This window comes from Nipponia nippon, unplaced genomic scaffold (assembly GCF_047370975.1).
Source record: "Nipponia nippon isolate SJK-2023a ecotype South Korea unplaced genomic scaffold, ASM4737097v1 scaffold_2, whole genome shotgun sequence".
NCBI lineage: Eukaryota > Metazoa > Chordata > Aves > Pelecaniformes > Threskiornithidae > Nipponia > Nipponia nippon.
In genome coordinates, this window is record NW_028262336.1 from 26,655,287 (window position 1) to 26,799,465 (window position 144,179).

Consider the following 144,179-nt stretch of genomic DNA (forward strand, 5'->3'; position numbering starts at 1 on the left):
TAGGACTTAAGGTTTTCAATTCTGTATATACATATGGAAACATACATTTAAATGTAAATACATATACATGTATTGAAAGTGCAGCTCAAGACTGGAAAGTTTCATGATCTACAATAAAAAGGCATTCACATTTTAGGCCAGCATGGCCTAGACTGTGATCTATCAAAGATTTTGCCTAATAGTAACAGCAAGAACTTTTCACCTTTTTACAGTATGATAAAAATTGTACGTTTTTTTAGTGAGATGTAATCTAAGTTTGTCAAGATATCACAAAAAGTTATTACATCAAAAGAAATACAGTAACCAGTCATGCTCACATTGCTTGGTGTTTCCTGAAATGTCATTAATTTCTCTGAATTTCATTTCCAAGAATGATAATTCTTGAAGATAGATACTTAAAAAGAGAGACAGTTGCAAAATGCTGAATATCCTGTAGTTATGGGGCTTTGAATAGCGCCATCTCAGAGTAGAAAATCAGTTCATCCAAATGTCAAAGAGAGAGAACTTGGGATGAATTTTCCTATACAAGCCATTGAGCTTCATGTACTAAGACACCAATGGACAGTGTTCTGCTATTGCAGGAATAACAAAAAAACATTAATTTAGACTGACAGGAAACCTGTCATCATATTTCTAAATGATTCTGTTACATTTATAGTGTTCATAGGAGAAATTTAATTCACAATGTGTGTAGCAAATAGCTAACTAAACTACATAAATGAAGACATCTGCTCCCTAATAGGTTCTATAACATAGTGCATCACAACTTTAAATTTATAAAGAGGTAAAATTTCACCTATATATACACACAATATATTCACGAAACCATATCTTCTGAAAAGAAATTATGGAAAACTTCAATCTTCACTTAGATAACTGTTTAAGACAGAGCAAAGAGACACAAGTATAAACCTACTCTGAAACCTATTCTATTCTACTCAAGTAAAGAAATTGAAATAGTGCTGAGGCCTTAGTGCCAGGTTATTTTACAGAGTAATTCATTTTTAGCTCTATTTATAAATTATACAAGGGGAAACAAATAATGCTAAACCCAACACATTAGCATTGCAATTTAAAACTCATAACACATGGCTAGACACAAATGAACAGAAGGAAGCAGTATCATGATAAGAACATGTAATTTCTTTCACTTTGTCATCACTTGGAACTGAAAAAGAAAAACAGAGATTTGAACATTATCGTGGGCTGCCTAGACAGTTCACTGAATGCTGGAAGTCTCCCCATCACATGGATCTGAGATAAGTGGAGCTCTTTCTCTCCTTATAATGTAAAAATTTGCATATGTGTCTCAGCTGGCATTATAACTATAAACTCCTCATACATCATGAAACACAAAATGCTTACCTACAAAAGCCAAGCTAATACAGTATGGAACTAGTGGAAAAGGGTTCTATGGAATGTGTAACATGGTGTGGTGGGTTGACCTTAGTGCCTACCCAGCTGCTCTCTCACTCCCCCTCCTCAACAGGACAGAGGGAGAAAACACAACGAAAAAGATTTTGGGTCAAGGTAAGGACAGGGAGGTCACTCACCAATTAACGTCATGGGCAAAATGGACTTGACTTGGGGAAATTAATTTAATATATTGCCAATTAGAAACAAAGTAAGATAGTGAGAAATCAAAACAAAACTAAAAACACCTTCTCCCCACCCCTCCTTCTTCCCAGGCTCCACTGCACTCATAAGTCTTCTACCTCCTCCCTGTGAGCGGCACAGGTGGATGGGGAATGGAGGTTGCAGTCAGTTCGTAACGTCATCTCTACTGCTCCTTCCTACCCATGCTCTTCCCCTGCTCTAGTGTGGGATCCTTCCCACAGAAGACAATCCTTGAACTGTTCTAGCATGGGTCCTTTCCATGGGGTAAGTCCACGAATGGACTGTTCCTGCATGGGCTCCCCACAGGCCACAGTGCCTGCCAGAAAACCTGCTCCTATGTGGGCTCCTCTCCACCGGCCACCACTCCTGCCAGGAGCCTGCTCCAGCACAGGCACTGCACAGGCTGCATCTTCCTTCAGGGTATGTCCATCTGCTCCAGCGTGGAGTCCTCCATGGGCTGCAGGGTGGACATCATCTCCACTGTGGTCCTCCATGGGCTGCAAGGGAATAACCTGCATTACCATGGTCTTCTCCACAGGCTGCAGGGGAATCTCTGCTCCAGCAACTAGAGCACATCCTCCCCCTCCTTCTCCACTGACCTTGTTGTCTGCATAGTTGATTCTCACATATTCTTACTCCTCTCTCACAGCTGCTGCACAGCATTTTTCACCCTTTCTTAAATATTTCATCACAGAGGTGCTACCAATGTCGCTGATAGGCTCAGTTTTGGCCAGTGGCAGGTCTGCCCACATTGTGACTGTGACTAGCATTAGGAGTTTAATAGATACCTTTTCAAAGCAAATAAAATCTCCTCTTCCTCCTACTCATAAATTATTGTTATCTACCTGTGTGTAACCCTACTGTTTTCCTGTGCATATTTATATATATATATATATATGCACATACATGAGCATGTAAATCCCATTTGTATATATGAGCTGTACTAATATATCTGGAAAATAGTTTCTACCTTAAAACATAAAAGGGCTCTACTTGAGTAACCCCCATAAAATCAAAGGCTGAACCTTTGACTTTGTCCCATTAGACTTCTAATCCAAGTGAAGTCATGCATCATGTTTCAGTGATTGAAATGGAAATAAGTCTAATTTGGGAACTCTTGGTCCTATAGCCATTAGGTGAAAATGCCTATATACAAATTTTATGGTCTTTTAAATGAGAGACAACAGTCTATTTTATCTCCTAAGCTATAGAATTTTGACAGATAATGATTGGTCTTAACCATTAAGCTATTCATTTCTGAATTTGATTCTCTCTAGTATGGTGTATTACTTGCCCACTGGCCTCTCACAAAAAGTTACCTGGTTTCTCTCAAAATGAAAAGTCACAATGTCAAAGAAAGTGGAAAATAAATGTCGCTTTCCTGAAAACCTTTACTTAAACCATTTAACTAGGTGACATTTTCCCCAAATGTTTTTTTCCCCTTAGATTAATCTAACATTAAATTCCTAGGGGTCCATGGAGCTGTTCACGTAATGATCTATTAGTAATGTAAAAAGTCTTCAAAAAAATTAGTCTCGCTTATTCTATTTACTACTGGTAAACGCAAAGTAGCAAGCAAGATGACATGAAGTTTCACATAGAAATAGCTTCAGACAGATAAACAACCCATGCACTTGAATAGTTAATACTCTTAGAAAACTCCAACACATTTCTCTGTTCTTTTAGAAGCTCAATGGATAACTCAGAGTTCTATTCATTAATCATCATGCCTGTTGAGGATGGGTAAATTCATCAACAGCCAAAATAAATTTCAAGTATTTTGTATCAAGTTGAACAAAGGAAAAAAGCAAACATTTCCTTATGTATATCCTGACATTCAATATTTTTCCAAAATTAGTAAAATTGTTTGACATGTACATGTCCCAACACATTTGATCAACACTTTCAGGTCATTCAAAGAAAAGTTTTACTGGAAATTGGTTATTTTTTCCATACTTTTAACAAGATTTGATACAAATTTGAAATGTAAGGATGAGAGATAGCTATAACAGCACTTCTCCGTAAGAGCAGAAAACTGAGTAGTGCATATTCATATACAGGTCTCTCACAGTTTTCCTTATGTCATTTGAGTGTTTTGATAAGCCAGGGTTTTGACTACTTGGGGATGAATTTATCATTCTTGAATATGTTTAGAATTTTTCAAGCCCTTCAAATATTTCATGTTCTATTTTTAGAATTAAATGAAGTAAAATTAAATTATCTGGTATTTAATTAGTAGCAATTTATAATGTAAAATAATACTCCTGTTTGCATTAGAAAAAAATATTGTTACAAATTCTCAATAAAAAAGATTAATTAGTGTACCAGGGAATCAAAGCTATTAAAGCACTTCAGGCTTGTTACATCCAGACAACTGATCAATTGAAAGTAGAAGATTATCACTTATGGTCATATAATAGTAATATTTCCATTTCAGTTTTGTCTTGCAAGGAGCATGAATCTTATTTTGTTTCCTTATGGTCTGTTTTATTGGGGTTACAAATATCATGATCATGATTACTTAATGCCAAGTCTATACAACAATAGGGGCATATATTGATATATTTATTACAGGGACAGTGGCAAGATGTATAATGAATTTCTAAAGATCAGTAGCATTTCATCTGGTCATTCAGTTATTTACTTTGTATAATTCTCTCGTAATTTATCACTACCACAGTATCATTTAAGTTTGTAGCATGACACCTTACCAAAAAATTCTGTTGCCATGTACAGGCAGATGGTAAATGCATAGCAGACAAATTACTGAACTGATATTCCTAATGTGGTTGGAAATGATCATAATTAGTTTTCATTAGTCTAATCGAAATTGCTTTAAGTTGTAATTTAATCACATACACCATCATTTTTAACAAAGAATAAGTTACTGACAGAACAATTAGATCTTATTTTTTTAAGATCCTGTACTCCATATTGGTTAAGAGTAAAATAATTCATTTTATACACATACACTATTTTCCTCTAATTTTTCAAATAGAATACTGAAAAGATATATGAGGAGCACACTTCATTAGTCTGTACTGTATATGTTGATGCAGATACTAGCAGGGATCACATGTGAATTACAAGCAAAAGTAAGAAACCCCTGGTATCCATTAGGATACACATTAGTTGATATTGGCTAATGTATGGTTGTACAATGTATTTCTTACGCAAATGTGCTCAGAAATTATTACACTGTCGGATAAAAGCTTGATAAAACAATTGTCCTTTCCAGAGTTTACTTTAAAATGGCATGACAACTTAAGCTTATTAAAAAAAAAAAAAAAAAATCTATTACTTACTGTTATTTTTCTATTTTCAAATGTCATTTCTCACTGGAATTTGAAAATATAGAAATATGAAGAAGAGTGAAAACGTAAGAAAATAAACTCATAAAACAATCATTTTTGAACAATTTTGATTACCATAGGGTTATCTTCACCAGCTATGCTTTCCAAAGCCTTTTTTATAATTAAAAGTGACAAGTTTTTATATTCTTGCCTTCAGCATTTCTTGGAAGTGTTCTGGGAAGACCATTCCAACTGTATTCATTCAGGAACTGAGTGGGTTCCATATTACATGATCACTAAATCTAAATCACAGACTTCCTTAATTTTTTTACATCTCTCTTCCTGACTTTGGGAGCACCTCATAGCTTGTAGGGTTCATTCAAAGTTAGTAAACAAATAGCCAGAAGAACATTGGGATGATTGTGTTATACAAGGCGCTCTGGAGAACATTAAAATAATTCCTACTGATGCAGTTAGAAGTTTCTTAATTCTCTTAGAATACACAAAGTAGTTAGCAAGAGGAAAACCAAATCTCCCTTCTGGGTAAGAAAATGTCCAAATGAATGAGAGCAGATATTTTTTAAAATAGATAATATAAGAAAATAAAAAATGAAAGAATAAACACAGCGTCATTGTTCTTTGCCCAAGTCAAAGTGATTTTGAACAGCAGGTTGCAACACGATGGTTGGGTGAAACCATCAGTCTCTGGTCTAGGTCTGCCTGAAAATGTCTGCACTTCAAGAAAAGTCAGGTGTATAATTCTTCCTCCTGATCTCTCTACTTATCAAATCCTTACTAGGATAGTGTCACTCTCCAGTTCCTCCATGGGACTAATAGCCTCCCACAGCTAAGTCTCAGGTGCACATCTTTACAAATTTAAGCCACACTGAGAACAGAGGACTCTCTGTTCAGTGGCAGCATTCCTGTGGCAACAAAATCTGTCTCAGTGGAACCTGATGATTTCAAAGTTTCTATTTCACTGCATTTAGAAACTGCCTTAAGGCATATTAAAAATTCATTAACAGAGTTGTACACTATACAAGAATACTGAAGCGAAACGAGTTCGCCTCTGTTTATGCTGAGACATGTAAGAAAGGGATGGCCAAATAACAACTGCTCTAGACCCTAAAGAAAAATGGAACCTCAGCAACGTCCTGTTTTTGTGTTTCAGGTATATAAAAACAGTTACTAATATTGGAATGACAGTATTCTAACTCTTAAGGTATCGAGGTATTTTTAAGGTATTAATGTATTTTTTCTTTTCAGAAAACAGATCGCTATCTCCAATGGTGTACAATATTGTAAATGAAAAGGAACAAATTCTAAAATCTTCAAATCTGCACTTCATTCACCAGGTCCATCAGCTAATCCAGTATGTTTGGAAACATAGTTTTCTGTACAAGTAAACTAAAATAGGGATATGAAGCTGAACTTCAAAGAGGAGCACTAACACCAGGTGAACACAACTAAAAAGAAAAAAAAAATACCTTCTGTTCTATACTATGTACAGAAAACTTAAATTAGCTATTCATGCTATTTTGGTTTTCAATCCACAAATTGTTCCTAGACCTTCCATTCTTCTACGGTAAGTTTCACTTCAGCAAAGTTCCTTGTAAGCAGGATCAGCTGTATTTCTACTGCGTCTTCATTCTGACAGAAGCTAATCTTCAATAACAGGATTTGTACTCAGTCAAAATATATTAGTAGGAATGCTGGCTGCAGGCCAAGTGTACTATTTTTAGATACTCATATTTTTAAAATTCTTCTGAATTATAAATTAATTTTGTGCCATCTACAAGAAAATGCATTATTCTTCATTATATGGGTATAGAATTGTCTCAGCCAATAAGCCAATTTCTCTGTAACTATTCAAAATGCAAATCCATGTACTCTAGCTGAAGGCTATTATCAGCCAGAACGTATGAATTTATATAAGCATTATACGATCGTTATAAACGCTGATTATGCCATTTGTTATGTTCTGATTGGCCATTGCTCTCAGAACTCCCCACCCATAAGCCCCAAAGTTGTCTCTGTTTTGGTCCCTGTTACTGTCCTATAATCACACTAAAGCCAAGAGGCTAAACAGAACATAATATAAATAGACAAGTATCCATGCATCTTAATAAGATTTCCCACCAACTTTCATTAGAATAACCTGTTTTCAGTTGCTAATACCAGTGCCAAACTTAAAATATTAACAGTTTTTTTATGATAAACGTTCAGCTGAGGTTAAAATTATTTTACTCTAAATGTTTACGATTTCTAAAAGAAATAATAATAAAATAATGTTTCACATTTGTAGAGGTAGGCAGTGCAAAACTTCACCATTAATGTTTCAAACAAGGTGCCTTCACTGGCTATACATCAGCCAAAATTGAGAGGAACAACACTGCATGGTCAGTTGTTGTATTGGGTTCGTGTGGCAAGGTTTTGGTAGCGGGGGAAGGCAGGAGGTGGCTTCTGTGAGAAGCTGCCCTATGTCTGACGGAGTCAATGCCAGCTGGCTCCAAGACAGACCCACTGCTGGCCAAAGCTGAGCCAATCAGCAACGGTGGTAGTGCCTCTCTGATAACATATTTAAGAAGGGGGGAAAAAAACCTGTGGAACACCAGCATTAGTCAAAGAGACGAGTGAGAATACATGACAGAAACAGCTCTTCAGACACCAAGGTAAGTAAAGAAGGAGGGGGAGGAGGTGCTCCAGGCGCCAGAGCAGAGATTCCCCTGCAGCCCGTGGTGAAGACCATGATGAGGCAGGCAGTCCCCCTGCAGCCCATGGAGGTTAACGGCAGAGCAGATATCCACCTGTAGCCTGTGGAGGATCCATGCTGGAGCAGGTGGGTACACCCAAAGAAGGCTGCGAGCCCGTGGGAAGCCCATTCAGGGGAGGAGGGAGAGAAAATCGGGAGCAAAGTTGAGCCTGGGAAGAAGGGAGGGGTGGGAGGAAGGTGTTTTAAGAGTTAGTTTTTATTTTCTCATTACCTTACTCTGATTTGATTGGTAATAAATTAAGATAATTTCCCCAATTTGAGTCTGTTTTGCCCATGACAGTAATTGGTGAATGATGTCTCCCTGTCCTTATCTTGACCCACGAGTTTTTCATTATATTTCCTCTCCCCTGTCCAGCTGAGGAGGGCAAGTGATACAGCAGCTTTGGTGGGTACCTGGTGTCCAGTCAGGGTCAACCCAACACAGTTTTTTTAAGTCAAGCACTAGAAATTAACCACCAGGTATGTCTCAGGCATGCACAGAAGAAGCAACTTAAATAGAGAGACAAAAAACTAGCACCAAAGACATTTGTGAAGGATGAGGAAGAGGGCTATCACAGAAAGTAGGCTGAGATGAAGGATCTATACGAAAGTATCAAAACCTGCTGAAAAATAAAGGCTAAGACCAAGAACTGAAAAGCAGGAGACAGTAAGACAGCATAAAGATCTACAGATGAACGAAGGGGATGGTAGAGCCACTGGACACAGAAATAAGAAATCGGACTATGCAGAGTGGAGTACTACAACTGGCTTGGCAAAAAGACTGGGGCAAGGGTAGAGGGGCAGGGGAGGAGAGTAACACTCAAATGTGAAAGAGAAACAAGCAGAAGTGACTGAGCTGAGGTCATCAAGAGCAGAAACAGATTATGAAATGGAGGAAGAAGGAAACAGGCACAATCAGAAAGTGTGATAAGGAGGTACTGGATTGAGACAAGGAGCTGGTAGAGAGGAAGAGCTAGGTCTAGTCAAACAGGAATGGCAAAGAGAGTGTAAAGACCAGGAGAAACAGGTAGACTCTGCATTTGCTGGAGTGCACACCCTCAGGAACCAAGCCTGGGGCTGGATCCTGCACCCTCAGCAAGCCACATCCGGCCAGTGGGGCAGACCTGTATGGGAGCATCCTACAGCCGCTGGGTGATGACCCACTATGGAGTTACCTTATTGAATCATATTCCCTTCTGGGAATCATTAAAAAACTAAGATGAATTTTCAGTTTTTTAATTTGACTTTTAATTTACACTCTATTACCTAGCAGGGAACTGCATTCATAACCTAATTAATGATTTTATTAGGACTGTCCAATTCCACTCTTAGCTTTCAGCTATGATTGTAATGTGTTCTGTATCAGTCACCTGCTTGCTGCTCCTCCAACAAGCCTCCTCCTACAAAGACTTACAGAAAAAGAGTGGAAAATAACAGCTTGTGACAGTGTAATTACTGGGAGAAGGCAGTGTCATGGTTATAGGGACACATTCCAGATAAAGATCAATGGATAATGAAAAAGCTGGATTTTATAGCAGCTAGGAGAATACAGAGAATGCATATTGGAACAGAACAAAAATAATGTGTTCCTCTAAAAATTTTGAAACAAATTTATTCCTTTGTATAATTTGAATTGAAATAAAAGTATGTAATTTATTTGTCATGGTTTAGCCCCAGCTGGCATCCAAGCACCACACAGTCGCTCGCTCACTCACTCCACCCCGGTGGAATGGAGGAGAGAATCAGAAGGGTAAAAGTGAGAAAAGTTGTGCGTTGAGATAAAGACAGTTTAATAGGTAAAGCAAAAATTGCGCATGCAATCAAAGCAAGGAAGGAATTCATTCACTATTTCCCATTGGCGGGCAGGTGTTCAGCCATCTCCAGGAAAGCAGGGCTCCACTATGCATAACGGTTACTGGGGAAGAAAAATGCCATCACTCTGAACGTCCCCCTCTTCCTTATTCTTCCCCCAGCTTTATATGCTGAGCATGACGTCATATGGTATGGAATATCCCTTTGGTCAGTTGGGGTCAGCTGTCCCAGCTGTGCTCCCTCCCAGCTTCTCGTGCACCCCCAGCCTCCTCACTGGTGGGGTGGTGTGAGAAGCAGAAAAGGCCTTGACTCTTCGTAAGCACTGCTCAGCAATAATGAAAACATCCCTGTGTTAATAACACTGTTTCCAACACAAATCCAAAACATAGGCTCATACCAGCTACTACGAAGAAAATTAACTCTATCCCAGGCAAACCCAGCACATTCTTCCATCTTTCCCTCAATAACATTTAAAAAAAATTCATTTCTAAATTACACCAGTGCCCTTAACAGGGTTAGAAGAGGAATAAGGGGAAAAAGATGTTAAGCCAATTGTTTTCCTGATAGAACTGAAATTAAAACACGCAGAGTATGTATTAATTACTCAAAAGGATTCTCAAATGTCACTTAGGTTCTTTTTGGTAACTACTGAGAGGTGAAATAGGAAAATTTATGGAGTATGGGACTGATGTTATTAAAGATTATATAGAGTTGGGTAGGAATGCTTAGCCATGACCTCTTGCTTCCATTCTTTTAATAACTTGAGTGGCCAGAGCATGTCTTATAACTCATTTAAATTTTCAAAATTAAGTGACCCCTGTATTTAACTGATTGTTCATAATAGTAAGTATCGAAATGATGGCTCACTTGATAGTCAAATATGATGGAGCAACAATTTTTTTCTCTTGTTGACATTTGTTTAAATAAAACACTTAGGAAATTCACTGTTGAAATGCTGCTGTCACTTTCCTTCCCACCGAAAAAAAGATTTCACACAATTTCTCAATTTTTACAAGTTCTCAGCTAAACAAAGTCTCTCTTTCTAAACAGGATAATATATTCAAAAAAACTCATCAGTTGTGCCTTTAAATTTTCCAAAACAAGTACTTAACGACCTTTCTCATCTGGTTCTGTATTTCCTCACTTGAGTGTCCTCTTCTCAAGAATGTGATGTGCACTTTAAGACTGAGCAGTAAAGTTTTACCCACAGCACTATTTAATCACTTGTGTGTTGCAGAAAATATTTTTTTGCCACACCATTGCCTGTTGTTGTGTAGTACAAACGAGGGTAGAGGAGAGAGGAAGAAAGCGGGGTCCAGAGGCCTCTGTCTGACTCATGGGCTCCTGAGTCCCAGAGGCCAATGCGACAGAAGCTTTCTGTATGGCTTGTAAGAAGCTGATAATCAAGTGACTTCACTACAAGTAAAGCAGATGCCCAGGATGGGATATCTGTATTGCTTATCAGAGAGGCCTCAATGCTAGCATAAAACGAAACTGATTCTGGCTTTTTCCAGAAGCACAGTATCTTCCCCTGAAACCAATATAACTGCAGAGGTTTTGGCCAATATTTAAAAACCGACAATTTTTCAGATGCACTTTTGAAACTGAAATGGTCCTGATCCCCTCACTTTCTGTAGAAGTCAGGAATTTTGCAAGACATAAATGCTCATCTAAATTTTTGAGTGAATTCATGCCTAAAGGTTTTTCTCATTTTTTCAAATGTCAGTGTTCTAGTCTGAAGAAAAGTACAACTCTAAGCTTCCACTTAAACAGCGCAAAATGCATTGAAGGATAATAATATCCATAGGCAGCAAGTGTGTGCCTATGCAGAAATCCACTAAAGATTATGCCCAATCATTACAATACTAGTAAGCACAAACACTGCATATATTGAGAAATTTGTTTGTCAAATAAGTCTGAAAACCACATTTCACTGTTTTCCTACAGTCCACAGGTATATATAATTATTTAATATGCGTTACTCTTTCAGTAAAACAAACAAAACCCCTCAGAAGTAGTTGTGGAAAAAAAAAAATCAAAAACACAGAAGATACCGATATTTTCAGGTAGAACACTTCAGATATTTTTTTTTTCCAGTTCAGTCTTATAAATTATTACTTTCCTTAGTTTTTTTTTTTTTTTTTTTAAAAGAACTTTTTCATTTGGATAATGGTAATTTAGAAACTTCTTTCACCATTTTTGAGATAGGAAATTAGCTGAAATTGATTCTTCCCCATGAAAAGTTTCAATGAATCAGAAAATTCCACTAAGGACTATTAATTGCTTATCAGCTCTCCCGCAAAACGCAACAGTAATCTTCGCACTTCATATTAAACTATTGATTCCCCTGCATTGAAAGGTTGGTAATGACCACTATAATTATGAAGGAAGAATATCCTAGTTTTTTGCCACAGGAAACATGAGAACGTGCTTTCAGAGAATAAACTGGCTTCTGTACAAATAATCACTATATTTGTATGTATTCAGAATAATAAAAATCTGAAGGTATAACCAATGACGCCCAGATTGCAAGAACAGGCCAACTTTGAATTAAACATTACAAACTGTGTGTATAATTTTTACTACCTTACTCATTTGAAGATAATTGTGCATTCACATACCACACAGGAACTGCAAGGAAGTATCTTAAATTTATTCAGTTGGTATGACTGAAGGATATTTTCTGGGAATTTTAAATTTCTTTGGGATAGCAGGATACAATGCACTATACCATGGATACAAAAGGTCAAAGAAACCTCAACAGCTCAGTTAGATGACCCTCCTGCTCTGAATTAGCAACATAGACACTGATGCCACTAACAGTTATGGACAAGACCCAGTTCTGAGTGGTAATCAGAGGAAAACAGATGGACATCGATTTTGGCCAAAAACCAGCCAGGGTAGATATGTTTCTGGAATAGGAAGCTTTAAGACTTCCAAAAAAGAGAAGAAGGGGGGGAAGGAAAGGAAAAAAAAAAAAAAAAAAAAAAAAAAAGAGACCTACAAATTAAGATTAATCTGGTCTCCCTCCAATTAATGCAACAGGATTCCTACCTATAGCAAAGGGAGTTAGGTGATGCAAGTTCTAAATTCCAGCACAGGATACAGATCATTCCTGGGAGGAAAAAAAAAAAAAAAAAAAAAAACGAACAACAAACCAAAAAAAACCCGAGCTTCACCAAAAGCATATCTTACCACTCAAGTTTAGTCCTTTTATTGATTGCCAAAGTCAAATCTCATTTGTGCATTTTCGCCTTAATAAAATATATACTTAAATCAGAAGATACTGAAACCAAAGGAATGGTATCCATCAGCTTCAATATAGACGTATACGCAATGCGTTCTCCTTTTGTTATTTCACATTTCCAATGCAATACAGGGTTGTTTTTTTTCTTTTCCAGAAAAAGAAAGAATATTATTGCGAAGAGAAGATACATGAGAGAGAGAGAAAGACAATCACTACAATATACTGTAGTGATACAATACAATCAGTACAATATACAGGTTTTTTTACTATTGCTGAACAAAAAGGTTACAATTCTGGGACTTGGAATCTCAGGTACTAAGAGGTAGTATACATTATTTTTGATGGCAATATTTTATGCATTTTGATACTCTGTGGGTATTTTTGTGCTTTTTTTCTCTCTGATAATGTGTTTCATAAGCTTACGTTCATAAATATTGTTACAGTAGCATTTGGCTTCATGGAAAGCACAAGAGATGAAAATGTTTACAAAACATTAGCTTGTTTTATGCTTAAAAAAAAAGGAAGACCAGAAGGTCCTTTGCAAAAACCACCAACATTCTTTAGATTCCAGAAAGCTTATACAGGTTGTTCATTACAAATCCCCTGCATTTCAAGAGCAAAATATTTATTCAGCGTTTTAACAAACAAAAGTCATTATGCAAATTTTCTGCTAATACCAATTCAGAATCTTATAATTATTTGAAACTCACTATTGCTCTTACAAGAAAAACAGCAATCAGCATTAGCCAGACTGCCAAAGAAGGAACGGCACATATAGACATACTGAGTGTGCATCAAACAGATCAGAAGGGTGCTAATTAAAGTTAAGAGTACTTACAAACTACTTTTATTTTATATTTTGAAAAAAATGTGAATGATTAAGCAGCAGTATATTCTGAATTTCTGGTGTGGAACAGAGTAGGACAGGAAAATCACCACGATAAGGTGAAAAAATGGTTTGGGTGAAGGAGTTAGTACCCTGACATTTCACTTAGAATAGCTTTCTCAAGCTGGTATTTCCCTTCTTTCATAGCAAAACTATCAGCGTTTGAAATAATAAAGGAAATTCAAATATCAGTAAGATGTCAGAAATGCCTATTGTGAATTGCAGAGTGCTATGGATTTCATTAGTGGTCATTCAACAATAGCTCTTTAGGAGACTGAGCTGTTCTGTGACTTTGTTATGGACAGGATTTGCAAAACGGAAGATCTTAGCAATTGCAACTGAAATGAAAAATAATGTAAAAAAGAATACAAAACTTGACCAAACAAGGACCAACTTTAAATAACTCTCTAAGTTCCTTAGGATATTATTCTACTTATGTCACAAAAAATATTTCAGTGAATAACTTCTCTAAAGTGTCTTGGAGTATAATTTAATCTTTTGTCCTTGAAATATAAAAACACTCTTATTCACAGTCACCAAATGAATTCTTATGGAGAAATGAACTCAATGTAAAAAAAAAAATCCAGCAGACAGGAAGAGAGAAGCATTTAAAGCATATTTGAAAAATTAGAATGTTGTTTGGGCACCAATAGGCAGCAAAGACGGAAGTGTTGTCGATGTGTTAGAAACCACGGAAGCACTGGAGAAGGAGTCACACAGGAACTGGGGTTTCTCCCCCAAAAAAGGTGGTAGGATCAATAGCCCAACAGAAGTGCATCTACACCAATGTACACAGCATGGGCAACAAACAAGAGGAGTTGGAAGCCATTGGGCAGCTGGAAAATTATGATATAGTTGCAATCACGGAAACGTGGTGGGATGCCTCAAAAAACTGGCATGCTGCAATGGATGGCTATACACTCTCCAGAAGGGCTAGGCAAGGAAGAAGAGGTGGTGGGGTAGCCCTGTATGTTCGGGAGTGTTTTGACTGGCTAGAGCTTGACAATGGTGATGAAAGGGGTCGAGTATTTATGGATAAGAATCAGGGGAAAAGCCAACAAGGCAGATATCTGGAGTCTGTTATAGACCACCCAACCAGGATGAAGAGACAGATGAAATATTCTATAAGCAGCTGGGAGAAGTTTCACGATCGCTAGCCCTTATTCTCATGGGGGACTGTTGTGGTTTAGCCCCAGTCGGCATCTAAGCCTCACACAGTCCGTCACTCACTCCACCCCAGTGGGATGGGGGAGAGAATCAGAAGGGCGAAAGTGAGAAAACTCATGGGTTGAGATAAAGACAGTTTAATAGGTAAAGCAAAAGCCGTGCACACAAGCAAAGCAGGAGTTTGCAATTAGTACATCAAAAAAACCCACACCACAGCATAAGAAAGAAATTCCAGATAATGACTGCACAAACAGAAACAAAAAATTGTGAGTAAAAGATGGCCACAGTTTACTTTAGCAACATCCCAATGGAGATTTTACTTCAAGCAGAAAGGTTCATGGCAGCAGGCTTCAGAGTTTAATACCCCAGAGTCAAAAGGAGAAGGAAGGATGTTAACCTTTCCTCAACAGTAAAAGCTGGACTAAAATAATGTGCAGGTGCAACTTATTTGTAGAGTTAAGATTTTTTTTTTCTAATACAAATTATCAATTGTATCTTATTCTACTGCCCAAAGCAAAAGGAGGCAAGTATAGTACGGTATTTCGGATTATCGGCATGGATGCTTTAATATTTTTATAACATTTTGTATCTGCAAATCAGTTCATTCTTTCCTACCCCCAAAACTGTGCAACAAACCCTTACAGATGGTTACTACACCCTATTCCACAAACCTCCAAAAACTGCTTTACAGTCTTTTTACAGGACAGCGTCAAATCATAATTGACAACAACAAAACAAAATTGCAGAACTCCTTCAGACACAGCTTGTTAGAGTTAAAATATCAAGATTATCTTGAACAAAAATGCATAATGTATTATATACTTTCCATTTTAATTGTCAACTACCCTGAAATATTGCTAATAAATAAATCCAGATACAAACAGCTGCAATTAAAATAAGGATGTTTCATGTTGTTCGCAGTTTGACATGCAATATTGATAGTGTCAAAGATATTTTTATTTTATTTTTCATCAAGCAAAGATAATAGAATCCACTGCCAACAAAACCGGTCATAAATTCCAGTTCTTTACATTCCGGTTTGTTCAGCTACATCCTATTCAACACGGTGTGTATAAAAGTCAACATCTTAAAGTCTGTTTGAAAATTTTAACTAATGAATCCTTCATAACTTATGCACATTTTTTAGAAGTGGAAGAAAAGTAGTACTGCAATGATTTTTATAAAGCACAGACCCAGTTTGCTGCAGACCAGGACTGATGTATGTAGATCCAGATTTCATTTTGGAACTCACAGCAGGTCACCTCAACATTGAATTGATTCAGTTAAATGGATGCATGAGCTAAAGTCATTATGATTGTATCCACACTTTTCAAATTAGTTTTGAGTATATACATTTGGGATTACGATTTCTGGCAGACTTCCTTATTTTTCACAGTGGACTTCATCTACATAACGATTAATTCTATACAATAAAAATGACAAAACAATACTTAGTTTGGAAAATAATTATAAGAACCAAAAAATGCTAATTGGAAGGAGTAAAAGACACCATATTGTAGGGGTTTTTTTCCCCCTATCATTCTCATTCTGTATCTGTCAGATATGGTGCCCCAGACCTAGCCTTTGGCAGGTTGAGAGGAATACCTAATATTCTTGGACAAAAGTCAAGGAAGAAAGAAATGTTTTGCAAATGGCATATTCACCCTGATCTCTGTCAGCCAAATTTCTATAAATTGCTTTCTGTCTACTACAACCAAAATTACACATATCTGCTTCACATTTACTACGTGGATGAGGCTGTCACCAGAAAATATGGAGAGAAAAAAAACCCTATATAAATCTTGACAAGACAATGAAAAACTTGTTTAAAATATCTCCCACATTAAAATCAACTCCATAATTCTAGGAACATTAGGAAATCTTTAGTCGTTCAAGGAGCTATTGTATTAAGATTTCAAAATGTAATATCCTGGCCAGATTAAATAATTTATTTCAAGTTCTACTTGTCACTGTACTAATTATTTCCTTTAAATCATGGAAAGCAAAAAGAATACACTTTTAAATGTATCTGTATTAAAAAATACAATTAATTTAATTGAAATCATATAAACTTTAGAAGAAAGAAGAAAATGTCTGACCTTCCATCTTATATTTTTTGATAATGTAATTCAATTTATTATTGGAGCACTTTTTGGCTTCAGTTACAGCAAGGAGTTGAAGACCATGTAACAGGTTCAACTTAAGTATAGGACAGGGAAGAAACAGTAATTTTTGCACATCCCTTCTTTTTGAGCTAGTTGCTTAAAAAGTAGTGAAATTAGAAGACAGAGAAAAAAGAAGCTGAAGTAGTTGAAAGAACACAGCATCCTAGCTTTCAACATTCTTTAAAAATCTTCACAAAATGTTGTAGTCAAAGGAAAAGGCATTACTTTGTAACGAAGTTAATTAATTTAAATGTCTTAATTAGCAAGAAATCACACATTTAAAAATAAAAATATGGTATTTCAAAAATGGTTCAAGAAAAACAGACTAATGTATTAATCCATAATAGATTTATCGTATCTGTTAAAAAAATAAACAAACAACCACCCCCCAACCCATCCCTGGAAAGCTATGATCTCTCTTTCTCTTGAAATCATGACACATAAATCACTCTGAAATTTTATTCTATATCAGGCTAATTAAATTTTCATGGACATAACATCCTGCCAGAGATTGCCTTCAAAATTATGTGTGAGGAGGGCAGTAAAAAATGGCACACTGAAGGTAACTTACGGTTCATTAAAATACACATCTTCAGCATGTCATAGGATTGAGGTGACGTACTTTTAATTTTCTGTTAAAGCTTCAGCCACTTCAAGACCTTTCTCATGTACTTATGAAAAGCAGAAGTCAGTACTGTGATATATAAGCACACCTTATGTCATACGCAAAAAATATGAAATTAAAAATATTTTTCCGAGTACTGGAAAGATTTTTAATATTTCACCCACAGCAAAGAAGCATTAATATTTTAGCTTTGTTGTCGGTGGTTAAGCTGTGTTTTCTGCTTTACAAGGGGTGCCTGCTGGCTACTTCATTAAATATTTTCAAATTGTTTTGTGATTTTTACATGAGAAGTGTGATTTTTGAGTAATGCAATCAAGTGAATAACATTAGACTTATCTCTTTTCTCACCTCCAGCAGAAATATTTTGAAATGCATTTTTGTTTGCCCTTCATTATGGTTTTCAGAGGTAAAGGTTTTCAGGATTTTGAGTGTCAGGTGGGCATACAGCAACTGCACAACATCACAACAGAACACATAAGCAATGTATTCTTCCCCATTGCTGTCTATTAACAACAGGGTTTATCTAGTTCCATATACATATATGTATCAATAATGTATTTTTGCCTCAGTCTTTACTTCAAGTCTCTCCATAGCATTTTCTTCCATGTTCATTTGATGATCATTTTGTGTGCAACAAATGAATAGAAAGGGTACAATTCTGAACTTTCTTCATTCTGCTGTTAACAAACTCGGTAGACATATCCTTAATACTTTGGCATTCAACCAGTGTTTAAATTCTGTATTTATCTTAGGCAAGGACAAATGTGGAATGTGTTAAATAGTTTCTTCAAAATTTTAGGCTCCTTTCACTCTTTTTGCCACTGTGGACAGATTATTTTCCAGTTCTATTTGCAAACAAAAAAATTCTAAAATTCTTCAAGTTAGGCTCATATACAGGTGCAAAGTTAAGATCAGCCTGGATAGCAGTCCTAAAAAGCCAAGATTTTTTCTTAAGGAAGTTATGGAGAAAAAAATCAGTAATAATTTTGTAGCTTCACTTCAAAATAACAAATGCAGAAGATTGTAACTAAAATGGGAAAGTACTGTTTCAGCACAGCGTATACGTGCAAAGAAACCAAGTAATATGAACAGAAACTACAAAAAAAAAACCCAACAAGCATAAAGTAAGTACAATCAAAGAAGTAAATTACTATAACCATAGGCCTCATGACTAAGAAAAAGAATACTTTACTTTTATTTCCTAAAGTATTCAGAACAGATCACCTGCAGAAATAGCATATCTCATCTTGTACTTGATCTTGCGTGTCCTTAGCAGAGGGACATACCATTAGAATTTTATTCCAAAGATGACAATTATATTTTAAAATGTTTCCCTTTATCAGATCATATTATCTCCTTTCCTGAGCACTACAGTAACTAATAATGTTGACATTTGCAGGACAAGTATCAATCAAACAACCTGGGGCAATCTATATCTCCCAGAAATTTTGTTTTAGGATACATAGGCTTAAGGAAAAAGGTTTTTGCTGTGCAGTCTTACTACAAAGAGTCATTTCACACCTATGAACATCTAAAACGTAACAGCAGTTACAACAGAAGTTACTGGACCATTTAAAGGACACAGAGGCCAATCTCTCTCTTCACTGCCTTCGGCAGGCTGCTGCCACAGCCCCAACAACTACGCCAGCCTTTATAAAAGGCTTGTTCAGGCAATTGTCAATAAGATGTGGAGTTTCTCACTTCAGCTCACTGCTTCCCAATGCATTCACATTATTGCTACATAAAATTCATGTCCTACTAAATGCAAGGACTATTCTGGTAGCTCACATGAACTGGCTTGATAGACTGTCTCCTGTTTCAAGTGAGCCAGAGCTTACACCTGATATTTCTGTGAGCAGCAGAGGAAGGAAAAGCTGAAGACTACAGCAGGATTTTTTCCCACCATTGGAGCAGACTGACAGACTCTTGTGCCACCATTTTCTGTGCTACTGCTTTTCCATGAAAACGTGTCTGGATTGAGGAGCCACTTTCCCCAAGCACTGAATTTAATCAAAATTGTTTGGAGAAATAGGCAGAGAAGGAAAGAAAATAGACTTATAAAATGAAAGCAAGAAAAAGAGAAATAACTTCTAAATACCTTTTTCCCCTCCTCAACTCCTTTCCTTTGTTTTTCATTAACAAGTTATTTAATTAAACTTGTTCTTTGTTCTCTGCACAGCCATTTTCTTCCTAGGACTCTTCTATGATTAAGATTTACTTTGGACAAGAGGCTAATGAGGCTGGCAGCAATATTACGAGTCTGTGTGGAAATAAAAGAACACATCGCTTCCACCGTTGGGTCTCAGCAGACCAAATTTCAATACTTGTTTACACAATTACTTGCATTAAGCACTGGAGAAGCTCTGTTCCCTATGTCCCTATGAACAAACCTCATCTTCTTGGATATGGAGTAACTCAGTACTCCCCAAAGAAGAGCTGTCAGGTTCATCCATCCCCTGGTGAATTAAAATGCTCAGAGAACAGGGACAAAGTATTAATACAGAGAAGGAAGAACTTTAGGACAAGGTCTTGGTAAGAAGGAGGAGGAAGGGGAGAAACCTGTCCCTGTCACATTATTTCAGGCAGAAATAGAGAGAACCACTCAGGATATAGAAATATGTCAATCATATAGGCCCAGACTTAGCAAATATCCTTATCATAAAAGGCCAATAAAACAAGTACTTAACTTGAATTCAACTGGGACTTAGTCAGAGACTTTAAAGATGTGCATAACTCCCTTATTCCCTTCATAAACTGTGATGGTATTTTTTTTAGTTTGCCTGCTCTATAAAGGGTGACAGTACAGCAGCATGGACAACTCCTGAAGTGTGAGACTATCAGTGCTGATTCACATATTGAATTCCTGCAAAGCTATTTTATTGATACTAATATGCTTAATACATTCCATAAAGCAATAGTATTAGGCTTAATTTTTACCATTTTCAACCTAAGAAGCTGTTTCATAGATTTAATCTTTGAACATTACACAAAAATCAACCATCTATGTAGCATGTTAAAGGTTACATGTTGTTCCTTGGGTCAGTACAATTCAGTGCTGACAACAATTAAGTAACCATAATGTCTACTTTTTCATTGCCTGTTATTTTTACTAAGTAGCATATTCAGAGGGCATTTATTACATTTAAATTTATTGGCTCAAAATACTCTCTAGAGACTGATCTTTAAAAGAATATGCATATTTTCCACGCACAATTGTAAAGAAATACTGCCCTCTTCTGTCAAAACAGAATGAATCTCCATGGAAGCAGGCTTACTTTTGGAAAACCAAACTGGATTAGAACAGATTAAAAAATATTATTTTATATAGAAATAAAAGATTATGCGCTATGTTCAAACAGCATATTTGAAAATGTTCATTTTCATTTTTTTGTTCTTTCTACTCAATCAGTAAAATTTCTGTTTTCCCCAGTTGAAAGAGACATTTCAGAGCACTTGCAAACATGGAGGCATATTGCAACAGTTTTTTTTAATAAACACATCAAATTCTTCAGTTTTCTTGTGTGAGTAGCTTTACATATAGCAGCAATTTCACAAATCCAAGTTCTAATTTCTTCTTCTTTAGAGATTTATATATTGCAATCTCTGATCAATATAAGAATGTTATCTTTGGTACTTTTACCATTTCCCTACATTTTGTAATATTTTCTTTTTTCAGAGCAGAGAAAGAGAAGTGCTTAAAATCTTGTGAAAACCTGATAGCTTCACCAACAGTCAAAAATGGAGTAGTATCAATTTTTCAATAAAAAGCAATATTTCATTTTCAAAACTTGCATAATTATCTTTCATCCATCCTGCCTTGAAGATCCACTGTCTAAACTGTACCACTAATATCATTAGGTGCTTATATTTAAGACTAAAACTGATCTATTAAGATAGTGATAATATCCTTTTTTAAAAACAAACAAACAAAAAAACCCAAACCCACAGAGATCCAATTCCATAGCAACCCATGCAGCACCACATGCCATGAGAAAGGTGTATACAGCTAATGTAATTGGACAGTCTTACTCTTCAAAGCCTACCATTCTAGTCTTTCCTTACTGGTGGAATTGCCACATGGTCATATAAAATTCAGCAGCTCTTCACTACTCTGCTCTGCTCCCTGAAAGAAGAAACTGAAAATACCACCAATAAACTTTCTGAGTTTTCAGGGTATTTTCGGTCAGCTGTTTCTGTAACTGTTATGACAATTATCTCTGTAAGAGTAAGAATTGCCTTTGCTGTTAGAACACCAGTGAGAAGAATTACCCAGTCACAATTTTGTCTTTATTTAGAAAAACAAAGCAATACCTTGCCTGCCCCAAAAAAGCCTAACACTGTGGGCCTATTAGTGCATTTCAGTAACAGCTATCATCACAGTGGTCAACACAAGTAAAAAAAAACAAAAAAAACAAAAAAAAACCAAACACACATGCTCACTGCTTTGGCTGAGAAAAATAAATAACAAAAATTAGCTTTACACATAAAAAAATCTGCACCTAAGATGCCTCTTAAAAATTATGGGAAAGTCAAGACAATAAGGAAAAATATAATGAGGTTTCACAAGCATTTATAAACTAAAAGCTAAATCCATTCCAGGGTATTTTGACATAACTTTATAATTTTCCTTAAGGCAATTTCCCCACATTATCACATTAAAATATTTTTAATGCAGTTTGTATCCCATTCCTTCAAAGACTTTGAATTTAACTTTACTTAGTAAAATCTCTGAGACAGCTCTTCGGTTCAAGATATTCTAACAAAGCACCTCACTTTCTCCAAAAGAGTTGTTTTTCATAACCTGTACTTTTCTGCAGATGTGCACAAATATTACTTACCAACTTCAGAATCAAATTTTGGAAATTTAAACAAAAGATTGTCACAAACATCAGGTTTTGTACTAAGACACATTTAAAAATTATATAAAGACATCGTAATTAAGATTTCACAATAAACACATTCGATCAAATTTTCAGTAAAGGTCAATATTCATGCTGCTATCATGAATTTGAACACTTTTTCAAAGAAAGGTAAGCAAATGAGATTAATTGAATATCCATTTAAGTGCGTTGCTTTGGGCTGGCCTAACATCATTCCAGGGAAAAGCCATTTCAAATATGTTTGACTTTTAGTATGAGGTTTATTTCCAGAAGTTTTCAACCTACCTAAAGTATATGAATAAAGCAACAGAATTTTCCTCCTACATTTTTTCTCCATGTAATTGTACAAAGCTCTATCTTTCGGTTGCTCACAAGCCCCCTGTGAATCGCAGATTACAGACTTTCAGAGAACTCTACAGAGAATAAATATAGAACAAAGGATGTCTTATTTTTCTGGTCTTTCTCTCTCTGTTCTCAGCAGGTAGTGGGACTGTATTTTACCTCTTATAGTCTCATACTGGCATTCACTGCTGGATCTAAACACCTGTTCCCTCCCACTGCATCACAGGACTGTAACGTTACAGGACTATATGAGGCCATGGAAACTAATTCTACGCAGGATATCATATTAGCTCTTCTAAAATTTGTCTCCCATTAATCATGTCCATTAACATAAAAGATTAATTAACCTGATACTCTAGCAGGACATTTCCTGTTAGTGGCCAGTGAACAAATTATGACTGACATCTGAATAGGGATAAAAGCAACACAGTTATCACCCATAACTATACCTTCCACACTGGGCAGAATAGCAGCTGCTTGTTGCAAGTTATGTCTGATAGGTGCGAGTAAAACAAAAGCAGAACCACAGCCTTATGTTTCACCTTAAACACACTGATGAATCACCCAAATAGGGTAAGAGACTGGTTACCATCTCCAAGACACTGGCTTTCACAGTTTTACCCCCAGTGCTCCTCCCTCCATTATCCCTCACCAGAGGTACAGTCCAAAGCAAACCAGCAAGGTCCTACTGTAACCTTGCCAAGAGACCTTCAACTTTTCTACAAAATAGTCTAATGCTTTTAAAGAGAAGAGGCTAGTGTGAAGCTGATTTTAATGCTGAAAATAATTGCACATGATGTTTCAAGGTTTCTGAAGTAGAAAACCATCAGTATTCCAATCAAAATTCCTGGGGAACAAATGCCATCTTTCACATAGTACACTTCAGCATTTATAAGCTGTAAAACATTCTAGAATAGCTTTTCATAAAATAAACATTCTTTACAACATATTTCTTGAAGAATATATTTGAACCCAGAAAAACCAAAGGAGAAAAACAAAAAATAAAGACTGGGAAAGCATATCAAGGAAAGGAAAAATATATGTATTTTGTTAATGCAAATTTTTTTTAGATAAACTTTTACGGATAAGGATTGTAGAACTGTAATGCAAGCTAATACTAAGTAATAAAAGAAATGGTTTTGAAACAGCCAGAAAAAAGATATGTATATGGTCAGAGAAATAGGGAAAACAAATATTGAAATAGCGAGAGAGAAAAACACAGCTGCAATTAAATTCAGAAAAGCCTCAGACTCCAAGCTGAGAAATTATTTAGATATTTGAGAGGCTAGAGAGCACAAAGACTGTCTACAGATATATTCCTTTAAAAACTGTGTAATGCTTTCAGGTTAAGAAAGCAAGCAAACCAGGATGTGTCCCACTCTGATCGTTTCACCAAATCCTATCCATTGTAGGAAAGGCCGACAGGAAAAAAAAAAGTGCATAAAAGGTAGGTAACAATAAAAAGAACAGTACAAGAGATCATGCCCTTGTCAGATTTAATATAATGCCTGCTAAAACTTGTAGTAAAGTCACTCTCCAGTGTGATAAGGTTTAAGACATGATTGAAATTTTTGTTTGTTTCTCTACTCTTAAATGTCAGACTAAGGCAACAGAGAGACCCATTTCTAACAAACAGGGAGACTGCAAGGTAGATAATTAACTAGCCAATGTAACAAGGAAGAATTTGCAATTGCAGCCCTTTCTCATAAATAGCATGCCTTTACATAGCATGCCATACAGCACAGTGGCAGCACACAAATGTAACGCTGGTATTTTTAATAGGTCTCATAAAATTACTGTACCACAAAGATGAGCCTTTTGGTGCCTATTAAATATTAACTTAACAAGTTAACTGAACTATTCATGTAAGTTTTCTTACTAACTTGATTGAAGATATTGATACTGATCATCTTTTACAATTATGGATGTTATTCAATTACACCACTTTTTTAGATTGCCATAGGACCGCATATTGTTCTCCTCCATTAGAATTTCTAATCCAGAATTACGTTTTGGCAAATGTGTACAGCATTTTACTCAGGAAGGCTCCTAACCATTGAGAGTACTTAGAATACAAACAGTGAGGCATTTCTTAGTCAAAAATGTGTTGAATAATTTATGAGAATAGTTCTTGGTCTGAAGGTTGTACAAAGTATTTAATAATTTTAAAATGTCCATTTGTCTTGATTTGATCAATGGCTCTTTCTACTGCTCAAATGGTTAAAGATGTTCCTTCTATTCAATTTTCCAGTTATAGCTCTTCAAAGTGTAAATTATCAATATTTTCTCAGAAAAAAAAAAATCAGGTAATGGTAATTATCAAATGTGATAAAAATATTCATCATTAAATAGCTTGCATATCCCATTCAAACTGTGACAGTATTGGACATATAATACTGAATCTTTTTAAAGAACGTGTTTTTATTTTAGAGCATTTCCTTTGGTTTTGGTATCCTACTTCACTACCCTCTCTTCCCCTCACCGTGTCTTTCAAAATCAATTTTGTAGTAATAACAAGCTAAAGAGAATGTAACATGTGTCTTGTTTGATTCTATCCTCAGACAAAAAAAAAAAAAAAAAAAAAAAAGTAATTCTTCTTGTTTTCTTCACAATTCGCTGAGAGGCAGTGGTATACAATCCTTACCCTCAGGGAAAGGTGACAAAACAGTTAACTAGAATAATTGCAAAAAATAAACAGTGCATGCACTGCAAAATACATATGCAAAAGAGCTCAGGTTTTTTCCACAAGAAAAAAGCAATTATCACTCATAGGCAATGGCTAAAATTTTCAAATTCCGAATCTAAACTTCAAGCTCCCATTGAGATAGAAAGGTAGGAAGAAAGCATGTTCCTGATAGGAATGCTTTAAATAAGTAAGTTGTTGCAATTTTCTTCGTCTGTTCTTCATAGATTAAAATTATTTTTATGGTTTATAGAAACAGAGAAAATCTGAATATGATGTCTTACAATGCACATAGTCAATCAGTAGCAAACCACAGTCTGCACAATTCATGCAATGTTTGCTTGCTTACAATGTGTTCCTGTAACAGTTCCACAGAGGGAAACAAAAACAGGTTCCATAGAGACAAAATGTAGTGTTTAGGTGTTTATTACTCAATTATCTTAGAAAAACATGTGCCCAGTATGAGATTAGAATATTTCCTATGAGGAGACTTACTTGAATCAGGCCTAAATTTTAATTTGAAATGTTCCTGACCAAGAGCTTAGCTGAATGGTCATGGCCAATCAGACTCAACAGTTATGAAATACTTTCTATTGGATAACTTCTTCATAAGACTGCCTCTGTCTTTGGTGATTAGGTCTTTCCTCCTCAGGAAACTTGCACAGCTCCCCACAAGGTATAGGACCACAGCAGCGGGGCACAATATCCTTGATGCTCTCATCTGGAAGTGGGCTTTCCCTGGTGACCCAGGGAAACTGTGTTACTCAAGCAGGAAGAAAACTTCCTGAACTACAATTTCATAACTAAACAGGCATCTTTGGAATAGAAGAACCTCTTTCCTCCTCTTGTGGCGTGAAGGGTTGGCTGTAAAGACTGTCTACTGTATCCAAAGCATCCTCTTGTCAAAGGAGGATGAATGGCGATAAAAAGAAAAAAGTAAGCCTTGCCTTAGGTGTGACTATGTGCCCTCCATTTCCTTTGTCGAGGGGGTTTTATTCTCATCAAGCTGCCTTTTAGACTATTACAATTAGGTTTTAAAGCAATTTGTATGCATAAGTTGAAAATATTACTTCAAATTAACTTCCAGAGGCACTGTGGTGCAATCAACAGGGTGCTAGATTGGGACACAGGGACCAGTTTAATTCTGTTTTTTCTATTGGCCTGATGGGTAACCTTGAGCAAGACACTTCACATCTGTGTGCTCCTATTAATCTTTTAATCTATTTAAATTGTATGGTCTTGGGGAGGGCATTGTCCCTTGCTTTGCATTTGTATGGTATTTCGCACAGTAGGACCTGCTATAATATGCTGCTGCTGTAATTCATAAAACTAAACAGCTAATACAAAAAAGCAAGTAGGTCTAAGAGACCATACAGAGTTTCACAATTACTAAGGATAGAACTGGACCCAGAGTATTATTAGGTTTTATTATGCAATGAGATTCAGATCAGACATTTTATAGGCAAAGTTAACCCATCTGCAAATTCATTTACAAATATGCAGTCTTCTTATTACCATATTAGTAAAAAAAAAAAGAAAATCCTAGAAAGCAGTGTGATGTCTGTCTCCTCCCCTTTTAAGTCTATTTTCTAAGCTAACAAACCAAAAGATTCCCTCTTCCTCCTGGCCCAGCCATCAGCCTTGAAAAGTCAAACTGGGACCTGAAAATCAAATTAGATTCTTTCTGTCTAAAACATGATCAATACAAGTAATGACTGAACTTTCAGCACACTTGACATGCAGTCTACTACTGCTAATCATGCATGAGCTAGAAAATAATTTGGGGATCCTACCGTAACAACCCTGTATCACTCATAGCAACAACTGATATCAGAACTAACAGAGAGGACCCAGTTATTCCTTTGGATGCATACACTGGTATCTCTGCAAGGGTATCCAAGGAGAGCTGTTGGCCCATGACAGAAATATACTGACAGTGAGAGGCTGCCAATTTTTATCTATAGGCAAGTCGCTTTTCTCACATACCCACAGTTAAAATTAGCATGCACGATGCCATATAACATAGGTTGAATGTAAATGATTGCAGAGAAGTCCCTTGGGTTAGGTTTGCTTTAAGCAGAAAGAATGCAAATCATTCTCAACATACTTTCAAGTCTTACTGCCTACTAGCAAGTATGAAACCACACTGTGAAATAGAGTAGCCAAGAGAATCTGTGAAACTGTATAAATACATTTACTAACAACAGATTTTCTATTTTGGTATTATTTCATCAATGTACTGAAATGTTGCTGATTCATTCAATGCTGCAGTCTTATCTAAAATATCTGTTCTTACCAAAGATAATGAGTATTTCTGCTCAAATTGCAACAAAATCAAGGATGAGCTTATCTGAATAAATTGAATGGCCATGCTAAATGAAAAAGTATTTGCTGAAAAGAAAGCACAGAAAGGCTAAAAATTAACATGTTCCAGGAATACAAAATCCATTTCTGACAATCTCAGTTTTAAACTGCTAACAAAACAAATTTTACATATATATTCTTTCTGAAGTGATGCCATAAATCATTAACTGCAAGTCAAACAGGTTGGTCCCTGACACTGTTCATTAAACATATAAAACTTTTTTATAAATGCAGAGTAAGTTGGAGGCCTATTTAAATGTCTACCTTTTGAAATGCTAAAGAACATGCTTCTCATACTCTTCTGAATCTCTTCTTAGGAATACAGTTTTTTAAACTTTCTAGGGAGTCATATGTAAATAGCACTCAAAAAGGCAGCTTCTAGATACTGTGGTAACATCTGCCGGCTCAGTTTTGCTCTGTGCTAGTCTGATTTCCTGACTCCTTATTTAGGTGAACCAAGTTCTGTGAAGAGAAGAGAGGAAGGGAATTAAAAGTGACCAACAAAATAACACAGAGAAACACTTCAGCATACAAACACTGAGTATGGAAGCAAGTTGCTATTCCTCCAAGAATCTGTAGGATGATCCTATTGTCCTTGATTCTTCTGTCAGGATTCCTCCCTTACTTCACATTTAGAGTTTGAATATAATTTTCATAAGGTTTAAATATTTCATTTTATCTTCAGGGGTCACTTTGATTTCCATGAAGTATGAGTAAAACTTGATAGATGGCTAACTTACCTCATATGATGTCATAAAAAAAAAAATCTTTTTCCATATTTGAGTATTTAGATGCAATTTTTTTGCTAAATTTCTCTGCTTTTACTATTCTCTTTTCCAAATGCTACCATGCTACTAACCCCAAAGGTACAGCAGAAATAAATTAACTTTAATAAATTCCATGTCCATTATTACACACCACAGTATTATTCACCTTTTAAAGGCTGTTAGACAGCTCAGCATAAAAACTACAGATAGGTCGCATTTTCTTTCTAGTTAGACACAGAACAACCATAGAATGGTTGAGGTTCAGGAGACCTCTGGAGGTCCTCTGGTCCAAGCACCCTGCTCAGGCAGGGCTACCTAGTCCCTAGAGTTGCCCAAGACAACGTCCAGATGGCTTTTGAATATTTCCAAGGATGGAGACTCCACAACTTACCTGGGCAACCTGTCCCAGTGTTCAGTCACCCTCACAGTAAAAAAGTGTTTCCTGATGTTCAGAGGGAACCTCCTGTGTTTCTGTTTGTGCCCATTGCCTCTTGTCCTGTCACTGGGCACCACTGAAAAGAGCCCGGCTCCGTACTCTTTGCATCCTCCCTTTAGGTGTTTATATACATTGATAAGATATTCCCGTAAGTGTTCCCTTCTCTAGGCTAAACAGTTCCAGTTCTCCTAGCCTTTCCTCATAGGTGAGGTGCTCCAGTCCCTTAATCACCTCAGTGGCCTGTCACTGGACTCTCTTCAGCATGTCCATGTCTGTCTTCTACTGGGGAGCCCAGAACTGGACACAGCACTCCACATGTGGCCTCACCAGTGCTGAGTAGAGCGGAAGGAGCACCTCCCTCCACCTGCTGGCAACACTCCTCCTAATGCAGCACAGGATACCACTAGCCTTTTTTGCAGCAAGGGCACATTTCTGGCTCATTTTCAACCTGGTGCCCACCAGGAACTCCATCTCCTTTTCTGCAAAGCTGCTTTGCAGCCAGTTGGCCCCCTGCATATACCGGTGCATGAAATAGTTCTTTGTGTAAACTATCCATTTTAAGACTTTTGTCATACATGGAAGTAGTGCTCTGAATTTCTTAAAGATCTGGTCACAAACCAGTAAGTTCTCTCTTTTAAACGTAACAGAATTTTCCTGAATAGTGTAAAAAATGTTGCTGGTATCTACCTGATGACAAAGATGAGGAAGCTTTGACAGCCAGAAATAGAAAGCTTCATAATAATCCCACGTCTATGAGATCCGAGGTGTAATTTTCTCTGGGAAAGGTAACTTACTAGCTTCAGTGTGTTGGACATCTTGGGGGTTGACGTGTATTAGAGTTTTAACATCCTTTTAGAATGTCTAAAACTAATACCTGCTATTCCATTATTGCCACTAGACAACAGATTCTAGGTGCTGTTTTTACATAGCTTCAATTATTTGAAACCTTAAGTTTCTTTCTTTCTTTCCTCTGGAGTTTCACATTTATCCACGTTCAGGTTCCTTCAGCTTCCCCATCGCCATGACCTTCTGGAACACAGACAGTTGCTTAACGAAAGCAAGATTTTTTTTTTTAGCCAAATGAAGAATTTGTTACTGGTGGGGGCTGCTCCCCAAAGAAACAAAAAAGAAGCATAGTTTTAGCTCCCTTATGTGACTACTTTTGTGATTTTATCCACCCTTAAATGGTAACTGTTCCAAGTTATTAAATCTAGACTGCTAAACTATTCTCAGGTAATCCTACTTTCTCACTGTAGGTATTTCTCAAGTTAAAATAAGTGGTTTTTTTACAAATATTATTTGTAATAGTTTTGGCCCCAAATATTCCACCTTCTGTAAGTTCTATAAGTATAAATAATGTATACTTGCAAAAAACCACGACCTTACAGGAAGAGTTTTAAAATATATTTTTCAGCAAGGAAACAACAAGATCACCTCCATGTAGAAGCACTACAGCAAATCCTGTATTTCTATACTGTAAGTTCATTAAGTATAAGTACACTAAGGTCTTGCAAATAGTGCTTTTGGATGACATGCTGATGTTATTGAAGTTAATCAATTTTTCCCTTAGTGAAGCTCAGATTTCACACATTGACTACATGGTCTTTATTTATTACAGTGGATTTATGCATGTACGAAACAGTTCTGAAGATCAGGCCATTAAGCAAGGATATACTATAACCTATTCAATTATTGAAAATAGAAATTGATTCTTGTGCAATAGTGTCATCTTGTCTCTATTTTACATCAGGTAATTCAACTCATGCAGGATAGGTATGAAATTCAAAGGAAACAAACTCTCTGTTTAAACTGCACTGATTTCAGATATTCTAAGAACAGTGAACACAGTTTGCTGGTATTAGAAGTGCTACTACCCTGCAGTATATGAGCAGAATCCTAAGAAAAATCCCACAAAAACATATTCATGGTAAAGAAAATTTCTACTAGATTTTATATTTCTGAACTCAGGCTGGAACCTGAATTGAAAATATTACAATAGCACTAAATATTATACTTTTGATAGGTAAGTAATGGACACATCTTCAAATAAAAATCTCCCTCAAAAAAATTTTTTTGTTTTATTTTTTATTTATTATTTTATTTATTATTTAATATTTTATTTTTTCTTTTGTTTTATTTGTTTATGATAGTAAAACAATTTTGCAAACCCAAAAAGATTCCAAAAAAGCCTGGGTAAACTTCAGACCAACATCTGATCTGTTGGGTGCCTATGCACTCTGAAGCATTTGACCTTTTGCCTGTCATTAGTTTATACCATCTTCCCCCCACCATGGGAAACAGCAAGGTGCCTATAAAAATTTCCATCAGCAGCACTGAAGTCATTCCCTCCCCATGTGATTTCTCTGATTTAATGGCCATGGAAAGTTCCATAAGGTCATTAAACCCCTGTAGTTTCTAGCATCCTTCAAATGCCACAGAAACCAAGATTCTATGGACCAGTAAAATAGTTACCCATTATCCTCAACTTCTCTGCTACTCATGTCTTGCTTTTGACATTGCTAGGATGACAGAAAATATTTTTCCTGCCCCAAATCACCTTTTTGTACCTGTCCCTGAAAGTTTTATGAAGCCATCCATCACCATCACCTCATACTAGGGAAAAAGAACTGACTCAGTTAATGTGATTAGGGTTGTGAAACATCTGCAAAACGGTCACATTATTCCCCCTTCATGTTCAGAATTACAGCTGCTTAATTTTCTAACAAGAAATGGCAGGGAGTGTTATTTGGTTGTTTTTACTACTATTGCCTATTCTGTAGAGACTATATAAACTTCAAAATGAACTACTATGCAATAAAATAGTAAGTCCAGTTCTTTTTATAGGAAGACCTATATAGCAGATTTTTGTTCAGGCTAAAAACACTTAAATACACTTACAACTCTTCTAGATGGAGCATAACTCCACTTGGTATATAGGAACAACATATAACAGGTAAAACTGTACAACTTCTTTCCATCACCCCTCTACGATCACTTCCCATCACTCCTTCCATGAGGAGAATCTCATACACCTAACATGAAATATTTTACAAGGCATTTATAACTGGAAATTCTCTAGTACTAATAGAATTATTTCCCTTAGCTACACCATATTTATTTTCTTTTAGGTGAGACTGCAGAAACCTAGAAATCATAAGATGGAGCTCTATATGAAATTTCAGGAATATATATTCACACAGATGACAAATATGTAAGGGAGATATAGGTTTTCATGCACACACTAATCGTCCTTTTCATAGGCATTGAAAATGCCTATGTGTTGTGTGCAGTTGCTTGTAAAAGTGCTATTGACACGACAGTACTGGACAAATTCAGTATCTGCTGGCAGGCATATTCTCATAGGGGACTCTGCAGCAATAGGAAGCTCCAAAAGCATTTTGCCCAGCATGTAGTGCTGAACATTATTTATAAGAATACATGCAGCAAAAACACCAGAACTTTCAAATATAAACTATAATCCTTCCTTTTTAAAGTGATCTCGAGCTGCTAAACTTGCATATAAATCATCTAATAAATTTCAAAATGTTAGGCATATTAATAAGTGAGTGAAAAGGCAAAGATGTAACTTAATTCATATAAACCATATTGCAGGCGGGAAGATGAGACAGGCCTTGTAAAATAGTACTTTGTCAGTTATCCCTCTGATAACTTTACTACAGGAAGCATGTGGGTTTGCTTTAATAAAAAACAACCACCATAAATTATCATTCTTTTATTATTAAAAATTCAAGCCTTTCTTGAAATGTCTTATTTCAAGAAAGAACAAAAATATAAGATAAGCCAAAAATATTTTAAAATATAATCTTTAAAAATGAGGAAAAAATAATTGTGTTACTCTTGCTATCTTGTACTGGACATTTTTTCCTCTCTATCATAGGTCCCTTGCCCTTGCCTCATCTTTTGGAAAATCAAAGAGGCAACATGGACACACACATCTGAGAATGGTTATGGAAGCTAGATTGCCCTTCTTTGGACACACTCCAGCACCTCAATATCTTTTTTGTAGTGAGGGGCCCAAAACTGAACACAGTATTTGAGGTGCGGCCTCATCAATGCCAAGTACAGGGGCACTATCACCTCCCTGGTCCTGCTGAATACAAAACTGGATGTATTTTTCTATATTGCACATATTTTTCCATATCTGTGAAAGAAGATATGTTATTCTAATCCTATTTTTCCTTAACAATGAAAAACATCCTGATAGTGGTCAGGAGATTGACTTAAAATAAAAAAAGATAATTCTCATAATATATTGGGACTTTCAATTATGCTTTTAAAAATTAGATATCTTTATCTCACTGTCTTTGCCTCTTCATGCTGTGTTTCAAGTCAGGATTACTGGCAAAATTCCATAAAGGACATTGGACAACCTCATAATGTCAATCACATTAGTAACATTCCAATTATTAGTAGCATTTTGGTTTCAGCCTGTGGAGACAACCCCCAAAACCTCATTTTAAGGATGCAGATTCCTCTTAACAGCACATGTAGAGAGGTAGTTGCCTCAGAATGTAATCCAAAAAACCCTCACAAGCTGCATGTCGTGGTTTAACCCCAGCCAGCAACTAAGCACCACACAGCCCCTCGCTCACTCCCCCCCGGTGGGATGGGGGAGAGAATCGGAAGAGTAAAAGTGAGAAAACTCACGGGTTGAGATAAAGACAGTTTAATGGGTAAAGCAAAAGCCGCGTGCACAAGCAAAGCAAAGCAAGGAATTCATTCACTACTTCCCATTGGCAGGCAGGTGTTCAGCCATCCTCAGGAAAGCAGGGCTCCATCACACGTAATGGTTACTTGGGAAGACAAACGCCATCACGCCCAGTGTCCCCCCCTTCCTTCTTCTTCCCCCAGCTTATATACTGAGCATGATGTCATATGGTATGGAATAGCCCTTTGGCCAGTCTGGGTCAGCTGTCCTAGCTATGCTCCCTCCCAGCTTCTTATGCACCTGGCAGAGCACAGGAAGCTGAAAAGTCCTTGACTAGTGTAAACTCTGCTCAGCAAAAACCAAAACATCAGTGCGTTATCAACATTATTCTCATCCTAAATCCAAAACCCAGTGCTCTACCAGCTACTAAGAAGAAAGCTAACTCTATCCCAGCTGAAACCAGGACACTGCATGAAGCTCTTTAGGCTAGTAATGGGAAATGCTGATCACAAGTCTACATCTGAAAACCCATATTCCCCTACGAAGGACTGTAGGAGTGTAATTCCGTGTATTAAGAGAAGGAATAGCTGCACAGAGGAAAGACAGAGTGTCATCGATATTAACACCTTAAAAGAAAATAAGTTGGGTTTTGATGTGAATACATGTTAAGAATACATCCTCTTCCACAGAGTACCAAGCGGTTTTTTTCCTGAGATTTCACTTCTCAGACTAACTTCACCTATTTGACCTTATCTGATGGTCAGTACATTGCCAGAGTTTTTTTGGGCATCTATGAAACCATCAAAATTTTTCTGATAATAGATTACAAACACTTTGTTAAACAGAAGAAAAAAGCTCAGGACTGGCTGGCTGTTAATAGCACCTGAGACACTGATAAGCCTTCAGAAGACAAAGTGCAGACATAAGCATTAACATCACTACAAAATACCCCCCCCCCCTAAAAAACCCCAAAACCCCCCACAAGCTGTGTAATAGCCGTAGTGTAAAAGTTGATTATAAAAATAGGTAATCCTAGGAAAGCAGTTGCCAAATTGGAAATGGCAGTTTATTCCAGAAAATGTGAACTTTTTTATGAATTGCTAGCAGTAAGAGAGAATATATAAGACCCTCAGAAGTAACATGCTGACAGAAAATTTTCATGTTACAGAGAAGTATCTTTGTGCAAATGACCTACTGAAAGACAATAGACTCTATCCTGAGCTCTCTTCTTTCATTTCCATAAGGGTCTTGACACGCAGACAAACAGATTTGCAAGACTGGTATTGTGACACAACAACAGATTTCTCATTAGAGCACTTGTTCACCACTTGGCTTTCCTAAGTCTCCCAAGGCGTTTTGCACAGTACACATAATGAGCTTTAAAGTGCTCATAATATCCTATCATCTGTATTTTGCATGATACAATGATGGTGGTAGAACATTGTTGTTGTGCATATTAGAGATTCACTACCATACTCAATGGCTTAAACGTTAAAAGAAATGGAGGCAAAGGCTACCTTATTGCACCTTCGATAGCAACCTTTTTTCAAGTACTTAAACTTGTCAACCTGATTCAAACACACACGCCAGTCTTTCTCCCAGTGATGTAAACCTTAGTTACAATAGACCCAACCTACAACATAGATTATTTTTTTATAGTTGAGAAGCAAAAACTCTGGCAGAGTTAAACTGAAATAATACCTCGTCCCCTTTTTTCCTATGCAAAATCTAGCACCATGATACTATTACAAAGCTATACGTTTCTGTGGTACAACCAAATTCAGAAGTAAATCTTGTCTTGACAAAATCTTGGTCCTAATCCACAAGAATCTAAACCTACTGCAGTGGGCAAACCTACTAAGTATATGCAGCAGACAAACAGGTGGTGAATACATGTATCTTACTGCATCAACCTGCCAGTCATGTAACAATGGATAAATTGTTAGTTACACTCTTCTGTACGTTACTTCTTGGGGCACCAAATATGCATTGCCTTTTTACAAAAAAAGAAAATATACTTTTCATCACACACAACAAAAAAAAAATTACATATCAGTGTCTAGAGATATCAAAACACCACTTATAGGAAGGCATTTCTGACTTACTCCTTTGCTGTTCCGCAGTCTTTGTAATTGTGATCTTTTTGCATCCTCTTTATCTCTGCTCACATCCCCACCTACTTCTTCTTTCCAAAGAACATGGAAGCATTCCTCTTTTGTCCTCTTTATGGTAAACAAGGTAAGAGCCAAGGCACTCTTCCTGAAGGAAACACATAAGTTCATCTTGTTCTTTTTCTCACATTATTCCTTCCCTAGGGCAGCAATTACTGAAACCCCTAAGCAACACCGACCTGCATGGTTAAAATCAAAGCGCAAGGTGGTAAACACCCCCATACTGAAGCCTCAACAGCCATTTGCCCTGGAAACCACTCCCCTTCTTCCAGTCACATGATCTGATGTGATTAGCTGACAAGACCACTCCCTCCTTCCCGCCTCTATTTACCCAGAAGCAAATCAGACCAAGATGACCCTTTCCCTACATACACAGGGGCTACTGTTTTGTTTTGGCTGCCATTTTATGAAAGGGCTCCACCATTTTATGGCAGGGAGCTGCCATTTTGTTAAACATCATACTGCTCTGTGCTGCTTTGGCTGACAGCCATTTCTTGACACTGTCATACTTACATGCTCTCAGGCAGCCCTGTGATTGGCCAGCAGGACAAGCTGCCCTCCCAATGTATCCAGAAACACATCAGAAAAGGAAACCCCCTATCATTACATACACGGAGGATGACACTTTTGAAAGCATCATTCCCCACTTCTTTTCATGCTGTGTTGTGATTGGCTGACAGCCATTTCTTCATGCTGTCATACTTACATGCTCTCAGGCAGCCCTGTGATTGGCTACCCCTTCTTTTGGACCAGGAAGTGCTCAGATATAAAAATATATACATTAATATACTCTACACACACACACACACAAATATGTATAAAGGAGTATATAAATATGTATAAATACATATTTTATTCATTTATACATACATATATTATTTTATATGTTAATGTATAATTTATATAATATGTAGTTTATATGCTACATAATGTATGTAGTTTATATAATATATAAGCCCTTTTATCACCACAATCCTGCCTGCTACACCTCAAAAACAGTCATGGTCTTTGAATGCTAAAACCATTTGCTTACTGTTGCACCCCCAAAAAAAACTTGTTTAGCTGTACTAATTAATGACCTTGTTTGTAAGTGTGTGTTTTGCCTCATATCCTGTGAACAATAGCCACAGTCTTACCAGCACAGCTGTCACTTCTGTGACCACCCATGACATCCACAAGTCTTTGTCATAACACTACTGCCAGCCCTTTCATCACTAGCATCCTGCTGACTACTCCTCTGCACCAGCTAATAATCATGGTCTTTCAAGAGCAATACCCCATTGCTCTTACTGATGTTCTTGCTTGTGCTGTAGTAGCTGTGATCTTTGAGAGCATGAGGCTCATGCAGTCTGTGCTCCAAAGCCTGTGTCTTGTTGCTTTTGTAGTAATCAGGACAGTCTAACAGTACAGTCTTGATTGGATGCTCTGCATCTTGTTTTCAGCATCAACCTAAAGACAAGGAAACATATATAGCACCAGCCTGCACCCCACAACAGTCTTACAGGTAGCTGTAAGATCCCTCACAAACATGGGGAAAGGAAGCTCCCAACCCTGAGCTCCCATTTAGAAAAAGAAGAATATTAATTCTGATGAGAAGCTGTAAGGGACTCTGTACAGAGCTCTCTACAGGGCAATTCACATCACCTACTGTAGGCAGGCATCTTTCATCAGATATTTATACCATTAGTTTTCATGAGAGTGCAGATAGACTAATGAAATTCCAAACCTGAGCCGCACTCAGCTGCTCTAGAGGACTATATTAGTCTTTCTGAATATTTCCAATAAGCAGTAAAAAATCTTGAGGTCTTCAAACAAACAAAAACCTCCAAATAGTCAAATATTCTATGTATTTTTAACTTTCCTGATGCTTTAATGTCACATTTCAACACCTTTGCCTGCTACACAAAAAGCCTTAAATACATATTTAAAATAGGCCTAAAGACATAAAAGGTAAAATGGAAGCTAGAAAAAGTAGGGATAACCTTCCCCTAGGAATAATGACAAAACTACAGGACCCCAGAGCACTTTCTTGCTACAGATGCATGAACAAACTGAGTCAGGCAAGGGCTCTCTCTTCGGGAAGGGGACAGAGACCACCAGCAGGTGCCTCAAGCATACAAGGAGAACAGGGCAAGCTTAGATAAACACCAGGCGTTTCTGGACTCCTGTTTAGTAGACCTGTTGGACTTCTATAAATTTGACCATCAGCTTTCTTCAGTCCACACCCGCTATACTCTGGCTCCGAGCTGCTCATCTTTGCTACACAGATAGCAAAGCAACTCAATGTCTGCTTGGGTCTGTCAGTTGCTAGTTTCTTTTTTTCTCATTTCTTGGATGGGAAGAAACAATGAGCGTTTGTTCCTCATTCATCCTATCAGTTCATGATTTTTAAGACCTCACCCTCTCAGGCATCACTTTGCCAGCCTAGGAAGTCCTAATCTAGTTAGATTTTTCCCACAGAGAGCTAATACAGCAACACAGTAAGTTTTTTGTTTCCTATCTTTGCCTCATAAGACTAAAAATTGTGACTTTTATTGTGACTTAGCACTGAACTGGATTTTTCACGGAACTGTTAAATCCTAACATGACTTTCCTGACTAGCAGTAACCAGTTCAGAATTGACTACCAAGTATGGAATGTTTGAATTGTGTGAAACACACTCATACGCAAAACAGATGCTGATTAGATCAGTAGCTTTGTGAGAAGGGGAATAAATTAATTTTTCTTTTTCCCTATCTGTGTTTATTTGTATATCTAGCTATTAGAGGGAATAGTTAAATGCAGTGTAATGTGAGGTTGTAGAGCTAAAGTCTAGACAATCAAAATTTTCTCTGTTCTTTTTTGCAGTTCTTTGGGCATACTTTAATACTCTTTTCCCTCTCCGTTTCCCCTGCCAGAAAAACACAGAAAAACCCTTCATGATTTTATATGTCACTTATACTCTGAAAAAAAAATGAGAGGGAAAAATAGACTGAGGGCCCATAAGCTTGTAGAAATAGAGAATGTAATCAGCTTGTCAGTTCCTTCCTCAAAAAACTGTTCCACAGTAGCTGCAATGAGATATAAGCTCTGGCATGTAGCAAAAACTCCTTCAAAGCCAGCAGACTTGTTAGATGATCCTTGTGAACCTAGCAAGAACTCCCTCTTCCCACAAACACCCCTCATATTTTGTGGAGAGAAAAGCATAACATAAGAAGAGACAAGATATTTAAAACGAACCTGATTTAGTAAACTCTGGTCTCAAAAACCAACAGATAAGTCTTTCCTGTCTCCTTGTTCATGACATGATAGGAGCAAAAGGCATTTAAGGCTTTTATTTCAGTCGGTTTCTTTCAATACTTTGAGAGTCTCACAAGAAATGTAAGATTTTTTCCCACTGTTTTTTTAACAAATAAATACATAGCATGCTTTTTTCGAACAGCTACTTATTTCTAGGCCATTACTGCTATGACCTTTTGTCAGAATTTTTCAAAACATCCAATGCAAACAGAGGTAGTGATATCTAAGCCCTTAGAGATACTATAGTCATGTTGCAGGTCAAAGTGGTAATCAAATGAAGTCAATATGAAATTGTTGAACTTAACCTTTTGACTTCTTTGCATAGTATTTTTTTTTAACTTTCCAATTTTTGGGTGGCTTTGGGTTTTTTGAGTTTTCTTCCTCTCCAGTTGCTAACAGGAAGAACTTTTCATAGTCCGTTTTCAAGAGTATTCTGTATGATTGCAGCAATTTTACAGAGTGTCATTCATGATGAAAGCAGTAGCTTCAAGAAGAGTCACTTTCCAATCACTCAACTTACTCCATGTATGCTCTTTGGTTTATCAGAATACTTCTAAAGAACAGTAGGACAGAAGTAACATCTCTTTAATTAAATATCTATTGAAAAACAGAAAAGAGACTTGGGTCCAGACTTTGAGAGTGAGAAGGGGAGCAGAGGGAGGAGGAAACAAGAGTTACATTCTTATAAAGGTAGGTCAAACCTGGGAATTAATCTCCTTTACCAATAAGTTTTGAAACATAACTTCCCTGCAGAATTAATTAGAACAAAAGCAGATTTATTGTAACTAAATGCGATAAAATTGTTTTCCAATCTGTTATTTCAATTCCTTCTTGAACATCTTGTAGCAAAAAAGTGAAAGTAATAGTTTAACCAAAAATGTTTTCACTTTAGTCCACTTGAGTCCGAAATATTAAATGCTTATTTCATTTCCACATAGAAATTAAGTTATTAATTTTAAAATATTTGTCCCCAAAGCCATATTTTTGTGAGAATTTAAATATGTATATTTATATAAATGCCATATTCTAGCAAGTTTCCACCATCAGGAAGACTTTTTTTTTTTTAAACACAATTTAGTCTTTGTTGTTGTTGTTGTTTCGTGAGTAGGGGTGGGTTTGAATGAGTCTTCTTCAGAAACCCTGGCAACTTTGTTACTATGGAGATGTCCACCACTAGGTCAGTTTCTTACCCAGTACCTGTTTTCTTCATCATTCACTACTTTCACACCAGCTTCAATAGCGAGTTATAGACCTGGATGCAAGCAGTTTAACATTTGCATATGATCCCCTGAAGGGTAGCAACAAAAAATGCAAGTCAAGTTTCACCTTGTCTCAAGCTCTCAGCCTCAAAGCCTCAGCAAAAGTACTGGAGCTAGCATATACAAAGGGTAAAAACATTGTAAAAATTGCTGTCAACTCAAGTTTGCAACCTCACATCCAGAATACAAGGCAAAAATATTTATATACAAAAATATGCAGTCTCTGCTAGCCAGAGTGGTTGACACTGGAAGCTTCTTTATTTAGCATGAATAAGAGGAGCTTTAAAGACATTTAAAAATCAGAATGGGTCTACTAGACTGCCACACTTACTTTTAATCACGAATCTCTTCTGCTTGCATATTCAGGGCAGTCTTCAAGGTCGTAAGTATATTCTCTGTATGAAAATTTTGTTTAACACTGCTTCTAGAGATGTGGGACTCTTCTGATGTTCCCGTGCAGGAACAAATGTCTAGCACCTGAAATTAATATTAGTGCTTAGTAGTTTCTGCCACAATAGCATAAGGCAGTCCCAATGTTTGAGGCTGTGAACTTCCATGTTATCATTTTCTCACCTCAGGCTGAAATTTCTTCAGTGTTCAATGGCCATTGAAACAATCAAGATGTTGCAATTGTATTTTACAAAACTAGTATAATTACACTATAATGTGAACAATATGAGATCTATACAAAAGTAACACTTTCACGCAAATTCCTCTTTAGGTTTCTATATTCTCCTAAGAATTAACTCTGCCTTAGTGCTCTCCAATGTGAAGTGGGATTCCTCTTTGTATTGGGTCTGGCTGAGATGGAGTTAATTTTCCCCATAGCAGCCCTCACAGTGCTGTGCTTTGTATTGGTGGCTAGAAAGCTGTTGATAAAACACTAATGTTTTGGCTACTGCTGAGCAGTGCTCACACAGCATAAAGGCCATGTCTCCAACATTCCCCCCCTCACCCAGCAGGCTGGGGGTGGACAAGATCTGGGGAGGGGACATAGCCAGGACAGCTGACCGAAACTGACCAAAGCGATATTCCATACCATATGACATTTGCTCAGCAATAGAAGCTAAGGCAAGGGTGGGAGGCAGCATTCGTTATTACAACATTTGTCTTCCGGAGCAACTGCTACATGTACTGAAGCTCTACTTCCAGTGATGTGACTGGACATCACCTGCTGACAGGAAGTACAGAATAAATCTTTTATTTTCCTTTGCTTCTGCACGCGGCCTTTGCTTTTGCTTTATTAAACTGCCTTTATCTTGACCCATGAGGTTTTTTTCCATCTTATTTTCTCCACCCCCTGTCCTGCTGAGGAGTGATAGAGTGGCTTGGTGGAGACCTGCTGTCCAGCCAAGGTCAACCCACCACACTCTTCCTAACATCCTTCTCATTTCCTCCTTTACCTCTCTTTCCTTTTCTCACTACCTGAGCTTGATTAAAAAGACAGAGTTGGAAAGTACTATTTTCACAGAGGAGAACTAGTTCCTTAACTTGGAGATTAGATTTTGCATGGAAGATCAGGTGGATTAGTGAACATTTGAATGCATAGTTCAATATGGAGAACAAAACAAAGTATATACAAATAATCTGTACTTTAGCATATCTATACTGAAACGTGACTGGTAGGTAAAAATATAAACTAAAGTTTATTATTCATCCAACAGTCACTACTTGTTCATCACCATGCCATAATGCAAAGTTCATCTATAAGAAATACTGAGTCAGACAATGAGAAATTTGCTTAAGGCAGAATAGAAGAAGTATCTCAGTACAACTCCATTGATGTACACAGACCAAATAAAAACCAGACAAACCCACAAAACCCCAAACCCCAAAGTCACACAAATCAAATGACCACAAAAAACACTCCAATTCTCTCCTCACCCTGCTCTCCCCTCATCCCCGCTCCCGAAATACCCAAACCCTTAAAACAACCACCAGACACGAACATCCTGGTAACTGTTTCCTGAATTCGTCTTGACAACTGTGTAAACTAAACAAATTTCTGCTGATACTTTGTCATTATCAAATAAGGCTTGATTTCATACCCAGAGGCTGGGATTTACTTTCTAAAGAGAAACTTTGACACTAAAATCTTTCACAGATAAGGCCCAAAAGACATTTAATTAATGATTCTGATAACTGATGAGGCAACCGATGAGCTCTAAAGTTAACTATCTTCTTCAGAATTGATGTAAGCGATTAGAAAAAAACCCTGTGGGCAGAGGTGTTGCCCATCTAACTAGTGATAGGCTATTTATCACAAGCCTGAACACATGCAGACTGTAACAACTGAGCTTTTAAAAAAATGTATTGTGCAGAGATAAAGCTACTACAGTTTAAGCTTGAATTCAAGGAATGAAAATTTTCCAAAATGGAAAGAAAGAATTAGATACTCATGTTGGAACAGCCATGAGAAATAAGTTAATGCATTAAAATTGAGATTTTTGATGAGAATTTGCTATAGAACTGCATATATTCCTGGATTGTTATGATGCAAAGGATAACGTAAAGTTTAATAAGCCAGAAATAGAAAGGGAAAAAATTGTTAGAAAGGAAGGCTGGTCAGACCATGGAATTTATCTTTCAGATGTATGGCCAGAATTTCCAGCACAGATCAGTTGGGTTTTTTTTGAAGCAATAAAAGCGGAAGCTTCTTGAGAGTACTTAAAATAAGGTAGTCACAAATTAATGGCTTTTCACGTACAACTGATTCAAATCTGTAAATATACACTGAAGTTGCAGAGAAACATCCTATAAAAACACCATGTATAAGCTCCTTGATACTGGAAAAGACTGGATGTCTTTATAAAGCAAGTCAGATCAAATAACTACATGTACATACAAAATACACTTTTATATATTTCTTTAAAGAATAAATTCTTTCCCTATCTGAAAATTATAATCATTGACACACACAAGTGAACAAGCATATATAAAAAGACATCAGCCTAACTCATTACACTCTTTGCTTACCACATACTCTCTGTGGTAAATGTGGAAGGGTTCCCTGGAGGCATACAAGGCACATGATTACTGTCAGTACTGCCAAGAAGCATTCAAAGGAAAAAGAACATCTCAGTTTTAGCTTACTTATTACTGAATACAAGATCTTAGCAAATACATGCTTTGTTACATAGTATATCAATCAGCTTTAGCTTGCATAACATACCTGACAAAGCTGTGAGAGTGAATACAGAAGAATGAAAGTAAATATTTTTTTCTGCTTTCATCTAGATTCACCTCATCGTATGCTATAAGATCCATCTATCCTCCTTTTCACAGTGACATACTGCTGGTGCTGGGTTCTCTTAAAATTTGTTACTGCTTTCTAATTCTCCCTACACTTTCTGAAGAGCTTTTTTTTAAAAAAAATTGAGAAATTTCTCATTCTTGAGAAACAATAAACAAGTCTGTCACTGAGCTCTTCCTAGATTGAGACTACTAAATGTGTTGATGTGTCCTGCTTGTGGAAGGAGTCTTTCATTCTTCCAGAAAAGAGATAGAGGTGTCCTCCAGTCTTGCTCCACAGATGGACCCTTGGATGTTTGGACTTTTTTTCTGGGGAGGAACGGAGCTTGAAAACACCACTAAATTTTGTAAAATGGAGATTTACAAAACAATAAACTAAAAGTGAACAGAAATTGTTAACTAAGAAAGAGACAAAAGTTGTATTATGATTTATGTGATGCTTTTATTAATGGAGTGAACAAATGTCTAGGAAGTTAACTGTTCCAAAATGATTAAAATACTCTTCCATTTAACAAGTGTGTACTGCCTGAAGTACAGTAATTCTGAAATAAGAGAATATGAGCTCTTTAAAATATTAATGATAAACAGACAAATTGCATCAGTTTTTAGCACCAAGCAAAGCAAGCAGAAGCCTAATCACAATGAATATATTCAGAGTGGTTGAATATATTCAGAGTCTACAGTGAATAAAAAGTCAAGTCATACATTCAAAGATGTCTGAAGGCATGAAATTATTAAAGAACTTAAAAATACTTACATTATAATGAACTTCATTAGAGAACTGAACTTGGTATGGAGATGGGATGTGATTTTATGTACACTTTTGCTACTAGGCATAAGTTTTAAAGATTCAGATGGTTTGAATAAAATGGGAAAAATTCTGGTTTTGGAGACAGAGAAGAAAATATTTGTAGTAAGCATTGTGAAGTGTGTTTTATGTCTGAAAGTAGAAAAATAGCTGGTGTTTTTTATAGCCTTCTGACCAATAAATGTCTAACAATAAGAGAGTTGAAAAAAAGACGCAGAACCCTAGAAATGTGATTTAATCTCCCACAGTCTCCTCTACATTTTCTTTGCATTCCTTGGGAAATCTAGAAAAAGTTGGAGGGAGGAAGCATTTGTATCTTTTTCTTCTTTAAAAAAAAAGGTATTAAATTAACGCAACTCAAAGCTAGCATTAAAGTTGGTAGCATATTTAAGGTACCAGTTTGTAAAGCATCTTATGACATATAACCTCCTGAACCAAAATATTTGCAAAGAAAGGGCAGGGCAGACAAAACAGTACTTTCTTGGTAGAAAGATACAGGTAAGGAGTTTTGTCCTGACAAAACCAACTACTTATCCTATAAATTGAAAGATTATATCTTTTTATAGCTTTGTGGCCAGGCCCAAAAGTATTGTGGAGTTAAATCCAGTCAGCGGCCTGTCACAAGTGGTGTTCCCCAGGGCTCAGGATTGGGGCCAGTCCTGTTTAATATCTTTATCAATGATCTGGACAAGGGGATTAAGTTGCACCCTCAGTAAGTTTGCAGACAACACCAAGTTGGGCGGGAGTGTTGATCTGCTGGAGGGTAGGAAGGCTCTACAGAGGGATCTGGACAGGCTGGATCGATGGGCCCGAGGCCAACTGTATGAGGTTCAACAAGACTAAGTGCTGGGTCCTGCACTTGAGTCACAACAACCCCATGCAACGCTACAGGCTTGGGGAAAAGTGGCTGGAAAGCTGCCTGGCAGAAAAGGACCTTGGCCAGGTGGCCAAGAAGGCCAATGGCATCCTGGCTTGTATCAGAAATAGTGTGGCCAGCAGGACCAGGGAGGTGATTGTCCCCCTGTACTTGGCACTGCCGAGGCCGCACCTTGAATACTGTGCTCAGTTTTGGGCCCCTCACTACAAGAAGGACATTGAGATGCCAGACCGTGTCCAGAGAAGGGCAGTGAAGCTGGTGAAGGGTCTAGAGCACAAGTCTTATGAGGAGTGGCTGAGGGAGCTGGGGTTGTTTAGTGTGGAGAAGAGGAGGCTGAGGGGAGACCTTATTGCTCTCTACAACTACCTGAAAGGAGGTTGTAGGGAGGTGGGCGTTGGTCTCTTCTCCCAAGTAACAAATGATAGGACAAGAGGAAATGGGCTCAAGTTGTACCAGGGGACATTTAGATTGGATATGAGGAAAAATTTCTTCACCAAAAGGGTTATCAAGCATTGGAACAGACTGCCCAGGGAAGAGGAGGAGTCCCCATCCCTGGAGGTATTTAAAAGACATGTAGACGTGACGCTTACGGACATGGTTTAGTGGCGGATGTGGCAGTGTTAGGTTCACAGTTGGGCTCAATGATCTTAAGGGTCTTTTCCAACCTAAATGATTCTATGATTCTAAGAAGAAAAGAATAACAATTCTGTGAAGCACTACTGTCCTTAAGCTATAAGAGAGTTAACTTATTAAATACCCAGTAGCTGATTGCTCCATTGATGGACAAAATTGACACCAAAATCACTGATCAAAAGCTTCCAGATTTCATTTATTCTACAGCTAACAGCAATGATTCCTTCCACACATACCTTCAACTGTTACTAAAGAACTAGATTTCAAGTTAAAGTTAAGGAATAATCTTATAGTTTTATAGGAATTAGGCATTTATAATGAACGAACATAGATTTATAACTTGTTAGGACTGCAACAACATTAAAGTGTTCCATGATTTCATACATGTGTGTTGAAAGTATGTTGCAAAACATCCTTCCACACTATTTGAATACAAAATTTTAGCTGGAGAATACTTTAGCAGGTATTATTTATGAGGATATTTCTGAAAAGGTAAGCTATATTGTAACATGTAACCAGTACATGTTGAAACCAAGGTAATGTGAGAGAGGTAGATTTGTAATCATTGACTTACAAAGACAGATCTTAATAGCTCATCTAGGATTTTCTTCAGCCTTTGCATTTTCTGGTGTTCATAATTTATAACTGTGGTGTTACTACAACAGGTAGTGATGATTCAATGTTCAAAAACCAGTTTGGAAATTAATTATATTGCTTTGACTTCCATGTATAGCTTTCTAAAATGTAAACATACCTAGCTAAATCAGCTGCTGATTCCTCAATGCTGCACTGAGAGAATATTCATGCACCAAACATTGGCATGAGTACAACCATATTACTTACTGCTGGAGATACATATCTACATTATAGATCAATTATACTGATATTTATACCCATAAGTTTCCTTCTCCAAGATCAATTGACATTTCTCAAGCATGCTGGAGGGTGGATTTGTATTCACTGATCGAAACACATTTCCACAGACAAAAACCACATGAATAAAGATATTGATCACACTTACACTGATAAAAACACACACAGTGCATTCATTTTTCCCAGCTGAAAAAGAGTTATTGATTCACTGTAAATATGGTTGGCTTGGAATTGTTAAAAGGTAATGGAGTTTCCAAAGAATTAAAAAAATATTTAATGTGCATTTTTATTACTGACACTAAACTACTAAACACAATTTTTACTGTGATTGAATGCTTCATATGAAGCAAATAAAGTGTCAGTTCTGGCTTCTGATATTAAGAAATGGGAAAATGATCATAGTGTAAAGTAAAATAATAATTTAACACTTCACCTCAGTTAGTTAAGGTTACACATCTTCTCCCTGACTCCTGTTCACAGTCATTGTACAGTTATTTTGACACAAACACAGAATCTAATCTAAGTTCAGACTGAAAGAGCCATGCTATGTGCAGGTTTACCTAATTAAAATTTTAAACATAGCTACCCTATGGTCTGTAAAGCAATTCCCAATCAATGAAGTGCTCTAATTACATAAAATGCTTTTATAAAGGGGGACTTAATTACAATGTACTTTAGCTCTCCATTGGTTAATACATTCCCATGAAAACAGAATGAAACTCATGGTTAGGATATTTGGATTATATAGCAAACAAATACGAGGTCTGAAGCACAGCGACGCATGCAAAAATTATCCTCATTGCTAGTTAAAGAGATTGGAAGTTATATTTGGATTTGCTGAAATTTTATTCTTGTTCTGATTTTTCAAGGGTAAGCCATACTCAATAAACAGGCTGAAAAAAAATCCAGTCAGGCTTAAGTATTTGATACAATAATTTTTTAATGAATTATTAAAAAAATCTGTTATGAAACATGTCATAAATGTCTTCACAAATATTCTCCCAGAAAAATATTTTTTTGACCTGTGCTGATATACAAATAAGCTCCTCTCACTCTAAAACTTCTTTTTTGTTATTTATGTCATCACAGAATTGTTCATTTGTAAGGAACAGATAGAGTAACACAACAACTGGATTAAATTCTCCAGAGATACCTGGTATGGTGTCACTGCTATCAACATAAAGAACAGAGCCACAAATCCTGTCTTCTCTACTTTGTTTCTGCACTCTGCTCCTTAGTATCACCAGTTTTCTAGCAGGCTTCAAATAACACAGCAATTGGCTGAGAAGTACAGATTTTGTTTTATTGCTGCTGCTGAAAAATAGATATTTCAAGACTGAGTTCACCCTAGATTGTTAAATTGCAGTATTTAGAGCCTTAGCAGACATTTGGAGGCTCAACTGTTTTGCTTAGCAGCTACCAAAAGCAAAATGGTGTCCCTTTGGCCTTCTGTCACCAAGGAGCAAGTTAGGAAGACAGCAGGCGATGAAGAAGTCCCCACATTATGAAACAGAAATGCCAACAGATGAACAGAGAAAACAATTTATGATGATCATTGCTCAGAAGCATGCTACTATGAAGAGATATGCACTGTGTAAAAGGCCTAGTAAACTTTTTCTTCTCCAGTTAGGGTCCACTTGCTAAATATATACACCAGTGATGGAAGTTTTCACAGTCTGCAGGAGAAGTGGGATATTTCCTGGAATTACAGTAATTTAAGTTGAAAGATACTCTTCTGTTTTGTTTAGACAACTACAATAATTTACCCTCATGCATAATCAGTTGCATTTTAATTGAAATAGAAAAGTTAGCATACACTAAGTGTTGCACAGATAATTCCAAACTGTGGAAGTTCACAATGTTTATTAATATTACTTTCAAGAGTTTGGTTTTAAAAATTCACATGCTTTCAGCTTTTAAAGTATGCCAACAGAAAATTCCATTCTGAATTTATTGTGTTTATACTTTAGTCTTTGATTCTAGTAGACAAACTCCAATATTATTAATTCTCTTCTCAGCAGTGTATGTAAAATTAGACATTATATGTCACAACCTGAGCCTTTCTAGCTTTATCAGCTAACGTTTGTTGATTTTAATGTGTTGTTCACATCTCCATGAAAATGGAGAAATTGAATTTCAGCATTCAATATTAAAATATAGATAAAATTGCATCCCACTATAACTTTCAAAGGGGCGATATATCTAGTAGGTGATAAAATTTTGTTCAGAAACCTGTCTGTCATGGCTAATATTATTTAGGGATGTCAAATTTGTGAATGTGTAACATGTGCATGGACAAGTGAAAGAATCCAGCTCCTTCAAGTATTTAAAGATATTTGTTACATCTGCTGGCATCTCATCTGAACTGCATGTTGTGTTAGTTTAAATGTTGCCATGTCAGCAAAGCACAGTTTTTCTCTATCCTTTTCAGTTTCTCACATAGCATATACCTGGATGTTTCTACCCCCAGAACACCCTTTAGGCTTTCGTCCTTCTACAGGCTCAAATAAAACAAGATGTTGATTGTTTCCTTTACACAGACCCCACCCCGGTATCCCCAAACATCCAAAAGAAACAAGTTACTTTCCCCAATATTCCAAATTATCCTTACTGGTATTGTGCTTTCAGGTCAGGATGCAGTGAATAGTTAACAGTACAGCCACCAATTTCTTTGACTTTAAAAGGAATACAGCCTCATCCTCCCTGCTGCCTTCGGCAATGGCCACAGAGTTCTGCTTGTAACCATAGCACAGTACAATACTTATCAAAACTGACAAAAAAATGCTTCAGGTAGAGGTGTACTGTGTTTAAGGGTGGAATATATTAAAACAGACTCTATCACCAATCAATCATTATGCATCACTTAAAGCAATATTAATACCATATGTCCTACAAGTTTTAAACACAGAATCAAAATGACAGATCCTTTAATCTTCTCAGAAACAGTATGCTTATTTCTAACATAAGGACAACTATATTCATGCGCATCTTGAGGGAGGATTTGCAGAGTTACTCCGTACCCCACCATCATTTTGGCTCAACAGTTTAATCAGTCACTGAGAACGACCCATATAGACCCAAATAAACTTAACATCTATTTCCAGGTGTTCTGCCAGCAGGTGTAATAGACTCGAAAGTTTAATTTGACAGACCTCTACAGGATTTTCAAGAGCAAACAAGGAAGAAAAGGGTAACCCAATGAGGTGCTCATGAAGCATACCTGAAAGCAAGTTTTAACTTCTGAATATGGTTTCAGCTGCACAAAGAACAGATACTGCATACTTCTGACTTGGCAAAAAGCTTTGAGACTGGTTGACACTTTTCTCAGCCCCAGGCAGACATGTAATTTCCTAAAAGCGTTACAGCTCATACAGTTTTTGCTTCCCTTGTTTATACAGGTTTTTCTCTTTGGAAAGCCATCCAGAATGCTTCTGAGATAGTGAAATGTAGGTTTAGCCAAACACAGCATTTTCTTTCTGAACTGATATTTCAGCCTCCACTGATATAGAAAGCAGAGAGTTTGAATTTTAATCTGTGAAAAAGGGCTTTATACCCCAGATAGTTTTCACTCATTGCAAGGCAAACTCTTAAGTTCCAATTTTTTTTCTGCAGAGAAGGAAGAAACTTCCAACAAGATGCTTTTAGACTACCTACTCTCACATATAAAGACTAACAATAAAGTCTAAATATCTAATGTATTTTCATTTTTATAAGGCTAGAGCAACCTTATACAGTCTTAAATGAAACAGCCAAATATTTTCAGTACCCTGGATAAGATAGTTCTGGTTTACCAGAAATAACATTAAAACGTGCAAGACTTGAGAACGGTCAGTCTCCGTATCTCTTGCCATATGAAGAACGAATTAGTATGTAAACTTTCCCTGACAATCTCATAGAAGAAAGTGAAGTTGGACTTTGAGTAATTCTGAATCTTTGTTCAATTCATTGATTGAAAGACTATCTTACAAGAGTTATTTTTTGTTGTATATTTACATAATTTGATGTCACTTCAAGGTCTTTGTGCTTAGATGTTATTGAAAAAAAAGTCCTTGCCTTCTCTGTTGTTATTCTTGTATTGGAAGGGAAGTGGGAGGCAGCAACAGAAAAAAATGAGATGATATTGTGAAAGAGTCTACAACGTGAAGGCCCTGAATGTTACTATGGCTTCACTAATGCATTAAACATGACGTAATTCAGGACTGATTGAGCTTGACTGCTTGTTTTTTAAGAAAGACTTAGTTTTGATTGACTAAACTATCTCAAAGCTAAAAAGGTTGACTCTTGTTTGAGTCATAATTCAGAGGAAATTTACATTCTAGATTTCCAGAAATTAGTACATCAGGCATGACTGAAAAGCAATTACAATAATTCTGATTAAAGACTAATTTTTATCTAAAGGAGACTGACAAGCACAAAATACTTTGCTAATTTTACCACTACCTCATTCCATGTCTAGGATTCATGGTCCTATTTCAAAGGTTCAAAGAACAATATGAAATAAATAATTGATGTATCTCTTATCATCGTACCTCTTCACTCTCATTTTAACATAAGAGATTATATATTGCTTAAAATTGTGTATCATACTTTTATCATGAAATTTGAGTGATTTCTGTCAAATTACAGAATAAAGAATATAGAGTAGATGGGCACATTGCTTGACCCTTTCAGCAACTACTGTGTTTTCTCCTGGTACACAATTACTCCTCCAAAGTTTCCAGAATTTTTCTATATTCCAAAATACAAAAAAGACATGATAAGACTTACAGTACTTGCAGTAATTTACCGATACTTACAATATAATGTACAATTATGCTCTTCAAGCATCATTTACCTTAAAATTCTGTAAATACAGAAGTTTCAGTTTCACTGTGATAGAATAGATATGCTATTGTTTTGATAGAGAGGTTCTTCAAGTTTTGGGGTTTTTTTTCAGGTTTTTCCCCTACACAGTTTCGATATCCGTTCATGGCCTACATAAGAATCTCAAAAGTTAAAATTACACTGGAAAAAGCTGTAAAGGAAGCAACTTACTAGAATGAACTGTGAAGAGTGCCAAGATGAGCTATGGAAAAAATGAGTTATGTAGAAATAACAGGCCTTGCCTATAAGCTAAGAAGAGATGAACTCAATGGATTTGCCCTCTCAGGTACCTATACTGATACCATTGAATTAATCTTTCCCACAGGATCCATGCCTGGATTTGTAGAGATAGTTATACATAATAAGAACCAGACTGAAGCTGTCAATATACCATTTGATACCTTTATTATCTTCCCAAAGACCAAAATTGACAAGGTGTGGAGAATGAAATATCATTGCACTGTATTACTCGGAGAGATAATCCCCACAACACTGCCAATATTTTCAGAGAACATGACTCCATACCAAAAAAGAACACCTTTACAAGATTTGCTTTCCCAGTAACCTTTGTGGTTGAACGTGTTTGCACAGATCAGTTCTTTGTATTAGGTATTTAAAAACCAAAACATCCTTTTTAAAGACAGGAAGAAGATAATATCTCAGGCAGCTAGTTTTTTTTATTACTTAATTTATTCCACATCATTGAATGGTTCTACTCAGTTGCCGTAAGGTCTTATTGACTTTGGTTGAAGATAAAAGCAAGTGCTCATCTAACAAAACATACACAGTGACAACTGTCTGAATACAAATGGAAAGTGATGAAAAAGTAACCTATACAAATTATTTGAGTTACAGTTTGAACATTAAAGAGAAAAATAATTATGTTTGAGAAGCCATGTTCATTCATCTCCACAATTACAGAAGCTGCATATAAAAAGTGAGGTAAATTTGTTCATTTTTATATGGTTTATAATGCACAAAACCTTTTTTGTAAGGTCTAGACTCATAAGATATGAGCATGAATAACACTCAAGAAAGAGGAATGTATTATGCTTCAAATAGCAAAGCTCTACGTGACTGATGCAGTAGCGAGTATTCCAGCCACAAATACTTGATTATTTTTTCCCCAGAAAATTAAGAAATACAGGAATAATTTCATTCATTTACAACAAAAGTGAATTATTTATAACATTCAGTTAATCAAATGTAAGATGCCAAGAAATTTTTCAAGTCTTTTTTCTGATGGGGTAACATATGCCCCTCTCATTTTTTCTTTTATTAGTAGGAAAAAACTTCTCATCAGACACACATTTTAGCACTGATAAAATATTCATTTTCACGGTCTATCACATGCAGGATGAAATCCCCACTACAGTGCTGGACATAATCATCATCACAATCACACTGTCATGTCAGTTTAAGGTTTAAGCTGAACTCAACCCTGAATTACCTAATCAGCCATGCTACTAATGTTTGATTTTTTTCTCTCTTTGCTGCTAGTCAAAGACACAGGACTGCAGGTCTGGACACTTGGGTGCTCAGCAGGAACCTGACCCATACTTCAGTTCTGTTTTCAGGGACCATATCGGCCATGCAAGGGCAATCTGGTTTTGTAGTGCCTTTGACTCAAGCACAACCACAAGAAACAGTCATCCTGGACAATGCAAGAGTAACCTTAAGACCCTGAGCTGCTTGACTTTTCTTTTGAATTTGGTAAGAAGTTACATCCTAAAGCTGAGGCAAAAGAATAAGAAGAGTCTGTCGCAGAAGTGCACTTGCCTGATGTGGAATAAGAACTAGAGGGATCTGCTCACCCAAATCAAGTTCTCAAAAGGACAACACCAGCACTCATAGGAAGTCATCCTCATATTGTGGGCTACTTTCTCCACTACAAGAACCAAATGTTTAATTCTTACATAAAGCAAAACACTAAAGACATCTTCTTTTGCTGAAGTTATTACATGTTTAGATCTTTGTTGCATAATCAAAATTTTAAAAGGCCCAAAGATCTTTGTTTTAAATATACTCAGGTGTTTAAAAGCTATATTTTCAATTTGTTTTTAAAGGAAGTAAAAATGCTGGTACTGAGTATACCAAGGAATGAATAAACATGTTTTCAGATGTTCAGTAAGACTGAAAGATGATGAAGTATTCACCACACAACTGTCTTTACTCAACTGATTGTAATACCAGCCTTAAACATTTATTTCTGTCTTTGCTGTAAACACATATACATTGTAGTTTTCAAGCTGAATGCACATCTGAAATGCAATAAACTGATTCTGACAGGACATGCACAAATCTGTATGGATCAGAGCCTCAAGAGAAACAGACAATGTAAGAAAAGAATACAGAGCAATTAAAAAAGTTAGCACATGTAATCCTTTGCAGAAACTTTAGCCTTCTTCTATGCGCATACTGCAATCAGTTTCCTGAAAGCTGCAGTACATAAAAATGCTCAGTGCTGAATGCTATAGAAGAACCATGTTCCCACTACCCAGCTGATCACTTCCACTCCAGGTTGGAGGGAGGTGGTAAGAGGCTGAAGACAAAGGTTTTCAAAGTATAAACAACACAATTGGATGACGAAGTTGTTGAGCACAAGATTGTAGAGCAAATGTAGAGGACAAAAACCCAAAAACTTCCAATAGCTTCTGTCCTGCTTTTTAAATGTGTGCTAACACAGACAAAACCACAAGAGACTTCAATAAGTTTTCATTCCACCTAGAGCCAGTTGCCCAAAACCATGTCCAGACAGCTTTTGAGCATGTCCAAGGTGGAAGATTTTACACTATTATTGCCTTGGAATATGACCCTAGCTATCTTCAAGTGCACATTATCATTTTTTCAGTGGGCATAACCCAGTACTCTCCCAAATCCATAGGTGCTTATGATTTCAGTGGTGTTTAGATTATTCTGCTCATGAAATTAATTCCTATATAAGTTACATTATGTACTGAAGAGCCCCGATTACTTTATCCATCCAGAAAACTCTGTATTTCACATTTATTTTACAGGACTAGAGTAATTTTTTATACCAATTTATCATCTATCTTACTGTATATGAAACATCTGTGTGTAAAAATTCCATGCTGTAATTCTATATAGATCACAAACAGTGCTGAGTGCACTTCAGGAAAACAACTTGCAGGAAACCTATAACAAAGGAGACAAAGATGTTCTTTTCATTCTATAGCTGTCAAAAGTAATGTCAAGGTTGTCAATATTTTCAGCTCATTAACTAATATGATTATGATCTCAACCCATTTCCTTGAATCACCTTTGAAAAGGGAAAAAAAAAAAAAGACTATGTTAGAATATCAAAGCAGTGACATACACATACAGAAGAAACAGTGAATAGTAAAAGCTAAATGTGTCAGAAAATACATCAACCTGACTAGTTTAATAAACAGACTTTAAACTTGCAGCTGGCTATATAGCAGTTTGAGAGGCTTCAGTGTAGGCAGAACACATTACTTAACATTTGCTTTCTTAAAATTGTCATGTTCTTTTTGCTCGTACTTTCCAACACAAGAGTCCATTTCTAATTGTTATGCATAATTTACACCAAGAATTACTCTTCTGTATTTCTGAAACAAGAGGACAGAAGACACACTGAATAATAAAAACCTGAAAGCAGTATTATAAGTAACTTCCCTTACTGATTATTGCTGAAAGTCAAAGGTCAAAATTAAATTGGCTTGCCTGCCCCAGGGTTGTTCAACATGAATGCCTAGACAAGCTGTTTACACATGAGCAGCTCTTGTTAATTTTGCTATGCTCCTTTGTCATTTGTATTATAATGATTTTTTTTAATGTAACTGCAGGTATTAATTTCACAAAATTGAAAAGGCAAGAATTACCACATTAATTATTGCCTACACACTCTCATTTTTCTGTATCTTATTAATTTTTTTCTGATCCTCTCTTGAAATAATTTTTCATTATATTTCTGTCTCTGCATTATAAATAATTTTGGATTGTTTTGCTCTGGTCCTGAAAAATAAATCTTACATGGTTATTAAAAGGTTTAACATACACACATCAGACAAAGGAGGTACTCAAAAAAGATAGAGCAGAATTACTTGCTTGTCTATGACAAATTGCCTGGAAACAAACCATTGACTTTGATGCCTGAATCAGTGTCAATACTAGTAGGAAAGAAAATCCAGCATCCTACATGTATCTATAGGTATAATACTTACATATCACTCCCACAACTTATGTAATTATTAATGTTGTATAACCATCCTCATAAAGTAGTTTAATTTTGTTTTGATATGTTTTTTTCCTTTTTTTTAGCTGCATAAGAAAATGCGCAACTCAATTTTAAACATCTATTTAAAACCTTTCAGAACCAAATCCAAGACCACTCACTGTTTACTATCACTCTGCTGATCCTTTACACATTAATATACTGTCACTGTAAAACAATCCCATTTGACGGAGGAAAAAATTAAGTTACTAAACAGCAACACAATTTAAAGAGGCCTACTGGACAGCCCTGCACTCGGGCTGTATTAATCCCAGTTTTGCTATCAATCTGCTTTGTAGCTTCAGGAAAACAGAACTAGGTAATTTCTTTCTTTCTTCCTCTCCCCTCCTCCCAGACAGCAAACATGGGCTTAATTTGTCGACATGCGTGTCCTAAAGCTCATCAGACTATGTGTGAACTAGTCAATATGAAATACTATGAAAAATATTAAAAAAAAAAATAGTATGCTAATGCCAGTTTAAATACATGAGAAGGAAATACAGAAGACAATGTACTAATGTGCAAGTGAAATCTCTGTGCACCAAAAAAACCCACAAATACTAATATTTAGAGACCTGTCCTCAAAATATTTCAGCTTTAGTGAAATAAACAAAACAAAAACTAGAAACACCATAGTAGAAGCAACAGTGTAAAAATTAGAGCTAACAATTTACTTTTTAGTAATAAAGGGAAAGTTATTTTGTCATCATATGATGATTTTTTAGGTGTTTTTATTAACATTCAGCAAAAGAGAGGCCAGCTTCGCTTTTTTATCAAATTTTTTTAAGAGCACAAATTTCAGGTTATAAAAGCTGCTATTTTTTCCTCCTCATATATCACACTCAGCTTCAAATGAAACAAATCCTTAGTAAATTATACACAGAAGAATTGCCTCCATTTCTCCCCTCCTTCCATCCCAAAGTTGGGTACATCTCTCTATTATATAATTTCAGGCTTTTCAGAGTAGTTTTAAATGTTTTGCAAAAATGTGAAATGAAACCATTTCAAAATGTCAGTTTCACTTAAAAAACATTAAAAATTATTCAAAGTTGTCAGAACATTTTTTCTTCCCTCAAAGTTATATTCTGATGAAATTACCCAAAATCTGTAAATCATTTTTATTTCTCTTGAAGAATGGAGAAGTTTTATTGTTCATGTCTACTTCTCCTGACAAATCTAGCCTAATCTTCCCTTCCTTCAGTCAGGTCCTATCAACAGAATAAGATCTAAGACTATTAGTAGTAGCCCATTAATTCAGTCATGTTCGATGTCAAAACTAACATGATCAATTCCCCCTTCAGCAGTTTCTACTCCTGTTTTGGTGTTATCAGGATGTAAAGATTTAGAGACTCCAGGTATTCAAAATTCCTAAGCCTTTGGAAAAATATGATATGATCTTGCCTCACCCAATTGCAGGTACTGGGGAGCTCAGCAGAATGCACCCCCAGGACACTGCTGTCCACAGTGGCTCAGAGTGATCTTTGCAGTCAGCAAGGATGATTCCTGACAACACCCTTATCTAAGTCCTCAGACTAACAAAACAACCAAAGCGCTGTGTAGAGCAGGGCACTCAGTGTCACACCAATGATCCAGCTAGTTATCCAGAGGGAGAGGAAGGCCATTGTCCTGTTTACACCTACTACCAACTATTTTAAATTTGCATTCACTTTTGACATTTATCCATGGTCAATGAGCCATACTCTCAGAATACATATGCTCATGCATGATTTTGTATTTCTTAAAGAATACCCCACTAGAGAGGTAAAGGGATATTTCTAGAGCTTCTTTCTATCTATCTGACCCATTGGCTACATTCAGACTCAGAAATGAAGAAGCTTTGCTAACATTCTTCATCTGGTTTGCAAACTAGCCAGGAGTTCCTTAGTCTGTTAGTTACATATTCATACCCCATACATAGAGAGAAAGAGAGATGGATATACTTACTATGTGAAATTTGATAATACTCACAATACCCACAAGTTCCAGTGGTGTTAAAGCTACATACCACAATGTATTAACTGTTTTAACAATATTTAAAAGATAATATAAAGTTACTTCAAACACACACAGAAATCACAAGGCATATTTATGAATTAGATGAAGTGTCATTCAATCAAGTGTTGCCATTTCACAAACTAATGTAAAACTGCTTGCTAGAGCACGTACTCTAGCAACAAGTCTAATTTTAAGAATCAGAAATAAGACTGCCACTGCCTCCCACTGGGAATTTGTTCCCAAGTCTACCTTTTTGTTTGTTTGTTTAATAAATTCTCCAAAATTGTTTTCATCTCCCCTTAATTTTCCTTCCTAAACTAAACACCTCTCCCCCTCTGCCATATGGAAATCTGAATCCTTCCTACAGTTCTGTTTCTAGTTTAAGGCATGAACAACACTTCAACTGTTTCTTGTGGGTAGAGTCTGGTTTGATTTGTTTTGTGACAGGTTTTCCCTGCCTGAATTATATTTGAGACCATGATGGTTTTGCTTATCCCCCTTCCTCTTTAGCTGCCCAACAGCCCAAGTCATTCTATCCTCCAGCATCTTACTGAAGTCATGCATTCCAGAGACTTCCATCTTATTACCAAGTCAAACAATATTTCAGTTAATACAAAGAAATATCAAATCTATTTTATTCCTTGCTCTTCTGGCCATTAGATATCCTTTTAAAAATCTCAATATTCAGAAATGAAAATTTAAAATTTGGATTTCAAATTGCAAATTTCAAATCTACAGATTTCAAATTGTGGTTAAGCAAAGAATTTCAGTTTGACCAGTAAAATACACTTGGCTTCCACATTTCTATTAAATAGTTCTCTTAAGGCTGTAGTTACTTTAACCGTGCCAGCTCTGTTTTTCTTTTAGTTTGTTCTGAATTAATTCTATTGTTGACACATACCAGTGAATTATCATGTTATTAAAGGCTGTCCAGGAGCAATTCATACTGAGTGCTATCAGACATCCAAGTGCATTCCTTTTTCAAAATTATGTGGGTTTTTTCCATCCTCATTGATCTGAATTTCTACCTTAAACACAGTCTACTGCTGGCTTAACTCTCCTCAGTGTGTGCTTTAATTTTCCTGAAAGTTGCCTTTCAAAAATGTTCAGAGTTTTGCAGGCAGCTGCCAACTTATGTGCTGAAGTCTTCAGCTATTGGGAACAAACTAGCTCCATCCTTTAACCTTATAGATACGTTAATGCATCACATTAACAGGACCTGCTTTTCAGGAAGCTACATTGGCTCGACATTGTACTCCTGCATTATACAACACCTAAGCAGCTGGAAGGGTGAGCACTGATCTTCTCATAATGAAAGGGCTATGCATGAATTTTCTTTGCCTGTCTTTGAAGGGATCATATAGCGCTACCTATAACCTCCTTTGCTCAAGCCATCTTCCTTGGAAGAATGTCCAAAATATGTGTCTTTCAAATTACGAAGCTTTTCCTGATTTCCTTTCCTGAAGTTTTTGCTTTGCTATATTGGTGACTGGCTATAAAGATGACTTGACTTTAGTGACTGAATTACTTCAGAATTAATAGCTTTCAATATTTAAGTATATTTCATCTTTTACTTTGAAGAAGTTAAATGCTTGTCAAAGTAAACTGTTACTGTATCAGTGGACTGCTTAGTGTCTTCTAGAAGTTTTCAAACTTCTGTTGTTTCCTGTTTGATGTTTAGTAGATAATTCCTGTCACCTTTTGGAGCTTCCTAAAGACCTGCATGAAACAAGTGCAAGAATTAATCTCAATTTCTATCTGGAACCTCTTCATATAAACTTTTAAAGCATTTTGCTTTTGGTTCGAGTTGTATATCCACAGCATTCAGACGTAAATGCCAGGAAAACTAATGATGTTCGGCAGGCTATAACCAGTGTAAAACTTCAAGCAGCAAAATGACAAGGTTTGGTATAAAGCACTCTATGGACTCGATAAGTAAAAGGGGAAAAAAAGCCCAAAGAGTATACCACTGTCAAAAAGGAAAGCAATCATTCCATGTAAATATACAACCACTTTCTATCTTAAAAACATTTTTCACTCATACATTCATGCTAAATATCAAGCATGAAATTTATACATGCTGGATACAAGGTCAACATAATTTCCTTAGCAAGGTAGAGAAATTGCTGTATGTCACCAACAGCTAGAAGAGTGTGATCAAAACATGTATGCTACTTTTGAAAAATAGTTCTGAACTTTCTTCGCGTTCAAACTAGAAAGTACAAGATTTTGCATAGTCATAGCCCTAAGTACTGCAGCCCTTGATAAGGTTTGAAAACAACTGGAATTGTAACATCAGAATTTATTTCATACTTATATGAATGCAAATTAAATACTTCCTGTGAAATGTGTAAGTTAGTAGGAGCAATAGGAAAGGATCAGGGAAAGCCAGTTCATCAGGACTTTGGCTAATGTAATGGAAGATCTCTAAAAGGTTGGAAAAGTGATGGGTCTTTGCCTTCTGAGTAAATTCATTATCATACAATTTAGAGAACATTAACAGCTTAACTGCTCAGACAGCACTTGTATACAACTTCAGTAAACAGAAGTTTTCAGAAATAATGGTAGTTTAATTTACAGTGAAGAATCTGATGAAAAATACCTTAGTTTATCAGTGTCACTACTACAGGGCTTTGATTTTATTTATTCTAGATAGCAAAGTGTGCTGGTTCCATTAAAAATAGAAAGACAGGTCATTTAGTTACTCCATGGAATTCAAAGCAAGAAAGGAGTCTCTGTTATGGGAATGTAATTTATCTTCCTGTAGGAAATCTTGTAGAGCAAGAGATAGCTGAGCAAATAGTGTTTGCAGAAGACAGTGTCAAAATAAATCACAATAACCAAAAGTGCAGCACTAATTGTAAACAGAGCATACACTTTACTTGAACACACATCCTCTAAGTAGCCACCAACAGCTTAGGTCAGTCGGACTTGGAGAGAAAACTTTTTCTTCCTTTAAACCAAAGAGACAGACACTGAATATGCAGGGGTGAAAAAAAAAAGAAGTTCCATACCAGAAACATATTTCTTTGATTTTTACTTAATCTAATTTCTATTGTCATTCATTGTTATGAATGCCATTTAATGTTATTTATGGGAATTTAATGTTATTAAATGTATAATACAAGGAAAACAAAGTTCTAGTATGGTTTTTAAGTATAAAAAAAAAAAACCAAAAACCATGAACTGATGTTCCCTAACTGATGACTAATACATTAACATACTGCCAAAGCATAAGCTCCTTTGATCCTCAAAATTTACTTTACAGTTTACCAGATTATTTTGACCCAAAGTTAGCTTGCTCATTTTCAGGTAAACAAATGACAGTTTTCACTGACACAGTAAAGTTTTCTAAAAGATACCACACCTCCACATGGAAGAAAACAAAATCTTTAGGAGTAGGTTCCTCAGTAAGTAAAAGAGACTAAGACCCACCTGAACTGTACAATATTGTACTCGAGAGCAGGAAGATTCATAGATCAGAGTACATAGATCCATACAGGGCTTAACAGCAAGCATATACAAGCTCTGCTTATGATGCAAAGGAGAATGGAACAGGGATGGTGAAGACTTATCTTCATGACCACACACAGCCTTTTAACCATTCATCATTCATTAATCAGTTTTAAAAGAGATACTTTGAATACTTGATTGCTCAAATAATGAAATTATTATTTATAGCCAATAGTTCCATTCTGTGTGTTTGTGGCTTGTGTGTGTGTGTATATATATATATAAACATGCATACATACAAATGTGTGTATATATATATATACACACACAAATGTGTATACATATACATACACACACACACACACACAGGTAAAATATGTTTACACTTCAAGAATTACTTATGCATCTTAAAAAAAGCAAGCACAAGCCACCAGATTCACATAGACAAGTGCTGTCAAAATAAGTAGAGCTTTGGTTATTCATGATCTCAAACCAGCATAACTTCAGAAAACATATAGCAAAAATCACGAGGCCAAATTTTGAACTGGTTTACACAATGTAGAGTCATTTCACCTATCAAAGTTGTGAAGAGGTGTGGAATTTAGCCTGTTTGGTGTCTAATTTTAGGATAGGAATATAATATGGGGGCAAGTGCATTTCTGAGAAAACGTGCAAGCATAGCTTTTTAGTGCATGCTCATGATAATTCCAATTACTTTTAAAATAATTCTTGTGGATTTTAAGATGAACATCATATTCCACCCTGCCATTTATTTTGTCTCTTCACATTCTCCAAGTTTGTTGCTGTTATCCATGCCCTAATTAGAGGGAGAACACATTGGAGTGTGAACAAGTACAGATGGCAAATCAAGCACAACAGAAACTTGAAAAACTGCCCATGCAAAGCAAGCCATATTAGCTCATGTTTACAAATTGTACAAAACAGAACCATATAAGTAGTACTTTTTTCCCTACTTATGTCTGCATAACTAATCCAGTAAAGTGAAGTTTCATAAAAATTCTAGATCCTAAGTGAAAAAAGTTGAAGCTTAAAAGAGGATGGCTACAAGACTTATAAGGCAAGTTTCTTTCTGGAAGAGAATTCTTGAAATAGTCCTGGAGAACACTGAGAAGTAATAGGGCCCAAACATATTTAATGTTTGCTTTAGGAAATTTATGGTTCATTTCAGGTACAGACCAATGTAACATATAAGATGCAGGTAGTGTTCACTGGAATTAGAGAAGAAGAGAAAAACTTTCACTAGAGTATTATTTGCCAAAGAAGAATGTTATTTAAGAAGAGAGGGTACAACAGAAAGCACTGAAAAGGACACTTTTGCCTAAAAGGCCAGCCTTCAACTCTCCAAAAATCTGGAGACAAGTAGGCCTGCATTTCGGTTTTCATTTTAGTTTCAAGGTCAGAGACGCCACAAGTAGAGGACAGGTATTTTTGCAACAACCACACTGGATTCCATGAGTCACCTTTCTGCTAAGTAATGTATTAATTGTGAATATCAGGAACGATGCCTAGACCTGAAACATTCCTCTCATACTTACAAAAAGAGTAGGCAAGCCCTCAGGTCTCTTTGATAAAATAGACTGCTATAGCTGAACGGAATTTGCAAAGGTAAAAATTGCCAAAATTATAGAGGCACAAAAATAGTTTTAGGAAAACCTGGTTCCTTGTATGTTCTTCCACAGTAGTCTCTGTATACCGTAGACTACGCATTATCACATAGACTTCAGCAGTTTGTGAAAAGTAAGACTAGAAAGAAATCTTAGAAAAGCTGGAAAGGGAGCACATCTATGTTGTTTTCTGTTCCTACCTTTAATCCATTTGTCTATTTGGGATTAATGCTCTGTGGAAGCAAAGCTAAACTGATTGTTACACAGCCACATGATACACAGCATGTAAAAAACTAACAAAGATATGACCCCCAGGACCTACAGAAAATAAACAAAAAATAAGACAACCTACAAAAATAATGTTTATATGGCTTGTTTCCCCTTAGAAATACCCCCTAGTATTTGGTGAGCTGGGCTAGGAACACATATTAACATGACTACAACTGCCTATATAATTACTGGTTTTTATTGTTATTTTTAATGATTATAAGATAAAAACGTCTCTTAAGCAAGTTCTTGCATACCCAGTTCCCAGAGCACAAGGTGAGTTCAATAGCCTCTCAAGGTTTTTTTAAGGATGACAAATGATGAACTTATCTTAATGATCAGAGTAATAGACACTTTTGTTGTTATATATTTTATGTTTACTATGCCCCTGAAGTGTCATATTCTTTCCTTGTTTAATGCATAGATTAGCCACTGATATTCATGTTATTTCTATACATCACCATCAAACAGACTACAAACTTTCATGGCCTAAATGTCAGTGATTGTATTTAATGATTGTAGTGTCAGACTCCTTGCTCAGACAGGTTTCAATAAATCAAGAATACTAACTGTGTCTCAGGAAATTATGTTCACATTGTCAACACCTCTGTCTATCTGAAAGCCAGCATCAGCATCCCCTTATTCTGTACCAGGCCCTCAGTACACTAATACAGAACAGTGACACAAAACTCTTTCAGGAGTCAGTTTCATGATGCAATCTTTTTTCATCCACTTTATTTAATATAACTTTTTTAATAGTTAGCTGACCTTCAAGATAATAATGTGGTTTAGAATATTCAACCCATGAAGTTTATAAAAAAGAAAAAGAAAGTAAATCAGACCCTATTACAGAGATCATGTACTTGTCAATATAATTTTATGTCTCTGATAGAAAACAATTTGTGCAATCATACAGTACATGCAAATATCAAGAATGTTTATTAAATCTTATCCAGTTTAAATCATATCATTTATGGCTATGAAGTCAAAAGGGTTGATAGCATATACTTTTTAGATACCATAACCAAGGCTGCAGAACCCCACAACTCTGGGGCCAGAGAAGTCATAACAATATAGAAGATAGTAAATTTTATTTAATCAAGAAGGAGGTATAATTTAAGCTTAATTCATCTAAATAATTAAAAAAATATGAGTTTGTAGTTATATTATTCTTTCTCTTTTATTGTATTTACATTAATTGACCTTCATCACCTTGAATAGCTTTTCAAGTAGACAAGTATTTTGATAAATTCATATATGGTACAGGGGAGCATTGCATTTATTTCTAATGAAGAAACAAAGCTTTATTGTTGTATTTTTTCCCCACATTAATTTGCACAGGTCTCAGTGTACTTTGCTTTTAATATATCAATTAAAAAAATGTATGCATCTATACATTAGCTTTAATGCATGTAGATATTTTCAGATAAGTGAAGTGCAAAGTTTTCCTATTTGGTTGTTAAAGCAATCTGAATTCTTCTGAAAAACATTTTGTGCTACTGTAGCAACAGCTATTTGAAAGCTGAATACTTTCTGTTACCATATGTTGTTTAAAACAGGATGTAGTATCAGAGTTTGAAAAAAAAAAAAAAAAAAAAAAAACCAAAACCGAAAAAACAAAAACCAACAACATAAGATACCAAGCTGTGTTTTAAACCTATAGAAAGGGAACATAAGTGCAGTTCTCCCCTTCTACTAATCTCATTTTTCTCTCCAAAACATAAATTCAGAATTTTTGTTTAAAATTCTCAGCTATACTAGTAACTAGTTACATGGTAAAACAGAAATACAGTTCTGCACCATTTTACATTTTCAGTGCTTTTCATCAATTTTTATTTTCTTACCTGCAATATGCAAAGAGAATACTAAAGATAAATTGAGTGCACACAATCAGACAATTTCATCAAGTTTTCTCCTAGTATTGATCATTACCCAAAGATCTGTGACTAGTTCTTGAAACTATGAAACAAAAAACCAGAAGAAATATGTGAAGTAACACTATCATAAGTAACCCTGAAAGTCTAGACAGAAAGAAGAAATCTGTTCCCTTCTGTTAAGAACATGTAACAGATGAAGTGGCTACTAAGATTTCAGTGGAGCCAGAACAGATGTCACATTTAATTTTCTATGAAATTGTGGTAGAATTTTATTTCCATGAGAGAAACATCATGCAATAGTTATAAAACACATTTTATAAAGTCTTTTGACAAACCAGCTTGATTTAACGTGAAAGGTCATGAAGACCTGGTGTGCTGGCTGCCGCACCAGCCCTGTGAAGGCTGCAGCTCCTTCACCAGTGCAGAAGGGCAATTCAGTGGCTTGGGCACCCTGGGGGGAAGAACCACTCACAGCAGATCCCCAAGCCCCAACAGCAATGACATGCATGGCAGGCTTGCAAAACAGCAGTCCTTCCAGGGCCTATCAAGTATCTGTTATATCCAGTGTCTTTGACCTCACTTCATTCTGTAGTACTACGTATCCCCAGAACATACAGCTGTAACAAATTTGTGCCAGACATTTTTTTCCTTCAAGATTTTACTCAAAATACCACTCAACTCAGAAAAACAAAGAAATATCGCAATGAAGTTCATACAAGAATGAACATGTTAATATTAAAGTATTTGTGAATACTTTAAAGAAAAGTACTTAAAGTTCATCAGTATGAAAATTAACTGAATGAAACATAAGTATGTGATTAGAAATGAAGACTGAAAACTAAAAGGAAAAGATCAGTTTTTAAGACCAGAAAGGAGCCTCAGGGATCATCTAGAATAGATGGAAGCCATAATTTAGAATCTATTGGAGAGAGCAGACTTAAAGTGCTCTATATTTAGGATATTAATTTTTATCTAAAAATATTTCTAGAATAAAAAAGTTTGAACAGAATAAAAGCTATTTAATATTACTTTGATGTGTGGACATAGCCACCAATAGTTTTTGAATGGAAGAGAACTTGAAGAATTATCAAAATCAACTTAGAACATCAGAACAGAAAACCTATATGTTTTGCAATATAATAAAATATTTTGTCAAAAGGAGAAGCTGACATTGATCCACAGGTATTTATGGATATTTCCCAGGTTGCCTTTTCAACCTAATATGTGCATAAGCATCTGGTCTGTAAGGTAGCAGTGTTCCATAAAGGGAGGGCAGGGAAGCACTTCACAATATTCAATGTAAACCAAAAAATACATCTCTCAGACAATTTTTAATAAGCTCCATAAGTCAACCAGAGTGACTTTTCTGCCAGAACAGTTTTGATCTTTCCTGAAACAAATCACTAACTGTATCTTAATTCATTATATTCTTCCTGCTAGGGAAGGCAGGGGGGTCAGGGTGGTGTGGTGTGTGTTTGTTTGGGCTTTTTTGTTTTTATAGGTTCCCCCTTCCCTGCAACCCAGCACCCATAATTAAAATTGTACTTTTGATCAACAGCTCAGGGTTAGGGAACTAAGGATGAAAGACAGATGTATGGATCCTCAGCTTAAACAGAGACAGTTATTCACAATGTCCAGACCCTCTAACTTGAGCCTAAGTCATCTAATTTTCAAGCTACATTATGATGTATTTTCAGACAAATTGAGAACATTGTTTATTGAGTCTGTTCCACCTGTCTAAAAAGGGCTGCAATGGACAAATAATCAGTAACAGGAACTGAGTCAGCTCTTCAACTTCCCATACAAGATTCAGCATATATTTCTTTAGGTCTACGGTATATCATAAATACAATGGTGACCAGTAAATTCTAGACTACTTGTACTGGGTTCCCTAAATATAACTACGAAAAACAAGTTTATACATGCCATAACAGCAATGTATCTACATAAACTTATCAAGCTATTCACATACCTACTCTACAGTGTTTAAGGACACACAAATTGAACTAGAATCTTTTATGAACATTATGACAACATTCAAAGTTAGCATCTCATTCGCAAATAAAAAAAATAGTTGAAAATCTGAGGAAATTAGAAGAAAAGCTTGAAGAAATGGAGCAATTAGATATTTTTCTAATCCTACTCCCAAGCTTCAAAATATTTAAATAACTGCAGGGGAAGAGAGAAGAATTGTTTGAAATTTCCTTTCCTGCACTTAAATACTTAGAAGAACACCCACATGCAGCTTAGAAGTAGGCTGATAAAAGTAGCAACCATTTCTGTGGCAGCTTAAGGAAGAGAAAAATTGACTATACTTCTCCCCCAAATTAAGGCAGAAGAAAGACCTCTAATTTTTAAAGCCATTCAAAAACAGTAGAATTTTTCAAGGCCTTCCTGCTGGTATTGTTTCAGTCCCTCAATACAACCTTGTAATGCCTTTTAGAACTTTGATTTCTTTCTTGCTCTACAAATAAAAGCGTTTTCTTAATACATTTCTCCTGTCATTTTTTTCTTCTCTGAAGTAGCTAAACTCCATAATGCATAAGACAATAATCATGATTTATGAATGAAATTGTAAGTTTATTTATTACTTATCCATCCCTTATACCACTTAGTGACTAGGGGATCCCAACTGTTGTCTGGGTTGGACAATAGGGTGAGCTTGAGTCGACAAGTGGCAAAAGCATCCTATTGTGACCAGCCTGGAGACACTGTGTATCCTTGGCATAGACTACCTCAGAAAAGATACCTTAAGGACTCAAGAGTATAGCAGTGGGTCTCTGGTATAGCCACTGGGGATAGAGAGAAGATTAAACAGCTGTCTACGTGGCCCAGCCTCTCAGATGATCCTTCTGTTGTGGGGTTGTGGTGTGTCAAAGAACAGCAAGTGCCACTTGCTACCATGACAGTGCACTGGCAGTAATATTTCAGCAACTGCAACTCCCTGGTTCCCACCCATGAACTGACTTGTCAACCTGATAGCCAAGGAGTGATCAGCAAGACTCAGTCACTCTTTAATAGTCCCATTTGGGGTGCCAAAAAGGATTGTAGTGTGTTGACTACAGCCAACAGCTAAACACCACACAGCTGCTTGCTTACTCTCCTCTGCTGTGAGATGGGCAGAAAATAGAAAGAAGACAAAAAGGCTCGTGGATCAAGATAAAGACAATCTATTGACTGAAGCAAAAGCTACACAAGCAAGCAAAGAAAAGAGAGGAACTGATTCACTGCTTTCCATTGGCAGGCAGTAGTCCAGCCACTTCCTGGAAAGCAGGGCCTCAGCACTTGTTAATGGTTACTTGGGAAGACAAATGCTATAACCACGAACATCCCTCTTTCATCCTTCTATCCCTGAGTTTTTATTTCTGAGTGTGACATCATGGGGTTTGGAATATCCCTTTGGCCAGTCCTGGCTGTGTTCCCTCTGGACTTTTTGCCCACTGCCAGCGTACTTGCTGCACGGTCAGAATGGGAAAAAGAGAAAGCCTTGACACTGTGCAAGCATTGCTCAGCAACAGAAAAACAAAACAAAACAAAACAAAACAACAAAAAAACCCCACACGGTGTGTTATCAACACTATCTTATTCACAAATGCAGAACACAGCATCATACAGTCTCCTATTAAGAAAGTTAACTCCATCCCAGCCAAACCTGGTACAGCTGCATAAGTAGAGCTTTGATGATCCTAGAAGTCTTCAGAACAGCTTGTAATAACTACAAGATCTCAATTATCAATGAATTCTGGTATTCATCACAACTTTTAAAGGGAAAAAAAAAACTTACTTCAACAAATATCTACAGTAAGAGGCTGGAGGGATTAATTCTAGCTCTAGGAAATATTGAAGGATTCCATAAGAAACCAAAATATACATAATAGGAATTCTTTTTTCCCTACTTTAGAAAGAGTTTCCCCATTAACTACAATAGACCCAAAATTTTCATTTCTCTGTTATTACAAAACCAATTTAAGAATTCACTATGAGTGAAGAAAAGTATCCTTATCAAATACTCGGCATACAGCTTGACTAAGAGTAGTTTGAAATTAAAATTTTAGCTAGAAAAATATTTCTTTGGGAAAAAAAAACAAAACACAAAACAACAAAACAAATCCAAACAACGGAACTAGAGAAGCTGCTCTATGAAAAAAGTGACAGAAATCTTGTATAAACGGAGGTAGTTTATCATTCATACACAGAAATATGCTTTTTCCTCATCTGTAAAAAAAAAAAAAAAACACAGTACATACCAACACAGTCTTTTGAGCTGCTTTTCGAGGTGATTCACTTAGGTTTTGTTCTTGATGTACATGTGCTTACAGTTGAGTTGTGAAATAAGCTAGGTGATTCTGTCATTTTCCTAAGCATATGCTCCTAGGAAAACACAGGTTTTTTTCTGCTACAAAACACAAAATAGCTTTTAAATACTGCTAGGCAACTATATATTTTACATGATGTTTTCTTCTTCTACCACTCCCATAAAACAGCTTAAGTCCTACTGTCAAATTTTCTAATGATTTTTTTCTTTTTCTATTCATAGGATATATGTCATTTTAAATACTTAAATGTTTAAAAGACTTAGAAATGTGTATTTTAATTTCAAAGGAAAGCATTTTTTGTTTCATTGAAGGAAAACTATTTAATCTGTTTACTGCTACAATCTTTTGGTTTACTGTATCTGTTAGTATGCTCTCTAATATACTATCTAGTCAAAAACATATAAATCCAGTGTAAATAAATAAATAAGTGTAAAAGTATTCTTTATTTAATAGCTAAAGCCTGGAAAAGGAGGGGGAGGAAGATGAGACTGGAGGATTCAACAGTCTTTAAGTACACAAAAAATTACTCAAAAATTGAAAGGAATCACTTCCATTTCTTCAGCGGACAAATATAACAGCAGCCAAGAATATTTAAACTTTAGGAAAAACTCCCAAACTAGACAGACAGTGAACAATTCATGAGAAGAGATTGCATGCAAGAAAGCTTAAATAGGCATTGGAGGGGTGGGGCTAGTTCTTTTGCAGGTGTTACAGTACAAGAAATTTTCAGGAGATTATATAAGGAAATATCCAGTTATATGCTGAAGCCCACAAAATAAACTGACCAAACTATGCCTCTCCTTCATCAGTCTTTGGTAGTACACCATACCAAACCAACAGAACTTTCCTAGTTCAGGGGTAGTATATATCTAGACACTTTTGTTGTCGAAGTCAAACTCGTCTTCCATAAAAGAGCACTGACAAAAATTCTGTTAGGAAGGCACGAGTCCAAGACCAAAGCTGAGAACAGCATTTCAGCACTTGCTTCTGGTTTGAGAGGAACTTCCTTGACAGCTCCTTCACTCATGTCATTGAAGACATTTCAAGTTTTTCTTTTTCTTTAAATCTTCCAGGTTTGGAAGAGAAACTGTAAAGGGAAGCCAAAAAAGCTGTTCCAGCAATAACAAAAAGAGGGACTGGCAGGCAGCAGTAGGATTTTCCCCGTGCATCTGATCTCTTTCTGACCCCTTGTTTGCTCCCATCTTGTGTTTTGTATTTTCCCCTACTCCTAGCACTTTTCAGCTTTGATATGACTTTTTTAAAAACACACTATCTTCCCTTCACAATAGTAAAAGTAAGAAGAACTCTGCATGTGTTTTGTCCAAGTTTGTTGACAAAACACAGTTCTTCTGATGCAAGTTGAGAACACAAAGGTAAAGGTATTTTGCTATTCTTGGCTGTTGGGTTGATCTGGAAATTACTCTTAGCACTATTACTCCTCTCTTTTTTTTCCAGCAGTTTTCAACCCAACAGAGTTAATCAAGCTCGGCTTTCATTGTAGATTCTAAAATTGTCTTCAAACTCTGAAATATCAGTCAAAACAGCATATTGAAGACTGGACTCCAGATATATATAACTTAATTAGACCAAGTTTTTCAAACGATTATGGCTTACAGATTTTATCTTCATTTACTGCTGCAGGCACTAAATGCTATGAAGTTTGAAATACTAGAAGTGTTTTAAGTAAGTTTTTAAGAAGTCAAAAGGGAGTCCAGCACCTCATGAAGTCTATGTCTTCAGAAATAAGAATATTAACCTTTTTAAAACTAGATGAAATTTAAGAAAAGCTACTAAAAAAACTGAAGCCTCTGAGCTGCTAATTCTTTCATTCATGTCATATTCCATTCAAAGAGTTTCCATCAGACTTTTGGAAAATATTTCTTTATGACAAACATTTTCAAATCTCACACAATATATAGGCAGTTAGAATTGACTGATAATAACCTTAACTGATTGAAGACTGTTTAGCAACTAAATTATATTTCAGGACCAGCAGAAGTTTTCTGGACAAAGAGTACTTGAGATATGACAAAAGAAACCTTTATGACTGCTTAACACAGAACTCTCAAAAGATTAATACTTCCCTGCTTATCAAAATTTTTAGTACTTATATTCAAAGACCACAGTCAATCTTGCAGGAAAGACATTTCTATTTTAAGTAGCAGTTCCATTTTTGTTTTATTTTTGTGTGAACATAGGAAGTAAGGATGTTAGCTGCTTCTCTGTATGTTTACAGCAAAACAAAGGCAAGAAATAATAAGTTGAGGCCTAAGATAAGAGACCATTTCAGATTATTTTTTTTGTGGGAACACTACATCTGTTGATTATGTAACTTTACCTTAAGATTAATCCATTTTCTTTACAAAATTTACGCATGGCACATAAAAGAAAAAAAACCCAAAAAACCAAAAAAACCCAAAACAAACAACCAGACACTCCTTACTTCTAAGTACTTGTTATTTGCCTGAATTATCTCATGAATAACCAAATCTGTTACACTTGTACAACATTTTAAGGGGAATGCATAGAAAATCTTGATTACCTCTTTTTTAAAAACACACTAAAAGGTGAAAAAGGAAAAAAAAAAAAAAAAAAAAAAAGGACTTGATTGCTTTTTTGTATCTGTGAAGAAAGTAAATTTTTTTATCTTAATTAAAATTTTTATTATTAGGGAATATAAAAGTTCATATAATTGTTTTAGAAATTTTAGCGTTCACACAATTGTGGAAGTACTGAAATGGATATTACTTGAATACAGAGCAACAAATATATCCCTCTGCCTTAATAGTAAATTGTACTAAAGAATTCTTCCCTCTTCCTGTCATGTGTGCATGAAGATAAACATGATGAAATGGGGATTATGATGTGAATAAAACAGTACTATGGCTCCGACTGTTGCAGTAAAGAGGTGCCATGAACTGTTGTAATTTGCACAGAGGTTGATGTATCTTGACTACTCTTTCCAGAAAGCTTTTTCTTTCACTAGCTTAGAATTACTAAACAGAAACCAGTTCCTCTAGTTCCATTGAAAAGTAGTCAGCAGTTTGTCTTCTCTCTGTTTAGCTTTGCATTTTGAACAGCATAGGTTTTGTTATTTGTAACAGAAGCCACTGTTTCCTTACTTATGCTTTGCATGCAAACAATAATTTGCACATCAACTCCAAGAGTTGATCAGATTTTTTTATTTTTTCCTTTCAAGCTTCAAGGTTGGAAAACAGCTCTCAAGCCAGATGCATCAGAGAGTATTTAACTATATAGAGGAATGTGTTCTGTAGCGTACAAGCTGTACTTCCAGTTTCTTTAACCACAAGCACACGGGCAGAATTGCAAGTGAAGGGGCAGTTTCTCTACTTAGTTATTCCAGCAGTTCTTTTGAGGCCTGTGACAGACAGTATTAGAACAGTTTGGAAGGACTGTTGCAGAATCTTCACTGTCATGCAAAAGGAAAACACACCTCAATCAGATTGATTAGTCTTTCTATAAATACAGCTGCAAGTACCTTTAGATATCGTACTGTAATTGCATGTTTCATGAGAGCAAAGGAAGCAAAAATATTGTGGTTTACACTCATGTCTATTTAGATTCATCAGCACCACGCTCAGTCTCTGGGAACATTAAAAAAACCCAAAACCTGTTTTCCCCTTGAGAAGCTGTTAACATTTCAGTGAGAAGTTGGTCTTAGATTCCTAATGCTAATGTTAACCTTATGAAAGCTGCTGCCTTTTGTATACTGAGAATAGCCATCTCTAATGGCTGTTTAAGGTTCCATGCATTTTTTTTCTTCCTGATATTTTATCGCAACAATAAAAAGATAGATGTGTATATGTATTCTCAGTGGGCTACTAAAAGACAGCCAAAGGTTTTAGTACTGTAAACAACTACTTACCAAACTCATCAGAAGGGTTTGGAGATTTATAAGCAACTGTAATTTTTTTCCAAACCAAAAAGCTCTTTCCATTATTTACGATTACATTAAGATAATGGTGCCTGTAGAAGCACATTAAATGTTGGTACTGAAAAATTTTGTTTTCCCAGTCAACATTTTTGTCATTGTAGCAAGCTTATTAGACCATTTTCAACATGAACTCTGCTTAATCTGCACTTGTTTCATTGTACTTGTCATCTCATCTAAGTTTGTTATCGAAAAATATGAAAGAATCACAGTTGCATATCCTTGTCATCCATACACTATTTACCATATGGGTGCTCTAACAGATGGAATAATCCTATGGGAAATCTGGGCAAAAATGCTGATTTTAAGTACTTACACAGCAGACAGAGCACACAATTGCAGAACAACTTAGATTCTCTGCCACAACAGTCAGGCTGAACATAAGAGACATAAGAATGTAAGAAAGACATCACAAACATAACATTAGAACATAATCTCAAATGCTAGCGAGAGGCAGTCTGTGGAGAAGGGAAGAGTAGTTCTGATTGGTTTTGTGACAGTTTGGCAGGTGAAATGAAAAAGCTGGAATCAACTGTGTTGCACAGAAATACAGACCAAACAATATTGATAGCTCAAAATAGACTGAATCAATCACAGTCCTCTACTCCTGAGTGCAAAGTGACTATCATGTTAAACAAGCCACCAAGAGGAAGCCAAAGTTAAACACAGAGGAATTAGGTGCTCCATCAGTAGTTTAAGCTACACTGTCTCTGCACCTACAAGCAATTAGTCATGCTACATGAAAATAAGTTCACTATTCTTCTTTTCACCAACTGCTGCTTTTCAAGCATTTGAGGTCAGTTGGTTGCCATTTAATTAAAAAAAAAAAAAAATCTGTGCTTGTAACACATGAAATTAAACAAATGTGTTATGTATTTGAGTTTTATGTGGAATATAACTGATAGGTCTTTAAATAAAAAGAAGTTGAAAGAAACACTCAAAGTTTAGAAACACAGACTTAAGCATGTGGTTTTCCAGGCTGAGAATCTGATACTAGATTAGATTACAATTAGGTGCTAGAACGGAATTAGGGCTGGGCAGGTGGTGGCAGAAATATCTACCCAAAACAATCAGAATTCAATGAAGCCACAGATGTAGTATATAAACGGGGACCAGTTCTGGTAGTATGGACATGAAAGAATTCAAATTAAAATGTTGAAGATAAACTTCAAGGGAAACAGGGACAACAGGGGCAATACACGATGATCCCATGCTGTGATAAATGCTACAAGGGCAGCGCTGCATATGGAAGGAGACAGAGTGAGGAGAAGAGAGGAAACAATTCTCTGCACAATTTGCATCATTTTGCAAAGAAGATGCCAGCTGCCCAACTATTATTTTAGAGGAAGTCTTCACCCTTTCTTAGAGTTGTTTGTTTTGGGTTTTTTTTTTTTCATACAACCTGTGAAAGTAACTATCAACTTGAAAGCAAGTAGAACATTTCTGAATGCATCTCTATCCAGCTGACAATCTTGTGCCAACAGCCATACCAGAAGGTTAAAGGAAATAGAAAAGGGAAGTAAACAACTCCTTTCCCATTGAGTGAATACTTGAAATTAGACAAGGAAATAATTGGGAAACATATTTTCACCTCAGTAGTGCCCTCTGACACCACTGAAAGAGATGCCAAAGTGACACGCTGCTTTCAGAATGAGTTCATGCCTAGAAAGCAAACTAGAACCTCAGACTGCTTTGTAGGTTGACTATGGTACTTTACGACTTTCAACAAAAAAAATAAAACGTGCAACAATCTAAGACAGTAAGCACATATTAAACAGAGGATCACATTGTACAATGCTGACAAATTAGAGCTCATACTACAATTGAAATGAGCCTTTTTTCAGGACCCTTGACTTTGATTAGAAACATCTGGGTTTTTATATTAAAAAAAAAAACAAAAACCACGACACCAAAACTTCCTTTATGCTGTAAAATATACTTGTGTTCCAAGGTAGCACAAAAAACAAGCTACAGAATTGTACAAATAGTATCAGTTTTAAAAAGGTTTAAAGTATAAAATAAACTTAGAACAGCTTTTACCAATTTTGTATCATAAATAGCTAATTTTTCATTTTACCAATGCTACTTATACCAATACTGGACAAAGATTGAGTCAAGGATTTCTTGAGAAACTTCAGCCCATTCAATTCCAAGACAGGCTAGGGTGCTTCCAAGAGTGCTGAGAAAACTGGCTGAGAGTAATGAAAGGTTGCTCTGTATCACCTTTGAAAGGAGAGACCAGGAAAGGTCTTGATGACTGGGAAAAAGCATAGGTTTCGCCCATCTTCAAAAAAGACAAAAGGAATAATGCAAGAAAATACAGGCTGGTCAGGCTTGCCAGATCTGCCTGAAAAAAAATGACAGAACGCATCCTCATGGAAAACATTTCTGGTTTCCTAGAGGAGAAGGTAGTTTTGAATAGCCATCATGGGCATGTCAAAAGTAAATTGTGCTTGGCCAACTTGATTACCTTCTGTGATGAAATGACTGGATTTTTGGATTAGGGCAGAGTAGTGGTCATTGGCTACCTTAACTTTCGACATGGATACAAGCATTCTGTGGCAGAAATGTTGATGTTACTGTCTGGGTGGGTGAAAAAACTGGCTGAATCAGGGGCTTTAAAGGATGGGAGTAAATGGGCCATACTTTATAAGGCTAATTATAAGTGGTGTTCCTCAGGGGTCTCCTCTGGTATAATATCTTTATAAGTGACCTGACCAAGACCAAATGCACCTCATAAAGCATTGTGTCACAAAATGGGAACTATAGTCAATATCCTCAAGGGCAGAGCTATCCTTCAAAAGCACTTAGACAGGCTGGAGAAAATAGGCCATGAAATTCAACAAGGACAAATGCGAAGTCCTGTACCTGGAATGAATTAACCTTCTGCTGTACAAAACCCTCTGTCCTGTACAAAGCTGAGACAGACTGGCTGAAGAGCAGATGTTTGAAAAATAGATAGGAGCCCTGGTGGACAGGAAGCTAAACAGGAACCAGTAGTGCCTGCCAGCACAGGGGAAGACTAGCTCTTAGATTTGACTGTGTCAACAGAGGTGTAGCCAGTAGATTAACAGAAGCGATTATTTCCCTTTACTCAACACACCTATGATCTCATCTAGAATTCTCTAGAACACTCTGTCCAGTTTTTGGCCCCCAGTACCAGAAAAAAAAAATTTATTAACTGGAACAAGTTGATTAGGAGTTAGAGGACTTCTGTAAGGAAAGGCTGAGGAATCTGGGCTTGTTCAGCCTGGAAAAGAGATAGCACTGAGCCATCTGTTTGTACCCATGGGGAGATCATCAGGAAGATGGAAACAGGCTCTGCACAGTTGTGCATGGCAGGGGGATGAAAGACAATGGGCATAAATTGATACAAGAGAGGTTCAGGCTGGATATAAGGAAAAAATCCACTCAAGGACAGGGAAGCAGTGTAACAGGTTGCCCAAAGAGGTCCTGCAGGCCTCTGCAGGTTTTCCAAGATGTCACTGGACAATGCCCTGAGCAGCCTGGTCTAATCCCAGAGCCAACCCTATTTGACTAGAGACCTCTCTAGGTACCTTCCAGTGTGATTCTGTGTTTGAAGTCATGAGTTAGAAAAGTTAGACCTTTAGCCAATGAAGAATTGTAAGGTACCTTCTCCTCATATTCCTAAAAAAATGCATTCAAAGTTTTGCCAGAGCTAACAGACTCAAGGGAAGAGCAAGAACAATCACAGGGTGGAGCATATTGAGAACTTCAAACTGAAAAAGAAATAATTACATATAAGTATAGGGGGTTGGCCAAATTGCTTTTACCCAACACTAAAAACATCGATCAATAGATCTGTTCCACTAGATCAATGTTGTTGCAAACTTACTTTTCATTCTTCTTATATGCAGAATTTTTCAAAACCACAGCCATAAAATTTCACCTTCAAGAATAAGTGTGATTTTCTCATTTACCATAGTTGTCTTAAGCATCATCCCTAGTAATTGATTTTCCTCTTTCATCAGCTTTTGATTAGATATTGCCTAAACTAACTGATATAATTAATATTTTGACCAGTACAGAAATGATTTATTATTGTTATTCATAAGAATTGAAATAATCAGCTCCTGCTGCCATACCAAAACATAATCTCTTAGTGACCAGGGTCCATCCATATAAGACTTTTTGCTCATCAACTCAACATACAAGAGATCATTATTTTTCTGTAATACCTAAAAACAAAAATCAGTAAGCTATTACTCATCCACAGAAAATAACATGCATAGAGAAAACATTATGATTGTACAAGAAATAACAGAAAACCATTTTCTTCTGACATATGTATATCTTTTGACTATATCTGTGTAAATATTTTGAACATTTTAAGAAAACTGAACTCCTACAGAGACTTTAAAATTTAGAAACAACAAACAGCAATACCACAGGTTCAAAGACAGTATAGAACTATCCACACATACACACATGTAAAATCCACATATGCCCTCCAGCATCTCCTCTCTGGAAGGATATGCTTTTTTTGCATTACCACACAGAACAAGAGGAATGTCTATAAAGTATATCAGTCCATCAAATTTAAAAATTAACAATAATACAAATTTCTTTCAAACACACCTTTAATTTTCACCACGTTCTTTCAAAAATCAGAATATGTAGGAAAGTTGCATGGTTTTGTTTTGGGTTTGGTTTTTTTTTTTTTTTCCCTTCTGTAGTACTGTAAGAAAAATTTGCAGTTCAACTCCATCAAGAACTTACAATTTCACAGTCTTACAGCAAGACCTTTGAGCCCCTAAAGTGTTTTTAAAAAGTTTTCATTTCAGCCTACATCTTACTTCCTCCCCACATTGCTATGATCTCCCTGGTTCTACTCCCAGAGACTCACTTTGGATCATCTTTCTTTTGTCAAAGTAATTTAAGGTAGCTTCAGAAATTCTACTTACAAGTATAACTATTATCCAACACACCCAAAAATTTGGGTAGGTATTTTCATTATACCAAATCAACTCGCATACCTCTGGTAAACTTGCAAGAACACAGCCAAAACAGTTGAAGATACCATACCACCTTCAACTACTTTTTGCCTTATTAACACAATCAGTTGCTGATTTGCGAACATATGATTTAGAGCTGCACAGCTGCTCCCCAGTCCCCATAATCCATTCTTCCGTTCTCAAGAGAATAAACAGCAAAAGCTCTTCCTGCAGAAATTGCTGAATTACCTCCCTGCTTTTGTTTGCAAGCAGGTAGCACCACTCACAGGCCTAATTAATTCAGCCTCATTCATGAATAAACCGTAGATGTAAATAATCCTGCTTTCGGAAAAAAAGGATGCAGGTTTTACTACAAGGCCCTCACTGTCAGGCACTTCTTGATATTACCAAAATTTGAATTATTTTTAGAACAAGCAGCTTAGTACTGCTGAAATCTTACCTTTATTAGGCAAATTTTATTCTCATCACACTCACCTTATTTTAAAGTTGCCTTCTCAACCTTTAATTGTCTAGGGACACAGTGGAACAGGTGTTCACAGGTGTTCTCTGTTAAAAATCAGGGTCTCTGATCTTCATCTCATCCAAATCCTTAAACTATAGGGTTTCTATAGAATACTCCTTTGACTGATGAAAAATGACAGTTCATTAACCTACCTAAAATCTTCTAACAGAATGTGATTAACCTGGTTTTGCCATGTAGATTACATTGCTCCACACCTGCCACCTTTTAGCCTGTGATTCCAGGATGCAAGGAACTTGTCACTTGGTGGCTTGTATGTTTGTTTTTTTCCTGGGTTATCTGTTTTTCTCATCTCAGAAGCACTGACTGTTACTTCCTCCTGTGGAAATCCAGCCTCTCATTCATATGAACTTGCAGGTATAGCTGTGAAAACATCTGCCCCTAGAATACCAGTTCTAAGAAGCCCCATTATTCCTAGCCAAGGAGTTGTTTGTGTTAATTTTTCGGGCAATGCTCTTCTCACATCATGAAATGAAATATCAGTTATTCCAGGCCATCTGTGCATACCAAATTCACATGACGCCATACATCTTGATATTTTTGGAACCTGAAGAGGCTAAGCACACGTATGAATTGCATCACTTTTAACAAACACATTTATCTGGAACAGTTCTTTGAATCAGTCTTTTATCTAGTATGTTCTCCATCTCTTCATGTTTCTACCAAGCTTGTCTTTCTCAATGACGAATTGCATTGACAAGTTAAATTAGAATCATGGAATTAATTTCTTTGCTACAAATGTTGGAATGAAATTGATTCCTTTGCAATGAATCAGGTGCAGCCATTAGTCCTATGCTTTACAATTGTTTCTAATCTTAAGGTGGCTTAATAAACTGTTGATTGAGCATATTTTACCTGTCACATTTGTTTTCATTATTTACAGTGATCAGACTTTGGGCAGATCCCACACTCCAATATAATGAAGAATTTGAAAGAGAACATTTTTATTAGATGCCAAATATTTCTTATTTCTTTGTAACTAAGCTTTTTCCTATCTAATTTATAAAATAACCATATAATTGACAATTGCTATTCATATTTTCACTCTTTTCTTCACTCCCACAAAATGACTAAAATCATTAAGATGATAACTTTTAAAAAGCTCTTCCCACTGATAAAATCTCTGGGTGCTTACTTGAGTTTGTTGTAATGTGGTACTACTCCAAAATGCTAAAGGTACTTAAGCAAATAAACTCATTAACATGAAACTACTACCAAGAGACAAGGTTCATAAAGGCACATTTTATTTAATTCTTCTTTTTATTGTGATAATATGAAGTTGAATTGATTCTCTGTACTCTTGATAGCAACCGATAACAGCTTTGCAATCTCTTCACCTGAAAAATACATAATTCTTATTTTTTCTTGCGGTAGTTCTTGCTATTTCTTACCTACAATATGAACAATAACATTCAGTGATATAATTAGGCAATAAAGGCATTTTTATTCTTAATCTAATTTTACTGACACTGGAGCTGTTGCCCATGCATAAACTGGAAAATTCCTATATGAAAACCAATTTTTCAGATACAATCAATAGTGGTTTCAGTGTTTTCCTAAAGAATTCTTGGTGAAGTCATTCAGATTATTTTCATGTTTCATATCACATGCTCCATGATCTGTTCCTGATATATTTTCCATATACCCCATTTGAATCATAGGACTGTGCTTCAGAATCTCTGTTTTCACACCAAGAAGGCAGGGAGAAGGACATATATCCAAATCAAACATACAATCATACAAATATCCTAAGGCTACACATAACTTGCAAGAACAACAAAAAAAAATCTCAGGGCAGAGTGGTCTGCCACATTCCATACCGTCTATTTATTACATTTTATTTATATTTGATCAGCCTCATTCAGTCAACCTCACCTCTGTGCCTGGTAAGATCACAGAGCAGATCCTCCTGGAAGACGTGTCCAAACATATGGAAGACAGGGAGTGATTAGAGACAACCAACATGGCTTCACCAAGAGCAAATCATTCCTGACTAATCTAGTGGTCTTCTACGACGGAGTAACTGCATCACTGGACAAGGGAAGAGCTGCAGATGTCATCTGCATTGACTTCTGTAAGGCCTTTGATACAGTCCCACACAACATTCTTGCTGCTAAATCAAAGAGATATGTATTTGAAAGATAGACTATTGGATAGATAAGGAATTGTCTAGATGGCTGCATCCAAAGAGTGATAGTCAATGGCTCAATGTCTAAGTGGAAACCAGTAACAAGTGGTGTCTTTTAAGGGTCCATACTGGGACAAATACTATTTAATATCTTCATCAGTGACATAGACAGTAGGATTGAGTACATCCTCAGCAAGCCTGCAGATGATACCAAGCTGAGTGGTGCAGTTGATTCACTAGAGGGAAGGGATGCCATCCAGAGGAACCTTGACAGGTTTGAGGAGTGGGCCCGTGCAAACCTCATGAAGTTCAACAAGGCCAAGTGCAAGGTCCTGCACCTGGGTTGGGGCAATCCCCAGTATCAATACAGAGTGAGGGATGAATGGCTTGAAAGCAGCCCTGCAGAAAAGGACTTGGAGATATTGGTGGACAAAAAATTGGACATGAGCCAGTAATGTGTGCTTGCAGCCCAAAAAGCCAAAAAGCATCATATCCTGGGCTGCATAAAAAGAAGCATGGCCAGCAGGTTGAGGGAGGTGATTCTCCCCCTCTACTCCCCTCTTGTGAGACCCCACCTGGAGTACTGCATCCAGCTCTGGGGTCCCCAGCACAAGAAACACATGGACCTATTGGAGCAGGTCCAGAGCATGGACACAAAAGTGGTCAGAGGGATGGAACACATTTCCTATGGAGAAAGGTTGAGAGTTGGGATTGTTCAACCTGGAGAAGAGACGTCTCTGAGGACACCTTATTGTGGCCTTTCAATACTTAAAGGAGGCTTATAAGAAAGATGGGGAGAGACAAGACAAGGAGCAACAGTTTTAAACTGAAAGAGGGTAGATTTAGATTGGACATTAGGAAGAAATTTTTTACAATGAGGGTGGTGAGACACTGGAACAGGTTGCCCAGAGAGGTTGTGGATGCCCCCTTCCCTGGAAGTGTTCAAGTGTTGGATGGAGCTTTGAGCAACCTGATCTAGTGAAGGATATCCCTGCCTATGGCAAGGGGGTTGGAACTAGTTGATCTTTCAGGTTCCTTCCAATGCAAACCGTTCTATGATTCTATGATTCTGTGAGTAACATCCTTTAGTAAGACCTGATTACAAAATAAAAGACTAGTATCTGAATGTTCCCTAATGTAAATGCATGACTCTTCATTCTATATAAACTTCTAGTGCTTCAATAATAATAACAAAAACAGAAGAAAAACACATCTGAATTAATGATTTCTAAATAAATGTCTCATTCTGGTGGAAATTTTATTAATTTATTGCCAATGAAAATATATTTGGATGGTAAGGAAAAAAAAAAATTAAAACACCACCTTCCCCTATTCACCCTCTTCCTAGGCTCATCTTCACTCCTTCATTCCTCCCTCTTCTACCTCCTCCTGAGTGGTGCAGGGGGGATGGGGAATGAGCAGTTGTGGTCAGTCCATAACAGCTCCTCTCTGCCTCTCCTTCCTCTGCACATCTTTCCCCTGGTCCAGTGTAGGTGCTTACCACGGGCTGCAGTCCTTCAGGATAAGCCTGCTCCAGCGTGGACTCTCCATGGGCCACAGTTTCTTCAGGGCATATCCTGCTGCTGCTCCAGCATGGGGTCCTTCGTGGTCTGCAATGTGGACATCTGCTCTGCTGTGGTCTCTCCATGGGCTGAAAGGAAATACCTGCTCCACCATGATCTCCATGGGCTGCAGGGGAATCTCTGCTCCAGCACCTGGAGCACCTCCTCTTGTCTTACTGCTCACAGGGCTGTTTCTCACACTTTTCCCCTCACCCTTCACTGCTGGGCAGCATTTTGCCCTTCCTTACCCAGGCTTTCCCTGAGGCGCCGCCATCGTGGCTGCGGGGCTCAGCCATGTCCTGCGGTGGGGCCATTGGAGCCGACTGGAATCGGCTGTGTCCGACACGGGGCAGCCCTGGCCTCTCCTCACAGAGGCTGCCCTGCAGCCTCCCCACTACCAAAACCTTGACACCTACACCCAATACAGATAACCATCACTTTCATTCTCTGGAAAATTGAAAATTACATTTTATGTACCTTCACTGAATTGAAGGATTGTAACAATGAATTGGTTTTGAATTCAGAGTGGAAAAGTACTGTGATCAGGGAAATTTTTTTCCTACATATTCATATCCTCCATATTAAAAGAAAGCGAGAGAAAAGAATTGGTTCTTACTAAGAATAGCTTCAGTAAGTGATTGGAGAATCATTTTCTTCCCCTTTTTTATCTTGCTTCCTTTTAAGAGAGACATTGTATCTTATGTTTATTACTACAGTCACCAGCTCTTTCGCATTGGTTCCTCAATTAATGGTGTGATGCTTCCATTTTCAGAGTGATCAAGTCTTCTTAAGGGCAACCTTATCTCCTCAATGAAATGAAAACACAGCTTATGTGAGTAATTTTAAAGGGGACATTAAATACTTCTTTATACTTATATTGTAAATAAATGAATAAAACTCTTCTGTAGTTTAGATGCTAATATACACTATATCTTCAAAATGAGCCACAGGTGAAAAAAATACAATTGTAAAAGCCTTGGGAAGACACTTCTTTGGTACTAGCTGAGAAAGACCTGAGTGCCAATGTGTCCTAAATTAAATAAAAGCTCATGTATTCAGCAGGGGCAAAAGAACAAAAAAGACTGTTGTTATTAAAACAGGACCCAACAACATAAATGGATGCAGATGGACCTAACCGTAACAAAGATCTTAATCCATTCTCTGAAGTGCCTGCACGTGAGCCAAGTTTGTGCAACTGTATCTGAATTATAAGTGTCCATCTTGTTTCTTGTATTGGTTTCCATTGCTGTTATCTGTGCTAGCTTATTTTGGGGAATAATTTTTTAAATTTTATTTTGTCTTTTACCTATGGCTGTAGAAGTTACTCAGACTACTGCTACACATACAGATTTGCTATTTGAAGGTGTAATGGAATTTCCAGGCATATACTTTTTTCTTTTTCATTTACATTAAGTCAATGCATATTTTTATTTAAATGGATTAAAAATGAGGAACCATTAATTATTTTATAGTGGGCTTTATAGCATTGAAACTGAATTGTTTCCTTAGTGTGATGAATTTTTAAGGCCTCACTCCAATAATTTCTTTCTAGAGGGCTATAACTGACATGTCTTTTATTTTTCAAGATAATAAATAAAGAGATAACATGATGTTTGCTTTTTCTGCCTTCCACCAACCAAAGAAATTATAATTTAGTTTACAATTTACACATTTAAGAAAACACAAAACCTCTTTGAGGAATTCTTAGTCTGTTTAAAGTGTATTTATTTAGTGTGTCTTCTGGTCATTTCTAGTCTTATACTTCCAAAGAGTCCTCTTTATTTCAGATGGCTCTGGGCATTTATCTGAGGAATTGAATAGACTGAGGTCTTTAATTTCTAAATTTATGCTGTTTTGTCAACAAACTCACATTAGTGAAGACAGATAAAAGCTACGTGAAAGTTTATTCTACGTGGAAGTAGAGCACAGTGCCAGAACAAGGTCTTGGTCTTCTTAAAGGCCTAATCCATGGAGAAAAGAAGGAAGAGTGTGACCTTTCTATCATTTTGATAATGAAGGTACCGACAGTGATTTTTTCATCAAAGTAGTTTTGGGACTGCTGTGTTACTTCACCCTGTAATATCATGTTGAAGGATTTCATCCATCTACCCTCTTAATTTACTCATATTCTGTGATCTCACACAAAAGATTAATTTGCTCAACATTTTCAAAAGATGGTTATTATCACAGAGGAGACTAACCTGGATGCAAGGATTACAGTTTATTGCATTCTTCTGTCCAGATTCAGAACTCTAGATCCAAGTTTCCTTACCTATAACAAAATTCAAATTCAGGTCCAGTCTTTGGTTTGTACTGTCACTAATGATTGTTTTATTTTGCTGAAGCATTTCTGCTCTCTTTGTATCAGGGAATAATTAGATAGTAGAGAGACGAGATGTCTGTGAATCCTGCAAATAAAATTATTTAAATTGTAAATGAAATTGAACTAGCACATTTCTTTCAATTTTAATACAAAACATTATTAGCCTTTGTTCCCAAATTGATTGCTAATGTTTTATAGCTAAGATAATGAATCATAATGGGTATTTCTAATCTATTTCAGCCCATGTAGTCATTCTAGTGACTGTTAAAAATAGTTAGACCTAATTTATTACAAAATATACACAGTTAGGTAGAAGGCAATAGAGTAGGTGAAAAAGAGAAGACTGGTAAAACTAGTGACATTAAAATAGTTCTGTCACATAAGTGATATTTTCCCAGAGTGGTTGTGATGTACTACTGATGCCATGTTCAGACTGGAACATTGACTTACCTTGAACAGCTGTAATAAACCTACAAATGGTAATTTGTAAGATGTGTTTGGCATTGTCTGCTGAATATATGCCTCTTAGATTTCAAACTTTCAGACCAACATATGCATTCTCAGGCCATCATCTTGTCTGCACATCACTACAGTGACTGTTGTCATTATATAGCATTAACCACATTTATGAGTATGCAGCAGGAGCAGAGCTCTTAAAATAAGGTTTTGTGATTACACTCAGTTGAAAAATAAACCCTTTGTTTTTAATTAAACAAAGCAGAACCCAAAACCTTTTCTGCAAATGTCATCAAAATAATTGTCACCGGTATTTATCATCTCTCTCTTAACACACATTCTTCTTCTGCTCCATTACATCTTCAGATATTGCCTGTTATGATTATTCCTGCCTAGATGCAATATCTTGCATTTAAGTAGTGTTTTATTTTCTGTGGTTATACATCAGGTATATTTTGCAGCTATTTGCAATGATGATACTGTTTTCTGCTGTTTTACAGTCTATCTTTGGTTGCTGGTGTCTCCAGTAATTCCTCAAACCAAATATGTGGGTTTTTTTTTCTCTCTCTGATTAATGTTTTCCAAAGAAATAAGTGTGAATTTTCTTTTCAGAATCCACCTGTTGCTAGATTTCTTTCTCCTAAACTTTTTAAAGTTTTATGGAATATTTCTACAATGTTATATTACTTTGTTAGCGTATTCATTATTTTTTACCGTATCATATTTTTTATGACAAGTTTATAAAAATATTTCATTTAAAAGTAACTGAAAAATAAATCTTTCCATAGAGTCAAAAGCTCAAAAATTATGACAAAAGTGAAATTCACTCAGTAGCTTAAAAGGAACATTTTTGCAGATTTTTTTTTGGGGGGCGGGGAATAACTAGCACATCATAAAAGTTATTCACTTTCTGTTTGCACTCAGGAGGCTATGCCTATAAAACCATCCAGTTTTCCATCCATCAGTAAAAGAAAGACATTAACAAACTGAAGTGAGTCCAGTGGGAGATCACCAAGATGACTAGGGTGTGGCAGGAACACATGGATGAGTGTAAATAGATCAAAAGAGTTGGCTTGTTTAGCTTTGAGAAAAGAAGGTTAAGGGCAGAAATCTAATTGCTATCTATCACTATGTAAAGGGGAGTTATCCTGAAGGCAAAGACATACTTCTTTCAGTGGTGCCCACTGAAAGTGCAAGAAGTGCTCTCACAAACTGCAGCAAGAGAAATACCTTGGACATTAAAAATAAAATAAATTTTTAAAAATCACACTGAGAGAGGTTAAGCATGGGTGCAAGTTGCCTAGAAAGGTCATAGGATCTCCATCTTTGTCAATTTTCAGAATGAGATCAGGAAAGACCCTGAGCAACCCAGGCTGACTTTGAAATTAGCCCTGCTTTGAGTCCAAGCAGGACTAGATGACTTCCTGTGGTCCTTTCCAATCTCAGTTATTTTATGTTTCTACAGTACTCAATGTAATCTGATTCAAATGATATCATATTGTCTCATGGAAATTCCAGATCCAATGTAATAGAAAAATAGAGGACTAGAAGTTTTCTTTCCTTTCACTGAGCTCAGCATCTGCTCGTAAATGTCAGGATCCATCTTCAAACCAACCAATTTCTTGTCCTTGATAAGCTTATTAAAAAAATTTTGTTTGTCTTCCAATTTCGAGTCTAATTTTTTTAGCAGTAAAATGGATCCATATCCTCTTATGCCAATAATGTAATTTCATTCTTATCTGCTAGATGAACTGCAGTCCTATATGTAAGCCGCAATCACATTCCTCTTCAGCTAAAATTATTCCGCATGAGAGAATGACATAAAGATGCCCAACTAGCTCTGAGTGATCTGGAACATTTATACAACTTTAAATGGAAACACAGAGCCAATATGTCTGCACTGGCACCATCTAACAATCAGTATAATCAGTCTTTCTTGTCATCAGTTAATTAGAAAAGGTGCAGGTGAATCCCATACTCTGTGACTTATGTAACCACATCTCTTTCCTCCTGTCACTTCCAGCTAAAGCGCACACCACTGTACACAAAAAATTTTCATTAGTGGTATCTATGACTTCTACTTGATGAATTTTATTCTCTTCTTCCTGAATTACTTTAATAATTTTTTCTCATTTGCTAAGTTCTCCTTTCAGCTTGTGTGCCAAATTTGCTAATGAAAATATCAAATACGGTTGAAGAGCAGTCTATGGTACTCCACTTATAAAACTCTCCATCTTTGTTCATCTTTCAGTACAACTAATGTCCTCTGTCTTGTGGTGAAACCACTTTGGTCAGCTTATAAAACTGCCTTATCCATCTCACCCTTCCTAAATTATATCATATTCTCCTCCATTTTGATTTAATAATTTCATCTGAGCCCTCATGTGAAATTAATATTGGATAAATTTGAGATACTGTGTGTCCTTTTCTTAAGAAAATTAGTCATATTTTTTAGGCAGCAAGTTTCTTTGGAATGATCTATGTTTTTTAAAATCAAGTTGTATTTTTTTTCCCAACTTTCAGGTATATAAATTGAAAGATCAGTGTAAGGCACTGTCATAGAAATTCAGTGAGACACTGTTAAAACAGAAGTTGTACTCTTTTAAGGTTGTTTGTAGAAACATTGCTTTAAATGGTTAGCACTGCTGTGCCAAAACCAACAGTATTTGGGGAAAAAATGATCAAAAATATGAAGATTAATGGGAATAGGAATGTTAATCTATTATCTCAAATGTTTCACAACATTATCTCAACCTTCCATCATGCAAAAAGGCTGTCCTGATGCTGGATAAAAAACATTTCTGTAAACTATATCTTGAGTTTTCCTATTCAGGTTTTCTATGATGTTTTGTTTTCTGGTTCAGGAATTTGCATCTTTTTCTACCAATTTACAAAATAGTATATGCTCTTTCTGTTTCTAAGAGACTAGAATGGATTTGTCTTCAAGATTAATCTAAATTAATTAAAAGCATTAAATTAGAAGATGTTTTTAAAAATCTTTAAAATTTATTTTATGAAGAAAAAAACCTACTGGAAATGTAGTTCAGAATTCTAAAAGCCACTTTTTCAGCTTGTTTTGTTTTGCATTAATTCAAATGGGTGTGGCCTAATAAGTGTTAAGAATATGAGTAGATTCATTTTCAGAATCAATCATTTTGTTCCAGAGGACCAAAAATAGTAATGGATAATCAATCCCTCCAGTATGTTTTTTTTTTTTATTTTTAAATTTGAACGTATTCTGTCCATAATTATTTTTATTGGTTCTTATGTGTTGATGCATAATGAAATTCTACAAAAGATAAATAAAATTCAGCAGCTTTTACTGGGACTAGAAAATGGACAACAGGTGCACTGCAAGCAGTATCTACCCGATCTTCATAAGCTTCATGTAAGACCTGTGTTCTGACATCTTCTGGTATCTGGTTATACTGTTCCAGAGTTTAAATTCCCTGGAGAGTTAAGTAGGTCAGCCACTGTCTTACTGTCAGACCTTACTGGTATCAAAGGCTACTCTGCCTTGTAGTACGACAGCCATAATTGAAAGACAGGTGATTAAGCTTTTAGAACATCTCAGTTACCTGCTGTTCTTGGCACATAGGAGAAACCAAGGCTCATAAATCAAAGGGACCTGAAAAGGCATTTTTTTTTAGTTTCTTTACCATCCAGCATTTCAAAATTATCCATGCTATTTTACTATTGTTCTACATGCATAGCAAACATTTCAAAACAAAAATTCAACAAGCTGTTGCTTTTATGCCCTTTGTGCTCCTACCAAAAGCTGTTTCAAATAGTTCAGCATATTTTCAACAAACACATAATAAAGAAAAGCAGCCGGGCATACATACTGAAAGGTCTTGAAAAGATGCAAGGAAAAGTAATTTCTTTTTCAAATGATTGACAGTGAAACGTATTGCTTGCTTGTTTTGCTAGCAATCCAAAGAACTCAGAGGGGAAAAAAGAATGAGAAATATGCCTTACCCTTGTCCTACTTGGTTTTTGCTGCTTGATCAGAATGTTATTTCCATTTTGAAAGCTTGTAAAAATATATCCAAGAAATCACTACCTTGCATTTTAGGGGCAGAGCAATAGTTACAATACCAAGGAAAAGTCCAAGACTCCTGTTTTGCAGAACTGAATGCTGCTTAGTTCACTGCTGAAACTTTATGCACAGCTACTGAATTTTGTGGGTCTTTACCTGGGTACAGGACTCCATCTAAGGCTTAGGTATCTTAGTTCTAGATTAATCTATTAAATAAGCACCAAAGAGAAGAATTTAATCATATAAACTGATTTGATACCTCACAAGGTCTGGAGCACCTTCTGTCTCTATTAAATAAATAAAAAAGCATAGGGCATATACGTCCTAACTTATATTGACCAGTCAGGTAATTACAGCTAAGGCAGATTTGTCCATATAAAGCTTATAGCATCTAAAATTGCATTTCCACACTTTTCAGCACTGTGATTGCTAGTATATTGCAACATTATACTCTTTGCTGTAAACAGATAAGAGATGAAGGGCCAAAGAGGAACCAGTCTCTTCCAGTACCTCACAAGGTACTGGAAAAACAAACTTGAGGAGCATTCATTAAAAAACATATTGACAAAATGATCAAAATTATGATATCAGTAAATGTTGGCTCTCACTGTTGAAAATCTACTTCAAGAAGGACACTGACATATATTCAGCTTTCTGGAACTAGGAGTACTGTTGTGCAAAGAACACATTTTCCCCCTTATCTGAACAATGATAAAACTTCGGCTCAGATAAAGCCAACAAAGTTGTACATACTTTCAGACAAAATGGAATGATAAAATCACTAGTTTAAAGTCAACCAGAATGTGTTTTGGGGTTTGTACATGTATCTGTGTGAAAGTAACAGGAAATGAAAAATTAGCTCAATAGAAAAAGACAGTGCTGCTGTTTCCTTTCATCCAAAAGATCTGAAGTAAATACTTCTATCTTGGGAGCTATTTCATTTCCTGGGAGATGTGAATTCACATTCTGCACTGCAAAGTATAGTGGCCTAAAGGCCATGATTAAGGGTACACTTGAGTGCAACACTACCTATCAATCCTTTTGACGCTATAGTAACTTATATAAATTATTAATCAAACCCTGAAGTAGCAGACGGAATTCGGCATCCCACATCGCCATCAGAGACCGAGAGGTTTTCTCATTTTTGTCTCTGCAGGAGGGAATCCATGCAGAATAAAAAAAAAAAAAAAAAGGGTGTTTAGGTATTCTCCTAGGTGGAGAAAAAGAATTGTACATTCATGATTTCAAAAGGACTTCATATGATTTGAATTAGGACTTCAAAATGTTAAGTGTGAGAGCCATAAACAGAGACAATGGGTAAAAAAAGAATCCGAATGTGACTTCAGAAAAAGTAAGGTCCTAAAGAATTTATTTTCAGATGAAATTATTTAGCTAATTTGGTTTGCATTGACAAGCAACCTCAGAGCAACTGCCATCATATTTTTGGGTATTATCTCACTCACCTAAGAAGTATCTAATAATAAAAGTACAAGTTCTTATTGTAATTATACTGTGTTTTGGGTTTTTTTATATAATGCTTCTTGGTTTCAACACGCAGAGCCAAATGAGACCTTCCCTTCCCTTCCCTTCCCTTCCCTTCCCTTCCCTTCCCTTCCCTTCCCTTCCCTTCCCTTCCCTTCCCTTCCCTTCCCTTCCCTTCCCTTCCCTTCCCTTCCCTTCCCTTCCCTTCCCTTCCCTTCCCTTCCCTTCCCTTCCCTTCCCTTCCCTTCCCTTCCTTTCTTTTTCTGGATGAATTTTACCTGTGTTGGGTGAAAAGTTAGATGGAGTTTCTTGCCTTCTAAATCATTCTTCTTGCAGTAATCAGTACATCCACTGACCCTGGATACCACAGTATTCTAGCTACCTCAGTGGTTTCCAGGTTTTTAGTAGTCACTGACCTATTTTCCCCATTTCATTGTCTATCCCTTCATTCCCTCTCCCACCACTGTCCCATCCTCCCTTTGAGGTTCCCACCAGCTGCTTACCGTTCCCCCACTCACTGCAGCAATGCTGTGCTACAGCCCAAGCTGGTAAGCAGAGGCAGAGATCCTCTCTGTGCACTCCATGCAGCAGCTCTAGTGTTTCACGAGCTGAGAGCTACCGAGCTAAATCTACCTTAGCAGCAGACATGAACTGTAAAGGTAGAGACTTGCAGTTGTGGGATACTGGAACACACTACTGCTGCTTTTTGCATAGGTAACAGTAAAGTAAGCACTAAGGAGTGCACTTGCTGTTCTTTTATTTGAACTGTGTTGTTCTTGCTGAGAGGATTTCTCAAGAACATATTTCTTGGGAAGCATAACTCAAGCCCTTCCTATCACACAGTCAAGAGTTCAGGTTTAGTGATACATTTTTCATCCTTGAAAGAATCTCTTTTCATCTTCCGTGATACAAATCCACATTTCTGTTTAAATTTTAATAGCTTGTTTTTTTCAGTATGGAAAAAAATAATTCAACCTGCTTACTGTCATTTTGTATGTTCCTCTAGACTTGGTGGGAGGAAGAGATTATGAAACTGTGTCTCAAAGTGGTATATGTTCTGAAAGGCGCAAATCTTGTAAACTGAGATAAAATATATGGCATTCTTATCTGGTAATATAAAAACATACTCTTGGAGATCAGCAGTCTTTACACTTTGCGTTTGTAACCTTTCATAAACATCCAGAGAAGACTTTAGATTCAAATCAATACTGATTTCAAGGCTTAGGCTGTTTTTCCATTTAAGAATTCTTCAGAGTTTGAGGTATTGTGCTAAGAATTATCAAACTGAAAAAAATCCTGTTTTGTTAAAAGTCTTTCCTCAAATAAAAGAGTACTTATTGGTAAAGGTGACCTTTAAGTGACAAGACTTCAAAGTGTTCAACAGTAGTGGAAACCTTATTTCTACAATGAATTATGAAACATGAATTACGAATTGTGAACTTTATGAGCTAAATAAATCTATCACACAAGAAAACTTAAGAGATATAGGAGGCTGTTCAGGCATAGGAGGAGGAAGGCACTATGCAACGCAGCTTAGAAGTTCATCTAATTATCTAGGGCCCAGGTCTGTACCGTTGAATCTACCAGGCAGGATCATACCCCTGTGAACACGTACAGAAACTCTATAACAAACAGTCTCTCCATGTCCTCAGTTTGAATCAGAGTGGAGGCTTTCTGCCTATGGAGATATTAATGGGTAATTATAGGGGATGTCCTTCTCAAGATTAAAAATCTCTACATATTTCTATGTTTAAAAAAAAGACAAAAACCATAAATGTATTCCTACTATTAACTAATATCCCCTGGTTTATTTTAGCCCACTAGATGGGCCAAAAATGGCTAATCATGATATAAATGGTGTTGTTAGAATTTCCCAGAGTATTGTCATAAATTTAACCTTTCCATAGATTCCTTGGAAGCAACTTCTCATTAGGGTTAGGCCTTCATGTCCCTTGTTTCACAGGTTGACAAGCGTAGCATCACACTAACATGAGACTAAGTTTCTGGTTGCATCACTACTGCTCATGAAAACCACTTGCAGCAAACCCCAAAAAAACCTGCACTGCTGCAGAAACTTCAATTCTCTAGTGCCTATTGAGCCAGGAGATTTTTGCTCCAACTAGATGACTTTCTGAAACAAGTCAGCATGTATTAGTCAACTAGAACTGCATTTAAGATCCATACTCAGAGGGCTAAAAATCCACTCCTAAAAGTCTATACAGGGAGCCAGTTCTTAACTAAGCTTCCAGAAGCCCACAACCTTCCCTTCTAGTTATTGCAATCGTTCGATGTTTGCCACCTTCCTACTTACCATGTTTCTGACTGACAATGAATTTCTTCATGCCATGGTAAGACATCTTTATTCCTCTGCAAATATTCCTTTAGGCCATGAATAAGCACACTTCTTCCAGTTAGTGGCACCACAGACAAAAAAAGTCCTTTCAATCCAGGCAAACAAATAAAAGCTTCATTGATAAACCAAGTCAAACATGTTTTAATGAAAATACAGAACTTCTAATGTCATGTATTATGTGGTATCTAAAAGGAAATGTTCTCTCCTCAATGAAATAAACTGTTTCAAGCTCATTAAAACCAAGAGAAAGATTTCAAAAATCCCAAAACACTGTGATGGTTTCTTAATGAACTGCTTCAAAAATTTCATTTTCTTATAACTGAAATTATGACTTCTTGTCCTTGCTTAAAGCAAAACAAGTTTTAAAGTATATGAATTTTTCACAGAATGGATATTCATTTGATCAGCTCAGAATTTTTGTCTTCTAAATATTATGTCCAGATCAAAAATAGTTAAGGCAATCTTTTTTTTTTTTTTTTGCTTCTAGAATATAAAGTCTTATCTGTGATAGAAGCTTTCTAAATAATAAATCAGTAATCAGACTATGTCTGTAACTACTGCCAAGTTAATTTCCTTTGTTTTATTTAAACAAAATAGTTCACTATTTCTCTTTCCTGTCTGGTACTGTTATCTGTTGTATTCCAAATAACAAGTACAATACTTCCAACCTGTAACTTGCATGGAAGGTTCTGTAAAAGAGATGGTGAAAAGCAAAATCGGAAACTTGATACATATGCAACAGTATTGACAAGTATAAATTAATACAGATGAATAATAACGAAATGGATTTCTGGCAACAGTATTCACTAATACGAATTTCTGCAGTAATTCCTATGTCTATAGGGTTCTTATTAGTATTGTGGGATACTGTTACAAGTTTCTTACAGCTAGCTCCATGCACTTTAACATGAATCATACTTCAAAGTCACAAAAACTCAATTTTTTGTGTTTTTAACCAAAATTTTCTCAAATAATGGAGATTCATTGTGGCCAAAACATTTTAGAGCCATACACCAGTTTACAGGAAATTTTCATCAATAAAAGTTTCATAGCTTAAGGACAAAGGTTTGGGTTCAGATCAGAGACATTTTTTATTGCAGAATAGCCAATGGGGATTAAGGGAATTACAAATATTTTCTGAACTATGTCAAAATTCAGTTTCCTGCTCCAGTGATTGTATAATTGTAAAAAGTAGAGTGATGTTGTGTGTAACCCTGTAACCCAGTAGTACAGAGACCTAGAGAAGTGGGGTCACGGGATACATATGGAAGAGTACAGACATGGCATCATAAGAGATGAGGCATAGCCTGTGCTCTTCCCTCTTCCCCCCATTATAAACAACTCACCCATGGTCAGTTAAAAATGATGCAGACCTGAAGCTGGGAAAACCTGTTCGCAGAGGAGACAAGGAGGACAAAAATGTAGACTCTAAGATGCAAAAATTTGAATATAATGCGGAGTTGCAGACCACTGGAGAAAGAGCAAGGCATAAAAGTGTGTTAGAAAACATACAAAAATAACCCCTGATGAATCAAAAGTGTCTGAAAGAAAGAAATAATGAAGGAAGAAGTAGAAAAGAAGAAGAAACCACCAACAACACCATCATATTCCTCACAGTGAAGGACTTGAGAGAGGACTCCAAATGCTAAGAACTCACTGTAGATCCCACCTGCCACTGTCATCACCAGACAGAAGTTACAGAGATGAGGGCTCAGAGGAGCACTGGAAGGGTGAGAATAACACCAGGAAAAGGGTTGCAAACAATTTTAAATGTGTTGTTATTATTATCGAGACTTTTTTCAGTATTCATTTATTTTTTCTTTCTTCTAATTAAATCTGGACCGCTCATAATTCTCTGATTAAATCATTAAGATTTCAGCTATACTAACAATAAATGCTTGGCTTTATGCATTGTGTCTCCTTTTCATCCACAAAAATATTTTGAGGGGGAAAAAGAGAAAGGATCTGGTGCAGCAGTCACTCAGGATTTTGGAAAAGAATGAAGAAAGGACTCAAGTAGCATTTTCCCATATGAGAGCTTCAGGTTGTTCTGGGCCCATCAGCTGGTAAAGTTCCATTAATTACACCAGTCAAGTATCTTGCTTCTGGTGTCTCTATTTAATGAAAAAAAGCCCTTCTGAATTCCACTGCTAAATCAGTAAGTGTATTTACACTAATGAAAAACATAAAGTGGAGAAGAATGAGGAAATGAGATACACTATATTTTTTCTGCTGTTACCAGTCAGAATTTGCAAAATGGATTTAATCATTATTTGAAGCTGGGGGACTGGGTGTTCAATCATTTGTTTGATTTTAAAATGTTAAAAGGTACTGTTAATTTCTATTGTTTTGTTGAAATAAAATCCTTCATCATTCCTCTTTTGTGTTTAATATTGGTATATTCAAATATATGGCAATGAAAAGCATCAAAAATAATTAGAGTTGAAACAAGCACAATAAAAACCTATAGCTATCTAATTTGGCAACTGCAAAGCTTCCTAACAGCTATTCACTTTTAATCACTCCCAGATAATAGCAAAACATTGCTGTTAGACTTATGCATTATTCATCCAGAATAATAACCCTGTATGATTATGTACTACTTACACATTAGTACTTTGCACTTATCAGTCATAGCAGAAATCAGGTAGGGGAGTAAGACAGGGCAACATGGAGAGGTGAACTAAGAGAAGGCATTCACTTTTTATTAACTAGATATAATTATTCATCACAGCAAACAAGTGTTAAAGAAATCTTTCACACCCCTTGTCAGAAGGAAGAGTGAAACAGAGGTGATTAATAAAAAAAGAGTATGATACAAAATGTTTTAGCATTAGAATCTGTTTAACCAAGAGGAAGTGTGAAATGATGATTGTTGTATACATTGTTCGTGTGTTGAATCAGTACTGTAACTTATTGCACAAGCCATTAGATCTGGTTTCAGCTTGTTTCCCAGAAGTTTTTCACAGGTGCTGGGCCTGGCTCTACTCTCATTTTCATAAGCAGACATAAAGTATGCTCATTTAGAGTTATCATGTTGTAAAACACCCCAAAACAAATGCTGCATATACAACACTGCATGTGCCCCATTTGTGCATTTGGAAATGGGTGCTTTCTGCTGTGCTTTAATCAAGACTACATTTTGTAGTATTAAAAACATTTAATAACACTCCTAATATTATCATTACTGTAGTCCTTCATGACAGATTGCATACAGCTGTCTTGTTTTACTGTGTAAAGACAATTCATTGTGAATCAGAAAGTTTGTGTGGTTTTTTGTTTATTATATATACCGTCTCATTTTCATCACAGGTAGCTCCCATGAGTACAGTGCTGACAGTGGATGGACACAGGTGATTTAGGAATGACATGAAGTTGTCCTTTATGTGAGAGAGCAGTGGGAATGCACCCTGGGGGTGATGAGAGTGTTTCTACAGGTTTATCAGTAGCAAAACAAAGACTTGGGAAAGTGTGGGCCCACTGCTGAATGGGGCAGGGGAACTGGTGACAAAGGACACAGGAAAGGTACTCGATGCTTTATTTGTCTCAGTCTTTACTAGTAAGACTGACCTTCAGAAATCTTAGACACCTTAGACCCAAGGGAAAGTCTGGAGCAAGGAACACTTACCATTAGTGGAGGATCAGGTTAAGGAACATTTAAACAATCTGGATGTACACAGTCCTTGGGATCTGCCAGGATGATTCCATGAGTGCTGAGGGAGCTGGCGGTTATCACTAAGGCCACTGTCAATCATATTTGAAAGCTCTTGGCAATTGGAAAAAAGAAAATGTCATCTCTGTCTTCAAGAATGGCCAGAAGGAGGATCCAGGGAGCTACAAGCCAGTCAGCCTCACCTTGTTCCCTGGAAGAAATAATCCAGGAAACCATTTCCAAATGTAGGAAGAACAAGAAGGTGACTAGGTGTAGTCAGTATAGATTTATGAAGAAGAAATCATGCTAACCAACCTGATAACCTTCTACAATGAAACAACTAGCTCAGCTGACAAGGAATGTTGTTAATCTTGACTTTAATAAGGCTTTTGACATTGTCACCTGTAATATCTTCATAGACAAACTGATGAAGTATGGACTAGATAAGTGGACAGTGAGGTGAACTGAAAACTGGCTGAAGTCTTGGGCTTAAAGTGTTGTGATCAGTAGTATGAAGTCCAGCTGGAGGCCCATCCACAGTGGTGTATCCAATGGGTCAATACCAGTTCCAGTACTACTGTTCAATGTCTTCACTAATGACCTGGATGATGAGACAGACTGCACCTTCAGCAAGCCTGTAGACAATACAGAACTGGGAGGAGTGGTTTACAGGTCAGATACAGATGGTCATTCTGCCCTTTAGAGAGACCTTGACAGGCTAGATAAGTGGGCCGACAGAAATCTCATGAAGTTCAACAAAGGGGAAGGCAAAGTCCTGCATCTGGGGGGGAATAAGTCGATACATCAGTACATGCTAGGAACTGACTGTCTGGAAAGCAGTTTTTCAGAGAAATATCTGGGGGTTATGGAGCACCCCAAGTTGCCCAGGATCCAGCAATGCACCCTTGTGGCAACAAGGCCAGCAGCATCCTGGGCTGCATTAGACAGTGTAACCAGCAGGTCAATGGAGGTGATCATTCCCCTTTGCTCTGCGCCATTGAGGCACATCTACTGTGTGGAGTCAAGTGCTGGGCTCCCCAGTACAAGAAAGACAGGGACGTACCACAGCGAGTCCAGCAAAAGACCACAAAGATGATTGTTTGAAATATCTCATGTAAGAAGAGGTTGAGAGAGCTGGAACTGTTCAGCCTGGAGCAGAGAAGGCACAGGGAGATCTTACTAAGGTGTATAAATATCTGATGTCAGGGAGTAAAAAAGAAGGATCCAGACCCTTATCAGTGGTATCCAGTAATAGAGGAGATAATGGGCACAAATTGAAGTATAGGAGATCCCATTTAAACTTAAACCTTGGAACAGTTTCCCCACAGTTGTGGAGTCTCCATCCTTGGAGATATTCAGAACTCAACTGGTCATAGCCCTAAGCAACCCATTGTGGCTGACCCTGCTCTGAGCAGGTGGGTTGGATTACATGATCTCCAAAGGTACCTTCCTGCCTAGTGATTTTAAGTTTCCGATCTGTTCCTGCTTGCCTCAGGAGAGTAACTTGCCTCATTTCATTGAACATTTTAATCCCTTTTCTATGCCCAGCTGGCTACTCTGTTCATTTACTGAGGAACAACACAGTTCCTCAAACTCCCAGGCTTCATGTTATAAAGAAGAAGACATTAGGTCTTTTCCTCCTCCCTTTGCCTTCTTTATCAAGTTACTTTCTCTTGACTCTTTCTTTCTGTGACTTGCTTCTTTTTTCCAGATACCTTTTTTCTTTCCTTTTTCAGTCCTTCACACACTTTTTTTCAGGTTCATATCCCTTCTTTTTTTATTGCATATCAGGCTTAAGTGTTTATATGACTCTGTTAGCCTAAGATCTGAACACTTCTCAATCTCCTCTCATATTTTTGGTATTATTAAGGAGGGAAGTGTTGTCAGTGAGCCTGAGACAGTTTTATTAAAAGTGGTAAATATTGTTCAACATTTTTTTTAATGTGTTAAAATTGTACAGGGTTTGATGCAATTTAATTTGCAGGAAAAACTGTTTCAAAACATTAGGGTTTTTATTACTTTTAACTTTGATGCTTAATGGATCAATGGGCTGTTATTAATCCTTTTTACAAAATAAGCAAATAAACCCAAAACAGGTAGAATATACTAAAATGCAACATTTCAGTTAGCTCAAATCAGTTTTCATCTAGCAATTTTCTTTTATAGAAAATATTTTATTCATCATTGCAATTAATGATGGAAAAATATCTGTCAAAATCACAAAAATCATAGCACAGAAATACCTTATCTAATCAATTCTGCTATTGTTGCCATTAAATATATTTAAGAAACTAAAACACAGAAAGACTGATTGCAGAGGAATACAATGACAGAGAATGGGTTCCTAATTCTCATACTGGAATCCTATAACTTGGATCATCCCTTAATATGAGTGAGGAAGCTGATGATTCCTCAATGATTATTTCACCACATTTTCTTATTATATCTCCTTAAACAGCACCTAAAGAGGTCTTTTCTTTAGTATAAGAACAATGAATCTGTCTCACTACTTGCCTCCTGAAAAATTTCTCAACCGCACATGCTTTACTGACTGACATTTTGGGACATTTTGTTCAATATCTAATTCTCATTAGGTACAAAAAGATGGTATTTAAATCTTTGCACCCACTGAGTATATGAAAGTGCTGTTTCAGTATAATTCCTTCTCAGTACCCGTTGACAACTTAGTTAACAATTCTAGACCCAACTTAATGAACTAGCAGTGCCATGGTATTTAAGAGGGATCTTTACCTTTTGCTGTCCTTCAGAACTCATCTTAGGCTTGACATTTCTATTTTAATGAGATATTCTACATTTCTGATTCCTGCTGTGAATCTGAAGGATGGTCTGATAAACAATGGGAAGTTTATTTTATTCTTTCCCCTAATCTACACAATCCTCCCAGGCAGAAGAAAGACTCTTTTTTTCCTTATGATCATTGACAATGGAAAACATTTGTTTCTTATTTTTAAAAAGAATTAAGATATTGTTATAAGAAAAAGTCTTAATGAGTATCATGGATGCAATGGAAAAACTTGGGGCAGTTAATGTAGTCCATTTCCTCGATCACTCCACTTCTTGTCACTATATAGGGATCACTTCTTCCTTTCTATGATCACAATAGGCATCACTTCTTCCTTTGTGTGAAAGGTCAAGTAAATATAAGGGTGTGTGAGAAGAAAAGAGCCTGTTGAAATTTTCTTCTTAAGCTCATATCTTAGCTGTGCTTCCCCTTGAAGGCCACCCCTGGCCTTAACCTCTGCAGCAACACCAATAAATTCTTAAGCCCAAGTTTAAGAAATATTTGAAAACTGTTTGTAAGTCTATTCTAGAAAAGGGAAATACCCAAAAACTCCTTGTGGTTCCTATGACAATGCAATAACTGTTGACCACATGCAATCCTTAATATCAGTGCTCCATAAAAGAGGAATATCCCTTATTTCCTGGAATTTCAAAGCTGTTGAAGCAACCTAGGGCCATATATTTCATCGTCATTTGATAAAATATACTCCCAGCCACAATTCCCAGTTCACTTCAAAGAAAAATTAGACACACAGTCTTATAAAATGCTTGAAAATTGCCAGTTTTGACCTTTAGTGCCATCTTTCAATAATTGAAGGTATATTCAGGCCCAGAGAATTTGGATTCATAGGTTCACCACTGTTTATTATAAACTATGAGAGAGAAGTGTTAGAAGGCAGAAAAAACTTAATGAGACAGCTTGAAAAAAGAATATATCACAAGAAGTTGGCAATTGTTTCTGCCAGCACCGTGTGACCCTTATGAATTGTGCTCTCATCTACTTTAATCATTTATAATTACTTACTGCACAAAAGTGTATCTTAAATCATCTCCCACGTAATGCGCTAATTGAGATACAGACGACCAAAGCAAAGGTATTCAGTGGCAATGAATATTTCATCAGTATAAGATCATTTTTTATTTCCTCCAAATGCTCCTGTAAGCCTAGACAACATCTTATCAAAAATGTACACAACGTAACTATAGGAGCAGAAAACATTAGCTGAGAAATGCAGAGCAGATTTTAATTTTCCAGATAATAATGCTTATGTGCAATTAAGAAACTTACAAAAAAAGGAAAAAAAAGAAAACTTTTCATGGCACAGGACATGAAAACGCAGGTGCTCAGTAATCAGTTATGTCATCATTTAGCGTGACATTTCTGAGAGTGTTAAAACATTCATTGCATGATATGGTGGGTTGGCATCGGCTAGCAGCCACGCACCCACACAGCCACTCACTCACACATAGCCCTCCCCAGGACGAGAATAACATGAGGAAGAACATAAGGAAGAACAAGAGTGAGAAAACTCATGGGTTGAGATAAAGACAGGAAGACCTTTGAATGGTTACTGTCGCAGGCAAAATAGACTTGACTTGGGGAAATTAATTTCCTGCCATTTAATATAGATATCTAATTACTCTTTTGGATATTGGGAAACAAAAACAACAACAAAAAAAAGAAGCAACATCTACACGCTTAGGGAAAACACACCCCTCCTCCTTCCCCAGGCTTGACTCCACTCCTTCACTCTAGGCCCCTCACCCTCATACACACAAGGATATTGATGATATACTAAATGCTCATTTAACAGAGTATTATAGGCCATGAAAAGCTGTATTGTGCCTCAACAACTCCTGTTTGCCAGTAATGAATTTACACTTTCTTCAGTTATCCTACATATCATGGAGGGGTGAGGGGGTAAATAACAACAAATATACCATTTCATAGACAATTTAAAAGTAAGGAAAGAAAGGTCTTTATAATCTCATCATGTCAGAGAAAGACTTGTCTGGAAGGTGTTTGATGGCTTCTTCCATTTTACCTTTCTTGCTTTGAATAGATTTTTCATACAAATTAAATAAGTTACCTTTGCATCACAGCACAATAAAGGAAGATAAGGGGGAAATAAAAATGTGTGGACGTAAATAAGTAAATCAACATATAAAAGAGAGAGACATATGCTGAGTTTCAAGGCAAGGGAAAGAGGAAAGCAGTAAGAGCAAGGAGGAGCAGGAAAATGCATGAAGAAAAAAAAAAGGACAGAATACTAAGAAAAAGATATTGTCTGGAACTCAGTTGAATAAGCATGAAAGAAAGCATAAATACTGCTGCAGGTTAGTTATTGTTTCCCACTAAAGTTTGTGAAAATACATTTAAAACAAACAGCTACTTAAATGACTTAATGAATAGGATTTCTCATTTAAGGTGTCTTTCAGCACACCAGTTCAACATTGAAATGGATTAGGTTGAAACATGTGCCTAAAATAAAGGGGCAGTTGCTGGAAAAGGCTTAGAAGTGGAAAAAATATATAGTTTGATGAGGAACATGGAGACAGATATATAGATAAATATATGATCTGATTTTAAATTGTATGTCGTGGCTGCACCTTATTTCAGTCTCAGCTTCACTGAACCAAGCAGCTTGAACCAGCTGGCTGTATGTTCAGGCATAGTCTTCTGTAATTCACTGAATCCATCCTGCTTTTTTGTCTCAGGATGCAGTTATTCAAGTGCTTTGCCACCAACCATGAAGGCCCTCTTAACATTTTTACCTGAACAATACTCTGGTACAAATTTCCAATCTGGCCTCTTCAAGATGGCTAACTGACAGGTTTCACTGAGTCTATGCAAAAGTGAGCAGCTTGACAGCTACTTCTACAAAGTCTGTGCTGATGCTACACGTGCTAGAGAGGTGGACAGAGCAATTCAATGGCTCCCACTTTGCTCTTAGCACTCATATGGAGTGCGGGGAGAAAATTTATAGGTGTTATCTTTACTATGAGACTGTCTTCTCTTTTGCCTAGCTCATGGTAGCTGGGCTCATGGCTATAATCCTGCTCTCTCCACCTTCCACAGGGTGGTGCTTCATCACTGGTAAGATCACAGTACCTCTCTCAGAGCTACTGATGGCATCTTTTCTGCCCCCCCTCCCTCTGCAGTGTAGCTTCCCCAACTGCGTGGAAGCACAAGTAGCTTTCATATTCTAAGCCATTGCCTGCTCCTAGGGCCTGTTATCCTGCAAAAAAGATCAGATGGTATTAGGCCATTTATGACTAGTTCAAGATATAAGTCTGGACCTATCCAACTGTGTAAGTTCTTTCATGGGCGCCCACATCTGTTATATCACATGTGTGCCTGGCATCTGCTCTTTGAGAAATTCAAACTTCTTTGTGCTGTGTCCAGCACTCTCACCTTCACACTGCACAAAACCACTATCGCCCCTGAGGCTTTGGATCCTATGTTCATATTTGGCTAAAAACAGACTCCATATTTTCTTCAACCAGTTTATGAGCTTGTGCATATTGGTTATGATTTGTGAATACTTACATTAGATATTTCACTGAAAAAATAACAGGCTTTAAAAGATGAGTAGAATATCACCACAACATCACCAATGTATAGGGCTAATTCAAGGTTTCTAGCATTCTCAGAGACCCCAGGCAGAGCTGAGGAGGGCGCTCTGCATTCCTTTCCCTGTCAGAATCTCTGATCACACAAGTACTCCAAGCTTGGCATCTTGTGCTTTGAATACAAGAGCTGCAGCGGGGCCTATTCAGTGCCACATACATAAAATGCTGCCTAAGTAGGCTCAGTCTCTTCTCTTTTCTCTACCTTCACAGTGTCCGTATGTCCTTTCTTGTCTCCATCCCAAGGTAATAAATGCATAACCATGCTTGCCAGCAGGCAGATTCTGTCCAACATAGAGTCTTACCCAAGAAGGCCTGTCAAGGCTGCTTGGCAAAGCATTCAGGTTCTGTAGACTGAAGTTTTTCTTATCTTTATTTTTCAGCTTCCTTGGGTTTCAGCCATTAGATCTGAACCTAATATTAAATAGATAATTACTTTAATAAATTTTCCTCATACTTTAGATATGAGTACTCCTGTAATGGCAATACAGGATATATAGAAGTATTTACATATAGGTTTTTCAACTGAAAAAAATCATATTTTTACTTCAAAATAGACCAAAAAATCAATTTGGATAGGATTCTATTTATAAAAAAAAAAAAACAAAAAAAAACACAAAAAAAATTTAAAATTGAAGCACTTCAGAAATGTCAAAGCATCCTCTTTCAACATTTTGTATTTGACCTCCTGAACTGTTAATGTTTTAAAAAGCTGTAGTTCACATTTCAACAGCTTTTTCATTCCTTTTAATTTTGTCACAGGGAACAGAAAAATTTTGGTATTGTCAATTCTCAAACAACTGAAAATCCTCTTTCTACCAGATTCTGAAACTGGTCATGTTATTTTTGCATAGGTAATGGATTCTCCAAGCATGAATTCTCTCCTTCTTCGTTCTGTAGATTTTATTCTTATTTGTAAACAAATATTCCAACCGATTATTCCTACATGTGACCACTCTGGCCCCATAGTCACAATGGACTCTTTGGAGAAGCTGGAAGGAGGCTCAGTGTTGCTCCTGTCCTCCTACTCAGAGACAGTGCAGAAACATCATAGACAAATGTACGGCCATACTGGATGATGTGTTAAAATTGACTTTTAAAATAACAGTTGGCCTTTAAAGTTGTCCTTTAAAATAACAAAGGTTCTCAAGTAGATGTAAGCAACAATATCCTCAACAAAAGTCTGGAAAAAGTGGAAACATAAAGTTAAAATTTAAAGAGGGATGAAAAAGAAGCAGCAACACCAGAGAATATTTGAAGGTTGATCTACTAATGCTTATTACTGAAAATAAAGTGGACACCTACAAGTATTAATAGACCAACCTAGAAGTATTAATAGGAGACTAGTGCTATAAATTACTGTTATAGCAAAAAACTGACTGAATGATTCCAACGAGACTATTTATACAGAAACATAGAATTTATTTTGAAATGATGGTTGGGCTGTAGGAGAAGTTATCTTGTAGATAATGCCTCCTCTTGGTCTAACTATCAACGTCGTTTCTGGGTTACGACTGAGAGAAAAAAAATGTACCTCTTATTATTGTGGTGATCTGTGATCTGCTGTATACCAAGAAAGTTCAGGCAGATGAGGCTGTTCGTAAGTATGTAATTCATATAAAGAAAAGGACTTGGTGATAATGGAGGATTTTAACTGTTTTAACATCTATTAGGAAAAGCAGACAGCAGAATTGTCTATAGAGAAATTTATCAGAATTAATTATTCACCATTTTTGACTGGATAATCAAAAGCCTAACAAAAACTTATAGCAATATGTGCTTAAAGGCAAAATAATAAAATCCAAGGCTCACAATGGTAGGCAACAATCAAGGATCAAGAACAACCAAACACTGTCAAAGCACTGAAAGTATGAGAAAGACCAAGGAAAAGACCCATACATCCATCTTTGCAGTGATAAATAACAAATAACCCAAAAAAACCAAAGTGCTGATGCCTTCTGAATCAGTCTTCACTAAAAAGGTCAACTACTGATGTGCAGCTAACAGAGTTACCATCAGTGACAGTACTGAGTGAGAAAAGGAAAGGTTAGATAGTATGCAGACAAGTCAGATGTGTCACACATATGGCTGGACCTAGTAGTCACAGCAGTGGCTAATCAAATCTTAGAGCCACTGAGGACAACGCAGAGAGGTATGAAAAGATAAGGAACAAGTACACATAATGAAAGCTTTTAATTAGCTGAAAAGAAGAGAATGATCTTTTGGGGAATAATTTAAATTCCCAGAAATATTTTGATAAAAATAATCAGATTTATTTTTGTAAGCATAGAAGAAAATAGTTAGCACAGATTAGTTAGAAATGTATCTGGTTAGACCACTGTAAGTGAATTACTACCAAATAGATGCTAAATTCATTGGTAAAGTCTATTCAGAGAACAGTCGTGGGTAGTACACTATAAAAATGGAGGATGTTATCAAATAGGGTTCTGATGTGATTTGTCCCAGATGCATTGACACTTCACTTTTCTCCCGTTAATGATCTGGTAGATGGTATAGCTATTTTTTATATTTTCAGAAGATAAAAAACTGGGAAATATTTTTTTTTTTTATGTTAGAAGACAGGACTAGAGTTCAAAACAATGTCAATTAATTGGGAAAAAAATGATCTGTATCCATGAGGAGAACAACTAGTTAAATAGGATATATATAGAAAGGGTTTGAAGACTCCTACTTGATTACAAATTGAACAAACACACAAAGTGTGTTTCATAACACCCAGAAGGTGTTATGAAAGACTGAAGTCAACATAAAAATAAGATTTTGTATACTTAGCCCTGAAAGAGATGGTGCGCCTCCAGTTTCTATTTCAATTACTTAGCCTGACTGCCTCTCTCAAATGCGGCTTTGCTGAAGCATACTGGAGTTACCTGCTCAATTACTAAACTGTCATGTCCCCCTCTTCATCATGTTGTTGTTAACGGAAAAACAAAAAGGCCCATCAGAGTTAATTATTCTTACATTTTTATATCTCAAGGTTGATTATTTTGATAACTAAGAGGGTCTGAGAGCCTTACAGAGCTTCACTTGTGGCTGAATATTTGGAACATTTTCTTCCATTTGGTTCTTTTCATGTCTAATATGGTGCAAGCTCACATGGGGCCCTTGCTGGATCTTCTCCCCCTACGCATCCATTTACTTCATCATACTTCTAAGAATATAATAATCTTTGAGACTTTTGTTCTTTTATTAAATCCAGTTCAGGTTGGTCTGATGGAGACAGGCTGTTATGCTCACAGAAAGCAAGACTGTGTAAAGCTTGCTTCCATAGAAAAGTATGCTAAGACTGTGTATTTTATATATATATATATATGTACAAAGAATAAAATATATAGGGTTTTGCAAAGCTGTTTTATTTCACACTAATCAATTGCCAGGAATTTGAGTAAGATTTCTATTACCAGAATGACACAGGAAAGTAAAAATAAAGTTAAATGCATTTCAATTTTTTTTTTTATCATACTTTCAAAGCAGACCAGTCAAGTCCACCTTATGACCTATATAAATTATTTGCTTCCATAGCATTTTAAGATATTTAAAATTGAAACACTAATTCCGTAAGAATGCAATTCCTCAGCATGTAGAGGTACAGCTCAAGGTGTCTGTATCACTCACATACTGTTTAAACTTTATGCTGAGTAACGCATAAGTCTTGTGCTGATGCTCTGCACAGGAATGAATTTCGCTCTAGATGTCCAAAAGGAAATAATTTTACATTTACTTGCATTTCTAATCATAATTCCTTTAAAGAAATTAAAAAAAAAAAAAAACTTCTTGACTTGGAACATGTTGGACACAGGAGATGAAGGGAGAAGGGACATGAAAACTAAAATCATAGAGGAATTAATACAGATGTGAAATAAGTCTTATTTCTATGGAAGTCAATGAATATTTTGACAATGATTTCAGTAACACAGGATGAGACTCCCAAAATCTCGAGAAGATGCTAAAACTATTTTAGATGCCAGCTAAGATGTCAATACTCTTGTTCAAAGAGAAAGACCCAAAAAAACCCCAAAAATTAAAAAATACATTCACCTCTGTATGAACAAAGCATTTCTTTCATTGTCTTTTTTTGGGGGGGACTGGAAGATGGTGTTTGAACACTGTGTCTTTAAATTCTCTAGGTCATTCTTTGATTTTACATTAGACTTCATTGAATAAATATTTATTATGAAAAATCTACAGGTTTTTATCTGTTCTTAAAAATTCACATTTTTCATGATGCAAAAAACCAGAATGTTTCATTCCAAAGCCCAAGTGGAAATCAGCATAGACAAGAATTAAAATATGAACTAAAGAATATTTTCTTTTGTCATGAGTAATTTGATTATAAATAAAAGCGATATCAGAAAAAAAGTTTAGGAAGTTCTTGCTTATAGAAAGTTATTAAAAAAGAATTGTTTAGAAGATAATGATTCCATTTGTAAGAAAGGAATAGCAAAAATCCAATTGTTTTTCATGGAGTTACAATTTCATCCAAGATTGTTCAAAGTATTGGTGACAAGTTAGATCTTAGATAAGTTGTACTATCTGCAATGTAAGAGAGAACTTGATTTGCCAGTTTGCTAGTGGCTCCTAATATACATAAGAACCATTATTTCAAGAAGAGCCATGTGTAATATGATACTGCTTCCAAAACCTGACTGAACTCTGTGAGAATTAGCTTATCTGTCTCTGTGCAGCATTGCATTGTACTTTAGAGACATTTGCAGAGGACACTGTATCAAAAGCTCATTTTAAGAAAATGCTAAATGTTAAGGGTGTGCAGAGGTCCCTTTACTCTCTACTGAAATATCCTTGTGGCATCAAGATACTTTTTTATATTAGAGCACAATTAAACCAGGTTTTGTTCATTGTCAGGGTGCTGCCTCATGACCCAGTGGGATAAGGACATGCATGTGACCTGCATTGCAGGCAGGTACCCCAACATCATACATTACCCTCTCTGTTCAATGAGTCTGAGGTCAGAGATGTGGAAAACATGGACAGGATGAATCCTTTGGGGAAACCTGATAAGATGTTCACAAATCCATCTCATTGGTATATTGAGGCTTGTGTGTCACGAGTGGTTTACGTGATTTGCAAAGCTGTAGTGGCCAGGTGAAGGCACCAGAAAGCAATGGGGTACCCATTAACCACCCTGCCTAGTTCAGGGGTCCAGAGCACAAAGTCTGGATGTTTTTAATCTATGTCTCCCACTTGCTCTCCACAAGGAAGAGAATTTTGAGAACAGCCTTGCTAACCTTAATCACAGCTTTGCCCCTGGTGGACTTACCCACACCAGACCAGTAAGCCATTCCTGGTGAGAATCAAGAGGTACGAGGTTACATTATACAATGATCACTCTCTTGAACATGGCTTTATGTTCCCGAAGTTTGACATAAACATGAGAAAATTAGGACATCAGTGAACAACACATGATCTCTATTTTACCCCTTCACATCCCAAAATTATGGAGCCACTGTTGGTTGTGCAGCATCACAATGGCACTGCTGGGCCATCAGTCCACATTTGTTTATCAGACCTTCCAGTTGAGCTGGAGCTAAGCAGTTGTAATGACAAAGACTACAAAAAAGATGTGAAAGAAAAAACATTCTGAGAGGGCCGGAGTAGCCTTTGGGATGTACTCACACAGTGGCTGCTGCAGCTGCAGGATTAAGCCCATTATTTTCCCTTGTAGTGTCTTTGTTTACACTAATGACCAATTCAGAGGCAGTTTAGGCAGCAGGTATCATGGCATCACTTGGAAATGAGCAGGAACAGAATAAGGATGAAGAGAAATGAGAGAGAAACATGAGCAGGAACTGAAACCAGACTTGTGAGTCATTGTCGCAGTGCTAAAGTCATTGACATTAGCTAGGTGGTAAAAGGTCGATCTGGCATTTCTGTAGGTAGTCTTCACAGGACTCACAGTCATGAAAACAAAGGTCTTTGGGAGAACTTTCCTTCAGACACTTTGAACCTCAAGTTTCAAAGAGTATTCCATACTTGGGAGCAGGCTAAATCTAGTCAGACATAAACCCCCAATAATGCTCACAGGTTACATACAGGCAACGCAGCACCAGCTGCTTCAGTTTGCTGATCCACTTGTACTGCACCACACTATGAAATAATGTGGGCATAGCCACGGTATCTATCTAGCTCTCCAACCGTGCTATGACAGTTGCCACTAGCAGATGTTTATGAAGGAGCTCAATTATAGAGTAGCCCTTTAGAATACCCTTCCAGCTTCTGTCAATCACTCATTAAGCAGCATTTAGATGATTGCTTTTAACAGCTACCCTTGTGTCTTCCATGAATCTTCCTTTTTGAATCCAGTTATACTTTTGCCCTGTACAACGTCCAGTGGCAATATAATCTGATGTTATGAAATGGCCTCTTCGGATCATTTTGAATAAAATATTCATCATTTTCAATAATAAATTGACAGTTCAGTACAAAAAATAGAACCTAAATTTCAATTTGAATTATTGATATTACTAATTATTTATATATTATGTTTACATTTAAATTTTCATGTGTTCTTTATTATGCATAAAATAGCTGATTTTTAATGAGAGGACTTATTTGGATATTAAAACTGTTACGTACCAGAAACATGTAACAAATTTTGCAGTTACTTTTCTCTGGACAAACAATAAAATACACTGACCTACATTTAGATTGTAATTTTTTTTTTGTAGGCTCAAAACTGCTGACTTATTAAAAAGCTTTGTGCTACTTCAGTGGAACAGTCTTAACTTTTATTATGTACAGCCAGCAAATGAAACAGCAATTACCATCTGCATGTGTTGGTACAGTGACAATCATGGCTTTGTAGAGTAGCAAGTGGAGATTTTAATTGACCATTTACCAAAAAAATTAAATAATAATCACTTGCTTTTGCAGCAAGCTGAGAAGATTAATTACATAATTTCTTTTCTTCTCATTTTGGATTGGTACTAGAAAAATATTAGAACTACTAATAAAATTAATGTCTACTATATTTTTACATATTGATATTAACAGCCTAAGTTCCAAAAGATCTGTTTACCTTAGTTTTCCATGAAGTTTCTCATTTAAGCTTTAGTAGTTATACCTGCTGTAACAAGGAAAAAAAAGAGGTACAATCTTACTTCAGGTGAAAAGATTAACAAACATTAAATGAAAATGTCTGATGAACTCATTTGAAAACTATCAACATGAAATACTCAACTTTAGTAAATAAATTGTGTCCCATCCTGAGAAAAGTGCATGCTCTAACTAGCCTTATCTGTTTGCTCAAGGAGGGTATTATATCCTGATGAGAGATCTCCGAAGGTTTTACTTTTAATGGAGTCTAATAGATTCAAGCTTCTTCATAAGGAAAATTTCACGGGCTTGATTTATTCAAAATTAATTGGAGGGAAGAAAGAAGAGTCAGAGGTCATAATAGAGAGGGAGGAAGAAGCAGTTGGGAAATGTTGAAATACAAAGACGTGCTGATAACAGAAGGAAAAGAAAAAGCAGTTACTGAAGCCCTCAAAGCTGACAAAGTACTCACCCATTCCTGCTGATTGCTTTAACTGAGGAAGCCAGGGGGAATTAGCAAAATAAACATCTCAAAACACACACCTGAAGTGAGTCTTTCTCCTGTTTATTAATTTTTCAGAGAGAAAATAAATACCCTATACCTCACAAGCAAAAGGTAATTATTCTCTTTCCCCTCTGTTTCTGATGAAACCTAGCAGTTGCACAAGTGGCTTAAACAGAGATGATTCTTAGTCAGTCTGCCTTTTCATGGATTCATTGCATCCTCCTCTCTCCTTTACACTGGTACAAGTAACAACACAAGTTTTAAATAATTGTGTTAGCTGATACTGCTAGTTAAAAATGGGTAATCAGTTAAGATTGATGGAATATAAAAGTTGCAGGGCTTGGATAATATCAAGGGCATCTCAGGCAAGTCTTATCTACTCAGTTTACCCTCCCTAGGAACAGGGTTCGTTTCTCTTAAATATGGGCTATAATAACTTACTAGATGTTCTTCAATAGGCAATGGTTTAAATAAATCACATGAAATGTCCTTTGTTATGAGCTGTATTAGGACACACACAGGTTGTGTGGTTGGCAGGGTCAAATAAAACTCCATTAGCACCTCACTGTAAGTGCACAGGAAACCTCATAGTTCTATATCTAACTGGTAGTGCCCACTCCATTTTGATTAATACTATGCCCAAATGATCTCTGCTGTAGTGTTAAAACATCAGACAGTTCTTCCCAAAATGAATTGACTGCAGTTTTCATCCAAAGGAACTGCTTCAGGTAGTTCAATGTTAGCTATTGTCCAAACACTATATGAGCTTTTCTGCCTTTTTCTTGCTTTATCAAAATAACATTGAGGGTGGGTGTTTCAGTACTTTGTGCCTGCACAGTTCTGGCAATCAGTAGTATGCAGTAAAACACTTTCCACAACCCCCAAATCCTGTTCACAGTTATTTAGCTGGTTTTTGACCTAGAATTATCTTGCAGTACGGTCACAGAGACTCATTCTCTTTTCCTCTCCTCTTTTATTGTTTTCTCAATTGTGCTGCAAGAACAAAAGAAGAAATAGTATGTGACATATTTCTGATGTGATGAAAGTTTATTCCAGCAAAAACTGTCTTCTAAAATACCGATTTTCACTTAGTGCTGTTTTCTCAGAACACTTTTCAAAGAACTTTGGAAGCGTTATCTGAAAATCAAAAAGACTTCATTGCCCATTTGAGCCACCAATTTAACAAGCTCTAGAAATAATGCCAGTTCCTGAGATAGGGCTTTTTATCTTAGTGTAGGTACCAAGTGCAATATCTAATGTGCTTATGCTTTTAGTTTGAGCATAACAGGCTCATTCAGTGCCCTGGTTACCACTGGCTATTGTACGCTACAGTGTGCACTTACTTTTTATTTATTTACATGTTTTAAATTCAGAGCTGAAGAGTGTAGTAGCACAGTGGCACGCTGCAACAATACCAGTGCTTCACTGTTTTAAAGGCTTTCAATATGATTACACAAGGAGCTAATGGCAAGGGTGCTTATGACCAGTATTCCATGGAAAATACCCATAGAGTTGGACATTAAAATTCTGGTTTCAATTCACATTGGTTAATTGTCACAAGAACAGAAGGCGTGGATCTTTCTTAATGCTTTCAGAGTGACTTGGTGCTGTTAGTATTTGCCAAAATAACTGTACAGCTCTGAATTAGGATTATTTAACAACAGACTTTTTTTCTATGGCATCCTCCATATTTCATATTAGTCTGTGCATGTTTCAATGTGAGTGTGTTTTTTGAATTTTCAGGACTTAACCTAGTGGCTGCACACAGCTTTTTATTTCTAGTCAAAGTTATAAAATGTCATGAGGTATCTGATGTGTGAGATATCTGATGAAAAGAAGAGAACAGTATGACTCAAAAGACTATATTATAATAAAAAACCCTTTAGCTGCAGACTGCCTGATCAATTTACACCAACCAAGTACTATTTCCTGCTAGTGGCTAAGCAGAAAATAGGTGTGAAAGCATCTAGGGGAGTCAGTCAAAAACTCTTGGCTTATAATCCATTTAAAAGTACAATACAGACACAATACTGAGGCCAAAGACTGAATTAACTTGGCACTTCATAAGGAAAATTCTCCTGTTGTTAAGTTAAAAATCAGTGATATAACATTTTGAAGATGCCGAATTGTATCTCTTCTATGTTTATTTAACTATCCAACTAGTAAATCACAAGGGACTAAACTGTTGTGTGACATCTACACTGGAGAATAAGAGGAAAAAAGTGAGAGCCTCATTCATGTTATTATTCAGTTATAAGAGCCCACATCTGGGGATAAAGATGCTGGCAAGCACTGTACAGTTATCTGCTCTCTATAGCAGTGAGATAAGGAAGGGCCAAAAAATGAATGAAGGAGGCTCCTCTAAGCTAGTGACTCCAAGCCAGCTGGCATAATATGTTTCTGGCTAAGATCTTGGGTGAATAGTGTTTCAGACTACGAACATATCTGAGATTTGAAGATGAACAGCAGACCAGTTGGAGTTATTTTTTTTATATATATATTTAAAACTACATAAGATACAGTTCTAAATTATGCTATTTAAATAATATGTACCATAGCATAACTATAAAATTTAATTCCTCACCCAGAGAATTATAACCAGAGAGACTTGAGGCCTGCAAGTCAGAGATCAGTTTGTAAAATGAGGCTTAAAGTAATGGGGACTTTTTCCAATTAGATCTCATGTTCTTTCTAATGAAAAGTATCACACCCCACCTTCCAATACCAGCACATTCATCCAATATTCTAGAAATAAATTTTACTGTGGACAGAATTTTTAAACTATGACAACGTGATGAAAGAAAGTGCATCAGGGCTTCAGAGTGCAAACATGATACTTCATGTAGTATGACTGTCAGTATGAAAAAGGAATCTTGTGTTACAAGACACCATTCTGAAATTGAGCATAACATCAAATGTGCATTTCAATGGAAAGTATGGAGAAATAACAAGCAAGTCTCAGTCTGAAAGTAATTTTTAGATATGGTAAAATAACCATTTTTGTATGCAAATCAGGAAGAAGGTAGAGATGGAAAAAATCTGTAGAAAGTTTCATTTCTTTTATATGGCTGACAAAAACAAAACAAAACAAAACAAAAAAACAAAACAAAACACCCCCCCAAAAAAGCTCCAAACTAATATCCAAACCTGAAAAACAGCAAATGCAAAGTAACCATGCAGTGTAATTGTGTCCTGTTTATCTCTTCTATTTTGTTGTAGCATTACTGATTTTAACAGAGTTGCTTCTGATTTACATTACACTGAGAACATCAGGTCAAACAAATTGCTAGATCTTATTTTATTTTCCTGGTACACAAATGTTTAACCTACACTGTTCTACACATGAGGCTGTGGCTTGTGGAAAATACAAATAAAATATTTTCAAGGTGAATTTGAACACATAAATAGCTACACTGGGCCAGGCTGAAGTTCTGGCCAGCCCTGTATCCTGCCCCTGGCAAGGTCAGGAACTAGAGGTGTATCAGAGTATAGGGAATATACAACAATATTCTTCTACTTCTCCTTCTGCATTTCTAGCAATTTCAGCATGGGCGTTTCCTGTACAAGGGGTTATACCCACACCTCTGTGCATAACAGTCTTTCACAAACTGTTCTAGAATTTCTCTCACTTCTTCAATAAACAATTTATATTTCCGGCATCCACAACGCACTGTGCCAGTAAGTCCCACATTTACAATGAAAGTACTATGTTAAAAAGTACTACCTTCTGCTTAACTTAAAACTTCAGATTAATAATTTATTGTAATCATTTTTCATTGCACATTTTGTATCTAATGGATATCAATATTGTGTAAACAGGACAGCTACATAATTACAAGTATTTTGCAACAAATCAGTCCATGATATATAATGAGTGTCAAAATGTTGAATTTGCCTCAAACACTTCCAGGCTGCCCATACTCCATGAACAACAAATCATGTTAGCTGATCACTTTTATACTGGTATATGGGATTGCTTTAACCAGAACACTCATATAATTTTTTTTTTTAATAGTTTGTGTATATTACATACAAATGTATTATATTTGAGGGAACTTGGAAGTTACTAACACAAGTAGAAGACTAATCTATGCTTTAGCATATTTCTGATATTATAATAACAAAAAAAAAAGAAATGAGAAAAGTGTGTGCCCACTGCTAATGAATATTAATGACCTAATAAAATTTAGTTAATATAACAATTCCACAAAAAAATCATTTGTGTAGGTAATTGGCTATGTGAAGATAGGAAATAATGAGAAAAATGTAGAAAGTGTCACAGACAATTTTGGGGAGCTTGTATTCAGCTTTAATCTTTTTCTGTTTGTATTTTTCTCATGTGACACTGCTTGTATTGAATTACTAAAATGTGTAATATGAAATATGTAATGTATTATAGCTCAGAAATCAGATATTAGGCAAAATAAAATAGAGAAAGAAAGAGTATCTTTTAAGTTAATAACCTGTCAAACTTTTTTATTTTAACTTTTAGGTATGGTTATTACCTGATATTTTAGGTAGATCATGTATCTTAAGGTCAGTATATATTACCTATAGATGAACATGTACAAACAACAACTATTCTAAAGTACAGTATGCACAGTATAACAGATGTACAGTAAACAGCAAGATCTCATCAACAGTTTCAAGGTATAAAAATGTTTATAACACATCAAGCCAAAGGTCCAGGCAACCCAATATCCTGTCTTGACAGTGGCCAGTAAGAGATGACTAAAACCAGTAATGGAGCAGGCACATGGTCATACCACTAAGCTAGTCTGGGCCTGGGAGACCAGGGCTTTTTCAGGCTGGAGAAGAGACAGCTTTGGGGGGAACCTAACACGTGCTTGGCTGTACATACAGGCAGGTCAACAAGATGATGGAGTCAGGATCTTCACAGTGGTGCATAGCAGGAGGACAAGAGGCAATATGGTGAAAGAGGACAGGTTCATACAGGATACAGGAAAAACTTTTTAATGATGGGGACTATCAAGCAGTGAAGCAGGTTGCCCAGTAAGGCTGTGCAGGCTCTGTCCTTGGAGTTTTCAAAAGCTATAAAAAAAATCCTGAGCAGCCTGGGCTTATCCCAAAGCTGGCCTTGCTTTGAGCAGGAGGCTGGACTTGAGACCTCCTAAGGGCCCTTCCCACCTGATTGTGCTTCCTTTTCAGTGTTAAGCAAATGTTGGTTCAAGCATCTCCCTCCTAAGCAGGGGAGTCATTAAGACCCCTTGGTGGATTTTTTTTTTCCTTGAAATTTGTTTTAGATCTTCAGCAACAAACTAATCTCCATCACCTGGTTGAGATTTTCTCATACCACTGCCAGCATTCAGTATAAGTGGGACTTAAATTTCAGAGAGTTTTGTTTGTTTTCAAAGAATCCTATCAAGGACTCAACACCAAGGCAAATTTGCCATATTAACCTAACCTCCCAAGTAATTAATTCCCACCCAAGAGGGAACACAGAGATATTTTATTTCTTATTCATTATTTTCGTGACATGTTCTGGAAATCTATGAATCTTCAAACTTTTTCTTTTTTTTTTTTTTGTGGATAGGAATAACTCCTTGAACTGGAGCTCAGTTCAACTGAAACTGGAGTTTTAGATGGGCCTGGGAGTCTCTGGAATCTGCTGAGAGGCTCCAAATTGTTAAAATTATCTCATATTCTATATTCTCCCTCAGGAGTCAAAAGAGGCATCTCTGAATATGCTTACAGAGGAATACACTCTTGTTCAGTTGCGTGAAGTGCAGTCAATAAATGACCAATGAAGATGACACTCAGCCCCCTTCAGCAAAATTGGTATATATTTGACTGCTTTCTCATCCCTAATGTCAACAGTCGTCTCTCTTGGAAATCAAAGAGTTCCTCCCACGCTTTTCCTCCCACAAAGCATTATGCATAGACTGAAAAAAGGGGGAAAAATAACCAAGAATATACAACAGCTGGAGGACACCTTTCTACTGTTTTACACCAACAGTCTACCTGAATGCATGTAATGAGGGAAAGGCACGCCATCAAAGAAAGTGGGAGTAAGGAGGAGAGAAAAGCACTTCTACTTTTGACCTCCATCCAGCTTCATTAGTCTTGAATGACATCTATAAGCCATCATAGATTCGTTACAGTATAGTCCTTCAGTGATACCTGATGGACTCACGTACCCTTTAAAGAAGATCTCTGAGACTGGAGATGACTGAAAACAAGCATATCAGTGCTATAGAGATCTCATGCTGTATAGAGGATTTCTGTGCACAACTTAGCCTGGATTCCCTGCCTTACACTTGCCCTGCTTTCCTGTAGGAAAAATTGGGGAACACTGACCTCCATGACACCATGAAAATTTTACTCCAACATCTGCTCTATATACATGTATTTCTCAGCTGCACAACCCCCCTTCTTTTTGTGCAATGCTATCATATAAATATTTCCACACCTTCACCTAGCTCCCTGCACGTAGTGTAGAACTGACACATTGCTCCAACTTGCTCTATAAAAACTTTTAAATCTTTATCTCACTAAAATTTTGGGAGTGAATCTGCTGGAGCTGCCCAATCTGCTGGAGACAGGCTGTTGTTCTCTCCCTATGCCAGGCTATGACAAAGGACTTTGACGTCTCATCAAGGAGTTCATCATTGTCTCACAGTGAAAGCCTGATATGAAAGATTCATGCACTCTCACTCACCAGCAGTAAGTGATGATGGTCTCCTGTTCCGTTTTATGATGTCTTACCTTTCATAGACATATTCTGTCAGTTTAATGGTTGTGAAAGATTTATCTAAATTTGTTAGCTAGTGACAGAAGTGTGCATTAACTGTGCTAGGATTGTCATGTGCATGAAACACAAGTTTCTTCATTCCTTCCCCCTCCTTCTCTTGCTTTCTCTCACATATACATTAATCCATCAAATAGATAATAACAGTCTGTTAAACAGATAAGAATATACATATTTAGGAACTCTTGCTTATTGATCTGCTATCTGAACATGTGCACATAAATAAACTAATATGCATACAGTCTTATCAATTTAGTTCTTAAAAATATATAAGGGAATGCTGTGGAAAAATGCATGAATGGCACACCAAAAATCTGTGATGAAATTAAAATTTAATTACTGCAAATTAAATTGTTGTCTTCCTATGAAGACCTTTATCCAGTGCACGCTACCACAGCAGAATGCATCAGTGTTTGTGAATGTACAAGTTTAAAAACTTCTCAATGTTCTTAAAAATTTATATTCTGCTTATTATTGCAGAAGATAATTTGAAGGCAATGGAGTACAGTGGTAACAATGCTGGGCAGTGTTTTTAGGATACTGTGAAAAGAAATAGTGCAAGAAAAGTTTTGTTGGATTCTCTTGTACTAAGCTGTCTTTTGTGTTTGCCAAGAGCAGCAGTGCTTTAGAAAAATAATGTCTGTGTCTTTTCTGGGCCATGCAGAAATACAAAATGTGAATTGCTAGATTGAATTACAAAAACTCCTTCAATTTCCCCCAGTATTTAGGTTTTTTTATGGATTATCTCTTCAGAGCTACACTAGTTACAAAACTAACTTTATAAAAATCTTTCATTTAGGTGACTTTGATGAAGTTTTAATGCTCCGATATAATGGAATGAATGCAAAACTGATATTTCATGAGATCATCAATAAAGTTCTTTTCTGACTGTCAAATAAAAATATGGCAAGCCTTATGCTATGAATGTCGAATGCTTTGTCATTTTACAACAGTATTGTATGTGACAGCAGATATAAAAGAAATTTCTTTGTTTCCACAGAATGTCTAAGAAAACTGCAGTACAGGAAAAGATTTTTGGCTAGAATGAAAGCAGTTCCAAAGAAGAGCTACACCTTTGTTGGTGATTTCTGAAGGATGAATGGTTTCACAGTACCCTAGCTTTTTAAATAACCCCAGTATGCATTGACTTTGCATATGCAAACTGAAATGTTACACAGTATGATCGTTCCTTTCTATCATGTTTCGTACTTTGATTTTGCTGTAGTGAAACATTTTTAATATAGTTAAATAATTGCAAGATGAGCCTTTAGTATTTTACAGTGTTGTGTTTTATCAAAGGATTTTAACACAAGCTTCACACTAAAAGTATATGGATGATTAAAATTCTTGAACTCTACCATATCAGTAGAATGATTCTGCTTTAATTTCCCTCATTTACATTTTTAATGTGAAGGATTTTAGACACTCAGTGTATACAAGTTTGTTTATACGGTATTTTAAAATGCTTCTAATTTTAAATAAATGTGTGTATTTTTACCTTTAAGGATAATCACTCCTACAAGCTAATCACCAGCAAAGCTAATCACAAATTTGCAATTAAACTAGCCAGTCATAATAATAATTTAAAAAAAAAATAGTATCAAGAAATTGCTCTTGGAAGTTTATAAATAGTTTTTTTCTGTGAACAAACACATTTTTGATTGGTGGTGCATTCATTATGCTCATGCTTACACAGCATAGCAATGCACTTTATGAAGGGATATCTTTGCTGATGTGTGATAGAGACAAACTACAAATGATCTCCAAGAAGCTAATTCTGGTTCTGATAACAGTCTGATCATGGCACCAGGAAACTTAGGACAAGCTCAGCACGTGACTGCATCTTTTATAGCCCATACTTAACTCCTAAGCAACTTACCACTTCTGCATACAAGCAAAACATCAATAAGTAAACTATATGTTTCTTATGAGCAGACTGCTTTTCAATAAGTTCTTAGCCTCTCTTGTTTCTCAGATTTTCTCAGCATCAGAGTTGAGGTTTTTAGCTTATCCTAGAACATAACATCGAATGATATTTACTTGCTGAAACAGTTTATCAAGCATTTTGACTCAGCCCTTAGCAACTGTGGGTGTTAGCACCTTCTGTAACGAGGGGAACACAGAAAAAAATCTGTCTATACATGAAGTTTCAGTGGCTGGAAGAGGAACAAAGCAAATCTGATGACAATGCTTTCTTTGAAATGAGGAATATTGATGCACTGATTGAAAACCAGTACAACATCTAGCACAAGAAGCAGTCAACTCTGACTGTGCTTAGCTTAGGACAACTTGTTAAAACAAATGGAAAGTCTCTAAAAGATTTTCAGAACTTGGTATTTACACATTTAAATTAAATGTGTTAATTATAATCAAATAGCATATTTACATGGTTAAGTTTAACCATTTTAATTAAAAATTTTGTTAAGGGATCTTGTAAAGCACTTCTAAAATACTGTGCATTTCTTCTTTAAACAATAGAAATGAAAATTCTGATGCCGACAAAAACATACAAAAGACTAAAAGTTGGTACAAATCTTCAGTGCTAATACTTATTTTATATAGTATATGTCGACTGTGTAAGAACATTAGAATTTCTTAACTTTATCCTGGCTTCTGACTGTGTGTTACTTACACTATTTCACATCCAATATTTAAAACAGAGGCTATTTTGTTTTATAGACTGTTTTATGTTCTTGATTCATAGTGTACTTTTCTTACCTTCCCTGACTTTCTTCAAATCCTTGTTTTCCCAAGAAATGGGATGATTCACATTATGAACTGTTTGTGGCTGTAAAATGTAACATTTAAAACTTGTTTTGAATAGTTTTATGACACAAAAAGTGCTCAGAGTGTACTGGGGGTTCAATTATGATACAATATTTCACTTCATAAGGAATTGCAAATTCTCTTTGGATTTACGTATTGCTGTTAGCTGCAGGTCCACACAACCAGTCTTAGACACATGATTCTTGCCTTTTCCCATGAGTACATGCAGCACAAACTTAAAAGTCTAATCTAGAAAGTAATGTGATCTCATGATTTTCAGTCTTGATGAATGGCTACCATAGATGTAAAAAGTGAAGATTGCTAATCGTTGTTTGCCTCTTCTCAATCTACATTTTACCATAGAAAATACAATCTTCTTGCTTTGTTTTACCATAGAAAATATAATCTTCTTGCTTTGTTTTAACATAGAACTTCAGTGAAGTTCTAGGGAAAAAAAGTAATGAAAACAAAAGTAGTAGTGAAAACAAAAAGTATTTGTTTTAAGCAAAAACTTATTAAACCAACCTACCTCCTTTGATCATCCAATCCAGATTTTAAGAATATTATCCCAGCACATTTAAACTTCATTAAAATTGAAATAAGTATCAGACTATCTTTATCATTTTCACCCTGGTTGTCCAATTAAAAATATTTCGAGGATACTGTATTGGATACTGCAGCTTTGGTTTATTCTCCCACACATGTTTCTTGTTTTCTTCTGTTGTTGATGCCACCCTGCTAGAGTGACTCAGTGGAATGTAGATAATGCCAAAACACTTTGGTAACAATAAAAAGGGTTTTTTTAATAAATCCTGAATTTCACATCTTTTATTTACCACTTACTTCAAGGTTTCTTTGAATGCATGCATTTTTATTTTGTTTTCTTTTCCATAAGTACACCTTTAAAACAAAATAAAATAAATGCTATTAGTATGTCTATTCAAGATAATTAATTATAAATACCAAGAGCAGAACACTTTTAAATGTTGAGATATTTCTGGCAATATGAATTGCACATGTTTAATATCGCTATGTATTTCAAAACAGAACTGTATTTGTCCCCTATTTTCTTCAAACCAATATACAGGTAGATATCATAGAGTCTTACCTCACAAAGGGTGTTAAGTGAGCACATATGTACAGTCTACTTATGTAAAAATATCTTTACATTTCTGTGTCAGTGTCAAGAGACACTTAAAGTATAATTTTATATGCCAAATTCTACGAAGAAAGAGCCTAATGAAAGTCAACTAGGTCAAGGAAAAATCTTCTATGATCTTTTGTGTGTTTTATGTCCACACAAGATAAATTTATTTTCAGACAATACTTGCAGAACCAAAAAATATATCCCTGTTTCTTCTTTTAATACATGCTTTTAAAGATAACAAGAGAAAAATAAATAAGAGCTCCCAAAATGAAGGCCCTCAAGTCCACAAGGTCAAAAAATCTTATACAGGCCCAATTGCTGTACATGGGCAAACACTACTGAGAGGTGCATTAAAATTAGAAGACAATTATGGATAAGAAACACAGGCAGGAAACAAAAAGGAGAAAAAAAACCACAGCAAAAATAAAAAATCTTTCATTATAACAGAGTCAATATGTCTGCCTTTTAATATCAATCCCAAGCTCAAATTCATTAATCACAACATAACCAATATGTAACTGTGGTCTGCAGTTGATTTGCCTCTGATCCTTACATCAGTGAGTAGCAAAAGCAAACCCAGAGAGCAGTCTGGGGCCAAGGCTACTGCAAAGGGGACAGGACCAAACAGACATTTGGAGACTAGGCCACCCACAGCATAGGTCCAAGGTCCACCCAGAAACAAGGCTGGTGACAGGGATGAGGATAGGTATACTCACAAGAAAGGTCTTGAAAGGGCCAGGTGCTCAAGCCTGAGCTGAACTGGAGCCTGGGTGAGGGCACCAGGTGAGGATGGTCGGGGCAGTTAAGGTCTGCTTGTGCCCTCAAGACCCTGACAGCTGAAGACAGCAATATGTAAAAGAGACAAACAAATATTGGGAGTACAGCCACACCATGACTTCACTTCAAACCTCTAATTAACATGGGTTAGATAGATATGTCTGTGCACTCGAAAAAAGGTAATAATCACTGGCCAAAGGGAGTTACATGGTTATGGTTGTGTGGAGATAAATTGAACAATTTGTCATTTCCATGAATACTTCATGTCATATTTTACGAAGGACTTTCCTAAAAACTGGGTTTTTTTAACCTTTACTTTGTCAATTGTACACTACAAGAGCAGACGTGCTAAGTCAGTGACCTACAGAATGAAATCTGGATGCGATCCAGACGTAAAAAAGAATCAAATGGTCTGCATGTGTTGATATCCTTATTCCAGAAATGGACTAATTTGTAGACAAAAGGCATGTGAGTCAATACTTTTTTCCTTTATAAACTTCAACTGGCATATTTTAAACTACTGTACTACCTAGATCTCAGTGCAGCTGTGTCAACAGAGGCCATCTGAATACCTGATCCAAGATATTAATCATATTTCATACATGTTATCATTCAGTTCAGAATATTGAATTTGTTAAACCAATATTTAAAAAGAGAAAATGTGAAGCATCTGAGCTGTGCAATAATTAGTCTTAGCACAAAGAAAGTCTTAAAAGATTAACTATCCCACTCTACATATTGCGTTTATGAAACATTCACCTTTTTCTGCTGAACTGACTGCATGAAAATGCTTTAGAAGGTAGTCAAGAAAAGAAACTGTAGAAATGCTGCCTGTTCATGAAGTGTATTACTCTTTCAACACTACAAGCCAGTAGAAGTATTTGAATTGTTAAACAGATTTTTCCCAGCATTAGTATTTGTCCATTTTCTGAGAGCAGGTTATTCTCCAGTGGGAGATAATAGGGCTTTTTACTTTCATATACCTTTAAATCTTAGAATGCAGTGCAATAATTTTAGCCATTCAGAATACAGTAATGCTGTGGAATTGTTGACCTATAACTACAAACTGACTTCCTAGGAATCAGGTTCTCTTTGTATGGTTTGAATAAAAGAATCTGACTCGAAAAACAGCAGCCTGTTCTTCCTGTTCATGTAAAGGAAACATTTGGTTTCAATGACTAGGGGTAAAGAGAGGATTCAGAAGACCCAAATTACGTTTGACACTAGCTACTTAGCTTTGGAAGACAAGCTTGTTAACATGTAAATAAGCAGCCACTGTGGCTCAGTGATATTGCTGGCCTTAGAGGAGAGCTACTGATATAAGGCAGTTCTCAATACTTCTTTTCTCTATTGAAATACTGGTCACATTTCTCTATTGAAATACTGGTCACATTGTGATCTCATGAAAGTAAAGGTGGCAGGACTGAACCTGCAAGCTACATCAAATCTTTAGTGGGATCATTACTGCTGTCTGTGTAGTAATGTAGGGTCTACTTATACAATAGCTGACAGTACGCCATCAACAGGAAATATGATAGTAAAATATGAAAGTAAAGGTTGCTCAACACTCCTGCCGGCTCAAACTGGAATCCACTAACTTTTAAAAATCAAAGCTAATTAATATTGAAATTGTCTCATATAATGTGTGTTTTAATTTGTTTCCATTTCACTTTGTTCAAAACAAATCTTCCTTAGTGATCAGATTTACTTTTAAAATGAACATTGAATTCTCTTCAACACAGACACGTTAGCAAATTCATCCACAAATCCATCAGTGTTGTCTTATTTGATTATAAACGTTATCCAAAGACAAATTTGCCCAGATAGGTGCTAATCATATTCAGTTCGACAGAATTTAGATCTAATTCTGTCTCCAATTTACATGCCAGGCTTAATTTTTCGGCAAAACTTCTACATTGTTCAAATCAAACTGAGGTATTTTCTGAACATCAGTAGTGGGGCCATATATAACTGTCACCTTCATCCATGCTTCAAGAGTAGAAACTGCTCCACAGAAGTACTTCAGCTTTATCTATACTATGATATGAATTCATCAGTGAGAAACACATCTTATATTTTAAGAGTAAACCTACAAGATTATTTAGAAAAGAAAGAGATATACTTATGTGTTGGGTGTAGGTTTCAAAGAGTTGGAAGCAGAGGATGGTAGAGCTGGCTTCTGTGAGAAGAAGACAAGGGCTGCCCCATGCCAGCCAACTACAACAGACCTACTGCAGGACACAGCTGAGCCTGTCAGCCAAGATGGTGGCACCTCTAGGAAAACATACTGAAGAAAGGGCAAAACACTGCACAGCAGTGAGGAGTGAGGAAAAAAAGTGTGAGAAACAGCCCCGTGGACACCAAGGGGGAAGAGGTGCTCCAGGCAGAGAAGGAGAGACTCCACTGCAGCCCATGGAGATGACCAGGGTGGAGCATATATGCACACTGCAGCCTGTGAAGCACTCCGCGCTGGAGCAGAGGGATATTTCCTGAAGGAAGCTGAGGCACATGGAGAACCCCCACTGAAGCAGGTTCCTGACAGCAGTTGCAGCCTGTGGAGAGTATCCCACACAGGAGCAGCTTTTCTGGCAGGAACTGTGGCCCATGAAGGACTTATGCTGGAGCAGTCTCTTCCTGAAGGACTATAGCTCATGGAGAGGGCCCACACTTGAGCTGGGGAAAAGTGTAAGGAGGAAGGAACAGTAGAGAACAACTGTTGTTGAACAACCCCCCCCATTCCCCATCCCCCTGCTCTGCTTGTCAGGAAGTAGGTAAAGGAGTTGAGAGGGTGAAGTTTAGTCTGAGAAGAAGGCTGGGGGGGGAAACGTGTTTTAACTTTTGTCTTTGTTTCTCACCATCCAACCCTACATTTAAGTGGCAATGAATTAAACTAATTTTCCCCAAGTTGAGCCTGTTCTGCCCATGATGGTAATTGACAAGCAATCTCCTGTCTTTATCTCGACCCAGGAGCTTTTTCATCTTATTTTCTCCCCACTCCCATCTTGTTGAGGAGGGAGAGTGAGAGAGCAGGTGGGTGGGCGTCTGGCAGCTGGCCAAGGTCAACCCACCAAAATTCAGTAGCACCAATACTTACGAATACCTTTTCCTTTAAAAACTATTTAGCCTCTCAATTTGTTAGGTTCTTCTGTGTAGGCACAAGTTCATGCCAAGCTTACTGTGGATCAGAATTTGCTGTGTTTGGATTCCAAAAGTATATTTCAAATGCTGTAAAATGACTAAGGAGCTTATGTTCTCTTTTTAGAAAGGATTTAGGAACCTCTGCCTCCTTGAGCATCATTTGGGTTTAGAATCATAGGACTTCAGACCTGTAAGTGTTCAACTTTGCTATTTTCTTAGCTTATGCTAATTCCTCGTTGATACCAAAATGATATCAGAGTGATGAAATTTTTAATAGAGAAGACATTCAAATCTTTTTACATGAAACATTTGAATCTTCTTGAAGGTTCTTTTCTTACAGTGGCTGAAAATGGGGTCATTTCTTGTCATGAACTCAACCCATGCTGCCAATATATAGATGTAATGATTTGTTGATTCTATAGAGAAAACTGCTTAAAAAGAGAGGCAACAGTTTTCTGTAACAGCAAAATTAAAAACAGATTTAATAAATATTTCTTTGACAAGTCATTCATTCCTATAGTGCCTGAGAAGCTGGAAGCTCTTCCAAGCCTGGGAACCTGTAGAGTTCTGTAGTGTTTACGTCTGCATTGCTTCCACTACATCATAACAGGCAAAAACAAATAAGACGCTAAAAATGTTTCTAGATTAAAAAAAAAAGTTTGTCCCAAAACAAAAAAAAATATTTATTTACTTGCAGTTAACCGTAAGAGAATAAATTCTTGTAGTTCACGAAAACAGTCTTTCTAATGATGTACAATTAAAAAGGAAACAATCCAAATCACTAGAAGCATACAAAAATGAAAATATCATCAAAAGCCCAGATATATAAAAAGAAATTGAAACATATAGATAAAAAGACAGAAACAGTTTATGTAAGATTTATTTGTAAGCTTTAAGTAATGCTTGTGTTTCAACACTTTCCCAAATTCGGGCCATCTTCTACAGAGGAATTGATTATTTCACTGGTCTAAGCAAACATTATTTTAGTAAAACAATAATAATATTTGACATACAAGTCTCTTTATAAATAAATATTCTTTTTTTGTGCGTTTGTATGAATTGCACAAGAACAAAGATTGCAAGACAGAATCACTGTACAAAACTAAGGAAATACAGGACTGGGAGGCCTCTAGGTCTGTGTAGTTGGTATTGTATTATACAATTGCTTTGTAAATGTTATGGGCTCCACTTTGAAAAGAATTTTTAATTTTTCTGTTATTCTTCTGCATGACCTTCTGATTTGATTAAATCTGCAGAAACATGCTGCTTTACGTTCTGGGGGTTTCCTTCTAATGTCCAAGCAGAATTTATTTATCATCAGTTTATAACCACCTCTTTTTGTGCTAAGATGACCTTGGTCTTCTTTCTCCCTGGGGTTTGCATCACATTTGCCCCATTGTACATATACACAATAATCAAGCTACTCTGCAACATACTGGACTACTTAAAGCATGCTCGCCTACTCTTCTTTTATTATATGCACTCTTCTTTCTCTTGGTGGTCCTTGAAGCAATTTCTTATTTCAGTAAGAGTTATCCATTCTTGAAAACAGCTGATCAAAACTGCAGTGTTCAATATTAGGTCAATCAGTGCTTAATACAATAGAATTAACAATTCCCTATCTCTGCTGAATATGCCTCAAATAATATGACTAGTGATCACATTTGCTTTTTATCATGGATGTGAATTATTATTTTTCTGCAAGAAAAGGACTTTAGCTTTCATTGCTGTTATTTATAAAGAAGCTACACTTTGTAAAATGTCCAGTGCTTTATAGTTCATGAAGAGAAGAAAGCCTGTTCCTTAGGGGGGAATCTTTATCTAAACTTCAAAGCTCTAGCATGAAAAAAGACTTCAGCATCTAAAATACTGAGCATCTGAAGAGGCTCTATTGTAAACTATAAGATCTGAACAAGTTTAAATTACATTTCAAATTCCTTTTTTATTCCCAATTTTACTTTCAGTTTATGTGTCATTGTGATAGATCTGAGCTTTTGATTAGCTCTGAGTGAGTACAGATTAAGAAAAAAAAAAAGACTTGGGCCTAACCTCTGTCATTTGATTCCACCAGTATTTGCTGCCTTTCTGATGAACAAGATTGTAATAATGGTCACGACTTTCCTGGAAAGCTAAACTATCTGTCCTGGTTTTGGCTGGGATAGAGTTAATTTTCTTTCTAGTAACTGGTATAGTGCTGGGTTTTGGATATAGGATGAGAATAATGTTGATAGCACACTGATGTTTTAGTTATTGCTGAGCAGTGCTTATACAGTCAAGACCTTTTTCCTGCTTCTCACAATGCCCCACCAGGGAGTAGGCTGGGGGTGCACAAGAAGTTGAGAGGGGACACAGCTGGGACAGCTGACCCCAAATGACCAAGGGGATATTCCATAGCATATGACGTCATGCTCAGTATATAAACTAGGGGAAAAACTGGCCAGGGGTCCATTGCTTAGGAACTGGCTGGGCATTGGCCAGTAGGTGGTGAGCAATTGCACTGTGCAACACTTGTTTTGTATATTTTTTTATAATTATTAGTAGTTTCCCTTTCTTTTCTGTCCTATTGCATTTGTCTCAGCCCATGAGTTTTACCTTTTTTTTTCGATTCTGTCCCCCATCCGACTGTGGGGGAGTGAGCAAATGGCTGTGTGGTGTTTAGCTGCCTACAGGGTTAAACCACAACACCATCACAATTCTGTGTGAATCCTATAAGCCATATAGTTCTGGATGACAAATAAAATAAGCCTTTAAAAAATATCACAGACTGTTTTCTCAATATTTCAGCAGGATAACTGCTGGCAAAACACTATGAATTCATTGCTTGCTGAGTTTTGTACATCCTATAAGCACAGTAGTAAAAATTTGTATCTCTGTTCTTTGCTTTTTTCCAAACAGATTGTCATGTTTTAACCCATCAGACAGCTCAGCCCCACACAGCCACTAGCTCATTCCCCCTGCAGTGGGATGGGGGAGAGAATGAGAAGGGCAAGAGTGCAAACACTTGTGGGTTGAGATAAAGATGGTTTAATAGATAAAGCAAAAGCTGCTTGTGGAAGCAAAGCAAAACAAGGAATTCATTCACTACTTCCCATCGGCAGGCAGGTGTTCAGCCATCTCCAGGAAAGCAGGGATTTTTTTGTAACAATGGCTTGGGAAGACAAACGCCATCCCCCTTCCTTCTTATTCCCCCAGCTTTTATTGCTGAGCATGACATCATATGGTATGAGATATCCCTTCGGTCAGTTGGGGTCAGCTGTCCCAGCTGTGTCCCCTCCCAAATTCTTGTGCAGCCCTCAGCCTACTCACCGGTGGGGCAGTGTCAGAAACAGAGAAGGCCTTGACTCTGTGTAAGCACTGCTCAGCAACAGCTAAAATATCCCTGTGTTATAAACATTGTTTTGATGACAAATCTAAAACACAACACCTTATGAGCTACTCTGAAGAAAATTAACTACCGCAGACAAAACCAGTATAGAGATTTAAGACATTCAGTATACTGGACACATTTACATCCAGAAATGCCTTCCACATCTCTCAGTCTGACCATGTACTTTATGATTCTTTCCTTTAATGAAGCAAAAAATTATAAGCAAGAGATTGGCACTTTTTGCCACACAATGGCATCAAGGAAGATTTATTGTATGAATTTCCTGAGGGATGTATAATTTTAATTAATTAGCAAATGATATTTTCCAAGTCAGGTTATTTGCAGCCAGAAGGTGAGAGTATTTTACTATAGCATCTGAGTGCATTAAACATTCATTCATTTACTGTGACATAAAAGCCTGGTGAGATTGGAAATATTATTACTCTCATTGTAAAGCAGGGAACAAACCACAAATGTCCTTGTCCAACCAAACGCATAAGACACTGCAAAAAGACATCTAAGCCCACTTGGCTTTACCCACCTATTAAAAGTTACATACATTAAAGTATTTTGCTTGACTGTTGTCTGCATTGAAAGAATTTGCTCACATAGACAAAGTTCAGGCTGAAACACGTTCCACTTTCCTGGGTCAGATGAGCATTTCTTTGGTTCAAGAAAACTTGGCAAGACTTGCTTAAAAACAGAGTTCTAGCTGAATTCTTCTACACAAAAACTAGAAGTCTAAGAAATAAATGGGAGGAACAATCCCCCACCAAGATTTTTCAGGGAGTGTGAAACAGAAATAACAGGGTACAAACTTACTATGGACATTAGAATAGATCATGCTATTAGAGAAGAGATATTAAAACAATCCTACAGTTATGTATTGTATATACTGTGTACACTTTATATTGTAATTTTTATGATAATATAACCATTATATGTTGTAATAACATTGTAATCATGTCACAAGTAACTTAGATGCCCTCTGGACTGAAATAGCAGGTGTCAGTATTATTTCCCTATAATGACATCATTATTTAAAACAGGTTCGAGGAAACATCTAGGGAATTATGAACAACTCAGATGCCAATACTGGTAAATTAGTGGCAGTTGTTATAAAGAAAAGAAGTATCAATCACCTGGTTAAATATGATGTGGGAAAAGTAAAAACAGGCTTAGCAAAGGGTAGGGATCCATGGAGAGGCATGCTCTCTGGAGGCATCCACCAGCAACGGTGTGAGTGGGGGGATCTGGGTGGTGGCTGCTGTGGCAGGTTCCTTCAAACATTCAGCAGCATCCTTCACCAATGGGACCTACCAAAAGGAAGTTGCCAGAGGAAAAGAAGGAAAGTCCTAATGTGGAGAAATAGTAGGTAAAAAGTGCAAAAGAAAGGACTGGAAGAAATAATATTTTTTCACAGAGGAGGGTAAACGGTAGCAGAGCATAGTTTTGCTTTGCTAAGAGAGGTCTACTAAATCTTGGATGGCATGAAGAATTATTTTTTTCTTATGCAGAATCTCACACTGCAGAATGACACAATGAAACTAGCAGGCATGAAGTTCAAAACAAAAATAGCAATATTTCTACAGTTTTGGAACTCCTGTCCTCAAAGGGCTATAGAAATTAGAAGCTTTTATTTGGCTCAGAAATCAGAAGTTTTTATTTGGTTGGACAAATTTGTACAGAATAATCCATTTAGGATTAAAGACAAAGACGTTTCTGGGGAAGTATTGATATACACTTCTTCTATTCCTACATTTTTCATTGCTGTCTAACAGATACTGGGTTAGACTACTGTTTTCATCTTAAAATTTTAACCATGAAGGAAATGTGTGCAAATTTAGAAATGTAAGACTACTTAATTAAATTGGGAACACCGTTTGCTTGTTATGCGATATTTTTCCTTATTTTTCAGTCTCTAATAATATGCAGTAATATTAAAAACAAGTTCACTGATATTTTATGAACAAAAACACTAATGTTGTATATTTCCATTTTCCATAAACAGCACTTACACAGCATGAGTATATTGTACTAACATTATGTGCTCTGTTATGGATATATCAGTAGAGAGTGAGATGCAGTTTAGCAAGGTAATTCAATCTTTAGGTTTGACTTTGGTATATTTGTTTCTTCTTATTTATAAGTTTTACATCTAGACCAACATCAATAAGCTATTTTCTGAATTAAAATAAATAAACAAAATCACTACATTTTACACAAATTCAGGTGTTATGACGAATTGTTTTCCTTTTTAATTGAACCACTATATAGAGAGATGATAAGTATAGTAATTCATCGTATCGAGGTAAAAACAAATTATATAGCTGCATAAATCATCAGTCTATTTACACAGCTGGATATTTTTGCAGGATAGAAGAATTTTTCTAGAGAAAGTATATTTTCTGGATTGGATGAATGCTTTTGACATACACTTTCACAAAATCAATGTTTCTTTTAACAAAGACTTTTGTTTCCATATCTGCTTAAAGAATAAATCAATTAAAAAATGACCTCAGAAATGGCAATGTAATACTTCTAGTCCTCTCTGTTATTTCAACATCACTCAAGAGTATCAAATTTTCACCTCCAGATTCTGTTTAATATAAAATGATGCCCCATAGCAACTAATAGAAAGGTAAAACCTGTAGTAGGTAAATGCACACTGTATGCATAGTAACCACAGAGATCTAACATTAATATCTCACATTCATGTCACATTTGTTGTTTTATTTTTCTCATAAACTCCACTATATCTTCACCTGCTTTCTTCCATTTTCTCTTATGCCTTTAATAATGCAAATTGCTATTGTTTTTCTTGTCTGATAATTTTAGGGTCAAAAAGCTATTTCAGAAACAGTGTCAATATTCACATATGACACTTGACTTCATTTAAGCTGGAGCTTGTTTATTCCTGCAGCAGCATGTTTTCTGTCAGCATTCAAATTCATCTGTCTCCTTGTACAGTTTGTATAAAAAGTGATAACTGAATATATTTTCTGTCATAACCCTAGGTCACCTGTAAAGAGATTGGAAAATTACTCTCAGCATCAGTTTAACAACTGCAGAAAGTGAGGAAAAAATAATGTTAATTAAAACAATAAGGTTAATGGCATGGAAGAACATTTTCTTTCTGCAGCACGTAGCACATCTGGAAGAGACTTCACATCTTTAAAAATACAGCCCCTCTCTCCCCCACAAAAAACCACCCAACAATACTACACAGATTTCCTGGAAATAAATACCACACCAAAGTAGAACAGCTTCTGGGTTTATGGTGGATTTATGAAAACAATTCTCCACACTTCAAAATTGAGTTAACAATGTATATACAGTGATGTGCTGTGTCAACCCTGGCTAGCAGCTAAGCCCCACCCAGTTGTTTTCTCACCCCCCCCTGCTCCTCCAGTGGGACAGGGGAGAGAATCAGAAGGGCAAAAGGCAGAAAAACTTGTGGGTCAAGATAAAGGCATTTTAATAAGTACAGAAAAGCCCCACAGCATGTGCCAGCAAAGCAAAATAAGGCATTCATTTGCTACTTCCCATCAGCAGGCAGATGTTTACTGCTACCTGGAGAGCAGGGCCTCAGCATGCATGATGGTTACCTGGGAAGACAAATGCCATAACCCCAAATTCCTTCCTTCCTCCTCATTTCCCTGAGCTTTTAATTCTCATCACAAGGTCATATGGCATGGAACACCCCTGTGGTTTGGATCAGCTGTCCTGCCTGTGTCCTTTCCCAACATCTTTCACACCAGCACCCTACTTGCTGTAGGGGCAGCGTGAGAAATGGAAAAGGCCTTGATGCTGTGCAAACACTGTTCAACAATAGCTAAAATATCAGTGTGTTGTCAGCCATTGGTGTGTTTCAGTCACAAATCCAAAACATAGCCCCATATGGGTTGCTGTGAAGAAAATTATCTCCATCGCAGACAAACCCAGTACAATCTTCACCCCTTATTCCAGACCATTTACATTGTGCTCACTACTGGGTCCCACACCATCCAATACACCACCTTCTCCCTCCCCTTCCTTTGATATATACACAGATATCATTCCCTCAGTCTATGGGCCGCCCCTGTAAAATGTCCATAAAATGTCTAGAGTCCATTCAACCCATGACTTGGGTTCCATCTCTTATGGTGAGTGCTCAGGAGAGGAGAGGTGGTGTGCTGTGTTCAGTTATTGGGCGCCAAAGTCAGCTCAGGTTGGGTCACTGCTGTGTTTGCCTGGCTTCTTGCAAGGCTCATCCTCCTGCTATAGTACTTCCTATAAGATGCAGTTCAGATAGTTTACAACAACTTAAAGGTATATCCATTGCAAGTGAATACGTAACTTATTTTTAAATGGCTTCTTTTTTTGTCATTGTTTTTGCCAATGCTCATAGGTGCTTTAACCGCTTGTCCTTTCTTACCAAAAATGACCATGATTTCCCTCTCAAATGTATCTATTTTTTGTTTGTTTACATAATCGGGCAAGACAGACTTATTAGTGTGTTCTAACATACATTTAGCACAATTTTGCTGAGTGCAAAGTTCATTTCTGACAGAGTTGTGTTTACTAAAACAACTACACATTATAAAAATAAGCAAATATATTCCTTTCTGCAGGAAAAGCTCTCTAGGATGCTTTGAAATCATATGCAAACAATCAGTGTAAGCTATTTACATTTCTCTTGGTGTATTATGATGCCAATGTTCTTTGTATTAGCTTCCAGCTCTGTTGCCGGTGTTGTCATTTGATACTTGATGCCAAAACTCCTCAGGTGTGCTTCCTTCAACGTTTCTCTTTCTTACCTTGTGATAGCAAAGGGTATTGTTTTACATGATTCCTCTTTCCTCCAGTAAACTTGAGTTAGTAGGTGTCAGACACTGGAATAAATTTACATTATATTTATATAGTCTACCATCTTATTCAAGGTCACTGAGGTATGAAACGAATCATATTATACTGTCTGTTTCCTTACTTCAGGCAGTTAGCACCAAGACTAAGAGTATCTTTCTGTCTGCTTCCAGAGGGCAAGATAAACATAAATGTGGTTCAAAAAAAATTCACTTAGAGTTGACAAGAGTTTAGAGTTAGGTCTTGGGTTCTTATTTGCTCCTCTGGTTTCCTCCAGCGAAAAAAATCGGGTTGCCTTTTATTCAGCTTTTCAGTTCTTGTTTTCTTTTCAAAAGTTACACCTTTTCTTTTTGAAATTTCTCCTTGTCACATTGCTGGTGGTTACAATAACCCTTTATGAAGAGAAAAGCAGATATGATTAAAATGTCCCTTAGTGGGCTTGATGAAGACATGGTAATGGCAGCAATTTCAATGCAATTTTCGTAAAATACCTCAGCACTCACTGAACGTCTAAGTAGCTCTTAACTACTATAACTTCTAATCCACCTTGTCTAATTGTACACATTCCTATTAAGAAATGTTCTTAACAGTTCTTACAAAAAGCAGAATGTTATAGAAATAAATGCTGGAGGTTATACAATATCCTTATGAAAATTGAGTACATTCTGCTAAACCATATGTGTGTGCAAGTGTGTGTGTGCACATGCAGAGATCATTGCTTGCAAAAAGAAACTTTTAAGCTTTCGTACAAAACTAAATAAAAAATTGAGAGCTTGTGCTAAAATAAATTTGATTAATTTTTTTGAACTGGACAACCACCAAATATAGCTGCCTTAAGTTGGTCAAAGTCATTTGATATAGACATTTTCCATTGATTATTAGTGTATAACTCAGAAGCATACTGAAGAAATAAAAATCTTACTATTTATGTATTTTTAAAAAGGATTCTTCATTAGGTATCACATCTAAATTATAGATTGTATTATTCCTGTTATTTTTACTAAGCACCTGCATCAAGAACTGATCTGTCAAGATATAGAAAGAAAAGGCAGTGTAGAGTAGGAACAGCAGTAGTTTAGCAGTTTAACTCTTTTATGTTGAATGTGCTTCTTCACACATTGATTCAAGTTTTATTCAAATGCATTCAACTGCAGGTTTTCCATTGACTTTTGTAGGAGCTAGATAAGAATTTCCAAGGGCGAAAGCTATTAAATGTAACATGTATTATTAATGTGTTTATGTCTCCCTTACTATATTTATTATAAGCACATTAATGAAAATGCCATGAATATTAGGGCTGATTTATAGAATAGGGTACTGTTTACAGCCAGATTACTGCACACTGGAAATATTTTATTTAACTTAACTATATGCGTTTGCAATTTATTAAGACACTTGTATCACTCCAAAGAACAGTCTCTATTAAGAAGATCGATGACCTGCAGGTTTACAATGTTTTCTTCTGAACCTCAGTGTTGAGCGGAAAAGATTCTTCAAATTTTTATTGAGAATCAATTTTTATGCAAGGAATTTACCAAATAATACAAATACACTACTAAGGTATGTCATAACCTATTTAGGGATAATGAAATAGAATTTAATAACATTAACATATATGCAGATAAAACATGTAGGGCCCCAATCAGTCTTCTTGTAGGTACCACCTGTTCTCCACGTTCTGCATAACAAACCACAACCTTGAATGGATACAGTGAATGTCTCAGGGCTTCTTACATTTCTGAAAGAGTCTGGGTATAAGTTTGCTCACTAGAGTTTACTCATAGAAGTTATGATCACTGCTGTCTGTTTGTTCATATCCAGCACTCTTCCACCCAGAGCTATTGTAGCGTTAATAGTCATATATAGTTCATTGATCCATGCATCAAAAATAGACATTTGAGGTCCCTTTTACATTTTTATCCCATGTTCTTAATGCTAAGTCAACAGAATCTGAGCACAAGCCTAGAGGCTTAAACAAACCAGGACACCATTCCACAATGTATACATATACTAAATAATTTCACATCTATAAATGCATATATATATGTTTATAAAATCCAAACTTGCTATTAAATAGAGAGAAGTATAAGATGAAATGGAAGCTAACTTGGCAGTTGGATGAGACGATGATTGTAAGTCCCTTCCAACTAAAAATATTCTATTCTGTTCTGTTCTGTTCTATACCATTCCATTCCATTCCATTCCATTCCATTCCATTCTAGAAGATACAGGAAAGTACTGCCATTAGACACCCAGCTTTCAAGAAACTTTGGTTCAAGGACTAGCAGCTACATCACAGAAGATACAGCCTAAACAGATGTGGCCTCACAGAAGTTGATACAGATAAGAGAGAATTAAATTACACTTCCTAGGAGCCATGACAGTTGAAAATCTATATCTGCAGCTTGTATTTGAGTGTCATATAGCACTAAGTGGGAAATGAAGTTGGGGAAAAAGGGCATCTGTGAAAGTTTCCTGAAAGTTGCTACAACATATAAGAAACTGCAAATTTCTTCCTGAAATATCTGGCCAGATAAGTTGGTAGGGAGGAATCAGTGAACAACTGACCTTGTGACCAAGAATGTGTTGTTTTTATTGAACTTATTTTAATGATAACACAAATTAGATTGAAGCAGTTCTGAAGGTTACCCTAAGGCTTATGAAGCGAGGGTCAAATGTCTGTGATGACTGTTATGAAGCCCTGAATGGACAGAAGAAATTAGTTTTGTATATTACTTAGGAGCTTATAAAAAGTGACTGGTAGTATAGAAAAGTTGAGAGATGAAAACAACAGGAAAGAAGACACTGACCTAACATTATGAAGGACTGGCACGAGCACATGAGAAGTAGCAGAACCTGAATTCTCCGTCTGTGATGCATGAAATCTGATGAAATCTCACTCAGCAGTATCTTTCTTTATTTGTAGTAGATATACAGTTAATTTGGTGTAGTCTATAGCTGTTGATGAAGAAGTCACACCATAGGTGACATAACGTGTCAGTCTGCATTTTGATCTAATATGGTGTGCTGGGATAACTGCCTGCATCTACTTTAAGTGGCAGAAATACTCTAAGGGAAATTGGCTCTTTTTAGGTCATTCTCTGAAACAAAAACAAAGATCCCAAAAGATAATATTTTCTTTCTTCGGTGAAAAGTACTATCTTTTCTAGTTTATATGATATTAATGTAGAATGACTAGAAACACATGCAAAGATAAGTGGGCAAAAACTGCTATACATTTTGCTTATGTTCAAATAATTAAATAACACAACAGCTAGAAATATGGCACTGACTGCAGAATATGATTCATAAAACTTCAGGGATACCATCAAAATTATTTTTTATAAGCTGCACAATTCTATCAAATATTCCTATATTTTAGCCTCATTAAATTACAGCTTAGTGAAGAATACGTTGCCTTTTCTGTAGACGTAACTAGAAGATCTTCAATTTTTTTTAAACAGTCTTCACCCTGCTGCAAATTGCCTGCAAGTTATTTGCACTTTCAGTGATAACATTACTGTTCTCAAGAAAACAGTCACCTTTTGCATAGGTAAATACTTATTTTAAAAGTAGTTTAATCTGTTCGACCAGTGGCTCCCAGATCGTGGTCTGCAAACTAATCAATGTCCAGAAGAGTGTCACAGTGATCCTCAGATTAATTCTGAAATTATATCACCTTTTACTGATCTAAAGACTATTCGAAACTTATCTACCTTAGAACTGTTCTCATCATTACTTTCCAACTTTACATAATTTTCTCTTCCCATTCAAAAGCTTATTTTGCCATCAAATAGTGTATGTGATTGAGTTGTGATTGATGATTATATTTTAAACAGACTTTTTAATCATCTTTGACCACTAAGGTCTGGCTTGGGAAACAAGCAGATTCTAGCAGCCAACTGATCTAATTGCTAGATCAGATCACTGCCTTTAGAGGGGAGAACACATTGCTTCAAAAGCATGAACTTGACTGTCATGTACTTTTTTAATAATAACGAGCTGTAGTTAAAATAGATATAATTACTATTTTTTTTTCACCACAGGCATAACTTTAAAGACTTTTTGTAGAAACAATCCATGTTACGGGTAAAACTCTTAACCCACATTTTAAAGGAAATATGTTTTATCCTGCTTTCCTGTATCCTTGATTTCTCCATAAAGTGTAATGCTTAATTGTATTTAATTAAGTGGACACAACTCTTAAAGCTGCTGTCCTCAAAGAACAAATCCTAGTGGATTATAAATAATTAAAGCTATGGAGAATATGACTGAATGATGAACAGATACTGTGAGAGAGGGAATTTGCTTTACAAAATCCACTAAACTTTGTGTAAAAACTATATTAATCAAAATGGAGAAGCTTTGTATGCCTGATGGAGCATGGTCATTGCATGACTGTACAGCGTAAAGGAGGACTTAATGAGTCCATTCCAGATTGCTTAGTTGTTATAAGAAATGCTCAGATAACATTCATTGAAGATGGAGGATTTCCAGAGATGCTGTGTCTTTGCTAAAGGGGAGTCATGGAGGGTCTGGAAGGGTTTGAAAGGAAGCTAATGTTAAATTTCCTTTTTAATAAAGTTTTGTGAGAATATTACCAGACCCACTCCAGATAACTGGACAGTTCACAGCTTAAAGTGGCATCAAGACCAAGCCCACAGAGACACCATCTGTTTGGTGGTATTCTTGGGTCAGTTAGATTCCTTGATACAGTTTCCTAATTTAAACTATGGAAGAAGTGGATTAGCACAGCATTCATCTACAGGTCAGTTTGATGCAACCATTAAGGGCAGCAGGAGAGAGCAGCCGCACAAAAATGAAGCTGCATCAACCTCCAGCAACAGATGATTATGAAAATTAAAGGGAGGAAAAAAAAAAAACCCTAGGATACCAAAATTTTGGAAAATAATCTGTTGTGCCAATTTACTCAATCTCAATGTCATGAGTTGAGTCATGGATTCAACTTTTTGAATATTTTGTGTTGTTCTGTAAGTACATACTTTTATTGAAATCACTTAAGTTGTTCCTGTAGCTGCTTTGAGTTTCTCAAGAGTAACATAAAGTATTAGGAGCAATGAAGACGGCAAAGATTTAGATTTCAAATACTGATATAACATTATTTGTGTATTTCAAGCATAACAATGTGTTCTCTTAACATCCACTTGAGTGAGTCTTTTTAGAACCTACATCATGTCTTTAAAAAAGAAAACACAAACCAAAAGAAGTATTTCCTTAACAGAAACTAACACGAAGTGGAAATAAAGCGGAAAGAGCATGGCAAGTATTCAAGGAAATTACCACTATGTCAAAGCCAATGATTATGTACCCTGTATGCCACTTCAATTTTACCTTCAGAGAAACACGTGTGGATACAACCTTTCAAACAGGCATACCTTGTTTAATTTAAGAATAATGTTTGGAGGGCAGAGAGAATTTGTCTATGAAGAAGTGTTTACCAAAGTCCTCTATTGTACTCAGTACTTATGAGCTGTTACACCCAACAAGTCAGGTTGGGTCCAAAAGAAATCTCCACTTATAAAGAGCTCTTAAAGAAATAGACCTGTACTGAATTGGACTCCTGGATCACAAGTCTTTGATTTATTAAAGTTTTCTTTTAGGAATCTTGCAGTCTTGTATCAATAGTCCTGATTTAGAGGTTGTTTTGTGAAATTCATTTATTTTGATTCATCTGGAGGAGTACAACTGTACGAGCCATAAAAGAGAAGAGACCAGAAAGTTGATTTTCAAGATCAAAAGCTGCCTATCCTTCCTACAAAGCAGGGTCTCCTTTCTATGACTAATTTCAAGAGATGATTAAGCACATGCAAGGGGCAAAAAGACAAATAAGTCTGCACAAACATGTTTTACAGTAGATACAGAATGAATCTATTACTTCAGTGGAGCATGAAAAAAGGTTCATAACTATTCACTTGACTGACAAAGCCTGAGCTGTAAAAAGACCAAAGCTAATAAGTCTGGAGACAGACACATATGGGAAAACTTAGGAGTGGAAAGTTTTTCTAGTTTTTGTTCGAGCAGGTTGTGCTACAGCAATAAAAGTCAATTGACCAATTTAGAAAATGGAAATAGAATCACTGCATCATAGTGGACACTTATTGAAAGTAACAAAAAAGCACAGATGTAAAGCCCTCTAAACCTGCTGCTTTACCATTGGATTAACACGGAAGAATTGTGCTTCCAAGTGAAATGACAAATTCAGATTTAGTAGTCTATAACATTGGTTTAAAAGGAATAAAAATGTTGTTTTCTGGAATGATGAAAAAAAGATGATCCACACTTGAGTTTTCAGTTCAAATCCCAAAGTTCTATGGCACAATAGCACATTGCCTCAAAGAAGCAAAAATATATTGTCCTGTAATACCATGAATCCCAATCTCATTTAGTGAAAAAACCCCTATATTTTCTGATGTGTAAAACCAATCTTATTCAAAATTTTGCCTGAACGTAAACATGTGGTCAAATTATAATAGGCTGAGTTGGTTCAAGTCCATTTAAAAGGGTTCATGGTGGCTCATAGACACAATGAACATATTAGATATACATAAAGAATGTCTGTTATAAAATATACATAAAGAATATCTGCAGGATTCATTATACATAAAGGATATATGCAGGATTTGAACAGAACCCCATCAGAAACCGAAATCGTTGTTCTTTCTGAGATTCCTATGAAGACTTCAGATCACTTCCATGAGTTTTGAAAGAAAGAAAATGCTATGAATTGCTGAAAAAAAAATATTAGTTACCAACACATATAGAATAAAACAATAACAGCTGAAGTGGCTTATTTCACAAAGACCACAAGTTCATATGATTCCTCTAAATGCTCCTCAGATTATGTGAAATAGAAAGGATGGATAAAAGGGATGAAAAGCACTACTAAACCTTCACTTAAATTATCTTGAAAAAATTAGCTGGAGATGTGACCACTGCTGTAAGAGTAATAACGGAGCCTCCAGGAAAAAAAGATGAAAGGTGCAAGCTCACATGTACTCAGGCAGAAAAGAAGAGAGGTTAGAAGGATGGAAAAAAGGCATGTTCAAACCAACAGAAGACCTTACCTGGCTATGCTCAAATCAGTAAAAGCAAGTACTTGTCTAATGAAAGGTACTATGAAGCTGAAGCTTGGGAACCACAAATTGACTACTGCCTATGAAGTTCACCAGTTTCTTAGATAAAGCAGACTTTGATAGCTTGAGGGGCAATACTATCTGTAGGACCCAAGTTGTACTGCCAGAGCAATGGAAGGAATTAATGCATACAGGGTGTATAAAGGAATATCTACTTTTGGAAATCATAGTGAATGTTGTTGAAGACCTTTTTTTTTAGTCAAAAATGAGCTAGCATCAAACATGATAATTATATCATAGGCACTTATAAATGTGAGTCTTAAATAACCCAAATGTCCCTAGGCGATTTTTTTTTAAACAGACATTTATACTTAAGATTTCATATAACATCAAGAAACTGGAAAGCCTATACCAACAAATTAAGACATGCTTATAATGATGTGATTACTTAAAAGAAGGTGGTTTTTACTTTTACCTGCTATATAGAACATAATTGATGCTACCTACATGTTTGCTGTTTGGAGTATGTTCAGCAGAAAAAATTAAAGCCTACAGGAAATATACCTGATTTTACAAACACGTGTAGATATATTGACATAGTACATCCAAATCCCTCCCACATGCACAGCCACAGACTTGTTGATCTGACACATATACATCTCATCCTTGGTTTGAAGTCAGCAACCCCTAGGAAAAAATTTCAGGATACAGAATCGTAAGGACCTCAGATAGAGTTTGAATATCACATCCCATGAGCTCTGTCAGATGATGCAATAGACCAGCTTTTCGAATTTTATTTAATTTGCTTAAAGCTTTGGCTAAAATGGATTTGACTGACAGAGAGGAGTTTGGAGTTACCCTCCCTTCATTTTAAACAAGCTGAATATTTTTCTAGAACAGCCCAACTGATAAAAAGAGCTGAACTGAAAACTGTTCTGGAAATAGATTTTGCAGAACAATCAAATGAAAAAAAATAGAAGGTGACATATAATAGCATATGAATGGCAGGAATAACGTTAGCTGGACTCGAGTTTGTTAATAACGAAGAAATAGCTGATACTCAGTAAAAATAACAGAGAACAGATTAAATGTGATTAAAAATAAACATTTTTACATGACAGATAATTAATTTACTGCATCAAGAAAATGAAATACAAAAGAAGCATTTAAAAGCAATAAAAAGATTTACATTTTTATACACTATATAGCATTTCATGGAACTAATTGCCTAATGATAATACAGAATATTAATGTATGTTCATCCTTCCGTTTCCTGACTTTTTCATGACATAATTGATATTTCTAGTTTCCTTGTAACAGGGGCAATTGTACTACATTTTCAGCATGACATGTCTCAATCTCAAGCTGACTGATTTTAAAATTTTAAAATTCAGAGTGAAAATTTAAAACATTTATTTTTCATTCCAAAATCTAGATTTTTACAGAGATACAGATAAACAGAAAATTTAAGTTCTGATATTGAGACATTGCTGATAAGTATATTTTGTTTGTGCTCCAGATTATAGGAAAATAAAAAGAGGGATGAAAGACTGACTCTTAGATACTCATGGCAGTAAATAACTGCTCGGATGCCTATTATTGACCGTAAACCACCACTCTAAAGCAGTTTCTGCAGTCTTGGCTTATTCACTTACCCTAGTAGCCTGAATATGTTTCTTCAATAATAAAAGTTCTAGTTATAAAGCTTCCTGCTGAGAACACTTAGTTGAGACCATTAACATCTTGTCTTCTAATTTAAAGAAAATTATCTTTTTAGCTTCTTCATTTCTATCTTTTTTTTTTTCTGGTCAATGAGTCAAAAAGAAAACAAGCAAGCTTGAATCAAAGAGGCAATATATAATATTGGTCCTGAAAATGAATGTTAAATTATATTCAATATGTTCATTTTTGTCCTTTTAATGAGGAGAAAAAGATTATTATTAATAATACACTACATTTCAGATCAAAGGTATCTGCAAGTTTCATTGCAATTAGCTTGTCTCTATGATTCAGATTAACTTTATTCATGACAGTAAAAGATCATTAAGAGATTACATTTTGAAAACTCTGCAAGTACAAAAAATGAGATTAAATTGATCTCAACATTATTACATATCAGGTTATAGGAAACCAGTTTTAAAAAATAGGTACTTTTCCATTCTAGAATTAAATGCCATTTTTATTTTAACATAGTATAGTACCCAGAATTATTTTACAAACCCTTGAAACTAGAAGTGTCATATATTGGTAAAAAATACAACAGATTTGAAATGCAAATTAATAAACAATCCTAAACAGATTTTGAAATTGACCTCTCTGACTTAAAAAATACATGTTCTGTAAAATGAGAAAAATATTCTTCAAAATAAAACATACATTAAAGTGATTTAAATTTCTATCTAATTTCACTGCTTCATTTCAGTCTTGCAGCATCCTTGCTTACCACTGTAATGTGTGGACTTAGATAATGCATTTGTAGGGGGTCTTTGAAAAAACAGGTCAGCTGTTACGTGACTAATAACCTTTATACAAGAAAAAATGTCTTGGGTCACTGAATTGAGCACCCTGCTTATTATACGTAGATAGCTCATGTAGTCACCTACTGCATATATGGAGCATTATCTTAAAATCATCTAAGTTTCTAGCTCCTGTAGCTCTTTTGATTTTCCCCAGGCTGTTCCAGATCCTCACTCCATTGATTGCTAGAGACTTTAATTTCCAACCTAAATTTATTTACTGAAAACTTATGCTCATTTATTGTTGTGTCTACATATTTTCTTTGCTGCAAACATTTACCATAATGATATATCCATATACATCAGTGATATTCCATTCAGCCTTTTTTTGTTAGACAAAGCAAGTTAGCTTATTTTGTCTCCTCTCCACATTCCTGTGAATCATTATAATGACATTTTCGCAACCAAAGTGGTTCTGGTATTTCAGCTTCAATTTATTTTTCTTGTGATAGATAACAAATCATTTATGGTATTTTGAATGGGAATGAATCACTACTTTACATAATGCTAGTAATACACTCTTACCTGTAATAGAAATATTGGTACTGCAAAGGGTAGTAAACATTTATATCTTGAAAAATCTCCCTTTTGGATTTTCTTATCTTTTAAATGGGAATGACAAAAGCAGGAGTGTCCTCTTACATTAATATAAGTTTTCTTCCTATTTCTAAAATATATTTCCTATGCAAGAAAAAACAACAAAACTAACCAAAACTACAATGATGTAGTAATGCAGTGTTTTAGAACGACTATTGGTTATTTTTTTACAACCTTTTGAAGCTCTCTCTGCACTACGTAAGA